Source organism: Salmo salar, chromosome ssa09, assembly GCF_905237065.1.
Source record: "Salmo salar chromosome ssa09, Ssal_v3.1, whole genome shotgun sequence".
Taxonomy (NCBI): domain Eukaryota; kingdom Metazoa; phylum Chordata; class Actinopteri; order Salmoniformes; family Salmonidae; genus Salmo; species Salmo salar.
In genome coordinates, this window is record NC_059450.1 from 121,606,706 (window position 1) to 121,715,844 (window position 109,139).

At 43.2% G+C, this 109,139-nt stretch overlaps 5 protein-coding genes, 1 long non-coding RNA gene and 3 pseudogenes across 11 annotated transcripts; 4 read left to right on the plus strand and 5 right to left on the minus strand.

Annotated features, from left to right (window-relative positions):
- Positions 1-15,573: 15,573 nt before the first annotated feature.
- On the plus strand, positions 15,574-18,822 carry LOC106612629 (uncharacterized). 3 transcript variants are annotated; one of them, XM_014213974.2, is made up of 5 exons: positions 15,574-15,921; positions 16,524-17,438; positions 17,634-17,766; positions 17,957-18,034; positions 18,128-18,822. In XM_014213974.2, exons 2-5 carry the CDS (start codon positions 16,525-16,527, stop codon positions 18,311-18,313), a joined length of 1,311 nt encoding a protein of 436 aa, XP_014069449.1. In that variant the 5' UTR covers positions 15,574-15,921; position 16,524; the 3' UTR covers positions 18,314-18,822. The 3 variants fall into 3 exon arrangements, with proteins under 3 accessions (XP_014069449.1, XP_014069447.1, XP_014069448.1); XM_014213973.2 differs by having other exon boundaries at positions 15,576-15,744; XM_014213972.2 differs by having other exon boundaries at positions 15,574-17,438.
- Positions 18,823-18,924: 102 nt separating this feature from the next.
- LOC106612628 (membrane frizzled-related protein-like) lies at positions 18,925-28,404 on the minus strand. The gene is made up of 13 exons (XM_014213970.2): positions 27,949-28,404; positions 27,707-27,824; positions 24,541-24,672; positions 24,009-24,173; positions 23,642-23,861; positions 23,184-23,314; positions 22,939-23,064; positions 22,662-22,738; positions 22,363-22,511; positions 20,604-20,734; positions 20,160-20,294; positions 19,898-20,025; positions 18,925-19,475 (listed from the first exon to the last, which is right to left on the minus strand). The coding sequence occupies exons 1-13, from the start codon at positions 28,000-28,002 to the stop codon at positions 19,251-19,253; spliced, it is 1,791 nt and encodes a 596-aa protein (XP_014069445.1). The 5' UTR covers positions 28,003-28,404; the 3' UTR covers positions 18,925-19,250.
- An 8,006-nt stretch (positions 28,405-36,410) lies between these two features.
- Positions 36,411-37,073, plus strand: LOC106612631 (uncharacterized). Its single transcript, XR_001330333.2, has 3 exons — positions 36,411-36,623; positions 36,752-36,801; positions 36,980-37,073. It is a non-coding gene; the product is annotated as an uncharacterized lncRNA (long non-coding RNA).
- Positions 37,074-37,247: 174 nt separating this feature from the next.
- On the minus strand, positions 37,248-47,214 carry pnkp (polynucleotide kinase 3'-phosphatase). Of its 3 annotated transcripts, none has more exons than XM_014213969.2 (18): positions 46,946-47,214; positions 42,456-42,579; positions 42,095-42,141; positions 41,687-41,974; positions 41,293-41,559; positions 40,952-41,031; positions 40,752-40,809; positions 40,509-40,616; positions 40,309-40,380; positions 39,840-39,888; positions 39,598-39,668; positions 39,233-39,325; positions 39,015-39,111; positions 38,873-38,934; positions 38,681-38,790; positions 38,410-38,497; positions 38,066-38,133; positions 37,248-37,751 (listed from the first exon to the last, which is right to left on the minus strand). In XM_014213969.2, the coding sequence occupies exons 2-18, from the start codon at positions 42,577-42,579 to the stop codon at positions 37,631-37,633; spliced, it is 1,803 nt and encodes a 600-aa protein (XP_014069444.1). In that variant the 5' UTR covers positions 46,946-47,214; the 3' UTR covers positions 37,248-37,630. The 3 variants fall into 3 exon arrangements, with proteins under 3 accessions (XP_014069444.1, XP_014069443.1, XP_014069442.1); XM_014213968.2 differs by lacking the exon at positions 46,946-47,214 and adding an exon at positions 46,585-46,915; XM_014213967.2 differs by lacking the exon at positions 46,946-47,214 and adding an exon at positions 42,898-43,010.
- Positions 47,215-47,220: 6 nt separating this feature from the next.
- On the plus strand, positions 47,221-57,482 carry LOC100380713 (TRPM8 channel-associated factor homolog). The gene is given in 10 exon segments (XM_045724435.1): positions 47,221-47,727; positions 51,671-51,775; positions 51,988-52,643; positions 52,913-53,904; positions 54,160-54,254; positions 54,417-54,630; positions 55,526-55,762; positions 56,214-56,305; positions 56,307-56,552; positions 56,737-57,482. Coding segments are annotated over 8 exon segments (2,751 nt in total). The 5' UTR covers positions 47,221-47,727; positions 51,671-51,775; positions 51,988-52,011; the 3' UTR covers positions 56,980-57,482.
- Positions 57,471-59,622, minus strand: LOC106592295 (endonuclease domain-containing 1 protein-like; annotated as a pseudogene).
- Positions 59,623-70,069: 10,447 nt separating this feature from the next.
- On the minus strand, positions 70,070-82,456 carry LOC123724088 (uncharacterized). Its single transcript, XM_045687007.1, has 5 exons — positions 82,278-82,456; positions 79,789-80,870; positions 74,585-74,661; positions 73,942-74,072; positions 70,070-70,104 (listed from the first exon to the last, which is right to left on the minus strand). The coding sequence occupies exons 2-5, from the start codon at positions 80,833-80,835 to the stop codon at positions 70,070-70,072; spliced, it is 1,290 nt and encodes a 429-aa protein (XP_045542963.1). The 5' UTR covers positions 80,836-80,870; positions 82,278-82,456.
- Positions 82,457-91,339: 8,883 nt separating this feature from the next.
- Positions 91,340-96,835, plus strand: LOC123724073 (TRPM8 channel-associated factor homolog; annotated as a pseudogene). The gene is made up of 7 exons (XR_006771144.1): positions 91,340-91,996; positions 92,266-93,257; positions 93,513-93,607; positions 93,770-93,983; positions 94,879-95,115; positions 95,568-95,905; positions 96,090-96,835. The product of XR_006771144.1 is annotated as a TRPM8 channel-associated factor homolog (transcript).
- Positions 96,824-99,045, minus strand: LOC123744725 (endonuclease domain-containing 1 protein-like; annotated as a pseudogene).
- Between the last annotated feature and the right edge of the window lie 10,094 nt (positions 99,046-109,139).

Consider the following 109,139-nt stretch of genomic DNA (forward strand, 5'->3'; position numbering starts at 1 on the left):
GCAAAGGAGGGACCAACTCCCTATTAATACCCATGATTTTGTAATGAGATGTTCAACGAGCATGTGTCCACATACTTTTGGTCACGTAGTGTGGATTTTAACTGACTATTTCCAGGTTGACAGCTACCACCTCAGAGACCATTTCATCCCAATGTCGGAGTTGCACCTATTTTCCACAGTTCCGGCATAATATTGACCGGCTAAATTTGTAATGTGGAAACTGTCAGCTTATTGAGGAATATATGTCTGAACTGGACATCCAGAGTAAGCAAATTATCCTGGAAAGGTCCCACTCTAAGACCTTTTCCTTTTCTACTCATCAGCCTGGTCGTTGTCACTGCCTCGCCACTGTGTCGCCACTCTCCGACTGACTGGCCAGGGCTGCCCTGCCCTGCATAGCCCCCCCTAATGAATGATCCCCCTGTGGTTATCCCAGTGGAGGCACGTCACACACCGTAAGCCCAGCGCAAGGCAGTGGTCTTTGGTGAATGGGGCTGAAATGGCTTTGGGGAATCCTGCTGACCAACAATTTCGCCCACCTGCTTCCAGAGATTCCTGCTCCTTCATCCTCTACCTGTCTCCGGAGGGTCCAGATCAGGGAATTTCTACCACAGGCCAGTACCCCCCGGGCTCCCTCACACATCAGGCCTCGAGGGTGTATGACTTACATGGGTGCAACCAAAGCCCGTGTACTGTAAGTCAGTTTATAACATTGCATCATTGGTTACTCGGAGTTCTCCATATTGACATTGGATGCGGCATTAGGCCCTATGGTGCTAACCTTGGAAAAGTAATTACATTTTCTACTCATTACTAATAGGGATAGACCAAATGGTGCAGTTCTATGCAATTTTATATAGTTATACCAACCTTATTAAAATAATATCAACAATCAGACAGGGCCTGAAACGGCCTATTGAACATCGCTTGTTTGAGATGGCGACTCCACGTGACTTTAAAAAAATCATAAAGGACTTGGGTTGATGAACATTAGGAGCTTACTTCGTAAACTAGATTACATCAAGATCTGGGCTATGCAGACAAATTGGGACATCCTGATATTGACTGAAACTTGGATCTCTGAAGACATTCTGGACTCTGATATTAATATTGAGGGATATAATGTGTTCAGAACTGAAAGGATAGAGGTGGGGGAGTGGCTATTCTTATTAAACATAATTTCTAGGTCTCTTAACTGAAATCCATTTCCGTTGCCAATTTTTTTTGCTATTATATTTAAGCCTTGGTCTGGGGAAAAATGTATACATAACTATTATAGGGGTCTACCATCCTCCCTCGGCTAACCTTTGTGCACTTGAGGAGCTAACTAGTTTGTAGTCTTCTTTCATCAAAATCAGAAGTTATTATCCTGGGTGACCTAATTTATGAATGGGAAATGCACGCTTCAGACAATCTAACAGACATGTGAAATGATCTAAACCTAACCCAGCTGGTGACTACGCCTACAGTCGTGACCAAAAGTTTTGAAAATGACACAAATATTAATTTTCACAAAATCTGCTGCCTCAGTTTGTATAATGGCAATTTGCATAATTATTTGCAGAATGTTATGAAGAGTGATCAGATGAATTTCAATTAATTGCAAAGTCCCTCGTTGCCATGCAAATGAACTGAATCCCCCCAAAAACATTTCCACTGCATTTCAGCCCTGCCACAAAAGGACCAGCTGACATCATGTCAGTGATTCTCTTGTTAACACAGGTGTGAGTGTTGACGAGGACAAGGCTGGAGATCACTCTGTCATGCTGATTGAGTTCGAATAACAGACTGGAAGCTTCAAAAGTAGGGTGGTGCTTGGCATCATTGTTCTTCCTCTGTCAGCCATGGTTACCTGCAAGGAAACACGTGCCGTCATCATTGCTTTGCACAAAAAGGGCTTTACAGGCAAGACTATTGCTGCCAGTAAGATTGCACCTAAAAAAAACATTTATCGGATCATCAAAAACTTCAAGGAGAGCGGTTCAATTGTTGTGAAGAAGGCTTCAGGGCACCCAAGAAAGTCCAGCAAGCGCCAGGACCGTCTCCTAAAGTTGATTCAGCTGCGGGATCGGGCACCACCAGTACAGAGCTTGCTCAGGAATGGCAGCAGGCAGGTGTGAGTGCATCTGCACACACAGTAAGGTGAAGACTTTGAGGACGGCCTGGTGTCAAGAAAGGCAGCAAAGAAGCCACTTCTCTCCAGGAAAAACATCAGGGATAGACTGATATTCTGCAAAAGGTACAGGGATTGGACTGCTGAGGACTGTGGTAAAGTAATTTTCTCAGATGAATCCCCTTTCCGATTGTTTGGGGCATCTGGAAAAAAAGCTTGTCCGGAGAAGACACCATCAGTCCTGTGTCATGCCAACAGTAAAGCATCCTGAGACCATTCATGTGTGGGGTTGCTTCTCAGCCAAGGGAGTGGGCTCACTCACAATTTTGCCTAAGAACACAGCCATGAATAAAGAATGGTACCAACGCATCCTCCGAGAGCAATTTCTCCCAACCATCCAGGAACAGTTTGGTGATGAACAATGCCTTTTCCAGCATGATGGAGTACCTTGCCATAAGGCAAAAGTGATAACTAAGTGGCTCAGGGAACAAAACATCGATATTTTGGGTCCATGGCCAGGAAACTCCCCAGACCTTAATCCCATTGAGAACTTGTAATCAATCCTCAAGAGGCGGGTGGACAAACAAAAACCCACAAATTCTGACAAACTCAAAGCATCGATTATGCAAGAATGGGCTGCCATCAGTCAGGATGTGGCCCAGAAGTTAATTGATAGCATGCCAGGGCGGATTGCAGAGGTCTTGAAAAAGAAGGGTCAACACTGCAAATATTGACTCTTTGCATCAACTTCATGTAATTGTCAATAAAAGCCTTTGACACTTATGAAATGCTTGTAATTATACTTCAGTATTCCATAGTAACATCTGACAAAAAATATCTAAAGACACTGAAGCAGCAAACTTTGTGGAAATTAATATTTGTGTCATTCTCAACTTTTGGCCACGACTGTACACAGGCCCAACCTTAAAGATCCTTTAAAGTCAACTCTGATTGATCTTATTTTCACAAATACACCAAAGAAATATGTTTCTACTGCCATCTTCCCCCAAGACATTAGTGACCCTTGCCCAGTTGTTTGTGTTAGAGATATGAGAATGGCAACAATGGCGCCGACAGAGATGGTCGCCTCGCCGGGAGTCCTTAGGAAACTATGCAGTATTTTGTAATTAAATGTATTATTTCTTACATTGTTACCCAATTAAATCTTAAGTCTTACCACATACAGCCGGAAAGAACTATTGGATATAAGAGTCGACGTCAACTTACCAACATTACGACCAGGAATACGACATTCATGAAGCGGATCCTTTGTTTGGACCACCACCCAGGACAATGGATCTAATCCCAGAAGCTGACCCAAAACAACGTCGCAGCAGAAGAGGCAGACAGAGTGACCTCCTGCTCAGGCTTCATAGACGTGCACATCACCCACTGCTCCCGAGTATATTACTCTCCAATGTCCAGTCTCTTGACAACAAGGTAGACGAAATAAGAGCAAGGGTTGCCTTCCAAAGAGACATCAGAGATTGTAACATTCTCTGTTTTACGGAAACATGGCTCTCCCGGGATAGGTTATTGGAATCGGTTCAGCCACCGGGCTTCTTCATGCATCGTGCCAACAGAGATAAACACCTCTCTGGGAAGAAGAAGGGCGAGGGTGTATGCTTCATGATTAACGACTCGTGGTGTAATCATAACAACATACAAGAACTCAAGTCCTTCTGCTCACCCAACCTAGAATTCCTTACAATCAAATCAAATTTTATTTGTTACATACACACGGTTAGCAGATGTTAATGCGAGTGTAGCGTAATGCTTGTGCTTCTAGTTCCGACCATGCAGTAATATCTAACAAGTAATCTAACCTAACAATTTCACAACAACTACCTTATACACGCACAAGTGTAAAGTAATGAATAAGAATATGTACATAAAAATATATGAATGAGCGATGGCCGAACGGCATAGGCAAGATGCAGTAGATGGTATAGAGTACAGTATATACATATGAGATGAGTAATGTAGGGTATGTAAACATTATATAAAGTGGCATTGTTTAAAGTGGCTAGTGATACATTTATTACATAAATTTTTCATTATTAAAGTGGCTAAAGATGAGTCAGTATGTTGGCAGCAGCCACTCAATGTTAGTGATGGCTGTTTAACAGTCTGATGGCCTTGAGATAGAAGCTGTTTTTCAGTCTCTCGGTCCCCGGTTTGACCTTTACTGACCTCGCCTTCTGGATGATAGCCGGGTGAACAGGCAGTGGCTCGGGTGGTTGTTGTCCTTGATGATCTTTTTGGCCTTCCTGTGACATCGGTTGGTGTAGATGTCCTGAAGGGCAGGTAGTTTGCCCCTGGTGATGCGTTGTGCAGACCTCACTACCCTCTGGAGAGCCTTACGGTTGTGGGCGGAGCAGTTGCCGTACCAGGCGGTGATTCAGCCCGACAGGATGCTCTCGATTGTGCATCTGTAAAGGTTTGTGAGTGTTTTTGGTGACAAGCCGAATTTCTTCAGCCTCCTGAGGTTGGTGGTGAAGACCTCCTGAGGTCTTCACCACGCTGTCTGTGTGGGTGGACCATTTCAGTTTGTCCGTGATGTGTACGGCGAGGAACTTAAAACTTTCCACCTTTTCCACTACTGTCCCATCGATGTGGATAGGGGGCTGCTCCCTCTGCTGTTTCCTGAAGTCCACAATCATCTCCTTTGTTTTGTTGACATTGAGTGTGAGGTTATTTTCCTGACACCACACTCCGAGGGCCCTCATCCCCTCCCTGTAGGCCGTCTCGTCGTTGTTGGTAATCAAGCCTACCACTGTAGAGTCGTCTGCAAACTTGATGATTGAGTTGGAGGCGTGCATGGCCACACAGTCATGGGGGAACAGGGAGTACAGGAGAGGGCTGAGAACGCACCCTTGTTGGGCCCCAGTGTTGAGGATCAGCGGGGTGGAGATGTTGTTACCTACTCTCACCACCTGGGGGCGGCCAGTCAGGAAGTCCAGGACCCAGTTGCACAGGGCTAGGTTGAGACCCAGGGTCTCGAGCTTAATGACGAGTTTGCAGGGTACTACGGTGTTAAATGCTGAGCTGTAGTCGATGAACAGCATTCTTACATAGGTATTCCTCTTGTCCAGATGAGTTAGGGCAGTGTGCAGTGTGATTGCGTCGTCTGTGGACCTATTGGGGCGGTAAGCAAATTGGAGTGGGTCTTGGATGTCAGGTAGGATGGAGGTGATATGGTTCTTGACTAGTCTCTCAAAGCACTTCATGATGATGGAAGTGAGTGCTACGGGGTAATAGTCATTTAGCTCAGTTACCTTTGCTTTCTTGGGAACAGGAACAATGGTGGCCCTCTTGAAGCATGTGGGAACAGCAGACTGGGATAAGGATTGATTGAATATGTTCGTAAACACACCAGCCAGCTGGTCTGCGCATGCTCTGAGGAAGCGGCTAGGGATGCCGTCTGGGCCGGCAGCCTTGCGAGGGTTAACACGTTTAAATATTTTACTCATGTTGGCTGTAGTGAAGGAGAGCCCACAGGTTTTGGTAGCGGGCCGTGTCAGTGGCACTGTAAGGCAATCAAACAAGCTCTTGACAACAAGCTCTTGTCCTCAAAGCGAGCAAAGAAGTTGTTTAGTTTGTCTGGGAGCAAGACATCGTGGTCTGCGACGGGGCTGGTTTTCCTTTGGTATTCCATGATTGACTGTAGACCCTGCCACATACCTCTCGTGTCTGAGCCATTGAATTGCGACTCTACTTTGTCTCTATACCGATGCTTAGCTTGTTTGATTGCCTTACATTTTAGTCATTTAGCAGACGCTCTTATCCAGAGCGACTTACAGTAGTGAATGCATACATTTCCCAAAATTTTTTCTCCGTACTGGTTTTTTCTCCGTACTGGGAATCGATCCCACAACCCTAGCGTTGCAAACACCATACTCTACCAACTGAGCCACACGGGCCTTGTGGAGGGAATAGCTACACTGTTTGTATTCAGTCGGGCATTCAATATGCACCTTGTTTTCAGATTAGCCTTGTTAAAATCCCCAGCTACAATACATGCAGCCTCAGGATATGTGGTTTCCAGTTTACATAGAATCAAATGAAGTTCTTTCAGGGCCCTCGATGTGTCTGCATGGGGGGGATATACACGACTGTGATTATGATCGAAGAGAATTGTCTTGGTAGATAATGCGGTCGGCATTTGATTGTAAGGAATTCTAGGTCAGGTGAACAAAAGGACTTGAGTTCGTGTATGTTGTTATGATCGCACCACGTCTCGTTAATCCTAAGGCATACACCCCCGCCCTTCTTACCAGAGAGATGTTTGTTTCTGTCGGCGCGATGCGTGAAGAAGCCAGGTGGCTGTACCGACTCTGATGACGTAACCCGAGTGAGCCATGTTTCCGTGAAACAAAGAACGTTACAATCTCTGATGTCTCTCTGGAAGGCAACCCTTGCTCGGATTTCATCTACCTTGTTGTCAAGAGACTGGACATTGGCAAGTAGTATGCAAGGGAGCGGTGCGCGATGTGCCCGTCTATGGAGCCTGACCAGAAGACCGCTCCATCTGCCCCTTCTGCGGCGCCGTTGTTTTGGGTCGCCGGCTGGGATCCGATCCATTGTCATAGGTGGTGGACCAAACAGAGGATCCGCTTCGGGAAAGTCGTAATGCTGGTGAGTTGACGTTGCTCTTATATCTAATAGTTCCTCCCGACTGTATGTAATAAAACCTAAGATTTCCTGGGGTAACAATGCAAGAAATAACACATAAAAAAACAAAATACTGCATAGTTTCCTAGGAACGCGAAGCGAGGCGGCCATCTCTGTCGGCGCCAAAAGTACATGCCGACCATATTACCTCCCAAGAGAATTCTCGGCAGTTATCGTCACAGCTGTGTATACACCCCCTCAAGCAGACACCACGATGGCCCTCAAGGAACTTCGCTGGATTCTAATGTAAACTGGAAACCATATATCCTGAGGCTGCATTTATTGTAGCTGGGGATTTTAACAAAGCAAACTTGAGAACCATGCTACTTAAATTCTATCAGCATATTGATTGCAGTACTCGCACAGGTAATACACTCGACTGCCTACCATCCAGAAGGCGAGGCCAGTACAGGTGCATCAAAACTGGGATCGAGAGACTGAAAAACAGCTTCTTTCTCATGGCCATCAGACTGCTGAACAGCAATCACTAACTCAGAGAGGCTGCTGCCTACATTGAGACCCAAATCACTGGCCACTAAAATGGATCACTAGTCACTTTAAACAATGCCACTTTAAATAATGTTTACATATCTTACATTACTCATATCATATGTATAGACTGTATTTTATACCATCCATTGCACCTTGCCTATGCCGCTCGGCCATCGCTCATCCATATATTTATATGTACATATTCGTATTCCCCCCTTTAGATTTGTGTGTATTAGGTAGTTGGGGAATTGTAGATTACTTGTTAGATATTACTGCATTGTCGGAACTAGAAGCACAAGCATTTTGCTACACTCGCATTAACATCTGCTAACCACGTGTATGTGACCAATACATTTTGATTTGAATACAAAAAGCTAAGCCTCATGTCATCACAAAGAGGAACTTTAAAAACTTCAGTTTACGAGCTTTTAATTGTTTTACTTGTTCTTCATTTTATCAAATCAAACTTTGTCACATGCACCGAATACAAGTGTAGACCTTACTGGGAAAAGCTTACTTACAAGCCCTTAACCAACAGTGCAGTTCAAGAGGAATTAAGAAAATATTTACCAAGTAGACTAAAGTAAAAAATAATAACAAAAAGTAACACAATAAGAATAACGAGGCTATATGCATGGGGCACCAATACCGAGCCAGTGTGCGGGGGTACAGGTTAGTTGAAGTAATTTGTACATGTAGGTAGGGGTGAAGTGACTATGCATAGATAATAAACAGCAAGTAGCAGCAGTGTACAAAAGGGAGGGGCGGGGGATTCAATGTAAATTGTCCGGTGTCAATTTTATTAATTGTTCAGCAGTCTTATGGCTTGGGGTTAGAAGCAGTTGAGGAGCCTTTTGGTCCTAGACTTTGCGCTCCATTACCGCTTGCTGTGCGGTAGCAGAGAAAACTGTCTATAACTTGGGTGACTGGAGTCTCCGACAATTTTATAGGCTTTCCTCTGCCACCTCCTATTATATAGGTCCTGGAAGGCAGGAAGCTTGGACCCAGTGATGTACTGGGCCGTTTGTGTCTTACGGTCAGATGCTAAGCAGTTGCCATACCAGGCGATGATGCAACCGGTCAGGATGCTCTCGATGGTGCAGCTGTAGAACCTTTTGAGGATCTGGGGACCCATGCCAAATCTTTTTGGTCTCCTGAGGGGGAAAAGGGTTTGTCGTGCCCTCTTCACGACTGTCTTGGTATGTTTGTACCATGATAGTTTGTTGGTGATGTGGACACCAAGGAACTTGAAGCTCTCAACCTGCTCCACTACAGCCCCGTCGATGTTAATGGGGGCCTGTTCGGCCCGCCTTTTCTTGTAGTCCATGATCAGCTCCTTTGTCTTGCTCATAGAGGGAGAGGTTGTTGTCCTGGCACCACACTGCCAGTTCTCGGACCTCCTCCCTATAGGCCGTCTCATCGTTGTCGGTGAACAGGCCTACCACTGTGGTGTCGTCAGCAAACTTAATGATGGTGTTGGAGTCGTGTTTGGCCACTCAGTCGTGGCTGAACAGGGAGTTCAGGAGGGGACTAAGTACACATCCCTGAGGGGCCCCAGTGTTAATAACTTCTTAGGGCTAGGCACCTTTTTCTCAATTTCCGCCTGAATGACGCGACCAAAGTAAACTGCCTGTAGCTCATGGCCCTGAAGCCAAGATATGCATATAATTGGTACCATTGAAAAGAAAACACTTTGAAGTTTGTAGAAATGTTAAAATAATGTAGGAGAATGTAACACAATAGATATGGTATGACAAAATCCAAAGAAAAACCAACAGGGATTTCTTTTTTTTGAGAGACCATCCTCTTAGAATTGCAAGAGAAAGGTCATATTGTAAATTAGCCATAAGAATTGCATCCTTCCACAGGGTGTCAGCAGTCTATGTTCAAGGTTTCAGGCTTGTAACTTCAAAAACAAATAAGAAATAACCGTTTTGTAGAAGGACGCAGTACTGGAAATCTGTGTTTGCGTGCTCCATGAAGAAATGCTAAAATCGGTTTCCTATTGAACATCATTCTTTCTGAAAGAAATATTATAGTTTGATTACATTTTAGGGTATCTGAGGAGTAAATAGAAACATATTTTGACTTGTTGAAACAAAGTTTAGGGGTAGATTTTCGGATTCATTTCTCTGCAAGTTGAACGAGTCGATTACTCAAATCGATGCGCCAACTAAACAAACTTTTTGGGATATAAAGAAGGATTTTATCAAACAAAATGACACTACATGTTATAGCTGGGACCCTTTGGATGACAAATCAGAGGAAGATTTTCAAAAACACTTATATGCACCTAAATGTTTAAAATCCATAATATTTATGATTATTTATTTGAATTACGCACCCTCCAGTTTCACCGGAAGTTGTCCCGCTAGCGGGACCCCAATTCTTTAAGAATCAGCATGGCAGACGTGTTGTTGCCTACTCTTACCACTTGGGGGGGGCGGCCCGTCAGGAAGTCCAGGATCCAGTTGCAGAGGGAGGTGTTTAGTCCCAGAATCCTTAGCTTAGTGATGAGCTTCGTGGGCACTATGGTGTTGAACGCTGAGCTGTAGTCAATGAACAGCATTCTCACATAGGTGTTCCTTTTGTCCAGGTGAGAAACGACAGAGTGGAGTGTGATTGAGATTGTGTCATCTGTGGATCTGTTGGGGTATACGATTTGGAGTGGGTCTAGTGTGTCCGGTAGGATGCTGTTGATGTGAGCCATGACCAGCCTTTCAAAGCACTTCATGGCTACCGACGTGAGTGCCGCGGGACGGTGATCATTTAGGCAGGTTACCTTCACTTCCTTGGGCACAGGGATTATGGTGGTCTGCTTGAAACATGAAGGTATTACAGACTCTGTCAAGGAGAGGTTGAAAATATCAATGAAGACACTTAACAGTTGGTCCACGCATGCTTTGAGTACACATTCTGGTAATCCATCTGGCCCAGCGGCTTTGTGAATGTTGACCTGTTTAAAAGGTTTTGTTCACATCTGCTACCGAGAGCGTTATCACACAATCATCCAGAACAGCTGGTGCTCTCGTGCATGCTTCAGTGTTGATTGCCTCAAAGCGAGCATAAAAGGCATTTAGCTCGTCTGGTAGGCTCGCATCACCGGGCAGCTCGCGTCTGGGTTTCCCTTTGTAGTCAGTAATAGTTTTCAATCCTTGCCATATCCGGCGAGCGTCAGAGCCAGTGTAGTAGGATTCAATCTTAATCCTGTTTTGACGCTTTGCATGTTTGATGGTTCGTCTAAGGGCATAGCGGGATTTTTTATAAGCGTCCGGATTAGTCTCCCGCTCCTTGAAAGCGGCAGCTCTAGCCTTTAGCTCAATGCAGATGTTGCCTGTAATCCATGACTTCTAGTTGGGATATGTACGTACAGTCACTGTGGGGACGACGTCGTCGATGCATTTATTGATAAAGCCGATGACTGAGGTGGTGTACTCCTCAATGCCATTGAATGAATCCCGGAACATATTCCAGTCTGTGCTAGCAAAACAGTCCTGTAGTGTAGCATCCGTGTTGTCTGACCACTTCCGTATTGAGCGAGTCACTGGTACTTCCTGCGTTAGTGTTTGCTTGTAAGCAGGAATCAGGAGGATAGAAAATGGTCAGATTTGCCAAATGGAGGGCGGGGGAGAGCTTTGTATACATCTCTGTGTGTGGAGTAAAGGTGGTCTAGGATTTTTTTCTCCTCTGGTTGTACAAGTTACACGCTGGTAAACATTTGGTAAAACTGATTTAAGTTTGCCTGCATTAAAGTCCCTGGCCACTAGGAGCACCGCTTCTGGTTGAGCATTTTCTTCTTTGCTTATGGCCTTATAGAGTTGGTTGATAGCGGTCTTAGTGCCAGCTTCGTTCTGTGGTGGTAAATAGACAGCTATGAATAATATAGATGAGAACTCTCATTAGATAGTGTGGTCTACAGCTTATCATAAGGTACTCTACCTCTGAGGCAAAAACTGGCAAGTGTAGCTGGTGTAGGGGTATTGTTATCCACATCTGCACCAATGATGTTAGAATGAAACTGTCAGAAGTCACTTTGGCCCCCTCCCAGTTGGGGGGGTGATACAGCAGACTTGCACAACTCAATCGCTGGTTGAAAACAAAACTGTTTTCTGCCCCTCCCAAAAGATAGAATTTGTAGATAACTGTCCCTCTCTTGGATCCCCACACAAACAGGACCAAGCCTGGCCTGCTGAGGAGTGACGGACTCCATCCAAGCTGGAGGGGTGCTCTCATCTTATCTATCAACATAGACTTATCAACAAACGTAACCTTGCGTAATACCCTAGATGCAGTCGCACCTCTAAAAACTAAAAAAACATTTGTCACAAGAAATGAGCTCCCTGGTATACAGAAATTACCCGAGCCCTGAAGCAAGCTTCCAGAAAATTGGAACGGAAATGGCATTCCAACAAACTGTAAGTATTCCGACTAGCTTGGAAAGACCACAGACAGAACAATGAGACAGATATTTCACCGGATGTATAAATGTGATGCATCGGCTTGGCGTTTCCACTCAATACCAAAAATGATGGTATTGAGAGGCAGCCCAGTTACCGGCAGTGGGAGAAGATGGAATGAGATGGATTTTGGCTGACATTCTGCACATTTTCTCATCGACGAAACTTGGGATCTCAATACTATTTTCTGTTCCCAAAATTAGAATATGTTACGAACAGAGAGGACTAAGTTTTGTAAACTTTACTCTTTGCCAAAGTTTCATAAATTGCGTTGTTTAGAAGGAGTGCAAAGGAAAATTTTGTTATTGCACACGCGCACTTCACAGAGTAGGTGTTCCCTAACGGAAATATGCGCATGCATGATAGAACGCATCAATAGGATCTTGCTAGCTCATGCTTAGCTCTGCCCACCTCCATGCTTGTTTTGCCCATTATGACTTATTTGTTCCCATTTGAAACGACGGGCTGTGGTCTATCTTAGTTTAGTTATAAAAATATTTCACAGTACCGTGAAATATCGAAGCGCCCTTACTGGTGCTCGATTAGCCTAGTTTTCCAAGCTGATTGAGGAGAAAAAAAACAATCCTCAATTTATTTTTGATACTGTTGCAAAGCTAACTAATAAGCAGCATTCCCCAAGTGAGGATGGCCTTCACTTCAGCAGTGATGAATTCATGAACGTTTTTGACAAAAAGATCATTAGAAAGCAAATTACGGACTCCTTTTTGAATATGCTTATTTCTCCAAAACTGCACAGAACTCCCAGGACCTAGGATCATTGGAGACACTAAAGTTTTTTAATCCTTTCGACACATTCACAAAAATAGTCATGGCCTTTAAACCTTCCAGCTGCCTACTGGACCCTATTCCAACTAAACTACTGAAAGAGCTACTTCTTGTGCTTGGCCCTCCTATACTGAACGTAATAAACGGCTCCCTATCCTCTGAATGTGTCCCAAACTCACTAAGTGGCATTAATAAAGCCTCTCCTGAAAAAGCCTAACCTTGACCCAGATTTTTAGATTTTTCTTTAACTAATCAGCCTATTTCGAATTTCCTCCCATTCCATTTTTTTTAAAGCAGCAACTCACTGTCTTCCTGAAGACAAATAATGTATGCGAAATGCGCTAGTCTCGTTTTAGACCACATCGTAGTACTGAGACCGCATTCGTGAAGGTGGTAAATTGCCTTTTAATGGCGTCAGACCAAGGCTCTGCATCTGTCCTTGTGCTCCTAGACCTTGGTGCCGCTTTTGACACCATCGGTTACCACATTCTTTTGTGGAGATTGGAAACCCTAACTGGTCTACACGGACAAGTTCTTGCCAGGTTTAGATCTCATCTGTCGGAAAGATATATTGTCTCTGTGGATGGTTTGTCCTCTGACAAAGCAATGATGTTTGTTTTCCTCAGGGTTCCGTTTTAGGACCACTATTGTTTTCCCTATATATTCTACATCTTGGTGATGTCATTGGGAAACACATTGCCAACTTTCACTGCTATGTGGACGACACGCAGCTGTACATTTCGATGAAACATGGTGAAGCCCCAAAATTGACTAACCTGGAAGCCTGTGTGTTTCAGACATAAGGAAGTGGATGGTGGCAAATGTTTTACTTTTAAACTCAGACAAAACTAAGATACTAGTTCTAGGTCCCAAGGAACAAAGACATCTGCTGTTTGATCTGACAATTAATTTTATGGTTGTACAGCTGTCTCAAATAAAAATGAAGGATCTCGGCGTTACTCTGGACCCTGATCTCTCTTTTGACAAACATATCAAGAAAGGGCAGCTTTTTTCCATCTTCTTAACATTGCAAAAATCTAACTTTTTGTCCAAAAATTATGCAGAAAAGCTCATCCATGCTTTTGTTACTTCTAGATTAGACTACTACAATGTTCTACTCTCCAGCTACCCAGATAAACACTTAATAAAACTTCAGTTTATGCTAAATACGGCTGCATGAATCTTGATGAACCCCCCAAAATTGATAATATTACTCCAGTGCTAATCTTTACATCGGCTTCCTGTTAAGGCTAGGGCTGATTTCAAGGTTTCTCTGCTAACCTACAAAGCATTACATGGACTTGCCTAGGACCACCTGGCCTGACGACTCCAGGCTGTCCTCGTCCCCAGTCCACCTGTTCATGCTGCTACTCCAGTTTCAACTGTTCTCCCTGCGGCTATGGAACCCCGACCGGTCACCAGACGTGCCATTCTGTCCTGGACCTGCTGTTTTCAACCCTCTCTCTTGCTCCCTCTCCATCTCTCTCGCACCTGCTGTCCTGACCTCGGAATGCTTGGCTTTGAAAAGCCAATTGACATTTACTCCTGAGGTGCTGACTTGTTGCACCCTTTACAACCACTGTGATTATTATTTGACCCTGCTAGTCATCTATGAACATTTGAACATCTTAAAGATGCCTTAATGGCCACATACTCCTATAATCTCCACCCAGCACAGCCAGAAGAGCACTGGCCACCCCTCAGAGCCTGGTTCCTCTCTAGGTTTCTTCCTAGGTTCCTGCATTTCTAGGGAGTTTTTCCCTAGCCACTGTTTCTACATCTGCATTGCTTGCTCTTTGGGGTTTTAGGCTGGGTTACTGTATAAGCACTTTAACATCTTCTGATGTAAAAATGGCTTTATAAATTCATTTGATTGAATCACCATTTTATTTCAGCGGGTCATCTCTTTGAAAGAACTTCCAAGCCTATTCACAATGATTTTGGGCTGGATGCTGATAGGGGAAACTTGCTGAATGATCAAAGAAATTATGAATGTCATTGTATGCTGTAGTGTTAAGATTTCCCTTCACAGGAACTAAGGGGCCTAGACCGAACCATGAAAAACAGCCCCAGACTATTATTCCTCCTCCACCAAACGTTACAGTTGGCACTATGCATTTGGGCAGGTAAGGTTCTTCTGGAAAACAGTTATTGTGCTTATGTTGCTTCTAGAGGCAGTTTGTAACTCTGTAGTGAGTGTTTAAACAAGGACAGGCGGTCCCGTTCTGTGAGCTTGTGTGGCCTACCACTTCACTGCTGAGCCATTAATACTCCAAGAGGTTTCTACTTCACAATAACAGCACTTACAGTTGACCGGGGCAGTTCTAGCAGGCCAAAATCTGACAAACTGACTTGGAAAGGTGTCATCCTATGACGTTGAAAGTCACTGAGCTATTCAGTGAGGCCATTCTACTGCCAATGTTTGTCTATAGCGATTGCATAGCTGTATGCTCAATTGTATACACCTGTCAGCAAAGGGTGTGGCTGAAATAGCCGAATCCACTAACTTTTGTGTATACACACACATATATAAAAAGAATATGAATTACATGATAGGATTATGGCATAAGATTTGCATAGTGGCAAGTCTGGGAAAAGTTGGGAACAAATGGGTTAAGAGATTTTATAAAACGTGGTTACATAATACATGTAAAGAACTGAGGGAGAGTTTACAGAAATTCTGTTACCAAACTTTGCATCTGCCCAGTTCTTCCAGTAAATGTTGTTTTGTAAAATATTCAGTGTAAATTGTTCAAAGTTGTCATTGGGATTAGACCTGTGTGGTTTGTTAAACATATAAAAATCTATGTATTTTGTTTGGTATACATTTTTTGTGAAAAATCTGAGTCATAGAAATTCTGTCACCGTGGAATTGCCCTGCTTCAAATAAGAAATTAGTCAACTCCTAGCTATTTTCTTTTGTAAATAATAACTTCACATAAATGTATAATATTTAATTAATGGTTTGACAGGCCTTATATTATTTGTGGTATGGCATCTCTAAATGGTTGATATCGTTTCACCTCGTGAGGGCAAGTGATGACAATAAGCTTTTTCAGGGACATATTTGGTACTGGTGCAGTAGCTAGCTACTACAGATGTTCAAGGGGAGGCGTCTACCGCTATGCAACATTCATATTGTTGTTTAGAGAGGTTGTTGGGAGGTTTCATTAACCTCCGTTTCTTACCGGACGTGGAATAAGATTGGGATCCTTTTGAGATGTGATTAACTTTATTTTTTCGTACTAGTTGCATGCTAAAAAAAACTTGATAGCATTTGCTAACCGGCTAGCAAAATGTTTTTGACAGCTTGGGTACATTGCCTAACCAGCTAGCTACAATGTTAGCTATAGCTAGCTAGCCGCCAATGACGAGAATCGGATTTGTTTGACAACTTTGGTAATAGCTAATGTTAACTTCAAACAATTTTGAAAGTAGCTGAATTCTAAGAAACGTAACGTTGAATAGTGGTTGTAAAACTAGCTAGCCATTTGCCAGATTGAGTATGCATTGGGCTAGCAGCTAACGTTAGCTTGCTTGCTGACAGCAACTTGAATTTGCAGCGTAATTGCACAATATTAGCTACAGATTACACAATGTGCAATCAGGAAAATGACCCATGTTACACTTATTATATATATAATTTTTTGCAGTAGTCTAAAATAGCTGTCCTCAAACCTCACCTCGGGGACCCCCAGACGTGTCAAAATTGTGTTATACTGAAGTAACGTTAGCACACTTGATTCACTTAGGTTAATTAAGGGCTTCATTAATTGGCAAGTTTAATCAGGTGTACTAGCTTTGGAAATGCATGGAACTGCGGGAGGTCCCAGAGTAGAGGTTTGAGAATCACTGCTGCAGGGAAGAGTGAGGACATCCTATTTCTTTGTACTGCACTCATGTCAAAATAGGCGTACTTTTTTTATTGACATAAGTTAACCATTGAGCCTTGTTTAGTGGAGCAAAGGAAATTATTCTTTTGTCTCATCTCTATTTTCAAGAATGTTCAGGAGTCCACAAATTCTGGCCTTGACATGCCCTGTCAGAACCCTGCTGCTGCTGTCTGTCAGAGACCCCCGCGTGCCTGCCCTACCTGAACACGCCTGTCAGAGGTGGAATGGATCCAAAGCAAGGAGAAGTCTCTGTCAGGGGGATGGAGGGAATGGTGGAAGGGAGGAGGCAGTGCCCCTCTCTTCAGCCATCTCTTCACACCTTGTTAGCAGAAGCACCTCCGGTTGTGAAAGCTGTCTCCTAAACGCTGCACCTCAACACCCCTTACAAAAAGCCACCCCTCCCAACCGACCTCAATTGTCTCAGGACTCTAGCTTTGTCTCTTTGAAACATACACCACGACTGCCGGTGATAGTAGCCTGTGACCCTTGGAAAACCACTTCATTGGAACATTTGGACAATTCCAAAGCCCCCGAATGTTCTAGTGACCGTAAGTGCCTTCTACAAAGGAGGCAAACTGACAATGGTAGCCAATGTTTGTCTGCTGAGGTGAAGGTCAACATCACATTTAGTGTTAAAAGTAATAGTTACAGTCCTGTTCAAAGTGGCAAGATTCACAAGGACATTTTTCACAGACTGCTTGTGTCCACACCCAAACAGTGGACTGTGGATCCCCAGCGACTCCTTTCACTCCAGAGCCACGGCCTGCACCAGTCTGCTGCCTCCGGCCCTGAGGGTGCCCTGAGGGAGTGCCTTTCGCTGGTGAACGAGGCGCGCTGCCGGCAGAGCCTGAAGCCTAATGTGGCTCTGTATGAGAAAGACGTCCGGGGGAAAAGGGGGCCCAGTGGGGCCCAGGGGAAGTGGGCGTCTGTGCTGGTCTCTCTTTGCTCTGTGGAGGGAGAGCCCGCCTTCCTGTTCACCCTCAGATCCACAGCACTGAAGGGCAGACACAAAGGCGACGTCAGGTAACCACAGACTCCTGCACCATTCCCACTGCTTTGGGGCTATTTAATGTTTGACATATGATGTCATGACATAACTTAACAACTCTGAAAATGACAACTTTATTAGTGTGTTTTGAGAAAAACATTGTCATATAAATGAATGTATGAAGTTGTATAGAAAGCTGGAAGTTGACAAAGTGCTGTGTGAATGTCCAGTTTTGCAGGAGGCAAGCGTGACCCCTCAGACAAGGACGTTGTGGACACCGCCCTGAGAGAAGCTTGTGAGGAACTGGGCATCACTGTGGCAACAAACCAAGTGTGGGGCGTGCTGAAACCAATCCGGGATATGGTGAGGACCTTAACCCTACCCATAATCCTTCATGATCCCCATTCATCTCTATGTGAAGCATTGGCACTCTGCACTAGATCAGTTGAGATGGGGTAGTATTCTTTCAGTGAAACTTTTCTTAATGAGTATGTCTTCATTATGTAAATTGTTGATCTGCCGCTTTTCCTAATCATGGCACATTTTCTCTCAGTCGGGAATGATGATAGCCCCTGTACTGGCCAACCTCGGCCCCCTGGAGGCGCTGTCGTTCAAGCCAAATCCTGCCGAGGTACAGTTACAAGAACTCCGTTTTCCTTAGGGCTGAACTAACACGAATACCAACTAACATGGAGTTAAAATGACATTCTCCATTCTCTCTCAGGTAGAAGAGATTTTCACCCTGTCGCTCTCCCACGTATGCAGTTCCCAGAATCAAGGATACACCCACTTTCGTACCGGTGAGTGCTACGGATACACCCTGCCCGTGTTCCGCAACGGGAAGCACCGCGTGTGGGGCCTCACTGCTGTGGCCCTCGAACACACGCTCAAACTCATCGCACCGCCATGACAACCAATCATTGCAGCCATCACTACTGTTTTTTTTGTAAAGTATAGTGTATGTGTGATTACGGTATAATTTGATTATTTGTTTCATATGTGAAATTGATCATTGGGGCTTATGTATCAATTGAGGACTTCTTATAATCAATGTATCCCATATACTGTAAGCATACATGTCAGAAGTGATATATTGAATAAATGAGATATCAGGTAGGGTCATGTAAGGAACAATCAACTTCCATGTCAAAGCCACTTTGGATTGTAATGTCACTGTATTTTGCTATACTGACATAAAAATCTGCGGTTCTCCCTGGAAAGGTAAAATCTTTGCAGTTCATTCATTCATTCACTAACCATATGAAGGTAAGGCACCATGTTTCGGTGTGTCAGAAGATGCAATACAAATGTTTTACGATTCTATCCTTTTTTGAAATGTTATTTCCTTAGGTTTCTGGATAGGATCAATCATTATTTTATATGACGTGCAGACAGAAATAAATATAGTGCAAAAAAATAGCATTTGATGTAAAACGTACAGTTATTGTCTCAGTCAAATTCATTACACAAAAAATGTATGGTTCTATCACACACATTTGCAAAACATCAAGCTACAGTATGTCAAAATCAGTATTGTTTTTATTAATACGTACATTTATTTTCTATTCCCACGTTAACTCCAACCGGTTCTGTTCCATACATCTGTATTATGCTGTAAAAGGCTAGAACCATATAGAGGCAGCAGAAGTGCAACATTGTGATTCTTTTTGCATGTAAAGGTCCTTAGATGATGATGTTCAGTGTCCAAGCGAGACTGCAAGACTCCCAAGATTCCTTGAAAAGATTGGAGCTTTGATGGTATTCTTAAGCGTTCTTATAGTCCTGTGTTGGATTCATCTCATAACTATGGTTGTACTGTAGCAAATGAATGGGGCAGGTGCTATACTTCAAGGGCTGGAGCACTCCATAGGGTCTTGGGAGTCAGGCAGCAGGTGGCAGTTGAAGGGCCAGCTGAAGGTGAAGACGTCCAGGGCCTGACTACACTGCTGCGCTGCCCAGGAGCACACTGACCGGCAGGGCTGCAGCACCCCTCCCTGAGGGCTGCAGTGGGGCATGAACATCCCACACACCAGCCTGCGCAGGGGCTGGAAACACGCTAGCTCCATCAGCACCTGGTAATAACCACAGGGGAGAGCGTTATAGAGCGGCCGTACAGTATCTACCTCCATCAGAATCAAACACTTAAAGGAGGTCCGCACATCCCTTTCATGGTCTTTTTCAGTGTGTAGTTGGTTTATCGTGGATGAAACAACATATTGCTATGCACCAGTGGAGGCTGCTGACGGGAGGGCGGCCCATAATAATGTCTGGAATGGAGTGGAATGGCTTGAATGGAATGGTATCAAACACATGAACACCATGTGTTTGATTCCATTCTGGCCATTATTATGAGTCGTCCTCCCCTCAGCAGCCTCCACTGCTATGCACCTATATTATGTTACAAACAATGTTCAAGTTAACTAAAAACACATTCAAGAAAAATGTATATTGTTCTGTGTGGTTGTGTGTTGACAGGCAAGGTGTGCGTTCTCACCATGTACTGACGGAGCAGCGTGGCTGCCTCTCTCTGGTCAGCGATGGACAGCCAGATGTTGGGGAAGGAGGTGAGGTTGTAGCTCAGGCCCTGACACATCTCCACCTCAATGGGCTCACAGGACAAGCCTGGGGGAGAGGTATGATACAAATACAGAAAAGGTTACTAATCTGTCATAATGGAGTAATTCTACTTGAAAGCTTAGCAGTTGTGTTATTGCTGTAGGAATCAAACAAATATGATGTGTGTATTGTTGGCTCACTGAAAGTGGGATAGGTCGAGTTGTCACAGTCGTGCTCATCTGTCCCGTCTGCACAGTCAGTCCAGCCGTCACACAGCCACTCCTGGTGCAGGCACTCCCCACTGCTGCAGGCAAACTGAGTAGGACTGCATGTTCCTGTCACAAACAAGGAAACAGGTGATCCACTCCTCATATTTCCAGTGTAATTCCGTTAACTAAACCACTTTTAGATGTTTTAATAAATTGGCTTATTTTCTGCGTTTACAAGAGCATAACAGACTAGATACAGGGAGACCGATCTAGGTCATGTTCAGTAAGGAGGAAACGTTTTGAAACAGAGTGAAACGAGGATGGTCCTACCTGAAATATTCCAATAAAACCAGAGTTTTGTTTATTGTTGCTAAACTTTTTTCTACGGTCTGTCCTACTGAACACTACCGATGTGTGTGTGTGGGGGGGACTCACTCTCGGAGAGGGAGATGGCCTGGTAGGACGCGTTGAAGCCACTGTCTGCCACACCCTCGTCAGCCACAAATACCACGGTTATCTGAGGCCCAGAGGAGGTCAGCTCAGGAGGCAGGCTGGTGCCACAGTACCTGGGACAGGATAGAGAAGGAACACTAGAGCTGGCTGTGGTACAGTAACAGTAGTACTGTGTTACAGGCTGTTGTACAGTAGGGTACAATTAGCCTGGTCCCAGATCTGTTTGTGACCATGTTCTGTTTTGCAACCATAGGAGTCCCCACCACAGGCTAGGCTACTACAGGCTACAGTACACTGTCTTATCAAGGAAGAGTGCTGTTACTGTTGTGAATGTTTTATGGTACACATACAGTACCAGTCAAAAGATAGCCACACTTACACATTCAAGGGTTTTTCTTTATTTTTACTATTTTCTGCATTATAGAATAATAATGAAGACATCAAAACTATGAAATAACACATATGTCATGTAGTAGCCAACAAAGTGTTAAACAAATCAAAATATATTGTCCTGTTGAAAAACAAATGATAGTCCCACTAAGTGCAAGTGCTTAGTGGGACTTGCTGGTTAAGTGTGCCTTGAATTCTGAATAAATCACTGACAGTGTCAACAGGAAAGCACCCTCACACCATCACACCTCCTCCTCCATGCTTCATGGTGGGAACCACACATGCAGAGATCATCCGTTCACCTACTCTGCATCTCACAAATACACGGTTGTTGGAACCATAAATCTCAAATTTGGACTCAGACCAAAGGACAGATTTCCACCGGTCTAATGTCCATTGCTCGTGTTTCTTGGCCCAAGCAAGTCTCTTCTTATTTTTGGTGTCCTTTAGTAGTGGTTTCTTAGCAGCAATTCGACCATGAAGGCCCGACTCAGTCTCCTCTGAACAGTTGCTGTTGAGATGTGTCTGTTACTTGAACTCGGTGAAGAATTTATTTGGGCTGCAATTTCTGAGGCTGGTAACTCTAATGAACTTATCCTCTGCAGCAGAGGTAACTCTGGGTCTTCCTTTCCTGTGGCGGTCCTCATGAGAGCAAGTTTCATCATAAGGCTTGATGATTTTTGCGACTTCACTTGAAGACACTTTCAAAGTTCTTGAAATTTTCCGCATTGACTGACCTTCATCTTTTAAAGTAATGATGGACTGTCGTTTCTCTTTGCTTATTTGAGCTGTTCTTTGGTCTTTTACCAAATAGGGCTATCTTCTGTATACCACCCCTACCTTGTCACAACACAACTAATTGTCTCAAACGCATTGAGAAGGAAATAAATTCCACAAATGAACTTTTAACAAGGCACACCTGTTAGTTGAAATCCATTCCAGGTGACTACCTCATGAAGCTGGTTGAGAGAATGCCAAAAGTGTGCAAAGCTGTCATCAAGGCAAAGAGTGGCTACTTTGAAGAATGTCAGATATAAAATATATTTAGATTTGTTTCATGCTTTTTTGGTTAATACATGATTCTGCATGTTATTTCATAGTTTTGATGACTTAGAAAATAGTAAAAAATAGTACAAATAAAGAAAACCCCTTGAATGAGTAGGTGTTTGCAAACTTTTGACTGGTTCTGTATTAATGTCATATATTGTCATACAACACCTATGCTTGATTTTAGAAAATTTCATTTGACTGGATGTACTTGCTTTGAGCATTCCTTTTTCAACCCTTCTGAACTAATTCATTGGTAGTGTATGAAATAAAAACATTGGGAAGCTATTATAATAGGTCTTACCGTCCGAGTACTCTGCCGGCCCCGGTATCAGCACTGTCATGCACCTCTACATAGTCAAACTCACACACGTCCTGAGTCTCCAGACTGAAGTTACGGAAACTCAGCCTGATCACATGACCCTCCTCAACAGAGATCTGCCATGTGCACAACTGACGGAGAAATAAGAGTAGATTAAACCTAATTTACCATGGTAGGATTTCATGAAGTCTATTCTGGGTATATGGCTGGGTATGCCAATTAGATACGATGCATGTTGGTGATGTTGGTGATGGTTTACTAGATCAGGTGTAGGTAGGTACCTGTTGTTGAGGGTAAGGCTTTGGGTGGTTTGGACTTGCCAGGTAGCCGTAGAGTCCAGTCTTTTTGCCCCCACACTCTGTTCAACAACATAGCAAAAAACGGTGATGTTTAGTTTTGCATAGATAAGCAAACGATTGCCCATTTACTAGAATTGATTACCAGGCTTCCTCACGACTTTGTGATGAGCAAGGCATTATTTTGCTTGGAGCTGCTGTATGTATGCAGATAAGTCACTGTGATGCTGAGTGTGTACTGTGCTGTACACCCTGTTCTTACCTTTGTGCTTGTGGCTGCAGTTGGCCTCATCAGAGTGGTCATGACAGTTGGGCTGGCTGTCACACACTGACACAGGCAGGATGCAGCGCCCATGGTCACACATAAACTCCTCCCTGGAGCAGCTCTCTGAGAACAGACACACACATTGCTGATGGTATATGTTAATGTACTGTGAAAATACATGTTTCCTGAAGCAAAGATCAGTTCAGTGTGTCTGTTGATTCTACCTCTGACCCAGTACTCACTCTGTTCAAGTGTGATGGCGTGGTACTGGGCGATGAAGCCACTGCCTCCGATGCTCCCGTCAGAGCGGAAGGTCACCCACACAGTGCTGCTGTTGGTGTTCACAGTAGGGGGTGCCACGTTGCCACAGAACCTAGGGTGGCGATAACGTTAACTTTTAAAATGTCAGCCCCAAAAGGCAATCCTAATTCATCTTTATTCTTCACCTAAAATCCCTGAACAGCAGAACCGCAAAAAATTCAGGGCCAGAAAGTAGGCAGTTGCCATCTATACAGAACTTGTATGCCACCTAGTTGCCACAGTGTGTCATGAAGAGTATGATTTTTCAAGAGGCTGTCATGCATTAGGTTCAGAAGTGTGTAAAACATGCCCATAGTCACGTATGTTAATCTGATCCTGGATCTGTGATTAGAGGCATCTTCCACCTCGAACAAGTTTAGATACAGTACGTTTGACCCACCTGGTGACAACAGAAGGCTGCTCCGTCTCCTCCTGAACCTCCAGCCAGTCAAAGAGGCAGGGGGATGGTCCTTCTATGGTCAGAGAGGACACATGGATCTGGACCAGGGATGGAGGGCGCGCCCGGATCACCCAGACACACAGCGAGTCCGGGGGATACGACCCAGGGTGGTTGGGGGAGCTAAAGCTACCCTCTGAGTCTGTCAATACGCCCCCACATCCTGAGACAGACAGACAGTGAGAAAATTACTGTATTATTATTGTATTGTATGTATCTGTAGGTAAGTACATATCTGTAAGGTACAATCATTGGAATATAACTACTTATTCTATTTCTATGGATACAACTGTAGTAGAAAAATACTCACTAGTTTCAGGGGTAGGGTATCTGGCTGGCTGTGGGGCCACTGTACTGTCCCTCTGACTGTGGTTGGTGGGGGTTGTGGGTAGACCACGGGGCAGTCCATCTCCAGTCAACAAGTTCAGGGGATTGGTCGACACCACTTCCTCATCCACACTCTGCCCCTTTAGCTCTGTGGGGTAAAGAACCCAGTGAGAGATAGAGTAAGAGGACATTAGTGAATGACACAAGCTTGTGATGTGCACAAGTACTGCACTGCTATTCCATGCTCAAGGGACCATATAGTGTATGAATTGGCAATGTTAGTTTAAATAAGGACATTGTGTCCATAAATATGTAGGTGTCTATGAGATTGAGATTTTTTTCATTAGGGTTCTTCCAGCTTTTTTGAGAGATGAGTGAAGTGCTCAGGAAGTGCTCAGTGAACACTTCCTGTTGAGGATCAGAGGTTCCCACTGTTCCACCCATAGAATTATATGGATTTACAGTATCTGTGTGGTCCCACACCTCCCACTGTCGTCTACCCCCCCGTCACTCACGTGTGAAGATGAGCACCAGTGCCAGGCCCAGGGCTGCTACCAGGAGCACAGCAGCAACAGAGACCACCACGGCCCCCCAGCTACACCACGGACCCCGCAGACGCATCACACACACACTGAACACACCTCGGACTGGGACACATACACAAGTACACATGCACACACACACTCAAACCAACACGTGCGCGCGCACACACACACACACACACACACACATACACAGGGAGGAAGATGGGAGGAAAGACATGGGTGGTTAAGAACATTTGAAGTTGTACCGCAAAAATGTAAGAGGCAAGTAAAAGGGGGAAAAAGTAAGGAACTTGCCTGCATTAAAGACCAAAATTGGTTAAAGAAAATTGTGATGAATAAAAAAAGATACCAGTTTCATTTAAGGACCAAAAAATTGACAGCTGTGCCATATAGATTGCATCATTCTAAATGGCCATACTGAGCAATCGGGGGAGAAGGGCCTTGGTCAGGCAGGTGACCAGTAACCTGATGGTCACTCTGACAGAGCTTTAGAGTTCCTCTGTGGAGATGGGAGAACTTTCCAGAAGGACAACCATCTCTGCAGCACTCCACCAATCAGGCCTTTATGGTAGAGTGGCCAGACGGAAGCCACTCCTCAGTAAAAGGTACATGACAGCCCGCTTGGAGTTTGTCAAAAGGCACCTAAAGACTCTCAGACCATGAGAAACATAATTCTCTGGTCTGATGAAACCAAGATTGAACTCTTTGGCCTGAATGCAAAGTGGCATGTCTGGAGGAAGCCTGGCACCATCCCTACGGTGAAGCATGGTGGTGGCAGCATCATGCTGTGTGGATGACCCTAAGCACACAGCCAAGACAACGTAGGAGTGGCTTCGGGACGTCTCTGAATGAACTTGAGTGGCCCAGCCAGAGCCCGAACTTGAACCCGATCAAACATCTCTGGAGAGACCTGAAAATAGCTGTGAAGCAACGCTCCCCATCCAACCTGACAGAGCTTGAGAGGATCTGCAAAGAAGAATGGGAGAAACTCCCCAAATACAGGTATGCCAAACTTGTAGCATCATACCCAAGAAGACTCAAGGCTGTAATCGCTGCCAAAGGTGCTTCAGCAAAGTCCTGACTAAAGGGTCTGAATACTGTGTGATATTTCAGTTTTTTATTTTTAATGTATTAGCAAGAATTTCTAAAAAACTGTTTTTGCTTTGTCATTATGGAGTATTATGTTTACATTGATGAGGTGGAAAAACAAAATTTAATTAATTTTAGAATAAGGCTGTGACCTAAGAAATGTGGAAAAAATCACGGGGTGTGAATACTTTCCGAAGGCAATGTATATACAGTACCAGTCAAAAGTTTTGACACACCTACTCATTCCAGGGTTTTTATTTATTTTTACTATTTTCTACGCTGTAGAATAATAGGGAAGAGATCAAAATTATGAAATAACACATATGGAAAAAGTGTTAAACAAATCAAAACATATTTTAGATTTTAGATTCTTCAAAGTAGCCACCCTTTGCCTAGATGACAGCTTTACACACTCTTGGCATTCTCTCAGCCAGCTTCATGAGGTAATCACCTGGAATGGATTTCAATTAACAGGTGTGCCTTGTAAAAAGTTAATTTGTGGAATGTATTTTTTTCTTAATTTGTTTGAGCCAATCAGTTGTGTTGTGACAAGGTAGGGGTGGTATACAGAAAATAGCCCTATTCGGTAAAAGACCAAGCCAATATTATGGCAAGAACAGCTCAAATAAGCAAAGAGGAACAACAGTCCGTCATTAATTTAAGACATGAAGGTCAGTCAATCTGGAAAATTTCAAGAATTTTAAAAGTTTCTTTAATTGCAGTCGTAAAAACCATCAAGCAATATCATGAAACTGGATCTCATGAGGACCGCCACAGGAAAGGAAGACCCAGAGTTACCTCTGCTGCACAGGATAAGTTCATTAGAGTTAACTGCACCTCAGACTGCAGTCTAAATAAATGCTTCAGAGTTCAAGTAACAGACACATCTCAACATCAACTGTTCAGAGGAGACTGCGTGAATCAGGCCTTCATGGTTGAATTGCTGCAAAGAAACCACTACTAAAGGACACCAATAAGAAGGAAAGACTTGCTTGGGCCAAGAACACGAGCAATGGACATTAGACCGGTGGAAATCTGTCCTTTGGTCTGATGAGCCCAAATTTTTGATTTTTGGTTCCAACCACCGTGTCTTTGTGAGACGCAGAGTCGGTGAACAGATGATCTCCGCATGTGTGGTTCCCACCGTGAAGCATGGAGGAGGAGGTGTGATAGTGTGGGGGTGCTTCGCTGGTTACACTGTCAGTGACGTTTTTAGAATTCAAGGTACACTTAACCAGCATGGCTACCACAGCATTCTGCAGCGATACACCATCCCATCTGGTTTGCGCTTAGTGGGACTATCATTTGTTTTTAAACAGGACAATGACCCAAAACACCACCAGCCTGTGTAAGGGCTATTTGACCAAGAAAGAGCGTGATGGAGTGCTGGCCTCCACAATCACCTGACCTCAACCCAGTTGAGATGGTTTGGGATGAGTTGGACCGCAGAGTGAAGGAAAAGCAGCCAACAAGTGCTCAGCATATGTGGGAACTCCTTCAAGACTGTTGGAAAAGCATTCCAGGTGAAGCTGGTTGAGAGAATGCCAAGAGTGTGCAAAGCTGTCATCAAGGCAAATATAAAATATATTTCGATTTTCTTACATTTTTTTTTGTTACTACATGATTCCATATGTGTTTTTTCAGTTTTGATGTCTTCACTATTATTCTACAATGTAGAAAATTGTAAAAAAATAAATGAAAACCCTTGAATGACTAGATGTGTCCAAACTTTTGACTGGTACTGTATATATTTACAAAAATATATATGGGGGATTGGAAATGATGCAGACAATTACATTGATGAAAGCTACAATCTATCTGTAATATTAAAGCTGATCTACCCCCTAAAAACAAAATACATTTTCTTTTTTTACTTTCAGTTAGAACATTCCTGTCCCTCCTAGAATCTTTGTTTCCACTTTCCAATGGTGTAATACAACAGCTAGATCAAATTGAATAGGTCTTGGCATCTGAAACAACCAATCCTGTTGTGTATCCAACTCCGGTGTGATGTTATGGAACAGGGAAACTAGGTTGTCAGACTCACTGATTGCAGCTGGGCTCTTTACTGGCTCTAGGGCCATGGCAGTACTGGCAGAACTGAATCCTTCCACTTTCTCCTCATGCTCACCATCAAGCTCAAATGCGGGGTTGCAGAAAACATTCTGTGAAAAGCAAAGACAACTGGTATAACATGGAACGCCAAGTAACTTCCCACCATGAATACAAGGTTGATATCAAAAATTGGAACCAGAATTCCAGGCCCACACAAGCTATCGCTGTCCTCACCTTGTAAATGTCAGAGGATTCTGAGTAAACAGATACTTCGGTGAGGTCTGTCATCTTTGGTTAAAGTTCAGTTTCAGTCTTCCAGGGAAACATTAAGCATCCACATCCTAATACCTACTCCAATGTAGTCATGTGTTGTTGTTAATAGCACATCAACAACATGTTTGTTGGAATGTGAAAGGTGAAAAGGTAGCTTTGAAACGTTTCAGCAGAAAAGCTCAATGTGACAGATAAAAAAAGCCTGCATTTTCCCAGAGTGATTGATTCATAATTTTGTTAAGAATACAAAAAAGATATATCTATATACATCCACAATGTAAAAAAATATATTGTCCACCAATTTCAGGTTTAAAATCCAGTGAAAGTGCCCCAAGTGTTTATAGTCCGCTTCTCCTTTCATCACTTTATTAAGTCATGGTGTGTCTGTGTGTGTGAGGTAGGTAGATGTGCAGTCTGTTCTTGTTTAGTTGAGGGTGAGTAATTTGTTATAAAAGACGCATAGAACTCCCTTCACAGTGTTCCACAAAGCCGAGTCAGCTGAGAGGACTGAGCTCTGGGGCAGGAGGGGGTTGGGTGGAGTGAGGTGTAGGGGGCACTCAGAGTAAATTCTCTATGATACACATAATGATCATCTAATCTCCTAAAATGTTTGTCACACACTAACACACACACAGACAATGGCAAGCACAAACTGAGTAATTTGCAAATCATACAGTGTATTGTCAGCATGGCCCTAACTTGGGGTGAAGTTGGGACCGTGTAGTGGAACTGCGTTAAAAGAATTTGCAGCCAGATTTAAGTTTTTGTTGTACAACCCACATTTCTCCTTTCCATTCATAGTCGTCCCCTTTATTACTGACTCGGTAGACGATGCAACAATTTCTTAATATCAGAGGCTATTTGAGTCTCGAAGTAAAATATTACAGTTAAAATAAAGATACCAACACATGAATAATAATGTTATAAATGTGTTATAAATGTAAATGTAAAGTGAACTCACCCAGTTCTGAGAAAACATTACTCAATCCATGCTTTTGTGGTCGCTGGGGTTCTTTAATGGATAATCACTCATCAAATAAGATAACTACTTAGTAACATGTAGACATATATTTTTAGTCAGACACCAACAGAGACTGATAGGAATAAACAGATACTTGTCATGTATGCTGTCACTCTGTTGTTGTGTGCGGCCTTCTCCTTCGTCTCTGTAAAAGAGGGTGAGTACTGAGATGGTAAGGGAGATACAAGAGTCAGAAGTTACTGTTACAAACAACAACATTCATAATCTCTCAGTAATGTTTTTGTATCTCAGTAAAATGTTGCATTTCAATCAGACATAGAGTACCAGTCAAAAGTTTGGACACAGCTACTCATTCAAGGGTTTTTCTTTATCTTTTGCTATTTTCTACACTGAAGAATAATAGTGAAGACATCAAAACTATGAAATAACACATACGGAATCATGTAGTAACCAAAAAAGTGGTAAACAAATCAAAATATATTTTAGATTCTTCAAAGTAGCCACTCTTTACCTTGATGACAGCTTTGCACACTCTTGGCATTCTCTCAACCAGCTTCACCTGGAGATCCCACATATGCTGAACACTTGCTGGCTGCTTTTCCTTCACTCTGCGGTCCAACTCATCCCAAACCATCTCAATTGGGTTGAGGTCGGGTGATTGTGGAGGCCAGGTCATCTGATGCAGCACTCCATCACTCTCCTTCTTGGTCAAATAGCCCTTACACAACCTGGAGGTGTGTTGGGTAATTGTCCTGTTGAAAAACAAATGATAGTCCCACTAAGCGCAAACCAGATGGGATAACGTATCGCTGCAGAATGCTGTGGTAGCCATGCTGGTTAAGTGTGCCTTGAATTCTAAATAAATCACTGACAATGGCACCAGCAAAACACCCCCACACCTCCTCCTCCATGCTTCACGGTGGGAACCACACATGCGGAGATCATCCGTTCACCAACTCGGCATCTCACAAAGACACGGCGGTTGGAACCAAAAATCTCATATTTAGACTTATCAGACCAAAGGACAGATTTCCACCGGTCTAATGTCCATTGCTCATGCTTCTTGGCCCAAGCAAGTCTCTTCTTATTGGTGTCCTTTAGTAGTGGTTTCTTTGCAGCAATTCGACCATGAAGGCCTGATTCACACAGTCTCCTCTGAACAGTTGATGTTGAAATGTGTCCGTTACTTGAACTCTGTGAAGCATTTATTTGGGCCGCAATTTCTGAGGCTGGTAACTCTAATGAACTTATCTTCTGCAGCAGAGGTAACTCTGGGTCTTCCTTTCCTGTGGCGGTCCTCATGAGAGCCAGTTTCATCATATCGCTTGATGGTTTTAGTGACTGAACTTTAAGAAACGTTCAAAGTTCTTGAAATTTTACGTATTGACTGACCTTCATGTCTTAAAGTAATGAAGGATTGTCGATTCTCTTTGCTTATTTGAGCTGTTCTTGCCATAATATTGGCTTGGTCTTTTACCAAATAGGGCTATTTTCTGTATACCACCACTACCAGTCTGCCAGTCACATTCTGTTAAAGGTCCCAAAAAGCACACACATCCCTGGGTTGCTTCTCTTTTCAGTTCGCTGCAGCTAGCGACTGGAACGAGCTGCAACAAACACTCAAACTGGACAGTTTTATCTCAGTCTCTTCATTCAAAGACTCAGTCGTGGACACTCTTACTGACATTTGTGACTGCTTTGCATGATGTATTGTTGTCTCTACCTTCTTGCCCTTTGTACTGTTGTCTGTGCCAAATAATGTTTGTACCATGTTTTGTGCTGCTACCATGTTGTTGTCATTTTGTGTTGCTACCATGCTGTGTTGTCATGTGTTGCTGCCTTGCTATGTTGTTGTCTTAGGTCTCTCTTTTTGTAGTGTTGTGTTGTCTCTCTTGTTGTGATGTCTGTTTTGTCCTATATTTATATATACAGTTGAAGTCGGAAGTTTACATACACTTAGGTTGGAGCCATTAAAACTCGTTTCTCAACCACTCCACAAATTTCTTGTTAACAAACTATAGTTTTGGCAAGTCGGATAGGACATCTACTTTGTGCATGACACAAGTAATTTTTCCAACAATTGTTTACAGACAGATTATTTCACTTATAATTCACTGTATCACAATTCCAGTGGGTCAGAAATGTACATACACTACGTTGACTGTGCCTTTAAACAGCTTGGAAAATTCCAGAAAATTAGGCCATGGCTTTAGAAGCTTCTGATAGGCTAATTGACATCATTTCAGTCAATTGGAGGTGTACCTGTGGATGTATTTCAAGGCCTACCGTCAAACTCAGTGCCTCTTTGCTTGACATCATGGGAAAATCTAAAGAAATCAGCCAAGACCTCAGAAAAATAATTGTAGACCTCCAAATGTCTGGTTCATCCTTGGGAGCAATTTCCAAATGCCTGAAGGTACCACGTTCATCTGTACAAACAATAGTATGCAAGTATAAACACCATGGGACCACGCAGCCGTCATATCACACAGGAAGGAGACGCATTCTGTCTCCTAGAAAGGAACGTATTTTGGTGCGAAAAGTGCAAATCAATCCCAGAACAACAGCAAAGGACCTTGTGAAGATGCTGGAGGAAACAGGTACAAAAGTATCTATATCCACAGTAAAATGAGTCCTATATTGACAAAACCTGAAAGGCCGCTCAGCAAGGAAGAAGCCACTGCTCCAAAACCGCCTTAAAAAAGCCAGACTACGGTTTGCAGCTGCACATGGTGACAAAGATTGTACTTTTTGGAGAAATGTCCTCTGGTCTGATGAAACAAAAATAGAACTGTTTGGCCATAATGACCATTGTTATGTTTGGAGGAAAAAGGGGGAGGCTTGCAAACCGAAGAACACCATCCCAACCGTGAAGCACGGGGGTGGCAGCATCATGTTGTGGGGGTGCTTTGCTGCAGGAGGGACTGGTGCACTTCACAAAATAGATGGCATCATGAGGTAGGAAAATTATGTGGATATATTGAAGCAACATCTCAAGACATCAGTCAGGAAGTTAAAGCTTGGTCGCAAATGGGTCTTCCAAATGGACAATGACCCCAAGCATACTTCCAAAGTTGTAGCAAAATGGCTTAAAGACAACAAAGTCAAAGTATTGGAGTGGCCATCACAAAGCCCTGACCTCAATCCTATAGAAAATTTGTGGGCAGAACTGAAAAAGCGTGTGCGAGCAAGGAGGCCTACAATCCTGATTCAGTTACATCAGCTCTGTCAGGAGGAATGGGACAAAATGCACCCTACTTATTGTGGGAAGCTTGTGGAAGGCTACCCAAAACGTTTGACCCAAGTAAAACAATTTAAAGGCAATGCTACCAAATACTAATTGAGTGTATGTAAACTTCTGACCCACTGGGAACATAATGAAAGAAATAAAAGCTGAAATAAATCATTCTCTCTACTATTATTCTGACATTTCACATTATCAAAATAAAGTGGTGATCCTAACTGACCTAAGACAGGGAATCTTTACTAGGATTAAATGTCAGGAATTGTGAAAAACTGGGTTTAAATGTATTTGGCTAAGGTGTATGTAAACTTCCGACTTCAACTGTATATATATATATTTATTTATTTTTATCCCAGCCCCCGTCCCCGCAGGAGGCCTTTTGGTAGGCCATCATTGTAAATAAGAATTTGTTCTTAACTGACTTGCCTAGATAAATAAAGGTTAAATAAAATAAAATACCTTGTCACAACACAACTGATTGGCTGAAACGCATTAAGAAGGAAAGAAATTACACAAATTAACTTTTAACAAGGCACACCTGTTAATTGAAATGCATTCCAGGTGATTATCTCATGAAGCTGGTTGAGAGAATTCCAAGAGTGTGCAAAGCTGTCATCAAGGCAAAGGGTGGCTACTTTGAAGAATATAAAATATATTTTGATTTGTTTAACACTTTTTTGGTTATTACATGATTCCATATGTGTTATTTCATAGTTTGATGTCTTCACTGTTATTCTACAATGTAGAAAATAGCAAAAATAAAGAAAAACCCTTGAATGAGTAGGTGTGTCCAAACTTTTGACTAGTACTGTATGTCTATATTTCAGTCACGTGTCTGTATTTCAGTAATGTGTGTGGGTCGTTCCACCGACTAGGTGCCTTTGAAGAAGTGTAACTTGGTCCAAAAAAACTTTGGATTTCATCTATTGTTTACATTTTGTCATGAAGAGCACATGTTCAACTTCATAAAAAACAAGGTTTCCCATCTGAAGATGTTAAATAAAAAAATGTCAATTGTAAGGACCTGTTAGAAGTGCAAAATAAAGTAACAGGGTTGATCGTAACAGGGTTGACCGTAACAAGGTGGATGATTTCATCTTAAATCAGTCATGAATCCTCTTGTGACAGGGGGAAAGGGAGCTTGTTGTGTGCAACAGGGAGTGGCAATTTAACGATTTCTAGCCTGCCTATCTATCTATGAATAACAGGGTAGACCTGTTATGCTCGAGCCACTCAGTTTTCTGACACTAAACACCAGAAAATGGCCAAAAAGAGTAGAACCAGCTCACCTGCTTTTACATGATTTGACTATTTGATGTTCAATGTTTCTTTTGAAAAAAATAAAGAAAAACCATTGAATGAGTAGGTGTGTCCAAACTTTTACCTAGTACTGTATGTCTATATTTCAGTCATGTGTCTGTATTTCAGTCATATGTACATCTGTATTTCAGTAATGTGTGTGAGTCGTTCCACCGACTAGGTGCCTTTGGAGAAGTGCAACTTGGTCAAAAAAACTTTTGATTTCACCTATTTTTAACATTTCGTCATAAAGAGCACATGTTCAACTTCATAAAAAACAAGTTTTCCCATCTGAAGATGTTAAATAAAAAAAACGACAATAGTAAGGACCTGTTAAGTGCCAAATAAAGTAACAGGGTTGACCATAACAGGGTTGACCATAACAGGGTTGACTGTAACAAGGTGGATGATTTCATCTTAAATCAGTCATAAATCCCCTTGTGACAGGGGGAAAGGGAGCTTGTTGTGTGCAACAGGGAGTGGCAATTTAACGATTTCTAGCCCGCCTATCTATGAATAACAGGGTAGACCTGTTATGCTCGATCCACTCAGTTTTCTGACACTAAACACCAGAAAATGGCCAAAAAGAGTAGAACCAGCTCACCTGCTTTTACATGATTTGACTATTAGATGTTCAATGTTTCTTTAGAAAAAAAATAACATTTTAAAAGGAAGCTTTCACCATATAAAAACAAGAGTTCAGTTCACGTCACAGGGTTGACCTTAAAATGAGGAACAGATGTAAATGATTCATGAGGGACAGAATTCTGGCACATTAGCAAGTCTTTATTCATAAAGAAAAAATGATTTATTGAATTCCCGATGTGGTCTATATTAAAGGGCACTTTATTTAATATACCAGGCTTTTAAAATGCAATATTGGTGCACAATTGCTACGTAAAATATCAAAGTGACTGTATTTCAGTAATGTGTTTGTATTTCAGTAATATGTGACTATATTTCAGTGATATTCCTGTATTTCAGTGACAAGTGCATTTTATAATAAATTAAAAAAAATCTGTTTTAAAGTCTTTGTATGTGGTATATTTAGCACTAGAATGGCAGAACCAGGTAGAATGAAGTCAAAAATGTAATAGTGATGACACAAAAGTGTTTGGATCCACCAAGAAAGGCTAAACCAGACCGTGGCATGTGAATGTCATCACTGTAAGCCTTATTTAACATAACATAACTGTACCCAATAAACACTATCAAAGACATACCTAAATACAGTACCAATGAATCTACAGTAAAACGAAATCCTCCATTCATCCCTCTACTCTCAGGTTCAGACTGGCGCTAAGTCTGAGACCTGCCAAGGCTCCATCGGGACCCAGAACTGGATCCTGACCACAGCTCACTGCTTTTCTGCCATCAGATTTTAGGAGAAAGTGGACCAAGAAAAAGTGACTGTGAAGCATGGTCAGTACCCTACCTAATTGCACATTGGTCTCTGCATTGACCTCAAAATGTTTATGGGTCATTTGGCAATGTGTCTGCCCATTTAGAAATACCAATCTATAACACAGATTATAGATAACAGATAACTGATTATTTCGATCAGACTAGTGATTATTCAGATTATTAAAAAGGTGATGTCTATTCTGCCTTTCATCCCTAAGTAATGCTTACTAGTAAGTATCAAACTCATGCCAATGTCCCCCAGGTTATGAAGGAAAGGTGGTAGCGAAGGTGTTGTCTGTAATCCCGCACCCACAGTACAACATTGATGGACTCAGCGACAAGAACGTGAAAGACTTCTATGACTACAACATTGCTCTGGTTAAGGTTGAAACAATCAAGCTGTCATGGACAGCAAGGTGGGTTGAGCAGCAACACTAGCTCATGAAATAATTCCCTTATGAATCGCTCTCATTCCAAACCACCACGATTCCATCTACTTGGCCAAATCATTCACCAGCAATGACATTGTTACGCACTGTTACAATATTAACATGAGTACTTTATTGCACTCTATTCTTGTGTAACTACATGACTTCTTGTACCTCTCTGTGTTGTTTATCTGGTATGTGTTCTCTACAGGCCCATCTTCTTGACGTGTACCAAGCCCGCCAGCCGAGCCATGAAGATGAGTCCCAACTCTGTGAACAACACGGTCAGATGACTGCTCCTCCTCCTCAACAAGTAGACGGAATGCAATAACTTTTTAGCTTGACAAGCCCAACTCAACTAGTTATCCAAGTTGAACTCGTTCCTGATAGAGCAAAAACAATCACAGTACTGCTGGACATGACAGGTGTCATCCACCCATGAATCAGATCATGTCTAGGCTTGACTCAAGTTCTATGTCGAGTATATACACCCACCACCCCGTTCATGAAAATGGATCGCTCAGGCAGTGAATGACGTGGCCGTTGTTTGCTATATAAAGCAGGCAGACTGGCATTGAGGCATTCAGTTACTGTTCGATTCAACGTTAGAATGGGCAAAGTGACCTAAGCGACGTTGAGCGCGGGGTGATCTTTCCAGTACCAAACCAAAAACATCTAGTCAGCGGCAGTCCTGTGTGCGAAACAGCTCGTTGATATGAGTGGTTGAATAAATAAACTGCCAAGTGTATGACAACTGGTTAATGTGTGTGTGTCTGCAGAGAGAACCCTGCTATGCCTGGAGGAGACCGAAGCCTACTTCATCATCAATGGGTCTACAGTCAAGGATGCGAAACGCAAGCAAACACACATTCATACAGGGAGGTTAGCGGTGCTCAACAACCAAACACATTCACAAAGGTCATAGGTCAAATCTAACAGGCCTTCCACAGTGTAATCTCTATCGTTGGCTCTACATTTACCACTATTTGTATATGAAGAGTGAACAGTTGTACAACTGTACTTTGTAAATACGTTTTGTTTGTCTTCATGTACTGTATGCCTGTAAATGTCTAATTGATGTGCATGTTTGTGAAGGGTGGAGTGTAAATTAGCAGCACCATTGTTTGATGCTCCTATTTGCAGAGGAGGCCTGACTGTATTAAACAGGCTGAGAACACACTTCTAACTCCTCACAATGCAACTTTGAATGAATACGTGCCAGACAGGTTTCTCTGTTCGGGCGGATCTGCCGATCATATAGATGCTGTAACGTGCAAAGGTATGTTTGTAGGAATACACAATGGGAAGCCACATTACACAACTCGGAACACATACATTCATATACAAATAATATGATAAACCTTTATATTATTCTCATGCATGATATGATCCAACTTTTCCCAACAGGTGACTCTGAAGGCGCTCTGTTCCTTCTTAACAGACTGCGGTATTTTCAAGTGAGGAACTCCCCTTCCACTAAATCTTCTCCATGATAAGCATACAGAACAATCTACCGGTATCTGGTGTTTGGTTCCATTAGGCAAAGCTGAGTCTACTTTTTGTATGACTCTATTCAATGACCAGGCATAACTGGAATGAATCCACACACGCAGTTCTATTCAATCTTTCCTGCAGGCTGGAGTAGTGAGCTGGGACACCAAGAATGTGTGTGAAGCCCAAGACAGAAGTAACAGGCCCCCTCCTGATGCAAGGGACTTCCACATTAGTGCCATGGGTAAAACAGCACCTGGGGAAGGAGTTGGAGTTTCTACCCATGTGGACAGCTGAGTTTCAACTAGGATTGTCATGAAAAGCTTCAAATATTGCTTTATGGTGGCATACTAGCAGAAAAACATGCATTCAGTTTCCCTACTTTACAGAATAGGATCCATTGTAAAACAAATGAAATTAATAACAATTTATTAAAATAGACAATTAATAAAACATTGCTCATGGTTTTTAACTTTTTAGGCTTTCTGGAAACAAGTACTGCATATCTGACCAGAAAACATGATACGAAAATATGAAACTCAAGCCAATCAAACAAAAATACTGATGTGTGCCGTCTGCTGTGGTTACATTTCGATAAAACATCTGCACCTTCAAAATGTATGTAGCGTAATAGCAATGATTTGTTGATTAGCAGCAGGAAACTAAATAGTTTGTCTACATACAGCCACAGCATAGAAAAATGTTGGACTGGTACGACTGCAAGATTATTTTCCTGAAATGACTCTGCACCAATAACAATCTGATGAATCTTAGGTTAGAATACCAGCCACCCAATCAGCCTTCAGAGAACTGCCTGAAGAGGGCCTCTGATTGGCTGTCTGTAAAGGTTGGGACAAAATGAACTTGCAGGATTTCTGAAAAGCCTTCCGAGAGACTGGGTGCCACAAACTTCTTCCTGTGTGGAGAGAAAGTCTGTTCAAAGTGGGAAAATACATTCAGACATGCATTTATTTTACATGACATATGTATATGCTGCATTTATACAGGCAACCCAATTCTGGTCAAAAGACCAATTAGTGGAAAAAGATCAATCAGATCAGCTCTTTTGCCAAAAGATGAGAATTAGGCTGGCTCTGTAAACACAGCCATAAAGACATATTTGTTATATTAGTGTGCTCTGATCCTTTCAACCCAATGTAGAAGCCAGTGAATCCCTACTTTGAGAATGTGATGCTGTGAAGTCCCTTGATAATATCCAGTGTCACTTACTTGTAACTGTGGAAGATCATGTCATTGACTTTGAGGTGCTTAGTGGTGGAGGGGGCCATCTCACGGAACTGTACAGCACAGGAAGAGCCCAATAATGAACAACACTATGCATCAGGGCAGTATATCAGAGCCTATATTGAACTGGGTGTATCTCATGGCCTGTACATTATAAGGTTTAAGAAGTGTACATTGAACCAGATGGTTGTCGTTTAAGTCCCAGGTTGGGCTATTCTGTGTGTACGATTAGGTCGCAAGTTCGCGTCACCCTCTACTCTGAACTGATGAAGAATTAATCATGTGTAGTCTGGTATATACAGTTCAGTAGAGGGAGAGAGGAGACCTACTCTGTTGTTGTGCTTGGCCTGCTCCAGGGAGGCAGAGAAGTTGAAGCACCGACAGGACACGCCCAAACTCTGGCTGACGTCAACATACCTGGAGGGGGACAACGGATAGAAGTTACATGCTATTCCATACAAACACACTCAATCAAATGTCTCTGGTTTGGTTCATGCATGTAGCAGATTTACCACTCTCTGATATGCAAGTGGCTTAGGTTGCTCATGAACTGCAAACCAAAAGTGCTCCACACACTAGTAGGAGCACAGAGACGGGTACCGTTTGCGAGACTCAGGGTCTGGGTTGGTGTTATCCACCGCCACGCTGCGCCCCTCCTTCAGAGCCCGCTCACAGGCCGAAACACAGCTCTGCCATGAGCCCAGGGTGTCCTGACAAACACAGGTCAGGTCAGTGTGTGTATATGCGTGTGTGTGGATGTTAAGAGAGCCAACAGCACACTGACCCACTCACCCTGTTGACGTACACGTAACCTTTGGGGACGATGTGTGTGTGGAAAAAGGTTGATTTCCCGGCTGGATAAAAAAAGAAGGGAGAGGGTCGTCAGTAGAGAGAGGGAGGATGGCAGAAAAATAAGGAATGCACGTCCACTTACAAGCAGGGAAACCCACGGCAATGATTACTTCCTGCTTGGTGGAGGTGAGGGAGGCACTGGGCGGGTCATATAGACGGGCGTTAGAGTCACATTTCCTCTGGAGAGAGACACACACAGTCAGATGTGCAAGTGCACACACATACATACAGAGGCTTCAAAAGCTTCACATACGTATTCTGTGCAGACAGAATACCACAGATCTCCACCCGGTTACTCACAGGGTCAAATGGAGGAAGACTGAAGGGGGCGGTCTTCCAGCCCAGGAAGAACTCCTCTGGAGTGTGGAACTGCAGTCCAAGGTTCAGAGCAAACTAGTCGAGGTCGAGAGAGAGAGAGAAATCAGCGTCAGGCATTATTAAGATATGCAATGCCTGCAGGTACAACACCTGGTCATAAACTTTATCTACACCATAGCAAGAATGACCTTTCATACAGTCAGTAGACACAGAACATTATTCTCTGTTTTATTATCAACCCACTATTTGGGACATTTTTGTGTTTGGTGTGTCTGAAGATGCGCTGGAACTAGAGGTCAGGACAGACCGGTGAACAAGTGAACAGAGGTTAGTACAGGTCCTCTCACCAGTCGGTCACTGCAGGAGAAGTCCTTCTTCTTCTTGCCAGGAGCCCAGTTAACAGGCCGTCCCGCTGCGTCTGTGGCAGAGGAGAGAGAAAGTTCTCAGGCTCTCAGCTGCTGGACTGCGAGTACAAGTTCATCAAACGTGACCATAAGCAGCACATCACTTACAAGAGTCAGGATAAGAATAGGCTAAGTAAGAGGAAGATGTTACTTTGCTATGGGTTGTTCTGTTATTGTTGACTCACCTCCCACATAGAGACTCTGGCTTTTGTCTACAGCCACACCGCCATTTTCCTGCGAGAGGAAAAACATGTTGAACCATGTTTGTAGTTTGGGGGAGGGTTGGGAGCAGGGAAAAATACATTTCTAGCTGGAAGCAGATGGACAAATTTCTATTCCCATTCTATTTCCCACACCATGTCCTTGTTGAAGTATGAAAATGTAAACACTCACTATTGTAAGTTGCTCTGGATAAGAGTGTCTGCTAAATGACTTAAATGTAATGTAAATGTTGAAGCAGTGACTGGTCTATGTCATGACTCACCAGGGTAATGTGGCTGAGTGGATAACAAACAACTAGACAATGCTAAAGGGAGCTGGCTTTGTGAACCTGTTGCGACACACCTGTGTTGAGGTGGTTTGTAGGACACAATCATCATCTACATGTAATCCCTATTCACAATGTCTGATATGATGAGTGCCTTATGGTCTCACCTTCTCACACAGGTGCTCCCACATCCCCATCACTGGCTTCCTGTAGATCCCAGGACCAGACGCCACAAAGACCTGAGACACACACACAGTTAAAAGGTGTCCACATCTGAATTACACACAATAAAACACTGACAAACACAGATACAATAGTGAATCTGCTTTCAAGCGCCATCTGTGTGTTTAAATGTTTCTTGACTAACCTGTACGGGGAGCTGTAATGTCTTCAGAATGTTCTCCACTTTAGACTTGAAGTCCTCAGGCTTCAGTTTCCCCCTAGATATACCCATCTGATTAGTGAAAAACACAACCTGGGAGGGGCAACAGAGACATCGTTAGCTATTCATCTAGCCACATATTACCATTAAAAGGATGGATAAGAAATATTTCTCATAGAACAGCTTTGCCGTGTCCATGCTTGACAATACATGCATGTTCGCTTCTACCTTGTAGCCTTTCTTTAATAAGCTGGCCAGTTTGGGTTGGATCTCAGGAAAGAGAATCCTGTAAAGGAGATAAGATAACAAATAAAGGCAAGGAAATGACTCAAGTCAAGAGATGAGGAAGAGGGATGAGGAGAGAGCAAGCAAAGTGAGAGGAGGCCATACGCAAAGCCGGAACTTGACAGAACAGCAGACTGACTGACCTCCAGTCATCTGGGCTGGTGGGAAACACTTTTCCAGAATTGGTGGTGATGATACACCCGTCAATGTCGAATCCAGCAATCTGGGCCAGAAAGAAAGATGGGTCGGTTTTAAAATGATGTTACTAAAAGTAATTGTGTTTGTACTGCTTGGTTGAAAGCAAACTTCGACACAATTAGATTGTTGGTGGAAACAATATGTTCAAAGCGCTCAAATGTAGGCCTAAAACGTTTTCATCCTTGGATGGACAAAGTAAAATTATATTCAGCATCTCATTCAAACAACAGACTCATTGGCTTAAATCAAATATTGAGTTTTACAGAATTACCTAGTTAGCTCTTACCTTGGTGCTTCCAGTGACGCCAACAGCAGTGTAGAGCATGAGGTTTCCAATCTGCTGCCAGTGGCTTCGAGAACAGGCTGAGACTGATGCCTGCTGCTGGACACCGTCTCTGCTAGCCCCTGAAGCCCTCTCAGACATCTCCTGGAGCTGTCGGAGCTTCTCCTCAGCAAGCTTCTCAGCCTCGTCTTCACCCCCACTGTCTGAGCCTGTAGTCCTCCTACGCTTCTCCTGCGGGTCCTCCTCAGAACTGTGTGGCCTCTTGGATGCCTGCGTGAAATATGGTGTATTTTGAACAGTTGAAGTGATACGTTAGGTCCTTTTTGTTACTGTAAATATTGCTAGACAAATTAAAATGCATGCCATTTCCTCAGTTAAGGTTAACATGTTCTCATACCTTCTTGGGAGAGGAGGCAAAAAAGTCTTGGATGCTGCGTTTGGGACCTGTGCTTTGAAACTCCCTCCCTCTGTCGTTCTTTCCTCCTTTCGTCTTATCCAATGCTTTCAACCTTTCTACAACCTTCCCCTTATGGGCAGAGGATGAGGAGGTTTCGTTGGAAGCAGAGAACTGCACTCTGAAGGGGTGGCTCTGGTTAACCAGGTAGAGGGTGCTGTCATGGGTCAGTCGGCCAGACTGGCCTCTACCAAGACTCTCACTGCCCAAGGATGAGGGGTTGGGACCAAGCTGAAGAGGAAAACTATACTTTGACAGCAGTTACAGACAGGTTAAGCAGTAGTGTTGAGTGTAAAACTAAGATAAGAGAGCGTTGGCCTCAACAACAGGCACAATGTAATCATTTCATACCTGTGTTACAAGTACCTCCTTGTCTGCATAACAGGCCACCAGCTTCACTAGAAGGAATATGACACATTTTAGATAGTTGTGCAGTTTAGATAGCTGGAGTAATCCCACCGGACACCGCATTTAAAAAGCAGCATCACAATAATCTCTCCTTTCTCCTGAAGCCTACACTCATTCACTACTCTTCACACATTTAAACGCATTGAATTGGTGTACACATGGGCTAGAGGGAGTTTCCATATTCCATTCATTTATTTTTAAATTCATGAGGGAAAGTGAACAGGTGCACACTTTGGGAGGTAAGATAAATAATTAGAACATGGCCATTGGTACATATTTAACGTTAGCTAGCTAGTCCTCTTACCCTGGTGTCGGGAGCACTTCTTGTCAATAACTCCAGTCTCTGGACCACGACCTAGGATCACGGCTCGGCCATCGGCTAGTGTGACACGAGCGCCGGATGCACTGAGTAATGTGCACTGCTGCATCTGCAAAGACAAGAGACAGTAGGATGTAGGGAAAAACAAATAACGTAAGGTGTCCATAACATAACATATTTACAATGGGTGTAACATTAATTAGGCATGTCAAATGTTGCTTAAGTCAAGAGCCGAGCAGCAATTCTAAACGTAACTTTACGAAGTGTTGAACGATTATAGCTAGCTTTATAAGTTAAAAAGCTAGCTACTGGCTAGCCATGTATGAGTAAGAGGATTCGTCTCTTCTAAATCATCCATGGTTAAAAGCCTAAGCCAAGCTTTGCATGGTGAACACATCCACATCAGTCATTCAAAAGTGTACTCAACGTTTTCAGTTCACAATCACAACCAGACAAGAGGAGGAATGGAATATTGCCGAAAAATAGGCGGAACACTTTAAAGGTTGCACGTTCCAATTTTCATTGGTCCGTCACAAAAACACTTTCGTTTAGAAACATCCATCTCATATTTGATTCCGACCCTAGTCTGGGCTTGTCTTTCCCCATGTTAATTGGGATAAACTCCTAAAATACATTCTGTGGGAAACAGGATAGATTGTATACGTTTTGTTCTATGAGATGATCATCAGCTAATGTCACTTTTTGTGAATTTTCAAGAATGTATGTTGTAAAAAAAAAAGCACAAAGGCTCATAATTCATTAAGGTCATGTTAATTGACTGCTATTATCTCATAGGACAAAACTTATAAGATCTCCGAAACCTGTGTTAACCTCAGACCTTATTTTCAGCATTTATTCAAAAACCCTATTCTTTCCCCATAGGGATTGCTGAATGAACCTGAGGTAATTTATTCCGGGTTTAGGACTAAAGGTGTCGAGCTCGATTGTGTTGGGAAGAAAAGTGCAAGCATCACCTTGAAATGTAAGATTAAGGGCTCAATTCAATCCAACCCACATTGCAGTATTTACGCAGTAGCTCTTTTTCCAGTGGTCAAATTAACTCACAGATTGGGTCTTGGTTACTGTATAAAAACCTACAACTACACCCAGGGCGACCCTCTCACAGGTATGCTTTCACTTTTTAAAATTAGAAGTGTGTGGGCACGGGTTTAATATAGAAATAAAGGACTTTTTTTTAAGAACATAAAAAGATATCTGCCCCATGTGGGATTATGTTTTAGCAGACTGCACCACCAGTCATAGCATTTGGGAAACAAATACAACTATTTCTTGTTAAAATGGATGTAGCTACGACTATAGACGTATAATCCTCATCCTCCTTGACATAGTAGAGCATCATTATAGGATATGTTTCTTCATTTGTAACATTGTGTGATTTCAGTGGTAGCACCACAGGTCCAAGATGTGATGGGGGATAGGCTAACCCAGTGGTTCTCAAACCTCTCGTTGTGGACCCCCAGCCGGTTCATGTATTTGATCTATTACAGAACTAGCACACCTGATTAAATGTGTCAACTAACCCTTGATTAGGTGGATCAGGTGAACTAGTTCAGGGCTAAAACAAAATTATTAAATGTCTGAGGTCCCTGAGGAGAACCACTGGGCTAACCTAACCAGGTAAAACTAGTTGGAGGGTATGACATAGTAATACATCAGCTGTAAAACTGTTTTATATAGGCTATGATGGGACCATATTTTTTCTAATCAGGTCATATGTTTTTTTTTTTAATAGACAACAACTGATTGGACAATAGAACTAACAGGGCTGAGTTTTCTTTATGCAGGGTTACATTGTGTTGGCCTTTGCATCTGTAATTAAAAAGTTACTCACACAGTATGTCATCACTATTGTGTTGATTGATTATTTTCAGTCAATAATTTTGGATTGATAAGGTCTAGGTAGCCTAGCCACACAAAGTTTGTTCACATTCTCTTAAAACAAATACAGGCCTATTTTAGGCTATAAATACATGACTTCACTGCTTTGTTTCCCCTGGCCAGAGGGGATCAGAGCGCATAGGCTTCTCTAGGCTACCTGCAGCTGTGGTTGTTATCAGTAGGCTACAGTTGATCAAACTGAAGCACAGATTAATTGTGCAAGAGTTGGCACATCATGAGGCAAATCACTATTTTAGGCAAATCACTACAATCACTATTTTAGTAGTTATTCAAAGTAAATAAGGCATACTTTTCTGACTACTGAATTCCAGTGGTGGAAAAAGTACCCAATTGTCATACTTGAGTAAAAGTAATACCTTAATAGAAAATGTAAAAGTGAAAGTCACCCAGTAAAATACTACTTGAGTAAAAGTCTAAAAGTATTTGGCTTAAAATATACTTAAGTATTAAAAGTAAATGTAATTGATAAAATGTACTTAAGTATCAAAAGTAAAAGTATAAAATCATTTCAAAGTCCTTATATTAAGCAAACCAGACGGCATCATTGTATTGTATTTTTTAAATGTATTTGTGGATAGCCAGGGGCACGCTCCAACACTCAGACATAGTTTACAAACAAAGCATATGTTTAGTGAGTCCACCAGATAAGAGGCTGTAGGGATGACAAGGGATGTTCTTTTGATAAGTGTGTGAATAAAAAAATGTATTGTCCTGCTATAAGCATTGAAAATGTAATAAGTACTTTTGGTTGTCAGGGGAAATGTATGAAAAAAAAGTATATCATTTTCTTTGGGAATGTAGTGAAGTAAAAGTTGTAAAAAATATAAAGAGTAAAGTACAGATACCCCCCAAAAAACTACTTAAGTAGTACTTTCAAGTATTTTTACACCACTGCTGAATACCAATACTTCGCAAAGCAACTGCTCTCTACAGTACGTATCCCCTCGATCTCGCATTATTCTCTCTTACATAGCAGGCGTAAAAGAATCAGACCAGACAAGTAACCACGCAATCGATTATGGTCATTGTAGTTAATAATCACGTTTTCTGCACTATGTAGAACATTGGCCTTTTGGAAACTACAACTCCCTATTACATTGCACAGTTCGGGCATGATCTGATCTATTTCTGCAGCGCAATGTGCGCATTGAGCTCACAGAAAGGAACGAAATGAAATTCAAATAATTTAACTGACGTCAGTCAATTATTTGTTTAAAAACGTAAAAATAACCTACATTTAGGTTAATCCCGCAGCACAATGAGTTGGTTTAGGGGAAGAGTTCGCTAAAAGGGTTACATTTAGGGGAAGGGTTAGTTAACATGCTATGTAGTTGTTCGCCCACCCTCCTGTTATTGCCTAAAGCAACCTATTTTATTTGAGCGTACCGGATTCACGTTTACTATGTTACGTCTAGTCTATGCGCCCATCTGTGAGATGAGGTTGAAATCACGATTTCAGTGGTAGAGTTGAACAGATATGGGGCAAGATGTGCTAGATTTACTACTATAATAAATATCACCTTTGCAAGAACTGTCAAAAAGACCAGAATTGATGTGTTTGACTAAAACTAAGCCTAAAACATCAGGTATTTTTTTTTCATGAAATTTAGTCTCGAAAGGGTGGGTATAATTTCTGGAATGTTCCAACAGGAATATGTTCCAAAAACGTCGTAAAGTACAAGGTTGCCAACAAACAACGCATAGAAAGTAGCACGATCAATTCACCTAGCTAACTAGCTGCCGAATAGGAAACAACTCACCACGTAGCTTATTCTTAATGTTTGTCCATAGGCTACCAGAGTGAAGACAGAATTTTTTTCGGAATAAACGTGGTGAGTGACAAATTTAATGAAATTGCCCACTCCCTAACTTTGTATGCGTTGTTGTCGGAAACCGTGTTATTTACGAAGCTTCTGGAACAGATTCCTGTTGGAACGTTCCACAAATTATACCCACCCGAATTGCCCATGTACATTAACTTGGATAATACACTTATTTTTGATTTGATAGTCAGATGTCTGTTTTGATAAACCTATTTTGGGGGGGCAGGCAGGGTATTCTAATAGCCCATCTGGTAGTCCCTGTTATAATCCGAGAGTGGAAGACACACTCATCTCTAACATGTAGGCGCAACGTTTCCGAACAGTCCTCATTGGTCAGGATGTTGAATAAACTTCATGTGGATTTACTCTACCTGGTTTCCGCTGATTGTGTCCGTATGTCGGAGGTAATCAGAGCCAAAATATCCACAGGAAATGTTATTAACTCGACTTTCAGTAACTGGTCTGTATGGTTCTGTCGATTTGTATTTTCAGTTTGTTGTTTCAATTAGTTACTGATGCATTTCTGACCCGATGTAAACACTTGTACAATTTGTAAACAATTGCTGAGTCTAACCGAGCTACAGACCGAAAGTTGCCGACTTTTAATTAGCAGTAAGACTTTTAATTTATAGTAAACTGCAAGGAAACGTGCTTCGGTCGACGACAATGTTCGTTTACATTCGGCTATTGTTTACATAATGTGCAATGCGTCAGGAGACTGAAAATACTTACCGGAAATACAAGCTGTCAGCCAGAACAGTGCTCCAAAAAGTCTGGTTGATAGTTCTTTCCTGCGGACATTTTATCTCCACTTCCTTTCGTCAAAAGGACAAACAGCACAGACAACTGGTAAGATAAGTATACATATAATTGTATTCAACATTCTAGCTTGTAGAGACTCATGCGTCTTTTTTTCCCAGTCTGATTGATGTATTGCACCAGAATTGATGTGTTTGACTAAAACTAAGCCTAAAACATCAGGTATCTGTTCATGGGAGGCGGTACAGAGTCAATGTGCGAGGGCACCAGTTAGTCGAGGTAATGTAGGTAGGGTTATTAGATTATTACATGTAGGTAGGGTTATTAAAGTTACTTGGGACGTTTGTTCCGTATCACTCTGCTACCCTGAACATCGCGGTATATGTTGTACACAGTCTCGGAGACAAGAGAAAGGAGAAGAACAGACAGGTCATCATTGTGTTTGCGTTGAGCGGTTGAGGAACGTGAGAGACGAGGTTTGGAGAGCTGCGAAGCTGGCGCCGATCTGCAGGGAGAAAGGCATGCGCTTTGCAGAAGAATTGAGCAAGCGCGACAGGGATGCCGGTGGAAGCTGTGGCCACAAGTCGATGAGGAGAGACGCAGGTGGTAAAAGCATTCTTTCACCAGGGTGTTGCTGTCATTGACCGCCGCAGGATCTTTCACCAGGGGTTTGCTGTCATTGACCGCCGCAGGGTGGAGGCACGTGACTGACTGATTCACGCTTTACGAGTTGAAGCCGTATACTTTTTCAACTGGTGAGTTTATTCATGCAATCGTTTATCTGAACACGGCATATAGGTGATATTGCGTAGGGCGGTAATGTTTGCAGTGGCGAGTTTTGGATGTGAGCATTAACCAACGTAAGCATACTAAATGTGGTTTTTGTCCGTCATTTTGTTTCAAGATCGATATTATGTAAGTACATCTCCATTTATTTTTAATATGGCTTGATTAGCCTTCAGATATGTATTTATTTAAAGTTTGAGAGTTTAATTAAAGATGTAAACTATTGATATAAGATGTGTTATTACACGATCTATCCATTTATTTTCCTTTGTATGGTCGTTACTGTTCGTCAAGTTAATTTTGATGGGCATATGCTACTTTAATATTATTCAGGGTCCCTGTTCATTTAACTCTTTTTGTAGGATACTCTTCAATATTTATCTTTCCGAATTTATCCTTGAACACCAAGGGTTTACGTAACAATATAAAACGCAAGGCAATTTTTAGTTTTTGTAAAGATTCATTAAAGGCCAATTGTTTTTTATTTCTAGAGACACATTCGTCAGATGCTGACTTAAAATGTGGTGACAAGATCATTTTTAGCCATGGCTCATCTCATACTGCTGGTGTGGCAATACTTTTCAGACGTTTTCCAGGTACAGTTTGAGAAAGCAGGTGTGATGATGAGGGTCACTGGATATCTATTGTTTTTGAATATAAAGGGTCACGTTACATATTGGTAAATATGTATGGTTATAACATACAGTAAAAAAAAGTATCTTCTAATATCTAGTAAAGTCTTAACTGAGTTGAAAAACAAATATTCAACAGATATCATTATTGTTGGAGGTGATCATGTTGTTCCTGTTGACTGGATGGATAGGTATCCCACCAAGCATTCAGCCTATTGTGCCAGGAATCCCGCTTTCTGAGTCTGTTTTCTGCCTGAGCTGACTTTGTTTTGTTTTGGAGTCTTTTGTCTGAGGTTCCTGAACGCACCCTGTCTGGTTGCCAGGCGACGAAGCTAGGCGGGAGAACCTTTGATTACCCGCTGACCTGACATCCATTCCCTGCCGGATCGTTAGCAACGAACAGTATGTTGTGCCAGCGTATCAGCCTCATGTTTCCTGAGTTTGTTTTGTTATTCTGTAGTTGTTGCCGGTTACTCACTCCCGTTTACTGTCTACAATCATTCTCCCGGAACATTCAACTCCCATGCCTGGCCGTCGGTGGATTCAGTGACATCATTTGATCAACCTATTCACTCTCATCAACTCACCTCCGCTGCCGCTCCGTCTCCTGGATTATTCAATTTACACATCAAAACTACCAATAAATACTCACCTTCATTTTACTCACCTTGTCCTGGTCTGCTTCTGGGTGCTGTCTTAGAGAATCGTGACATATTGTTGTAGTAACTTAACTCTTCATTTCTGCTCCAACTTTCAACTTTCCAATATTTGGCATTCTCAGAATCCAACTTTTCTTGGTTTAACTCTACAACTAGGTACAGACAATTCAAATCTACAATTGATTATTGGTTGGTATCTTCCAGTCTTATGCATCTTGTCGGTGAATGTAGTATTTCCTCAGCTACTCTGACAGACCATTGTTCCATTATTCTTTCCTTTTGTTTCGATAAATACAAGATTTTCTAAAGCATACTGGAAATTTAACTCTTCTTTTAAAGAATGACTCATTTTTTTTACAGTCTAAAACTCTTATCAGAGAGACCTGTCTCGATTCTGCACTTCTACTATCAAATGGGACATTATTACATTCTGAATTTGATGTCTTGCCGTCACTACTGGTAAAATGCTAGCTCGGAAAAGATTCTCCAAGCAGATATTATTATTGTTGATATTAACAGGCTGAGCAATAAACTTGATTTAAATGAAGATGAAAAAGCCAACCTTGCTAAATGCCAATGTGAACTGGACGACATATACAACGATAAGGCACAAGGTGCCTTCATCCGATTGAGAGAAACCACAGGCTAGGAATAGTATTTCATCCATTTATGTAAATGACACTATCTGATGATCTTGAAGTGATTAATAAGAAAATACACTCTTTCTACAGTACGCTGTATCAATCTCATCTTTCGGAAGGCGACTTGGATTCCTTTTCTTTGGTTTCAATTAATAACTATGTTAAGCCTATAGAAGAAAGGTTTAAGAAACTGTGATTCTGATATAGATATGACTGAGTTGGACCAAGCCATTAAACAAATGCCTATAGGTAAATCTCCTGCACCGGATGGTCTGACTCCTGAATTCTATTGACATTTCTGGCTTGATATTAGAGAGTTATTGCTTTCGGTCTACAAAGAGGGTATTGCTAATGCTATCTTACCCCCTTCTTTGAGACAGGGACTAATAGTTCTTATTCCCAAACCAAAGGACTCTTTTTACCTGGACACCAATTACATTGTTGGCAACTGGCTATAAGTTACTAGCCCATGTCTATGCCAAACGTTTCAGATAGAGACTCTTTAAACAGCGATAATAGGATTAATTCCATAAGAGTTTCATTAAGTCAGTGGCTGCAACGCGATATCTCAATTTTGGGTTGCATTATTTTGTCCAAGACTGATTGTTTATCTAGAATCATATACCCAAGTCAGTCCCTTTTTCTTTCTTCTAATACATATTTTTTTTAAAGTCAATTCTGTCATATTTAGATTTGTTTGGAGGAATACAACACGTTATATTCAGAAATCTCAATTTGTGAAAGACAAGATCGTGGAGGTTAACAGGCTATTGATTTTTAGTCGTTAGTGGGTACTTTTAGAATGAAATAGTTGAATTTATGTCTGTCTAATCCTATTTCTATGTGGTATCATATCCCTAACAGTCAATTTAATAAACTTGGTGGACTTGAGAATTCCTAATGAAATGTGACTTTGACCCTCCAAAATTACCTGTGAATTTGTCAAAGTTTCACCAGCAAATTGTATTTGCCTGGAAAATGATATTCACGCACAATTTTTCCCTCCACAAAACATTGATTTGGAATAATAGAGTCATCTAAAATGAATAGGAAATCCATTTTCAAAGGACTTTGGTTTGACAAGGGTATTACTTTTGTATGTGATTTGTTAGACAACACTAGGGAGTTTCTGCCGTTTGATGAGTTCATTGGTAAATTTCAGGTTAATATTAGTCAGAGAGAATATATTTAAGCTTTGCAAAGTAATTCCACTTCCTTTACTTGGACTTATTAAGAACACTTTGTTATATTATGAGGTTGTTCCCTCTTTTCTAAGTTTACAAATGAATGACTTGAACCATTTGGATAAAATATTCAACAATAAGTGGATACGATTGGGAGTTAATTAAGTCATTTTTGGTGATTATAATTCAATATATTGCTATGGAAGTGACCAACCCATGCTATGGTTAAAAACGACTACCTTTTACCTTAATTGTCCAGTTATCCCAAAAGTTAAAGAAACCAATTTTTGAATATTTTCTTACATATGATTAATGATTTCTTGCACAAAATATTACATTTTGACAAAATGCCTTGTTTTTTTGTTCCTCTGATTCAGAATCTATAGAGCATTTATTTTTTCATGCCGCCATTCTAGTAAACTATGGCTTGAAATTCATGAATGGTTGTGTATAAAATCTCCAGAATTCCCTAAGTTTACCTTTGATGATGTTAAATGGCATTATGCTTATTCTTGTAATTCCGATCATAACTGTTTTATTAACATTATTGTTGTTATTTTTGCAATAAATAAAACAAATAAGCATTAGGCAACCCTTCTGGTATCTGACGGACTCCACCCATGTGAGCACGCTATAAGCTATTCATACAGACTCACTGTTGACAGATGCCTCCCTTTCCCCTGCCCCGCCTTGTCTGCTCAGGTCACAGTTGCCAGTCATTGGCCACACACACACCCCTCCCTTTTCCTTTCGCTTGGTTTGCTGATATGATGATCTCTTTATTCCCTTCATTCAGACTGTATGCTAAGTGGAATGTAACACAGCTTGCTGCTCTGCTTGCTCTGAACTCCATTTTCCTCTTGATTCTGATCTTCAGCGGTTGGTTTTCCTTTGTATCTAGGTAGGTTGTACAGATGCCTTCGTTTGTTCTGAACTATTTATGATACTTTTGTTGTAGAGATTACCGCAACGTAAAATTCAGAAACTTGTTTTTGTCATAGCAACAGTTTAAAGAGTTAAATGCATGTACATGGACTGTCAGCCTCCAGTACTTATACTGTTTAATACATATCTGTCTTTTAAAATCCTGTTTTTCTTCTCCACCACCTACAGGATCGTCAGCCTACTGACTAAGCCATGACCCAAACCAACATGTCCCGTGAGGAGGCCTACACTGCCCTGATGAGGGGGGTCAAGGAGCTGGACCTCAGCGGACCAAACATACCCAGCAACTTAGTTCTAATCGGCGACCAAGCCTTCCCACTGGCCATGAACTCCTGTGGCCAGGTCCTGATGGCTGCCTCATTCTACGGCCGAGGCCGTGTGGTGGTGCTGGGCCACGAGGGCTACCTCACCGCCTTTCCTACCCTAGTGGAGAATGCCCTAACCTGGCTGACAGGCTCCTCCTGTGACAGCACTACCGTGGGCGTCCACCAGAGCTGTAAGGCCTTAGCCGACAACCTCAGCCACTCCAGTCTCCAACCCAAGGTGGGGGGCTTCTGTGAGGGCCTGGGAGTGTATGTGACAGATGCGTACTGCGTGGGACCAGAGGTGAAGGAGCTGGTGGGGTTCCTGAAGGTGGGGGGCGGGCTGCTGATTGCTGGTCAGGCGTGGAGCTGGGCGGAGGAACACCCCAAACAGAACACCCTGCTGGGTTTCCCTGGGAACAAGGTTTCCAGCGTGGCTGGCATCTACTTCTCGGAGCACCTTGGGGAGCTGGGTACTCTCCCTGTGCCTCCACAGATCCCTTCCAACTGGCTGGCTGTGGCGTAAGTATTGGGCACTTCATAGAGAGAAGAGAAGGTGGCATATTAATATAGAGATACTGTAGTAAAACGGAAATGTGTACATGGTGTTATTTTGTGCCTCATCACCTCCTAGAACCAGCTGTGAAGAAAATAAAAAAGGGTTTTTATTTAACTCCAGAAATCACCTGGTTAAATAAATGTAAAAAAAAAATGGGTTATTTGAGGTATTTTTATGTGTCTAAGTTCTCTTGTCAAATCATACCTACCCTTTCACTCTCTTTTTTCCCTAGGATAGGCAAGGACTTCAAGGAAGACCTGGACTTCCTGCTGGAGGGCGTGACTGAGTTTGATATCCAGGGCGGGGCTATTTGCTCAGAGGTGCTGGTACACGGCCCTCTCGCATTCCCCATCGGCACCTCAAAGGACGGCAGGGCCTTTCTGGCCGGGGCATACTACGGCCAGGGCCGAGTCATCGTGATCACCCACGAGGGATACTTGGGCCGAGAGCAGATGTCCCCCTTCATGCTCAATGCCGTGCGCTGGTTAGACGAGGGCCGTAACGGCTTGGTAGGCGTCGTGCCCCAGCTTGGCTCCGCCCACACCCTGCTGAGCAAGTCGGGCCTGCCCTGTGAGAAGAGCGGCTTCAGGAAGGAGCTTAGCGTCTACGTCTGCACCTCCTACAGCGACGCCCAGGCCGGTGAAATCCAGGACTTTGTGGCCGAGGGCGGGGGTCTGCTGATCGGGGGCCACGCCTGGTACTGGGCCCAGACAAATCCGGGCCACAACACCATGACAGGGTACGCAGGCAACCACATCCTCAACAAGATGGGTCTCAGCCTGATGGGGAACACTCTGGACGCAGGCTGCTACAAGGCCCCAGTCCCGGGTCAGACCTGCTCCGAGGGCTTCCACTTCCGGCACCTGCTGCGCCGCTTTGCCAGCCACGTGACCCAGGGCGAGACGCTGACGGAGCATGAGGAGGCGGGTCTGAAGAAGCTTGGCAGCGACTGCGCCAATTACCTGCACATGCGGGCGCACGACTGTGCCTCGTACACCTCGGTGCTGGCCATGCTCACTGACGTGCTGAAGGAGACGGGCCTCCCCCAGGTGTGCCACAGCTGCCCGGTGATAAGCGCCAAGGACCACCTGCTGCTCAATGTTGGAGCGGAGGTGTACAAGGTGTGCCAGGATCCAGACGCCCTACTGCCTTACCTGATCAAGGACCAGCCCATGATGCCTGCCTTGTCCAATGCCAGGGTTAGGATCAACTGCAATACAGCAGGTCAGTTAGCTCTCATTTGCACTCTAAAATGGAGGATCATGGGTCTAATGGAGATGGTTTAGTCTTGGGAAGCAATATGAAACACCAGGAGTAATGGCTTAGCTAAAACGGGTGCAAGAAAATACCTTTCGCCATAGCTACTCTGCTTATGTGCAAGCCCATTGGTTAGTGTGGGAATACATGTTTCTAACCATACACTCAATATTATTCTATACAGTTGTGTTTGAATATAACCACTGCTGAACATTGTCTTAGGAGGAGAGGAGTGGCTCAGCACTGGTCTGTACCTTTCCCCTGGGATGAGGACGTACATGGCCATGCCACCACAAATCGTCAACCAGGGCTGGAAGGTATCCATTACTGCTTTTTGTTATGTCTTATCATTCTAAAGTCTATTGAATCAAATAATGTTTTATTTGTTTTGAGATCAAGCCCTTTAGATGTTGATGCAAAATAATTTTGTGGATTGATTGATTGATTGATTGACTGACTGATGCCCCGGTTACCATCAGGTCCAGATAGGCTGTCAGACTGACAACATTGGGAATTCGAACGAGCTGAGGCGAGCGCCAGTGGTTCATGAGCGCTTCCCCATAGACTCCGAGATGATGCAGGTGTGGAACCTGTGGGGCGGTCTCCTCTATCTCATCGCCCCTCCTCAGACCCAAGTGGAGGGGGTGGAGGTCATCATTCAGGGGGCTGTGCCGGCCCCCTACTACAAGACTGGTAAGTTGGGTGGGTGGGAGAGGGAGGTAGGTGGGGCTCTATGATGCATTTTACACTTTAGTCTTATAATGCAGCCAAGTGATGTATTACAAGGGTGTTACAACTATGAGTTGTTATAACTCACCACGGCTAATAGCAAGTGTTATAATGCGCCAAGTGTGCCATTATTATATGTGCGTGCCTCATAGAAAGTGTTACAGAGAGGGTATTTCAATGAGACTAACCTAGATAAATAACAGGTGAATAAAAGATAATACAAAGTACATACACCATAAAGAGAACAAAGTACATTACTTCATCCAGCCCCCTCATTTACTCATTTACAATATCTCTGTCTGGGAGCCTTTTGACTTCATCCAGGCAAAATGTATCTTTTCACCTCTTTTTAAAAATTTTATTTCCCAGAGTTGTATTCATGTATTCTGATCTGCTATTCATGTATTCCTAATACATAATTGAGTTGCTTCCTGCTCGCTGTTGCCATTTTGAATGTACGATGATGACGGCTGCCACAGATTAAAGAGGAAATGACAGAGCCTTTGTTCTATGTGAAACATCTGTAGAATACAGAGATACACTACGCTTAGAACAGCGATGCTCTCAGATACTGTGTAATTGCAGCTATGTTACTAAAACTGAACTCCCTGCTGTAATGAGAATTGATTTTCAATGTGCTACTCATCATTGTGGTAGGAAATCACACTGTACCAAATGTTTGTCTGGTAATATTCATCTTGAAGGCCATTTAATGTATGTTGCTCACCTATGCTAGGCCGATGGATTTCATGATTGATTATGAAGATGTGCACAGCCTAGTCATAACACTTTGTGAAAATAATAAATTCAGTGAAATGATCCAGGATTTTCCTCCAACCCTTGCCTCTCTCCTCTCTAGGCATGACCACACCTGCAGACTGGGCAGTTCTGCGGACCGCCCCTTCCCCCTGGGCAGAGATGGAGTTTGAGAACATCATCCTGACCGTCCACTCTGACGTGGTCCGAGGTCTGGACCGGCCTGACCTGGTGGCAGCTCTCTGGGATGACATCATGAGGGGGGTAGCTGACCTGGCCTCCATCCCCGCCAAGTTGCCCCGCAAGGAGCGCTTTGTGGCCGACGTCCAGATTTCCCATGGTCAGCGTCTGTTCCTTTTATTTCTTAGCATGGACAAACTGTCATGACTGGAATTGACTATGGTAGGGGACTAGGGATTGTGGAATTGCTGGATATGAACAGGAAAAAGAGATTATCTGAAAAGACATTGACCCAAATATTTCAAAAATGTATTTTGAGTCAGGTAGGACAGTCCCTATACAGTTTCTAAGGGAGCGAGTTGTTGTGCTGTAGAAAACGTGTGGTACGCAAGAGTGACCTACACTCTTAGAAAAAGAGCTTCTATCTAGAACCAAAAAGGGTTATTCGGCTGTCCTCATAGGAGAACCCTTTTGGTTCCAGGTAGAACCATTTTTGCTTCAATATAGAACCCTATATAGAACCATGTTTTAAAGAGTGTATTGGAGTGGACTGCACAACCTCTGCCCTGCAAGTATCCAGACATTGAGCTGACCCTCTCCCCCACCCACAGGATTCATGCATGCAGGCTACCCTATCATGATACAATCGTCCTCCGCCCCAGACCTGGTGAACCCTGAGGCAGCCCGCAGCTCGGGCCTGTGGGGGAGCAATCCACGAGCTGGGCCACAACCAGCAGAGAGGAGTCTGGGAGTTCCCCTCACACACCACTGAGTGCACGTGTAACCTGTGGTCCGTGTACGTGCACGAGGAGGTGTTGGGGGTGAAACGGGATCAGGCCCACCCCAACATGGCGCTGGCCAACCGACAGAGCCGTGCCGAGGGGTACGCTAAAGGGGGCAGGAATCTGGCCAGCTGGGACATGTGGGTGGCACTGGAGACCTACATGCAGGTGACAGGAGATTCTAGTGATGTATACTGTGTAGTACGCCCTGCTGCAGAGTATGTTGTGCACAAACCCTACAGTTAGTGCTTGTGAAAGACCGATAGGAAAATATAGATGCTTAAAAAAAGTGACTTTATCTCGGGTTGAGTTTGTGTAAGCAGTTTCTCTTTGTCGTCCTCCTTCCCACCAGCTCCAGGACCAGTTTGGCTGGGACGCCTTCAAGAAGGTGTTTGCTGCCTACCACACCATGCAGAACGTACCCTCGGACAACCAGGGAAAGATGAACCTGTATGCTGAGACCTTCTCCCTTACGGTCAATAGGAACCTGGCTCCCTTCTTCAAGGCCTGGGGCTGGCCCATTGAGCCCGCTACAGAGGAAAAGCTCTCTAACATGCCAGTGTGGAGCGACCACCCTATGACCCAGTATGGCTGAACTATAGAGGAGGTCACCCCCTTATATTGGGGGGGTCACAGGTCAGGGATTGCTGGTGAAGGGTAGGTACCGTTTGGTGACGGGTTAAGGTAAAGGAGTGGTGACTACGAGTTTGCTGGCCTGGTGTAGATATGCTACTGCAAGAATCATGGTTGTGTCTGCTGTGCAAAGAAATAAATCATTGTAATGGTTTTTGAAGTCATCACAAAGGGCTGGCTGAGGAGATTGGGGGTCTATTGTTGGCTATAAATGCAGTTGTATATTCTAGTGCACTTCAGAAGAGTCCTTGCAAGTGCCTTATTTATAATAAGTTGGATGTTTTACAGGGACTTTCATTCCAAATGTAATTACGTGCACAGTAAAGCACCTTATTCTGAAGTCTCATGTGTTTTGATACTGTATACAAAGCTAAAGAAATGTACCTCTTGTTATATACTTTATATTATTCTCACTTATTCCTAGAAAGCATATATAAAGAATAATAAAATATGTATCTCTCCAAACATAGTTCTTTATTTATCCACTGTAGTTCATGATGTCATTTTCACAGTAGGAAGCACTTGACTTGGCTGAAAGACTGATACTGATATGTGAACTGAAGTTTTAGCTCACGTTGCCACTGTCAAATCATGATTAGAAACCCATGAGTGGGAGATACTACTCAGTGTCTCAGTGCGCCTGGCAGTTGTTGTGAAACAACTCCCCTACTGGTGCGTTGGAGTACTGCTGCAGGAAACCGTTGAGCTCCAGCAGTGAGCGCTGGTCCACTCGGTTCTGCTCGGTGTTGAGGGCGGTGGCGCCACCGCTACGGACAGGCTCACCATTGTTGTCCACACAGCAGTAGGCGTTCCAGATGTACTCTGGGATATTGACGCGCCGGACGTTGTCCTTGACAATCCAGTTGTCTGTGGAGGGGATGGCGCCCACCAGCACGTAGGCTTGGGCGCACCGGGCCTTGAACAGGTCGGTGAGCTGGGACTCGTGGCGGACCCAGGCGTTCTGGTTGAGCTTGGGGTTCTGGGGCACCACGTTGGTCAGGGTGAAGGTGGCGTTACGACTGGGGACTTGGGGAGGAAAGGAAGGGGGGTGACCGTGTGAGATTAAGAAGGAGAGAGAAAGAGGAATATACTGTAGGTTTAATAATTTGTCATGAGATTAAATAGTAAGTGTTACAAAGTAGCAATGGCATGTTGAGGCCCACTTGGAGTCAACTTTGAGGCAACGTTGTGTGTTTGCTGGGTTGTGTATATAAACTTGGGTTTACCTTGTACTTAACTTTCAGCTCAATAGTTGACCATCACAGTAGTCCACACTGAACTAAGAAACAATTCTAAGAATCCTAACAACATTGGAATTGAAATGTTGTTGCATGAAATCTGTTCAAAGCAGAGCCGGTATTGTGGAGTAGACTACCTGCATGGTGTCCATTGGGGTTGAGATGGCCGCGGTCGAAGCCAGAGTGGGTGTAATCCTCATTGAGTGCCTGTCTCTCGCCCAGGTAAACCCCAGGGTGATCTTTCCCCAGCCAGTACCCGTCCTTCATCTCTGCACCCCACGTAAGGTTCACGAGCTGGGAGGGACAGTAAACTGCTGTTACAACCCCAAGCTTCAGAGCAATTCAAACATAAAATATTATTGATCTTTCTCAATTTTTTAGGCATCTAATAAAAAATGTTCCCCAATTTATTTTGGCGACAATCTGCGTTTTTGAATTTGGGTCATCAACGTAGAGTTATTGATGTGAGTTGTTGAGGAGACTGTCCTATGGCATGTCTGTTTCTAGCCACAGACATCTGCCCTGTTCTCATGACCCACCTGTGGCTCCACAAACCAGCGCTTCTCCCTGCCTCCTCCATTGCTGGGCTGGAAGCGGTAGGCTGAATACACAGCAATGCGGTGGTTGGTGTCATACAGCGTGGCAAAGTGGTACCTGTTGTAGAAGCGCTGGCACAGGCGGGCAGCGCCGGGGTGGCAGCACCCCAGCCCGGTACCTTCCCCTGGTAGAAATACTCAACACACTCCGGGATGTCCTCGAAGTTGGCCACCACGTCCCCCTCAACGAGGGACAGGGTTCCAGCCAGGAGAACACACAGAGCTACCGGGACCGACATTATTGGATGGGACGTTCCTACTTCCTAGCTGATTGCTTTCTCCTCGTGTTCTCTGGTCACGACTAGCTGTGTCTATCCACTCACCTGTCCAGCACCAAGCTGTGCCTCTGAAGTAAAGCCCAATGGTTGAACCCGTATAGCCCGTTTAACCAGCACTGCCCCTTTTAACCTGCTTTTCCACTTGTTACACTCTCATTTCCTCTATCTCTGCCCGCTTGACACTTGAAGGTTACAGAGACTGGATAGATCCAAATGTACATGGTTCTCTCAGGTGGTGTGTATGTGACATAGACCAGCTTTTATGCGTTTGCTGTGTGTACTCTGTTTATCTGCAACTTTTGTAATGCTGTATTTTCGCTGTATTTCATTGGTGGGGAGGAGAACGTTGATGTGAGGAGAACTTGACTTGCTCTGTCAGGCAGACTGTCTCTCCAGAGTGAGATACAAGGGATATAGTTGGTTTGATATAATGATCGCCGATCGCCAATAGGAAGCCCAGTACTCAGAATTTGGGCACTGAGATTTGTGTATACTGTTTTGTGATTGGAAGGTGTATACAGTACAGTGTGTGTTCATGTTAGTCATCAGTATGATGTCCTTGTGGTGTCATGCTGCCTATACAGGAAGCAGCTGTCTTAACACAAGCAGTCTGCCCTAGGAACAATAACAATCAATACCTATATCAACAAATCTAATTGTATTCATGACATGCGCCGAATACAACTGGTGTTGACTACAGTGAAATGCTTGCTTACGAACCTTTCCCAACAAAGCAGAATTTAAAAAGAATAATATTTTTTTAACTACACAAGGAATAAAATCAAATACACAAGAATGGAGCTATATACAGGAAGTACCAGATCAATGTGCAACAAAGCATCCTTCTGTCACGCTCACTATCTTCAAGCTCACTATCTTCAAACTCCCTGTCGTAAATAAGCCAAGGCGCAACGTGCATGGAATTCCACATCCTTTAATCGAAGTGAAACCAAAAACAATACAGAAAGGAAATGGAACGTGGTGTTCTGGGCTGCTCACAGGCAGCTACACAAAAACAAAATCCCACAATCACAGGTGTGTCACGTCCTGACCAGCAGGTGGAGTAGGTGTATAAGTTTTGGTCAGGGTGTGGCAGAAGGAGTTGTGTTTTCTATGTTCTGTCTAGGTTGGGTGTTTCTATGTAGAGTTAATTGGGGTGGACTTCCAATTGAAGGCAGCTGTGTGGTGTTGCTTTTGATTGGGAGTCCTATATTAGTTGGGTGTGTTTGTGGGGAATTGTTTGTGAGCACTGCTGTTGAGCCTGCCACACTGTTAGTCGTGAGTACTGTTTTTTGTTTTTTCTGTGGATGCTTTACGTATTTTTTTCATTAAAAGAATGAGTATCCATATACCCGCTGCATTTTGGTCTTCCCTTCAACACCACGACGTATTTCGTGACAAGGTGGGAAAAGGCTGCCTAAGTATGATTCCCAATCAGAGACAACGATAGACAGCTGCCTCTGATTAGGAACCACACTCGGCCAAAAACAAAGAAACAGACAACATAGAATGCCCACCCCACATCACACCCTGACCTAATCAAATAGAGAAATAAAACTGCTCTCAAAGGTCAGGGCATGACACCTTCACTCATGCTGCCAAACATACCCCCGTAAAACTGACCATCCTACCGATCCTCGACTTCGGTGATGTCACCTATAAAATAGCCTCAAACGCTCTACTCAACAAATTGGATGCAGTCTATCACAGTGCCATCCGTTTTGTCACCAAAGCCCCATACACTACCCACCATTGCGACCTGTACGCTCTCGTTGGTTGGCCCTCGCTTCATACTCGTCGCCAAACCCACTGGCTACAGATTATCTACAAGTCTCTGCTAGGTAAAGCCTCGCCTTATCTCAGCTCACTGGTCACCATAGCAGCACCCACTCATATCACGCGCTCCAGCAGGTATATCTCACTGGTCACCCCCAAAGACAATTCCTCCTTTGGTTGTCTTTCCTTCCAGTTCTCTGCTGCCAATGACTGGAACGAACTGCAAAAATCTCTGAAGCTGGAGATTCATATCTCCCTCACTAGCTTTAAGCACCAGCTGTCAGAGCAGCTCACAGATCACTGCACCTGTACATAGCCCATCTGTAAACAGCCCATCTGCCTACCTACCTCATCCCCATACTGTATTTATTTATTTATTTATCTTGCTCCTTTGCACCCCAGTATCCCTACTTGCACATTCATCTTCTGCACATCTACCATTCCAGTGTTTTAATTGCTATATTATAATTACTTCGCCACCATGGCCTATTTATTGCCTTAACTCCCTTATCTTACCTCATTTGCTCTCTCTGTATATAGACTTTTTGTTTTCTTTTGTTCTACTGTATTATTGACTATGTTTTTGTTGCACTGCTTTGCTTTATCTTGGCCAGGTCGCAGTTGCAAATGAGAACTTGTTCTCAACTAGGCTACCGGGTTAAATAAAGGTGAAATAAATTAATACATTTAAAAGAGGACAGAGGTATTTGATATAAATAAGTACATGAAGGTAGGGTTAAGTGACACTAGGCATTCAGTATAGATAATAATAAGAATAAAATGAAGAGCAAGCTAGCAGCAGCAAATGAGTGTAAAAGTGTGTGTGTATGTGAGTTTGTGCTCTGTGTGTGTGCTCTGTGTGTGTGTGTGTGAGAGAGAGAATGTGTCAGGGTTTTATGTGTGTATATGGTGTGTATATAAAAGTCTATTGAGTGTGTTGGGCCAGTGCAAGACAGTCCGTGCAGATCGTCTGGGTACCATTAATTGACTATTTAGCTGAGAAATGAAAATCAGAAATTAGATGGCAACGTACAGTACCAGTCAAACTTCTAAATCAAATCAAATCAAATTTATTTTTATATAGCCCTTCGTACATCAGCTGATATCTCAAAGTGCTGTACAGAAACCCAGCCTAAAACCCCAAACAGCAAGCAAAGCATGTGAAAGAAGCACGGTGGCTAGGAAAAACTCCCTAGGAAAAACTCCCTAGAAAGGCCAAAAACCTAGGATGAAACCTAGAGAGGAACCAGGCTATGAGGGGTGGCCAGTCCTCTTCTGGCTGTGCAGGGTGGATATTATAACAGAACATGGTCAAGATGTTAAAATGTTCATAAATGACCAGCATGGTCAAATAATAATAATCATAGTAGTTGTCGAGGGTGCAACAAGCACGTCCGGTGAACAGGTCAGGGTTCCATAGCCGCAGGCAGAACAGTTGAAACTGGAGCAGCAGCACGGCCAGGTGGACTGGGGACAGCAAGGAGTCATCATACCAGGTAGTCCTGAGGCATGGTCCTAGGGCTCAGGTCCTCCGAGAGAAAGAGCGAAAGAGAGAATTAGAGAGAGCATATTTAAATTCACACAGGACACCGGATAAGACAAGAGAAATACTCCAGATGTAACAGACTGACCCTAGCCCCCCGACACATAAACTACTGCAGCATAAATACTGGAGGCTGAGACAAATGACACATACATTTCTCCTTCTGGTCCCAATCTTACGGTAGAGCTTTGATGAAGTAGTCAAAGCCAATGGCTAAGTCTTGGTTGTGTAACGCTAGTCTCATATGTTGGTTTCCCAGGCAAGGGTCAACCTGGCTAGATTCCTGGTCTGGTCCCACCCACTTGGCACACGCGCTCACCCACGAACCCGCCCACGAACCCCAAGAGTCACGAGGGGAAAATACTGCAGATCAGATTAGAGAGATCAAAACCAGGGAGTTAACCAGGCATGGTTTTTCCACAACCGTATGAAGACACTTAAATCATTTGAATATAACCTTGTTAATTCAGATTTACGGTATACGGTACAGTCTTAGATTTCTCATGTATAGTAAGTACTTTGCTTTGGCTGTGCCAACGCAACATCTTTCATGTAAATCATTCACACCATGTTGCATTCAAAGCGGTAACTGGCTGTCATATATTGTGTCTGGTTGCTCCATTCACACAGACACAGTACATTTTAATGGGGGTTGGTGCTCGGTACAGAGTCAATGTGCGAGGGCACCAGTTAGTCAAGGTAATTGAGGTAATATATACATGTAGGTAGGGTTATTAAAGTTACTTATGCATAGATAATAATAGAGTAGCAGCAGTGTAAAGGGGGGGGGGGGCAATGCAAATAGTCTGGGTAGCCATTTGATTAGATGTTCAATAGTCTTATGGCTTGCGGGTAGAAGCTGTTTAGAAGCCTCTTGGACCTAGACTTGGCGAGTGACAAATTTAATGAAATTGCCCACTCCCTAACTTTGTATGCGTTGTTGTCGGCAACCGTGTTATTTACGAAGCTTCTGGAACAGATTCCTGTTGGAACGTTCCACAAATTATACCCACCCCTCTTGAAACGTTTGAAATCAATGTTTTTTGTTTGGCCTACATTTTAGGGAGACATGCGTATGTCCATTACAGTGGAATTGCCCATGAACATTAACTTGGATAGTCAATGTCTGTTTTGATAAACCTATTTTTGGGGGGCAGGCAGGGTATTCTAATAGCCCATCTGGTAGTCCCTGTTATAATCCGAGAGTGGAAGACACACTGATCTCTAACATGTAGGCGCAACGTTTCCGAACAGTCCGCCATTAGTCAGGATGTTGAATAAACTTCATGTGGATTTACTCTACCTGGTTTCCGCTGATTGTGTCCGTATGTCGGAAGTAATCAGAGCCAAAATATCCACAGGGAAATGTTATTAAAACATCCAGCGAAAAATCATATCGCCATTAGCATAACAACATTTTATAATTTTTTTCCCCATTTTTTTTTTCAAATTATATCGTTTTATAGATACACCTCTCCTGAATCGAACCACGTTGTCCGATTTCAAAAAGGCTTTACAGCAAAAGCAAAACATTAGATTATGTTAGAGGAGTATATCGTAAAAGTAGCCACATAGCCATTTTCCGACCAACCACATGCATCACAAATAACCAAAAAACAGCTAAATGCAGCACTAACCTTTGACAATCTTCATCAGATGACACACCTAGGACATCATGTTACACAATATATGCATTCTTTTGTTCGATAAAGTTCATATTTATATATAAAAACAGCATTTTACATCGGTGCGTAACATTGACTAACTATTTTCCCTCAAATGCATCCGATGAAACAGAGCTACAATTTACTAAATTACTATTCGAAAACATTTTTAAAATGTAATATTGTCATTCTAAGATTTATAGATGAATATCTCTTGAAAGCACCTGTAATGCCAGATTTAAAATTAACTTTACTGGGTAATCATACTTTGCGATGAAAGGGGATGCGATACTCTGAAAAATAGGCTAACGTTACAGGTCAGCGCCATCTTGGAACAATCGCATATCACATCTAGTCTTGTATACTATTGTCAATAATCCCTTACCTTTGGTTGTCTTCCTCAGAAAGCACTTCCAGGATTCCCAGGTCCACAACAAATGTATTTTCGTTCGAAAAAATTACTCCTTTATGTTCCAAGAGCTTGTTCTTGTTAGAGCGTCTGAAGGCTGATCCAAATGCTCCGGCCGCTGGAAATGCATTTTTTCCCATTTAGGTTCGTTCAAACATGTCAAACGTTGTATAACATAAATCTTCAGGGCGTTTTTCAACAAGAGAGCCAATAAGATTCGAGGAGGACGATTGCATTGTGTTTCAAAACGTTTCGAAAGGGGAGGGTAATGGTGATGGCCCTTTCCGTGTGACCACGTTCTACAGCGTCTCATTCATTCAGTTTTAACAGTAGGAGACTCAAACCACTTTGTAAACACTGGGGACATCTAGTGGAAGCAATAGGAAGTGCTCAATGAACCATTCCACTTCCTGTTTCGATCTGTCTCGGGGTTTTGACTGCCATATGAGTTCTGTTATACTCAGACACCATTCAAACAGTTTTAGAAACTTTAGGGTGTTTTCTATCAACAAGTATTAATTATATGCATATCCTAGCTTCTGAGTTTGAGTAGTAGGCCGTTTAAAATGGGCACACATTTTTTTGGCGCCCCCTATCCTATTAACTCGACTTTCAGTAACTGGTCTGTATGGTTCTCTCGATTTGTATTTTCAGTTTGTTGTTTCAATTAGTTACTGATGCAATTCTGACCCGATGTAAACACTTGTACAATTTGTAAACAATTGCTGAGTCTAACCGAGCTACAGACCGAAAGTTGCCGACTTTTAATTGGCAGTAAGACTTTTAATTTATAGTAAACTGCAAGGAAACGTGCTTCGGTCGACGACAATGTTCGTTTACATTCGGCTATTGTTTACATAATGTGCAATGCGTCAGGAGACTGAAAATACTTACCGGAAATACAAGCTGACAGCCAGACCAGTGCCCCAAAAAGTCTGGTTGATAGTTCTTTCCTGCGGACATTTTATCTCCACTTCCTTTCGTCAAAAGGACAAACAGCACGGACTACTGGTAAGATAAGTATACATATAATTGTATTCAACATTCTCGCTTGTAGAGACTCATGCGTCTTTTTTAGGGCAACTTTTTTCCCCAGTCTGATTGATGTATTGCACCAGAATTGATGTGTTTGACTAAAACTAAGCCTAAAACGTCAGGTTCATGGGGGTGGGACAGAATGGCAGAGTGCGTGGTCCCATTAAAATCAAATAAAATGTTATTTGTTACATGCACCGAATACAACAGGTGTAGACCTTGCAGTGAAAGGCTTACTTACAAGCCCTTTACCAACAATGCAGTTTTAAGAAAAATACCTAAAAAAATAAAAGTTACAAATAATTACAGAGCAGCAGTAAAATAACAATAGCGAGGCTATATACAGGCGGTACCGGTAAAGAGTCAATGTGCGAGGGCACCAGTTAGTCGAGGTAATTGAGGTAATATATACATGTAGGTAGGGTTATTAAAGTTACTTATGCATAGATAATAATAGAGTAGCAGCAGTGTAAAAGGGGGGGGGACAATGCAAATAGTCTGGGTAGCCATTTGATTAGATGTTCAGTAGTCTTATGGCTTGGGGTAGAAGCTGTTAAGAAGCCTCTTGGACCTAGACTTGGCGCTCCGGTACCGCTTTCCGTGCGGTAGCAGAGAGAACAGGCTATGACTAGGGTGGCTGGAGTCTTTGACAATTTTTAGGGTCTTCCTCTGACACCGCCTGGTATAGAGGTCCTGGATGGCAGGAAGCTTGGCCCCAGTGGACCATGTTAATTTGTTTGTGATGTGGACACCAAAGAACTTGAAGCGCTCAACCTGCACCACTACAGCCCCATCGATGAGAATGGGAGCGTGCTCAGTCCTCCTTTTCCCATAGTCCACCCTTACCACCTGGGGTGGCCCAGGATCCAGTAGCAGAGGTTTAGTCCCAGGGTTCTTAGCTTAGTTATGAGCTTTGAGGGTACTATGGTGTTGAACGCTGAGCTATAGTCAATGAATAGCATGCTCACATAGGTGTTCCTTTTGCCCAGGTGTGAAAGGGGAGTGTGGAGTGCAATCTCTATTGCGTCATCTGTGGATCTGTTGGGCAGGAATGCAAATTGGAGTGGGTCTAGGTTTTCTGGGATAATGGTGTTGATGTGAGCCATATACTGAGCTCTTGAACTTTAAATTGAATTCAAGCCATAATTTGAGTTTGACGACCATCACAGTTAAAGTTACGTTTCTTACTGTATTTTTTTTCTTATTTCAATTAGTTTGGTGGTTTACCGAACATCACTTTCCCACTTTGTTAAACTTCAAGCAAGGTCAGCGAAGACTAGTGATAAGAGAATTATCTACTAAAGGTAAATAAATCAATAAACCATGATGAATTATTAGTCATACAGCATGGTTAATGAATAACCAATGTAATAATCAATGTAGTGATCGATTGGTCTGATTAGTTCCAGAAAGGCCAGGAACCACTGGAGAGGGAAAGAAATGTGTGTATGCAATTAGTATAGAGAGCAGGGGACAGATGGTAAAGGGAGTAAAACTTCAAAGGGTTCCTAACCTTGAGGGAAAGGAACAGGCTGAGCTAGAATGTGATAAACAGCGTGAGAAGTCAATGGGGGGATGCAGGTCACCAACAGTTTGTGTGTAAATGCATGTGGTAAGTAAGCAAGAACTATAAAATGACTTTTGTTATCCTGACCTCAGAACGTTCTCATGAATAAAGCTACAGAAACCTTTTGCAGAAAGCTGAGTCCTTGCCTAATTATTTAACCCATTTTCTTACAAACCTTGGGCATTAGTCAAGGCGAATTGATTATTGATTATTATCATCGAGATATAAAATTCCTTGAACATTTGGTCCTTCGAGCCGGATCTCAAAAACTGCCGCTGTCGTTCCAAAGAGACACCGAAACCGTGCACGGGCGGATGAAAAATCCGTAAATCAAAGACCTGGCCCTTTGTGTGGGTTCTTTACAGGCCGGTGGCAAACTGGTACGCGACAGAGGTGGTGACGAGATTCAACGAACATTGAAAAACTCAGCTGCAAATAACAAGGTTAGTAAGCTTTATTCATACTTTTGGGGAATAGCACCTGTATGATTACATTAAATAAGGAGTGAGTGATACACCTGTGTGTCTGCATTGCATGATGAAATGAGTGAAGCACCTATAAGTCTGCATTACATGATGAAATGAGTGAAGCACCTATAGGTCTGCATTGCATGATGAAATGAGGAATACACCTGTATGTCTGCATTGCATGATGGAATAAGGGACACAATTGGGTGTTGGCATTAAATGAGGAAAAGCGATTGATGTGAGAGTGAAAGGCAAAAGCGATTGATGTGAGAGTGAAAGGCAGGAGCAAGTAGAGGATTTTAATGTACTCTGGGTGTTAGACGGTGAAATTGGTGAATGTTATAGCTAGTGACCTGGCTTCAGAAGTTCACGTGTAGAAAACGGTTTTAAAGGGAATCAAGTATTCTGCGCGAATGGAAGGCAGGAATTAGTTGTAAATTCAAAACGACGAATTCGAAAACGAAGCAGGGTTCCGAAACGACCCTGGGCAACTGTGGCCACTGCATAAAACTAAACTAGGGCTTATGGTGAGACCTGATAACGTAGCAAAAGGGTCAAAACCATAAGGGGATAGTCGGTACCTAAATATAGTTATTTAGGTCTGATATCTATGGGAGAAGTGAGACCTAATATGGCGGAGTGAGAAACAGATATTATTGTCAACAATTACATGAAGCAACAGATAAATAGGCTGTTAACTAGGGCTTTACGACCCCTGGAAAATAGTTTATAGTTGCATATGTATGCGACCTAATGTCTGATCGACAGTCCCCTCTATAGATAAAGTTTCGAGAGAGATAGAGTAACTACGCTGGGATGAGTGATTGCATGTGAGGAGAATTCTGTCAACAATCTCGAGAAAAAGACAGGCAGTAAAACCTAAAAATAAAACGGGTTGCAGTGTTTGTCTATGAGTGAGATAAAGACAGGGTGGTAGGATAGATATGTCTGATCATTCTAGCAGAATAACTATATTGTGAGAAGGAAAATTAATGGGTGTTGATACACATAGAAAACATATTGCTCAAATCAATAGTCGAAATAGAAAAAAAGCTGGTTTGTTCTTTTAAGCGTGGGATAGAAGCAATTACGAATAATTATTCCCCAAATTCTAGGTTAATAACGAAAACATATTGTTAAAATCAACAGTCGCGAAAAAAGCTGGTTTGTTCTTTTAAGCGTGAGATAGAAGCAATGTGTCATATAGCATAAGAATAATTATTCCCCAAATTCTAGGTTAATAACGAAAACATAGTTAAAATCGACAGTCGCGAAAAAAGCTGGTTTGTTCTTTTAAGCGTGAGATAGAAGCAATGTGTCACATAGCATGCGAATAATTATTCTTCAAGTCTAGCTTAACGGTAAATAGCATACACATAAAGATTAACAACGAGTAGACACTGATTGTATTTGATCGAGTTTTTATAAATTAAAGCACATAGTTTAAGGTTCTTACGAATAATCCTTCTAAAAGACTAGATTGGGAAAACAAGCGGAATAACTAGTACAAACATGGGTAGTAAATCCTCCAAGGAGGTGCAGGAATTTACGGGAGATGAGCGATACATGGGAGTTAAATGTTATAAAATAAATATTTATTTCGGTCCAATGTGGAGAAGGAAGTATGAATTTGATGGAAGTTTGGATGTGGAAAAGTTGGGACTAATGGTAAGAAAGATGCATAAGGTATGTGGGGACAAGACAGGGAAACAGCATGTCGAGGGTTAGACATAGCCAGGGTGTGGTTGTCTGAAGCCCGCAGAAGAAGGCAAGTGTAGAAAGAGAGAGAGGCAGAGTCAACAGTCGCAGGAGAAAGGCTTAGACATTTACATTAGGGCTATGTTCTGGAAATTGTATCGATAGTACATGCCTAATTTTACGACTACAGACATTGATAAATAGGGTTATTTGTGAGGAGTAACAATCAGTTCAATAGCATTGTGGTTCAGTGGTTGAATTCTTGCCTGCCATGCGGGTACCCGGGTTCGGTTCCCAGCTCATGCACCATGGGACTAAAATGTCATTTCATTATTGTTATGTTATGACTGGAACCATACGGTTGTTAGTGTTTGTTTAAGATAGAAACCGAACGTTTTGATAGCTTGTTTAGTTTAAATGGAAAGACAGTCGATAAAGTACGTTTGTGGTCTAAATGGCCGGCTTAAAGGATTTATAGAGAACGGGAGTTGTATTTGAATGACAGAATCAAGGAAAAGGCAGTTACTTAAATCTAATGAATTATAAGGAGCGGAAATTAATAATTGCGACAGAATTGTGGCGATATACATGCAATTTTTTTTTAACCCTTGGACATTTCATAAGACTATAAACCAATACCTAGAGAGATTAAAGGACGTGGTGTCCAACGCAAATAGTGGGTTAATAGAATCCCCGGTAGTGGATGGATTTGATGCCCCGTATTTTCTGCAATTAAAATTTGCTTTCCTCAGTGGAATGCGTCCTGAGATAAGTCGTGCCATCAAACAGAACCTCGTAGGGTGGGGGCTAGCAGATCTGAGGGAAGTAAGAGAGGCCAGAGGATGTCGAGACAAATACAGAGAAGGTCAGGCGCCCACAGCCAGACTCAGAGGAGGGAGGAAGGAAAGGGATGTTCAATCACATAAAACATTGAGGAAGTTTAAAACAAATGATTGGAGGGAGTACAATGGAATTATAAGTATTATTAGGTTTTGTTTATAGTCAACTTTTGGGTTTTTGAATCAGTGTAGTAGGATGAAACGACCAAGTGGTTATTTTATGGAAAAAGAAGCGCTTAGCCCTCTTTGGAAAGAAAAAAAAAATCCTAGGGACATGATATCTTAAAGGGGTACACACATGGCATTTTGGAAGTTTGTTTTCTGAGTTTTAATTAAACGCGTGAAATTCTTTTGATGGGGAATGTTCTGGGAACCTGGTATACAAAATGTAAAGTTCTTAGCTGTAATTTGTTTAATGTAGTAAGAAACATGCTTCTGAAAGGGTGGTATGACTTTTGACCCCTCTGGTGGCTTCCCTGTGTGGTCTGATCAGCCACATTGAAAAGCCATTTGGATTGTGAATTTAAGGTCATTGGTGATATTGATTAAGGGAATTTGTAGAACTGATAATTATGATGGAGTTAAAGTTCTTAGACAATTGATAATTTCAACCAATGAGAGGACTAAAAGGGCAAAGCCTTACACTAAGGGTAGGCTTCCTTAAGTCCATTTTTCTAGAACAATAAGGATAAAATAATCTCTTGGTGGAGTAAATCAGATTAGTCATTTTGATCTGATTATGTTATTTGAAAATATTTTGACCAGTAGCAGGGGTATTTTTTACATGATCTAGATAAGTTTATTTTCCCCTTAGGAAGTCAGCTGTGGTTGAAAGCAGTGTAAGAGATTTAACACAACAAGGCTGTGGAATTGATATAATAGTATTACTATATTTTGTTGTGAATAAGTTTAATAATGGTAGACTTAGGTCAACAGGACAGGGATATATGACATCTGTAGGTGATCTAGGATCATTGAGGCTATTGTGATACATTTAAGTAGATATGCAATATCTAGACAGGTTGATTTTTCTAAAACTCAGGAGTGCAACCAAGGAGACAAGACATTTCGTCAATATTTGGAAACAACCCATATGAGAAAAAGCTGGAGACAGGTAGATAGAAGGGCAGACGGAGAAATCCTCCCCTGCACTGCTGAAATCTTGAGGGTTGGGGAGTAGCAGGAAGAAAGGAGGGGGGCCAGCAGGAGTAAATAGTTAGAGAATTTGGTTCGCTTAGCTTTAGGATATTAATTCATGGAGAGACTAGCGGCTCTGTTGGCAGGCATGTATTTTAGTTTTGATTTTACGTTTATGTTTGGTAAATTCGCTAGGAGGAGATATGATAATTTTGTTTAAAGTAATTTAAAGTAAAAGACTCAACCACCCCAGCCTATCACCAACGAAGGCAATCCAGGGTTTAAACAAGACATTTGACGAACAAGCTATTCGGTTGAATGGCTTTAATGAGAGGATTCATAAAAAGACTCTAAATTGCAGACGTTTCCAAAACGACAGATTTGAATGTAGCAGGTATTAAGGGTATCACCACTTGTTACGCACGCCTCTAGAAAGAGGGAACGCAACACCCTGCTACAACTTAACTCTCCGTGGTGTGAAAAAGGTATGGAAGTGTAGGTGTGAGCAAGGATGACAAAAGGCAGAGAATACCGTTTACTGGGAATTTATTCCTTCACAGGGTAAGTTGGGGAAAAGGGGCTGGACGGAACCAAAGCAAAGAAACGAAATATCAAAGCCCCCTCTCCCACCTTACCTGCCTACCCACTACTTACCTAACTAGCACCACCTGGTGCACTAACCAAAATACAGGGGATGGTCCGCCCAGGTCTTTCCTAGTGTGCATAGACAATAAATTACTAGAGGTATATGTATGCCCGCGGGCCTCTTGCCTAAGCACTCCCTAGGTGCCTTCCCCTTCCCCCCTGGGAACAAATGAAACAGAATATTCCAAATGTCTTCACAACAAACTGAGAAAAAACTATTAACTCAGGACATTAAAGAAGCTCTGAGCAACAACTACACAGTACATACCAAATGTCTTAGCAACCACCAACATGCTATAACTCTCAACCATTATCTCTGGGTCTCCCAACAAATATCTCTCTGCAATCATCTCTTTCTGAGCAACAGAACTGGGGCTTATATAGCTTCAGAAGAAGTTAGTAATTGGAGACAGCTGCGTCCTGACGAGGGGGCGGGGTCAGCTCTCCAATCATCAATGTTGATTGACCAATCAGCTGCTCGTAGAGAATTTCAGGAATCCATTTCCTGAAATACATACATGATAATACACAAACCACAACACAGAAACTGGGGAACGTAACACGCCCACCACAAAAAATGCAAACATACAGTTTGCAATAACAAAAACCAACGCATCCCCAGTTATTAAACCCGTGATAGAGCGTCGGCACCAACATTTGCCGAGCCCTTCACATAGGCTATCTGTACATTATATCTTTGTACAATCAGAGCCCACCGCATAAGGCGGCGGTTCTGATTGTACATTTGTTTCAAGAACACCAAAGGATTATGGTCCGTGAAGACCATTACAGGCAAGGCACTGGAACCCACATATACCTCAAAGAACTGTAATGCTAGCAATAAAGCCAGCGTTTCCTGTTCAATTGTGGAGTACCTTGACTGACATGAGTTGAACTTACGGGAGAAGAAACTGACAGGTCGATCCACTTCATCTTCCTGCAAGAGAACCGCACCCACCCCCACTATACTAGCGTCTACCTCCAACTTAAAAGGTTTGTCAAAGTTGGGGGCCGCAAGCACTGGGGCACTACAAAGTAGCGCTTTAGCGGACTCAAAAGCATAGTTACAGTCCTGGGACCACTTAAATGGTACCTTCAGACTAAGCAGAGATGAAAGGGGAGCTACTACCGTCGAGAAATTCTTACAGAATGTACGATAGTAACCTACCATCCCCAGGAATCTGCGCAACTGGCGGCGAGTCGTGGGAGCAGGAAAAGCAACAATTGCTTCCACTTTGCCAGTTACTGGGCGCACTTGACCTCGTCCCACTTGTTTCCCTAAGTCAGTCACTGCAGCCTTTCCAAACTCCACTTGGCCAAATTGAGGGTTAAAGAAGCATTCTCCAACCGCTGAAACACTTTAAGGAGGCGAGATGATCAGACCAAGTAGACGAATGAATCACCACATCGTCAAGATAAGCAGTACAATTCGGCACATCCGCGAACACAATGTTAACTAGCCGCTGAAAAGTAGCAGGTGCATTACACATTCCAAAGGGCATCACAGTATATTGTACTAAGTTATCTGGCGTAACGAAAGCCGAGACGTCAGAAGCTTGAGAGGTCAGAGGCACCTGCCAATATCCTTTTAGCAAATCTAATTTACTAACGTAAGCAGCAGAGCCAATTCTATCAATGCAGTCATCTAAGCGAGGTAGAGGAAAAGAATCAGACTTTGTAATGGCATTTACTCGACGATAGTCCGTACATAAGCGAGACGTACCATCAGGCTTAGGAACAAGAATACACGGAGAACTCCAGGAGCTGTTACTGGTTTTCGCCATGTCATTCTGTAATAAATAAGCTACCTCACTTTTCATTACTTCCCTTTTCTTTGCATTAACCCGGTACGGATGCTGACTTATAGGAACAGCGTTCCCCACATCCACGTCATGGTCCAAGATGGACGTGCGACTTGGAACATCCTGAAACACAGTGAGAAAACTGTTTATCAATAAAATAAGATCCTTAGTTTGATCTTTATCCAAATGTTCCATTTGAGAGGGTAACTTTTTCAGCATCTCTGAATTACATAAGCGTTCACACTGCTGTAGCGTATGGCGTAACTCCAACCCGTCCTCCTTATCCTCCTCTAGATCCCAGCCAGGCTTCAGCACCACCGCAGCCACACTGGAGACGGCGGACTGGACCGGCTTACTTGAGCTGTTGGGAGAATCACGCACATAATATGCTTTCAGCATGTTAACATGACACATTCGGGAAGAACGCCTCCGATATGGGGTCTTTATCACATAATTGGTGTCACTGAGTTTCTTTTCCACAAGATATGGTCCAGAAAAACGTGCTGACAGATGAGCCAGGGATTGGCAACAAAACTAAAACTTGATCCCCTGGTGCAAAAGAACGGCCTTCAGCCTTTTTGTCATAATGCAACTTCATGCGTTTTTGAGTAGAGGAGAGAGACTTTTGGGCTAACGCACATGCAGCGTGCAGTCTCTCCCGCATCTTACTGACATAATCCAACACATTTTTAGGGGCGCTACTGGGTGTAGGAGATAAGATATGCTCCTTCAAAACTTTTAGCGGACCCCGTGGGGTGTGTCCAAACAAGGTCAGCAGGGCTGAACCCTAAGGACTCTTGTATTGTTTCCCTAATAGCAAATAGGACAAAGGGCACCCCCTCATCCCAATCGGTACTGGTATCCATGCAATACTTGCGTACCATTGCCTTCAGCGTCTGATGCCAGCGTTCGAGAGCCCCTTGACTCTCCGGATGATACGAACTGGAGACCTGATGGGAAATACACAGCATCTTTAACACATTAGAGAACAGCTTTGACATAAAGTTGGATCCCTGATCAGTTTGGATTACTTTAGGGAGTCCAAACGTAGAGAAGAACTTCACAAGTGCCTTCACCACAGTCTTAGCCGTTATTGTACGGAGAGGTATAGCCTCTGGGTATCGAGTAGCACTGCACATTATTGTTAGTAAGAACTGGTTACCTGACCTGGTTTTCGGCAATGGACCTACACAATCAATTATCACTTTTTCAAACGGTTCCCCCACCACAGGAATCGGGCAGAGCGGCGCACGAGGAACTGTTTGATTCACTTTCCCAGTGAATTGACATACATGGCATGTTTTACAAAATTGGACAACGTCAGACTTCAAACCTGGCCAAAAGAAATGTCGAATTACTCAGTTATAAGTCTTCGTGATCCCTAAGTGTCCGGACCACGCCTGGTCATGGGCGAGTGACAACACCTGCTGTCGGAACGGTGTAGGAACAACCACTTGACACACTTCACTCCAGTCACCAACGGTGTCATGAGCTGCCCATTTACGCATCAAAACTCCTGCTTCCATAAAGTAGGCAGTCTCTTTAGTTTTAGCTTCCTCAATGGAAATTACCGAAGCAAAACACTTGCGAAGACTGATGTCTCCCTTTTGACATTCAATCACCTTCTCGGGGGTGACAGACAAAAGAATGTCATGTAATTGGGGCGCGATTTCACTTTCCCCTGCCTTAGTTTTTACGGGTAAAAACTGTCGGCATTTCAGAAGGAATACTCGGTGCATTGTCTTCTACCTCAAACTACTCAAAAATGGAACTAGCCAAATCCACCACATCTCCTAGCTTGCGAGATTGTGCCCTCGTTAACACACAAGCTGGAAAAACATGTGGAAATGCTTGAAACAATTTCTCATCTGTAGTTCTGATTTCTGGGTTGTCTACTACCTCTAACACAGGAGTGACGTTACCACCAGCGATATCATTCCCTAGTAACAATGTGACTCCTTTTACTGGCAGTGTAGACACTACACCAATACGAAAACGTCCTGATACCAAGTCTGACACTAAGTGGACCCAGTGTAACGGTACAGGTACTGTTTTTGTCTCTATCCCCTGTAATATGACATGAGAGCCACAATACGTTTCAAAGGACCAGGGTAAAGCATCAGTAACGATTACTGACTGCACCGCCCGGTGTCTCGTAAGATTCGTATAGGCTTTCCATCAGCTTGTTCTCCAGTTAATGAAACACAACCGGCAGATATAAACGGAGCATAGACAGGATCCGGTTTCTCAAATGCTGAATCAATATCTCGGTCCAACGGACGAGCCATAGACTTGACTAAACCCACACTTTTCATTTTTGGTGACAGGAACTGTTGCGATTTATTTTTCAAAACCAGGTAGTCCGCAATCACATGACCCTTTTGGTGACAGTAAAAACATTCACGGCCTTCATGAAAAGACTTAGGGTTATCAGAGGAAAAGCGACCTGAACGAGGCACTGATGACGTAATCGTTCGGCCTTCAAAACGAGGTGCACCAAAGACAGTCTTGTGTGTCAAAGCGTACTCATCTGCCAACACTGCTGCCTGGGCCAACGTCACCACTTTCTGTTCATTTAAATGAACTACAATTCTATCAGGGAGGTTGCTTTTAAAATCCTCCAACAGCATCAACTCCCGAATATCAGCAAAGGTGTTAGCTTTGCTGGCTGAACACCAGCGATTAAACAGAGACTCTTTGTCCCTAGCAAACTCAACAAAAGTACGTTGAGATGTTTTTTTGTGGTTCCTGAAGCGCTGTCTATAAGCTTCAGGCACTAACTCATAAGCCCGCAACACGGTAGTTTTAACTATATCATACTGTAAACTGTCTCCCAGGGAGAGAGCAGCTACTACTTCCTGGGCTTTCCCAGACAATTTACATTGTAGCAGGAGCGGCCAAACCTCGGGTGGCCAATGTAGCGCAGCGGCCACACGCTCAAAAGCAGAGAAATAGGAATCAACTTCCGACTCTCGGAATGGAGGGACTAAAGCTATATTTTTACTTACATCAAAGTGGGCTTGATGATAAGCAGCTTGTGGAGTCGCACGTTGTCGGATCCTCACCTCCTTGTCAATTTCCATTCTCCTAATTTCAAGTTCAAACTTCATCTGTCTCTTTATCTTTTTGCTCCACTTCTAACCGGGCCAGCCTCACCTTCAGCCTAGCGGTCCCGCCTGAACGACCTGAAGCAGAAGATAAAGGATCGAATCGGGGCAATGTAAAGGGGGTACGAGCAACCCCTTCCTCCGCCCTGTCCGCCGACTTGGCGTCGGAAGGTCTACCCGTCTCCTCTCCTGAAGCCTCCCTCTCATCATCTTTCAACGAAAGAATGTGTTCTCTCACTAAACCCTCCCTGACTAGCACCAAAAGTTCAGCCTTTAGGGCTTTCTCGGGGATAACAAACCCATAATGGTCAGCTACAGCTAAAAGGTCTGCTTTCCGAAACCTCACCAAAGAATCAATAGAGGGCGCTTCAAAAAACTTGGAGATGGCTGAGGCAGCCATCTTGTACACAGAAGTCCACTGAACACACAAACTAAACTAGTCACCCAAACTCACAACCTACCATCACACTTCAATCACAAATCACAGAGAGCTCAGTGCAGCAGGGTTCGGTGGGTTTAATGGAATCCCGGATGAGCCCCCATTATGTTACGCACGCCTCTAGATAGAGGGAACGCAACACCCTGCTACAACTTAACTCTCCGTGGTGTGAAAAAGGTATGGAAGTGTAGGTGTGAGCAAGGATGACAAAAAGGCAGAGAATACCGTTTACTGGGAATTTATTCCTTCACGCGGTAAGTTGAGGAAAAGGGGCTGGACGGAACCAAAGCAAAGAAACTAAATATCAAAGCCCCCTCTCCTACCTTACCTGCCTACCCACTACTTACCTAACTAGCACCACCTGGTGCACTAACCAAAATACAGGGGATGGTCCGCCCAGGTCTTTCCTAGTGTGCATAGACAAATTACTACGGGTATATGTATGCCCGCGGACCTCTTGCCTAAGCACTCCCTAGGTGCCTTCCCCTTCCCCCCTGGGAACAAATGAAACAGAATATTCCAAATGTCTTCACAACAAACTGAGAAAAAAACTATTAACTCAGGACATTAAAGAAGCTCTCTCTGAGCAACAACTACACAGTACATACCAAAAGTCTTAGCAACCACCAACATGCTATAACTCTCAACCATTATCTCTGGGTCTCCCAACAAATATCTCTCTGCAATCATCACTCTTTCTGAACAACAGAACTGGGGCTTATATAGCTTCAGAAGAAGTTAGTAATTGGAGACAGCTGCGTCCTGACGAGGGGGCGGGGTCAGCTCTCCAATCATCAATGTTGATTGACCAATCAGCTGCTCGTAGAGAATTTCAGGAATCCATTTCCTGAAATACATACATGATAATACACAAACCACAACACAGAAACTGGGGAACGTAACACCACTGTTGAAAAATTACATTGATGCCCTGACAAAAGAAAACAAGGAGTTGCGCATAAGCCAGTGCTGAACAGGACCGATACAAGCGCCGATGGGGGCTGAGACTGAACGGGTTACCTGAAACTGATGGTGAGAATATCAGAGGGATGGTGTTTGTCATTATTGGGACGTTTGTTCCATATCACTCTGCTACCCTGAACATCGCGGTATATGTTGTACACAGTCTCGGAGACAAGAGAAAGGAGAAGAACAGACAGGTCATCATTATGTTTGTGTAGCGTGGTTCGTTCTGCGTTGTGTATTTTTATTTAGGACACTGCCACAACTGGAATGCTGATGGTAGAATCATTTTTATTCGACCTGCACACGAAGAGACAACACACAATATGTTAGCCCTCGGTGCAGTCACAGCTCTCGGGCACCTTGCTAGTTGAAGGTCCGGCAAAAGAGCGGGAACTGCATACATACATTCAGTGTCCAACAGCACACTATACAATTAAAATGATATACAACATATTCGGAACAAAATAAAAGACATACCTGCACACGAAGAGACAACACACAATATGTTAGCCCTCGGTGCAGTCACAGCTCTCGGGCACCTGCGTGAGCACATAGCAACTCACTCAAACACGGTCCCAAATACTCCCGAGTTACAATAGGTACCCTAATTAGCGAGCTTGGTGAAAGTTATTAACATAAATCTTTATAATTGTTCACATTGTAACAAAACCTATAGTTGCATAACAGCACTTTATGTAACTTTACCACAGTTTTACATTGACAAATTACAGCGCCAAGGACAACATACCTTGCTAGTTGAAGGTCCGGCAAAAGAGAACGATAAAATGGTACGTAAGTACGGATAACCCGCGATGGACCAAACCAAAATATACAAACTTTTACAATTAGGTGTATTTACAATATAGATATCAAAAAATGTTTGTACACCGAAAAATAACATTAACTATGCTGCTGTAATTAAATAAAGAAAACACATTGAATTATTATTATTGTTATTAACTTATTAACATCCCCTCTTGACCTGGCCTACTTGAACTGTCCTTGTGCGCAACTTGGTGTATAATCTAGGGGAACAACGTCACTCTACTACATTCACCCCCACTGTTTTACACTAGATTATAGGCACAAAACAAAACACATTACCTCGAAGGTAACAAAGCAAAGAAAGAAAAAAAAATCACACCCACAGAGCGACGGAGTAACCCAGTGTAGTCCCTTAAGTCTAGACCCACAAATGGTCAATCAGCTGGAAAGCTATCCCGCGAAGGATTAGGAAAAATAAGAGGTAGCTAATCCCTTATTCAATCGTATACAAAAAATGCCAAATACATTTTATGCTGATGAACTACACACAAAGTTACATGAATTGTCAAAAATATTAGACCAACCCACACATCACTCTAAGACCCAGTTAGATAACCACATACACACAAAAAAAGAAAAGGTAGGCAATATCCTACCGTTACTGAGAAACCAAGAACGGTTTCAATTCCTGTGTAGACATAGTTTGGATTAGCCTATTCACTGGCTTAATAAATCTACCTAGTCTTGTCCGAACACCCTCACCCAAAAAACCTAGCAGGAATGTCACGGACAGCACTAACCATGCTCAGAGGTCTAACCTCAGGTTGGGGAATACTACAACTCGGCCTATCCGGAGCCAGCACACTTTCAGTTACAGACTCAACACTAGTAGTGTCAGACGACTGATCAGAATCCTGGTAGATTGCCACAGACCACACTGACAAAGCATCTTCAACCAAGTTAACAACATCTGTCACAGCACCATCCCCACTGAATGGAGTTTCGCCATCAGAACTCTTGTAGGCTTTGGGGATCTCTCTCTGGTCTACTTCTACTGAGCACACCTCACTCAAGGGGACGTCATATGGCCGTTCCACTTCACTTCCATCAACTGGGACTTCACCATCCTCTTGGAATATCCTCCCAGAAGACTCAGGAAGGCTTGCTACCCAGTGAACAGTCCTTGCGTCCCTCCCATCCATTTTGCTGGACGTTGCAGACATCTCAGAGAACACGTCACCACTCGATAGATATCCGTGACTCTCAGGTTCCTCCCAAGAAGGCAAAGGCAGAAAGTTGACTGGCATAATCAGGTTCCTATGCACCGTCTTGATGCGTCCAGTGGTAGGGTGCTGTATACGATATGTGTTCAGTGAGCTGTTCTTCGCAACAACTATGTACACCGCACTGTCCCAGCGATCAGCCAGTTTCTTCTTGCCCCTCTCTCCCTTGTTAGCAAGTAGAACTCTGTCTCCCTTCTCTACCGAATGACCCTTCGACCATCTGTTGTAGGCCTCGGCTTGTCTCTTTTGTTGCTTACTAGCATGCTGCTGAGCCAATGTCATGGCTTCTCTCAGATCCTCACCCAAAGACTGGACATACTTATCCACATCGACCGTGTCCCCATCCAACAGCACACTTTCAAACATAACATCTACTGGCAGCCTAGGGGTGCGTCCAAACATCAAGAAGAAGGGCGGAAACCCAGTAGTCTCGTGAACAGTGCAGTTATAGGAGAATGTCAATGTGTTCAACATCTGAGGCCATTTAGCCTTGGACCTAGCTGGCAGAGCTCTAATCATCCCACCCAGCGTGCGATTTAGACGTTCTGCTTGACCGTTCCCCATGGGATGATAAGGTGTGGTGTGGGACTTTCCAACACCAGTGTCGTGTCTTTGGGGTACCATTAAACTGAAGACATGTTTATCAATTAACTCCCTGTAATTATTATCACGCGATTAAACTGATTAATCGTTTAATTGTAATTAACTAGGAGATCGGGGCACCAAGGAGAATATTCCGATTACAAAGTTATAATTTTCCTAATATAACTTTCCTATTTTATAATATAGGCCGATTATCTTCTGGTTTAAATGGTGTATTTTACCTCGCGTTCAGTCTCATTCCAAACGTCGTAAATTGTTGTATCTGCACGAACCCAGTCTTTACTAAAATCATCCATACATCAATTGTCTTAAAATCATTTATTTACTACACTAAATAATTAACAGAAAACATACAAACAGTAATTATCGTCACAAAGGATTGGTATAGTAATGTGCGCTAATGGCTAACAGGCATGGCTGGTCTGTTAGACAATGGGTCATAAACGGTCAGCTGAGAAGGTACACAGAGTTCATTAATATTAACAAATGACAATTGAAGGCTCGCTCATTCGGGAACAATTGCAATCAATATATATTTACGCTCATGTGTCGTCGTTCTTTGTTGGAGCGTCGTTCTGTGGAGAGTTTTGTCTCTCTCTCTCTCGGTTAGAATGGATCTTTCAAAGCGACATTCATTCATGTCGTCATAGAATGGATGTTTCGTTGGTCTTCGCGTTCGATGATATAATTTACTTAGCTGCAGACTAATAGTTAATATCAAAGACTTGTTCTTATTCTGTCGGTATCAATAGTCTAAAAGTTAACCACGTGGTATGGTTCACTTTCAGTAGAGGAATTGGATGGTAAAACCTATTGGCCATGGAGTGGAGGCCTGGTCTAAAGAAATGTAAATCAGGGTGGGTTTTATAGTGACCCTTGAACAGGCTTGTCAAATGACGCCTGGTCCTGTATGTGTCCCTGGGGGCATGCCTATGACTGAGTTAGACTTGGTTACAGAAATACAATTCTATCACATTACATCAGTACATAGCATCTCAATGTATTACAAAAGCTTTATCCTTATTAATACATTCTATACAACCATTATGATGCAAGTCTCAAGCTGAGGCTATTATATAAACAGTTTTATGGTAATATGGCTATATTGTCTCTTCTGAGTATCACAAAATTGTACCAAGCGTACCAGTTCGTAGCTGGATTCTTCACCAATCTTCCATACCTTCTCCAGAACACACATGTCGCTTGGCTCCCCAATTCTGTGAGTTGGAAGAATTTCCTGTGTCTCTCTATGGGCCATGTGGCCAGAGACTCTCCTGGAATTTTAGAGTTTTTACAACCCTTTCACACAGGGCCTGGGTTGGGGGAAGGTAGGTTGGGTGGTGGTGCAAAAGGGAGGGGGTCAACTGTCCTCCCTGTACCAAAAGAGGCCAACGTCATGACACCAGATAACTGAAGTAATTCTGCAATAAGTGAACTTTCAAAGTTAGCACCCCTGTCAGAATGGATACAATCAGCGAACCCATAAACGCAGAAGAAATTATTCCAGAGAACACGAGCCACAGTCTTAGCAGACTGGTTTGGACACGGATACGCACATGCCAGCTTAGTAAAGTGATCAGTCACTACTAACACATCAATAGACGTGTTGTTTGAATCTTCTGCAGTCCAGAAATCAATACACACAAGTTCCAAAGGTGCCGTTGTCACAATGGAGACAAGTGGAGCTCTTGCTTCAGGCTCAGGTGCTTTACTCAACACGCATCTCTTACAGTGGGCCACGTATTCCTTGACATCCTTTTCCATAGAGTCCCAGTAAAACCGCTGTCTCGTAAGCCACAATGTGCGCTGCTGACCCTGATGACCAGCATCATCATGAACTCCCTTCAACACAAGGCCTCTCAAAGACACAGGTACAACATACTGGAATATTTTCTTCTTACTCACTGGGTGTTTTGAGACACGATACAGAATCCCTAACCGCGTGGTGAGTTTTCCCCACTGTCTTAGAGTATAAACTGTTTCATTAGCTTCAAGGACTCGCTCTCTCCTAGATGGGCACCGGCCTCTATCTACAAAGAACATGACTCTGCTGATGACAGGATCCAGTGACTGGTTATCATACAGCTCCTTGTGTGTAAAGACAGGTAAAGGGCTCTGACACACGGACATCAACTTCTCAAGGTGCTGCGCATGTGAAATGGCCCTCACCGTGGCACCATCATCCCATCGGCGGTGAGCATGGAGGACAGCAGACACCTCTTCACAGGAAACCAACCCACTGACATCGTCTCCAGCTCTACTTAACTCACTCCCAGGAGCCATAGACGTTCCACAGCCAGCCTCGGGCTGTTCACAGGAGAGGCGGAACATGTCTTGAACATCACCCACTCGAAGACCTCTGGCTTCCTCCAGCAGGACATCATATGGGATTCTTGTCAGTCGGTGCAAAACTGTGGAGCGGACAAATGGCTCTCTGCTCAAGGCATCAGCATCGACATTCTTGGGACCCGGTATGTACTGGATATCAAAGTCAAAGGGTGCCAGCTTTGCGACCCATCTCTGCTCACATGCATCAAGTCTCGGCTTTGTAAGAATATATTTGAGTGGATTGTTGTCGGTCCACACAGTAAACTTATGCCCTCGCAGCCAATGGCTGAATTTATCATGAATGGCCCATGGGTGGTCATCAGTCAGCCGTATGCGATGGCAGAACCCCTTTGCCTCACCACAATCTAGGCTATGTCTAGAGAACACTGTGTCATACTTCCCAATTAAATTGACAAGTTTATCCTTCCAGAACTGTGAAACTGGACACTCCTCAACAGACAGGCCTTGAAGTCCAAGATTGCTCAGTGTACTGTTGCCATGAACTACACTGCCACCAACTGAACTCTTAGCTGTCAGACTGCCGTGTGAGCTGTCACATTGAACTTTAGCCACGTTCTGGTAAGCTGCTTGCTGCTTGACATCATCAAAATCCTCTAATGCAATGCAAGGATACACATCCGCCACTTTAGCATTTCGTCTCAGGGTAACTGGTGATGTTGTTGGATTCACTATCTTCACAGGTAGTTACGCCCCACAGAGGCGTAACTACTCTCCCCACTAGTATGTGTCGATTCACACACCGAGACGTGCTGGGCTCGACAACAACAGTACTGCCCACAGAGAGTTTTGTCTTTGGGGTAGGCGGCCCCACACCAGATGCTCACTCATGGGTTGGAGCGTTACTGCTCTCTTCAACTTAATGGTGCCTACTTTATCTGGGATGGAGTCTTCTCTCCATCTCTCCAGATTTGACAGGAGACGCAGGAAGTGGCTGTCATCGCACTGGCTAGAGGAACCTGGTGTACCCACCACCCGCCAGTAGCTGTCATTTGATTTGAACTGTCTAATCAAAGACTTCAACACATTAGTGCCCACAATGAGTTCATCAACCTGCCCATCTACAATAAGCACTGGGACTGCATAGCTGAAGCCATAAAGCTGAATTTTTAAATCACACATGCCCACTGGGCTAGTTTGCTTCCCACCACAACCCACCAGGATGATATCTGAAGGAGCTAGAAAGTTCCCCTCTACCACTCCTGCCTCCCTCAACCGAGGTACAATATCTGCGCGCAGAGTAGTAGCCATGGACCCACTATCTAACATCCCCTTCAGCTCAACTTTATCCTGTACTAGCACAGAGGTGTAAAACAAACTGTCATTCTGAGTAATTCTCATTGTGTTCTGAAAAATGACTGTGTTGTTCTTGGGTACTGACTCACAAAAGTAAGAATAAACAGATTCGATATCATCATCAGTGGAGGAAAAACAAGACTGCCCCACATTGCCCTCCTCAGAATGGAGGCATTCTAGTTTTCCTGAGACCTGCCAGTCTGTCCACTCTGTCGCTGCCCAGCCTCACTACAGTCAAAGCTCATGTGGCCTGGAGAGAAGCACTTGAAGCACAGCTGGTGCATCTGACAGTGAGCTTTGGTCCAGTGATTAGTGCTTCCACAGACGGCGCACTCACGCTGACGTTTGTGGAACTGTTTACGGGGCCCTCTGTTCACAGACTGAGTATTGCTGACCAGAGCCTTCTCTAACAAAGTCAAAACCTTCTCTAATGTCTCACCCTCAGATATAGATGGTGCCTGGTCTGGTTCACGGCCACATTGAGAAAAGGATGACACCTTAGGTCTGTTCACAGGACCCACTCCCTCCTGGGGGGAGTCAAAGACGGCAGCCACCTGCTGTGAAAGTTGTGTCCTACATGCTTTACGTTCCCTTAACAGTTCATCCAACTGATTGTGTACCTCACTGGCTGTCCAGTCACGAAGGGGTTTACTCTTGAACACTTGGGCCAACTCTTTATCAGGACAGTTGCGTACAAACATGACTGCCAACTCTGAGCACTCATTGGGTAGGGTCCTGCCCTCACTCACAAGGTACTGTTTGGCTGCCTCTGCAGCTTTGTTAAGCCTAATCCAGAAATCAATTTGACCCTCATTAGCATATGGTTTGATTGAATAGAAATCAGCTAATGGCATACCTGAGCAGACAGTATCCCCAAAGTGTTGCTTGAGAACACTGAACACCGCCTTAACATCTGTGACAACAGGGTTGTTACGCATCCAGACTTTGGTCGCATCCCGTGCCCTCCCCATGAGCCTAGACATCACCTCCCCAACATTCTCAGACCCAGTGTAACCCCTCTTCTCTAAGTAGACTCCCATTAACTCCTCCCACTCCAGGACAGAGTACTTATCTGAGCCATCACCCCTAAAGAAAGGTGGAGGACTAACATCGGACTTCACAACCAGATTCAGCTTGGACGCATCAATAAAGGTTGACCCACACTGCTCAGGCAGGGGAAACTGCTGGGGTTGGTGAGGGGACAGGCAGGAGAAAGACTTGAAACCCCAGACTGCAGTAAACTCGCTCTGATAGATTCACCTATCTCTGAACCAATCTGCTTAATAATGTCACTAAGCTGACTCGGAGGCGTCCCATTATCACTGAGGACTGTGGATGATGGTACATCAAAAGACAGAGGTGGGATACCCTGGTCAGGTGGAACAAACAGCCTACCCCTCCCAGCGCTTGCAAACTCAGGACTAGCAAACGCTCTACTCCCAGGAGCTGACTGTACAAGTGGTGTAAATGCAAGGACACCCCTCCCTCTACCCACACTAAAATCCCCAGCATAACTAAATTTGTGGACTTGAGAGTCTTCCATGGCTCAACAGAGCACTAAAATACAATGTAACTTACTGCATTCAAATACAAAAAAAAATTGCAATAAACAAATTCATCAAAAACATACAAATAAGCACGAATACCTGTATCTAATGAGTATGCTACACTCACATTCACTGTTTACAGTATATATTAGCTTACAGCAAACCATCAACAAATGCGCATGCGCAGGTCGTGCGCCTCAGCCACATGCACAGCTCCCGGGGTCGGCTTGAGCTGACCAGTCGGCAGGTCACGGCACCAGTTTGTAGCGTGGTTCGTTCTGCGTTGTGTATTTTTATTTAGGACACTGCCACAACTGGAATGCTGATGGTAGAATCATTTGTATTCGACCTGCACACGAAGAGACAACACACAATATGTTAGCCCTCGGTGCAGTCACAGCTCTCGGGCACCTTGCTAGTTGAAGGTCCGGCAAAAGAGAACGATAAAATGGTACTAAGTACGGATAACCCGCGATGGACCAAACCAAAATATACAAACTTTTACAATTAGGTGTATTTACAATATAGATATCAAAAAATGTTTGTACACCGAAAAATAACATTAACTATGCTGCTGTAATTAAATAAAGAAAACACATTGAATTATTATTAACTTATTAACATCCCCTCTTGACCTGGTCTACTTGAACTGTCCTTGTGCGCAACTTGGTGTATAATCTAGGGGAACAACATCACTCTACTACATTTGCGTTGAGCGGTTGAGGAACGTGAGAGACGAGGTTTGGAGAGCTGCGAAGCTGGCGCCGATCTGCAGGGAGAAAGGCATGCGCTTTGCAGAAGAATTGAGCAAGCGCGACAGGGATGCCGGTGGAAGCTGTGGCCACAAGTCGATGAGGAGAGACGCAGGTGGTAAAAGCATTCTTTCACCAGGGTGTTGCTGTCATTGACCGCCGCAGGATCTTTCACCAGGGGTTTGCTGTCATTGACCGCCGCAGGGTGGAGGCACGTGACTGACTGATTCACGCTTTACGAGTTGAAGCCGTATACTTTTTCAACTGGTGAGTTTATTCATTCAATCGTTTATCTGAACACGGCATATAGGTGATATTGCGTAGGGCGGTAATGTTTGCAGTGGCGAGTTTTGGATGTGAGCATTAACCAACGTAAGCATACTAAATGTGTTTTTTGTTCGTCATTTTGTTTCAAGATCGATATTATGTAAGTACATCTCCATTTATTTTTAATATGGCTTGATTAGCCTTCAGATATGTATTTATTTAAAGTTTGAGAGTTTAATTGAAGATGTAAACTATTGATATAAGATGTGTTATTACACGATCTATCAATTTATTTTCCTTTGTATGGTCGTTACTGTTCGTCAAGTTAATTTTGATGGGCATATGCTACTTTAATATTGTTCAGGGTCCCTGTTTATTTAACTATTTTTCTAGGATACTCTTCAATATTTATCTTTCCGAATTTATCCTTGAACACCAAGGGTTTACGTAACAATATAAAACGCAAGGCAATTTTTAGTTTTTGTAAAGATTCATTAAAGGCCAATTGTTTTTTATTTCTAGAGACACATTCCTCAGATGCTGACTTAAAATGTGGTGACAAGATCATTTTTAGCCATGACTCATCTCATTCTGCTGGTGTGGCAATACTTTTCAGACGTTTTCCAGGTACAGTTTGAGAAAGCAGGTGTGATGATGAGGGTCACTGGATATCTATTGTTTTTGAATATAAAGGGTCACGTTACATATTGGTAAATATGTATGGTTATAACATACAGTAAAAAAAAGTATCTTCTAATATCTAGTAAAGTCTTAACTGAGTTGAAAAACAAATATTCAACAGATATCATTATTGTTGGAGGTGATCATGTTGTTCCTGTTGACTGGATGGATAGGTATCCCACCAAGCATTCAGCCTATTGTGTCAGGAATCCCGCTTTCTGAGTCTGTTTTCTGCCTGAGCTGACTTTTTTTGTTTTGGAGTCTTTTGTCTGAGGTTCCTGAACGCACCCTCTCTGGTTGCCAGGCGACGAAGCTAGGCGGGAGAACCTTTGATTACCCGCTGACCTGACATCCATTCCCTGCCGGATCGTTAGCAACGAACAGTATGTTGTGCCAGCGTATCAGCCTCATGTTTCCTGAGTTTGTTTTGTTATTCTGTAGTTGTTGCCGGTTACTCACTCCCGTTTACTGTCTACAATCATTCTCCCGGAACATTCAACTCCCATGCCTGGCCGTCGGTGGATTCAGTGACATCATTTGATCAACCTATTCACTCTCATCAACTCACCTCCGCTGCCGCTCCGTCTCCTGGATTATTCAATTTACACATCAAAACTACCAATAAATACTCACCTTCATTTTACTCACCTTGTCCTGGTCTGCTTCTGGGTGCTGTCTTAGAGAATCGTGACATATTGTTGTAGTAACTTAACTCTTCATTTCTGCTCCAACTTTCAACTTTCCAATATTTGGCATTCTCAGAATCCAACTTTTCTTGGTTTAACTCTACAACTAGGTACAGACAATTCAAATCTACAATTGATTATTGGTTGGTATCTTCCAGTCTTATGCATCTTGTCGGTGAATGTAGTATTTCCTCAGCTACTCTGACAGACCATTGTTCCATTATTCTTTCCTTTTGTTTCGATAAATACAAGATTTTCTAAAGCATACTGGAAATGTAACTCTTCTTTTAAAGAATGACTCATTTTTTTACAGTCTAAAACTCTTATCAGAGAGACCTGTCTCGATTCTGCACTTCTACTATCAAATGGGACATTATTACATTCTGAATTTGATGTCTTGCCGTCACTACTGGTAAAATGCTAGCTCGGAAAAGATTCTCCAAGCAGATATTATTATTGTTGATATTAACAGGCTGAGCAATAAACTTGATTTAAATGAAGATGAAAAAGCCAACCTTGCTAAATGCCAATGTGAACTGGACGACATATACAACGATAAGGCACAAGGTGCCTTCATCCGATTGAGAGAAACCACAGGCTAGGAATAGTATTTCATCCATTTATGTAAATGACACTATCTGATGATCTTGAAGTGATTAATAAGAAAATACACTCTTTCTACAGTACGCTGTATCAATCTCATCTTTCGGAAGGCGACTTGGATTCCTTTTCTTTGGTTTCAATTAATAACTCTGTTAAGCCTATAGAAGAAAGGTTTAAGAAACTGTGATTCTGATATAGATATGACTGAGTTGGACCAAGCCATTAAACAAATGCCTATAGGTAAATCTCCTGCACCGGATGGTCTGACTCCTGAATTCTATTGACATTTCTGGCTTGATATTAGAGAGTTATTGCTTTCGGTCTACAAAGAGGGTATTGCTAATGCTATCTTACCCCCTTCTTTGAGACAGGGACTAATAGTTCTTATTCCCAAACCAAAGGACTCTTTTTACCTGGACACCAATTACATTGTTGGCAACTGGCTATAAGTTACTAGCCCATGTCTATGCCAAACGTTTCAGATAGAGACTCTTTAAACAGCGATAATAGGATTAATTCCATAAGAGTTTCATTAAGTCAGTGGCTGCAACGCGATATCTCAATTTTGGGTTGCATTATTTTGTCCAAGACTGATTGTTTATCTAGAATCATATACCCAAGTCAGTCCCTTTTTCTTTCTTCTAATACATATTTTTTTTTAAAGTCAATTCTGTCATATTTAGATTTGTTTGGAGGAATACAACACGTTATATTCAGAAATCTCAATTTGTGAAAGACAAGATCGTGGAGGTTAACAGGCTATTGATTTTTAGTCGTTAGTGGGTACTTTTAGAATGAAATAGTTGAATTTATGTCTGTCTAATCCTATTTCTATGTGGTATCATATCCCTAACAGTCAATTTAATAAACTTGGTGGACTTGAGAATTCCTAATGAAATGTGACTTTGACCCTCCAAAATTACCTGTGAATTTGTCAAAGTTTCACCAGCAAATTGTATTTGCCTGGAAAATGATATTCACGCACAATTTTTCCCTCCACAAAACATTGATTTGGAATAATAGAGTCATCTAAAATGAATAGGAAATCCATTTTCAAAGGACTTTGGTTTGACAAGGGTATTACTTTTGTATGTGATTTGTTAGACAACACTAGGGAGTTTCTGCCGTTTGATGAGTTCATTGGTAAATTTCAGGTTAATATTAGTCAGAGAGAATATATTTAAGCTTTGCAAAGTAATTCCACTTCCTTTACTTGGACTTATTAAGAACACTTTGTTATATTATGAGGTTGTTCCCTCTTTTCTAAGTTTACAAATGAATGACTTGAACCATTTGGATAAAATATTCAACAATAAGTGGATACGATTGGGAGTTAATTAAGTCATTTTTGGTGATTATAATTCAATATATTGCTATGGAAGTGACCAACCCATGCTATGGTTAAAAACGACTACCTTTTACCTTAATTGTCCAGTTATCCCAAAAGTTAAAGAAACCAATTTTTGAATATTTTCTTACATATGATTAATGATTTCTTGCACAAAATATTACATTTTGACAAAATGCCTTGTTTTTTTGTTCCTCTGATTCAGAATCTATAGAGCATTTATTTTTTCATGCCGCCATTCTAGTAAACTATGGCTTGAAATTCATGAATGGTTGTGTATAAAATCTCCAGAATTCCCTAAGTTTACCTTTGATGATGTTAAATGGCATTATGCTTATTCTTGTAATTCCGATCATAACTGTTTTATTAACATTATTGTTGTTATTTTTGCAATAAATAAAACAAATAAGCATTAGGCAACCCTTCTGGTATCTGACGGACTCCACCCATGTGAGCACGCTATAAGCTATTCATACAGACTCACTGTTGACAGATGCCTCCCTTTCCCCTGCCCCGCCTTGTCTGCTCAGGTCACAGTTGCCAGTCATTGGCCACACACACCCCTCCCTTTTCCTTTCGCTTGGTTTGCTGATATGATGATCTCTTTATTCCCTTCATTCAGACTGTATGCTAAGTGGAATGTAACACAGCTTGCTGCTCTGCTTGCTCTGAACTCCATTTTCCTCTTGATTCTGATCTTCAGCGGTTGGTTTTCCTTTGTATCTAGGTAGGTTGTACAGATGCCTTCGTTTGTTCTGAACTATTTATGATACTTTTGTTGTAGAGATTACCGCAACGTAAAATTCAGAAACTTGTTTTTGTCATAGCAACAGTTTAAAGAGTTAAATGCATGTACATGGACTGTCAGCCTCCAGTACTTATACTGTTTAATACATATCTGTCTTTTAAAATCCAGTTTTTCTTCTCCACCACCTACAGGATCGTCAGCCTACTGACTAAGCCATGACCCAAACCAACATGTCCCGTGAGGAGGCCTACACTGCCCTGATGAGGGGGGGTCAAGGAGCTGGACCTCAGCGGACCAAACATACCCAGCAACTTAGTTCTAATCGGCGACCAAGCCTTCCCACTGGCCATGAACTCCTGTGGCCAGGTCCTGATGGCTGCCTCATTCTACGGCCGAGGCCGTGTGGTGGTGCTGGGCCACGAGGGCTACCTCACCGCCTTTCCTACCCTAGTGGAGAATGCCCTAACCTGGCTGACAGGCTCCTCCTGTGACAGCACTACCGTGGGCGTCCACCAGAGCTGTAAGGCCTTAGCCGACAACCTCAGCCACTCCAGTCTCCAACCCAAGGTGGGGGGCTTCTGTGAGGGCCTGGGAGTGTATGTGACAGATGCGTACTGCGTGGGACCAGAGGTGAAGGAGCTGGTGGGGTTCCTGAAGGTGGGGGGCGGGCTGCTGATTGCTGGTCAGGCGTGTAGCTGGGCGGAGGAACACCCCAAACAGAACACCCTGCTGGGTTTCCCTGGGAACAAGGTTTCCAGCGTGGCTGGCATCTACTTCTCGGAGCACCTTGGGGAGCTGGGTACTCTCCCTGTGCCTCCACAGATCCCTTCCAACTGGCTGGCTGTGGCGTAAGTATTGGGGACTTCATAGAGAGAAGAGAAGGTGGCATATTAATATAGAGATACTGTAGTAAAACGGAAATGTGTACATGGTGTTATTTTGTGCCTCATCACCTCCTAGAACCAGGTGTGAAGAAAATAAAAAAGGGTTTTTATTTAACTCCAGAAATCACCTGGTTAAATAAATGTTTAAAAAAAGGGGTTATTTGAGGAATTTTTATGTGTCTTAAGTTCTCTTGTCAAATCATACCTACCCTTTCACTCTCTTTTTTCCCTAGGATAGGCAAGGACTTCAAGGATGACCTGGAGTTCCTGCTGGAGGGCGTGACTGAGTTTGATATCCTGGGCGAGTATATTTTCTCAGAGGTGCTGGTACACGGCCCTCTCGCATTCCCCATCGGCACCACAAAGGACGGCAGGGCCTTTCTGGCCGGGGCATACTACGGCCAGGGCCGAGTCATCGTGATCACCCACGAGGGATACTTGGGCCGAGAGCAGATGTCCCCCTTCATGCTCAATGCCGTGCGCTGGTTAGACGAGGGCCGTAACGGCTTGGTAGGCGTCGTGCCCCAGCTTGGCTCCGCCCACACCCTGCTGAGCAAGTCGGGCCTGCCCTGTGAGAAGAGCGGCTTCAGGAAGGAGCTTAGCGTCTACGTCTGCACCTCCTACAGCGACGCCCAGGCCGATGAAATCCAGGACTTTGTGGCCGAGGGCGGGGGTCTGCTGATCGGGGGCCACGCCTGGTACTGGGCCCAGACAAATCCGGGCCACAACACCATGACAGAGTACGCAGGCAACCACATCCTCAACAAGATGGGCCTCAGCCTGATGGCGAACACTCTGGACGCAGGCTGCTACAAGGCACCAGTCCCGGGTCAGACCTGCTCCGAGAGCTTCCACTTCCGCCACCTGCTGCGCCGCTTTGCCAGCCACGTGACCCAGGGCGAGACGCTGACGGAGCATGAGGAGGCGGGTCTGAAGAAGCTTGGCAACGACTGCGCCAATTACCTGCACATGCGGGCGCACGACTGTGCCTCGTACACCTCGGTGGTGGCCATGCTCACTGACGTGCTGAAGGAGACGGGCCTCCCCCAGGTGTGCCACAGCTGCCCGGTGATAAGCGCCAAGGACCACCTGCTGCTCAATGTTGGAGCGGAGGTGTACAAGGTGTGCCAGGATCCAGACGCCCTACTGCCTTACCTGATCAAGGACCAGCCCATGATGCCTGCCTTGTCCAATGCCAGGGTTAGGATCAACTGCAATACAGCAGGTCAGTTAGCTCTCATTTGCACTCTAAAATGGAGGATCATGGGTCTAATGGAGATGGTTTAGTCTTGGGAAGCAATATGAAACACCAGGAGTAATGGCTTAGCTAAAACGGGTGCAAGAAAATACCTTTCGCCATAGCTACTCTGCTTATGTGCAAGCCCATTGGTTAGCGTGGGAATACATGTTTCTAACCATACACTCAATATTATTCTATACAGTTGTGTTTGAATATAACCACTGCTGAACATTGTCTTAGGAGGAGAGGAGTGGCTCAGCACTGGTCTGTACCTTTCCCCTGGGATGAGGACGTACATGGCCATGCCACCACAAATCGTCAACCAGGGCTGGAAGGTATCCATTACTGCTTTTTGTTATGTCTTATCATTCTAAAGTCTATTGAATCAAATAATGTTTTATTTGTTTTGAGATCAAGCCCTTTAGATGTTGATGCAAAATAATTTTGTGGATTGATTGATTGATTGATTGACTGACTGATGCCCCGGTTACCATCAGGTCCAGATAGGCTGTCAGACTGACAACATTGGGAATTCGAACGAGCTGAGGCGAGCGCCAGTGGTTCATGAGCGCTTCCCCATAGACTCCGAGATGATGCAGGTGTGGAACCTGTGGGGCGGTCTCCTCTATCTCATCGCCCCTCCTCAGACCCAAGTGGAGGGGGTGGAGGTCATCATTCAGGGGGCTGTGCCGGCCCCCTACTACAAGACTGGTAAGTTGGGTGGGTGGGAGAGGGAGGTAGGTGGGGCTCTATGATGCATTTTACACTTTAGTCTTATAATGCAGCCAAGTGATGTATTACAAGGGTGTTACAACTATGAGTTGTTATAACTCACCACGGCTAATAGCAAGTGTTATAATGCGCCAAGTGTGCCATTATTATATGTGCGTGCCTCATAGAAAGTGTTACAGAGAGGGTATTTCAATGAGACTAACCTAGATAAATAACAGGTGAATAAAAGATAATACAAAGTACATACACCATAAAGAGAACAAAGTACATTACTTCATCCAGCCCCCTCATTTACTCATTTACAATATCTCTGTCTGGGAGCCTTTTGACTTCATCCAGGCAAAATGTATCTTTTCACCTCTTTTTAAAAATTTTATTTCCCAGAGTTGTATTCATGTATTCTGATCTGCTATTCATGTATTCCTAATACATAATTGAGTTGCTTCCTGCTCGCTGTTGCCATTTTGAATGTACGATGATGACGGCTGCCACAGATTAAAGAGGAAATGACAGAGCCTTTGTTCTATGTGAAACATCTGTAGAATACAGAGATACACTACGCTTAGAACAGCGATGCTCTCAGATACTGTGTAATTGCAGCTATGTTACTAAAACTGAACTCCCTGCTGTAATGAGAATTGATTTTCAATGTGCTACTCATCATTGTGGTAGGAAATCACACTGTACCAAATGTTTGTCTGGTAATATTCATCTTGAAGGCCATTTAATGTATGTTGCTCACCTATGCTAGGCCGATGGATTTCATGATTGATTATGAAGATGTGCACAGCCTAGTCATAACACTTTGTGAAAATAATAAATTCAGTGAAATGATCCAGGATTTTCCTCCAACCCTTGCCTCTCTCCTCTCTAGGCATGACCACACCTGCAGACTGGGCAGTTCTGCGGACCGCCCCTTCCCCCTGGGCAGAGATGGAGTTTGAGAACATCATCCTGACCGTCCACTCTGACGTGGTCCGAGGTCTGGACCGGCCTGACCTGGTGGCAGCTCTCTGGGATGACATCATGAGGGGGGTAGCTGACCTGGCCTCCATCCCCGCCAAGTTGCCCCGCAAGGAGCGCTTTGTGGCCGACGTCCAGATTTCCCATGGTCAGCGTCTGTTCCTTTTATTTCTTAGCATGGACAAACTGTCATGACTGGAATTGACTATGGTAGGGGACTAGGGATTGTGGAATTGCTGGATATGAACAGGAAAAAGAGATTATCTGAAAAGACATTGACCCAAATATTTCAAAAATGTATTTTGAGTCAGGTAGGACAGTCCCTATACAGTTTCTAAGGGAGCGAGTTGTTGTGCTGTAGAAAACGTGTGGTACGCAAGAGTGACCTACACTCTTAGAAAAAGAGCTTCTATCTAGAACCAAAAAGGGTTATTCGGCTGTCCTCATAGGAGAACCCTTTTGGTTCCAGGTAGAACCATTTTTGCTTCAATATAGAACCCTATATAGAACCATGTTTTAAAGAGTGTATTGGAGTGGACTGCACAACCTCTGCCCTGCAAGTATCCAGACATTGAGCTGACCCTCTCCCCCCACCCACAGGATTCATGCATGCAGGCTACCCTATCATGATACAATCGTCCTCCGCCCCAGACCTGGTGAACCCTGAGGCAGCCCGCAGCTCGGGCCTGTGGGGAGCAATCCACGAGCTGGGCCACAACCAGCAGAGAGGAGTCTGGGAGTTCCCCTCACACACCACTGAGTGCACGTGTAACCTGTGGTCCGTGTACGTGCACGAGGAGGTGTTGGGGGTGAAACGGGATCAGGCCCACCCCAACATGGCGCTGGCCAACCGACAGAGCCGTGCCGAGGGGTACGCTAAAGGGGGCAGGAATCTGGCCAGCTGGGACATGTGGGTGGCACTGGAGACCTACATGCAGGTGACAGGAGATTCTAGTGATGTATACTGTGTAGTACGCCCTGCTGCAGAGTATGTTGTGCACAAACCCTACAGTTAGTGCTTGTGAAAGACCGATAGGAAAATATAGATGCTTAAAAAAAGTGACTTTATCTCGGGTTGAGTTTGTGTAAGCAGTTTCTCTTTGTCGTCCTCCTTCCCACCAGCTCCAGGACCAGTTTGGCTGGGACGCCTTCAAGAAGGTGTTTGCTGCCTACCACACCATGCAGAACGTACCCTCGGACAACCAGGGAAAGATGAACCTGTATGCTGAGACCTTCTCCCTTACGGTCAATAGGAACCTGGCTCCCTTCTTCAAGGCCTGGGGCTGGCCCATTGAGCCCGCTACAGAGGAAAAGCTCTCTAACATGCCAGTGTGGAGCGACCACCCTATGACCCAGTATGGCTGAACTATAGAGGAGGTCACCCCCTTATATTGGGGGGGTCACAGGTCAGGGATTGCTGGTGAAGGGTAGGTACCGTTTGGTGACGGGTTAAGGTAAAGGAGTGGTGACTACGAGTTTGCTGGCCTGGTGTAGATATGCTACTGCAAGAATCATGGTTGTGTCTGCTGTGCAAAGAAATAAATCATTGTAATGGTTTTTGAAGTCATCACAAAGGGCTGGCTGAGGAGATTGGGGGTCTATTGTTGGCTATAAATGCAGTTGTATATTCTAGTGCACTTCAGAAGAGTCCTTGCAAGTGCCTTATTTATAATAAGTTGGATGTTTTACAGGGACTTTCATTCCAAATGTAATTACGTGCACAGTAAAGCACCTTATTCTGAAGTCTCATGTGTTTTGATACTGTATACAAAGCTAAAGAAATGTACCTCTTGTTATATACTTTATATTATTCTCACTTATTCCTAGAAAGCATATATAAAGAATAATAAAATATGTATCTCTCCAAACATAGTTCTTTATTTATCCACTGTAGTTCATGATGTCATTTTCACAGTAGGAAGCACTTGACTTGGCTGAAAGACTGATACTGATATGTGAACTGAAGTTTTAGCTCACGTTGCCACTGTCAAATCATGATTAGAAACCCATGAGTGGGAGATACTACTCAGTGTCTCAGTGCGCCTGGCAGTTGTTGTGAAACAACTCCCCTACTGGTGCGTTGGAGTACTGCTGCAGGAAACCGTTGAGCTCCAGCAGTGAGCGCTGGTCCACTCGGTTCTGCTCGGTGTTGAGGGCGGTGGCGCCACCGCTACGGACAGGCTCACCATTGTTGTCCACACAGCAGTAGGCGTTCCAGATGTACTCTGGGATATTGACGCGCCGGACGTTGTCCTTGACAATCCAGTTGTCTGTGGAGGGGATGGCGCCCACCAGCACGTAGGCTTGGGCGCACCGGGCCTTGAACAGGTCGGTGAGCTGGGACTCGTGGCGGACCCAGGCGTTCTGGTTGAGCTTGGGGTTCTGGGGCACCACGTTGGTCAGGGTGAAGGTGGCGTTACGACTGGGGACTTGGGGAGGAAAGGAAGGGGGGTGACCGTGTGAGATTAAGAAGGAGAGAGAAAGAGGAATATACTGTAGGTTTAATAATTTGTCATGAGATTAAATAGTAAGTGTTACAAAGTAGCAATGGCATGTTGAGGCCCACTTGGAGTCAACTTTGAGGCAACGTTGTGTGTTTGCTGGGTTGTGTATATAAACTTGGGTTTACCTTGTACTTAACTTTCAGCTCAATAGTTGACCATCACAGTAGTCCACACTGAACTAAGAAACAATTCTAAGAATCCTAACAACATTGGAATTGAAATGTTGTTGCATGAAATCTGTTCAAAGCAGAGCCGGTATTGTGGAGTAGACTACCTGCATGGTGTCCATTGGGGTTGAGATGGCCGCGGTCGAAGCCAGAGTGGGTGTAATCCTCATTGAGTGCCTGTCTCTCGCCCAGGTAAACCCCAGGGGTGATCTTTCCCCAGCCAGTACCCGTCCTTCATCTCTGCACCCCACGTAAGGTTCACGAGCTGGGAGGGACAGTAAACTGCTGTTACAACCCCAAGCTTCAGAGCAATTCAAACATAAAATATTATTGATCTTTCTCAATTTTTTAGGCATCTAATAAAAAATGTTCCCCAATTTATTTTGGCGACAATCTGCGTTTTTGAATTTGGGTCATCAACGTAGAGTTATTGATGTGAGTTGTTGAGGAGACTGTCCTATGGCATGTCTGTTTCTAGCCACAGACATCTGCCCTGTTCTCATGACCCACCTGTGGCTCCACAAACCAGCGCTTCTCCCTGCCTCCTCCATTGCTGGGCTGGAAGCGGTAGGCTGAATACACAGCAATGCGGTGGTTGGTGTCATACAGCGTGGCAAAGTGGTACCTGTTGTAGAAGCGCTGGCACAGGCGGGCAGCGCCGGGGGTGGCAGCACCCCAGCCCGGTACCTTCCCCTGGTAGAAATACTCAACACACTCCGGGATGTCCTCGAAGTTGGCCACCACGTCCCCCTCAACGAGGGACAGGGTTCCAGCCAGGAGAACACACAGAGCTACCGGGACCGACATTATTGGATGGGACGTTCCTACTTCCTAGCTGATTGCTTTCTCCTCGTGTTCTCTGGTCACGACTAGCTGTGTCTATCCACTCACCTGTCCAGCACCAAGCTGTGCCTCTGAAGTAAAGCCCAATGGTTGAACCCGTATAGCCCGTTTAACCAGCACTGCCCCTTTTAACCTGCTTTTCCACTTGTTACACTCTCATTTCCTCTATCTCTGCCCGCTTGACACTTGAAGGTTACAGAGACTGGATAGATCCAAATGTACATGGTTCTCTCAGGTGGTGTGTATGTGACATAGACCAGCTTTTATGCGTTTGCTGTGTGTACTCTGTTTATCTGCAACTTTTGTAATGCTGTATTTTCGCTGTATTTCATTGGTGGGGAGGAGAACGTTGATGTGAGGAGAACTTGACTTGCTCTGTCAGGCAGACTGTCTCTCCAGAGTGAGATACAAGGGATATAGTTGGTTTGATATAATGATCGCCGATCGCCAATAGGAAGCCCAGTACTCAGAATTTGGGCACTGAGATTTGTGTATACTGTTTTGTGATTGGAAGGTGTATACAGTACAGTGTGTGTTCATGTTAGTCATCAGTATGATGTCCTTGTGGTGTCATGCCGCCTATACAGGAAGCAGCTGTCTTAACACAAGCAGTCTGCCCTAGGAACAATAACAATCAATACCTATATCAACAAATCTAATTGTATTCATGACATGCGCCGAATACAACTGGTGTTGACTACAGTGAAATGCTTGCTTACGAACCTTTCCCAACAAAGCAGAATTTAAAAAGAATAATATTTTTTAACTACACAAGGAATAAAATCAAATACACAAGAATGGAGCTATATACAGGAAGTACCAGATCAATGTGCAACAAAGCATCCTTCTGTCACGCTCACTATCTTCAAGCTCACTATCTTCAAACTCCCTGTCGTAAATAAGCCAAGGCGCAACGTGCATGGAATTCCACATCCTTTAATCGAAGTGAAACCAAAAACAATACAGAAAGGAAATGGAACGTGGTGTTCTGGGCTGCTCACAGGCAGCTACACAAAAACAAAATCCCACAATCACAGGTGTGTCACGTCCTGACCAGCAGGTGGAGTAGGTGTATAAGTTTTGGTCAGGGTGTGGCAGAAGGAGTTGTGTTTTCTATGTTCTGTCTAGGTTGGGTGTTTCTATGTAGAGTTAATTGGGGTGGACTTCCAATTGAAGGCAGCTGTGTGGTGTTGCTTTTGATTGGGAGTCCTATATTAGTTGGGTGTGTTTGTGGGGAATTGTTTGTGAGCACTGCTGTTGAGCCTGCCACACTGTTAGTCGTGAGTACTGTTTTTTGTTTTTTCTGTGGATGCTTTACGTATTTTTTTCATTAAAAGAATGAGTATCCATATACCCGCTGCATTTTGGTCTTCCCTTCAACACCACGACGTATTTCGTGACAAGGTGGGAAAAGGCTGCCTAAGTATGATTCCCAATCAGAGACAACGATAGACAGCTGCCTCTGATTAGGAACCACACTCGGCCAAAAACAAAGAAACAGACAACATAGAATGCCCACCCCACATCACACCCTGACCTAATCAAATAGAGAAATAAAACTGCTCTCAAAGGTCAGGGCATGACACCTTCACTCATGCTGCCAAACATACCCTCGTAAAACTGACCATCCTACCGATCCTCGACTTCGGTGATGTCACCTATAAAATAGCCTCAAACGCTCTACTCAACAAATTGGATGCAGTCTATCACAGTGCCATCCGTTTTGTCACCAAAGCCCCATACACTACCCACCATTGCGACCTGTACGCTCTCGTTGGTTGGCCCTCGCTTCATACTCGTCGCCAAACCCACTGGCTACAGATTATCTACAAGTCTCTGCTAGGTAAAGCCTCGCCTTATCTCAGCTCACTGGTCACCATAGCAGCACCCACTCATATCACGCGCTCCAGCAGGTATATCTCACTGGTCACCCCCAAAGACAATTCCTCCTTTGGTTGTCTTTCCTTCCAGTTCTCTGCTGCCAATGACTGGAACGAACTGCAAAAATCTCTGAAGCTGGAGATTCATATCTCCCTCACTAGCTTTAAGCACCAGCTGTCAGAGCAGCTCACAGATCACTGCACCTGTACATAGCCCATCTGTAAACAGCCCATCTGCCTACCTACCTCATCCCCATACTGTATTTATTTATTTATTTATCTTGCTCCTTTGCACCCCAGTATCCCTACTTGCACATTCATCTTCTGCACATCTACCATTCCAGTGTTTTAATTGCTATATTATAATTACTTCGCCACCATGGCCTATTTATTGCCTTAACTCCCTTATCTTACCTCATTTGCTCTCTCTGTATATAGACTTTTTGTTTTCTTTTGTTCTACTGTATTATTGACTATGTTTTTGTTGCACTGCTTTGCTTTATCTTGGCCAGGTCGCAGTTGCAAATGAGAACTTGTTCTCAACTAGGCTACCGGGTTAAATAAAGGTGAAATAAATTAATACATTTAAAAGAGGACAGAGGTATTTGATATAAATAAGTACATGAAGGTAGGGTTAAGTGACACTAGGCATTCAGTATAGATAATAATAAGAATAAAATGAAGAGCAAGCTAGCAGCAGCAAATGAGTGTAAAAGTGTGTGTGTATGTGAGTTTGTGCTCTGTGTGTGTGCTCTGTGTGTGTGTGTGTGAGAGAGAGAATGTGTCAGGGTTTTATGTGTGTATATGGTGTGTATATAAAAGTCTATTGAGTGTGTTGGGCCAGTGCAAGACAGTCCGTGCAGATCGTCTGGGTACCATTAATTGACTATTTAGCTGAGAAATGAAAATCAGAAATTAGATGGCAACGTACAGTACCAGTCAAACTTCTAAATCAAATCAAATCAAATTTATTTTTATATAGCCCTTCGTACATCAGCTGATATCTCAAAGTGCTGTACAGAAACCCAGCCTAAAACCCCAAACAGCAAGCAAAGCATGTGAAAGAAGCACGGTGGCTAGGAAAAACTCCCTAGGAAAAACTCCCTAGAAAGGCCAAAAACCTAGGATGAAACCTAGAGAGGAACCAGGCTATGAGGGGTGGCCAGTCCTCTTCTGGCTGTGCAGGGTGGATATTATAACAGAACATGGTCAAGATGTTAAAATGTTCATAAATGACCAGCATGGTCAAATAATAATAATCATAGTAGTTGTCGAGGGTGCAACAAGCACGTCCGGTGAACAGGTCAGGGTTCCATAGCCGCAGGCAGAACAGTTGAAACTGGAGCAGCAGCACGGCCAGGTGGACTGGGGACAGCAAGGAGTCATCATACCAGGTAGTCCTGAGGCATGGTCCTAGGGCTCAGGTCCTCCGAGAGAAAGAGCGAAAGAGAGAATTAGAGAGAGCATATTTAAATTCACACAGGACACCGGATAAGACAAGAGAAATACTCCAGATGTAACAGACTGACCCTAGCCCCCCGACACATAAACTACTGCAGCATAAATACTGGAGGCTGAGACAAATGACACATACATTTCTCCTTCTGGTCCCAATCTTACGGTAGAGCTTTGATGAAGTAGTCAAAGCCAATGGCTAAGTCTTGGTTGTGTAACGCTAGTCTCATATGTTGGTTTCCCAGGCAAGGGTCAACCTGGCTAGATTCCTGGTCTGGTCCCACCCACTTGGCACACGCGCTCACCCACGAACCCGCCCACGAACCCCAAGAGTCACGAGGGGAAAATACTGCAGATCAGATTAGAGAGATCAAAACCAGGGAGTTAACCAGGCATGGTTTTTCCACAACCGTATGAAGACACTTAAATCATTTGAATATAACCTTGTTAATTCAGATTTACGGTATACGGTACAGTCTTAGATTTCTCATGTATAGTAAGTACTTTGCTTTGGCTGTGCCAACGCAACATCTTTCATGTAAATCATTCACACCATGTTGCATTCAAAGCGGTAACTGGCTGTCATATATTGTGTCTGGTTGCTCCATTCACACAGACACAGTACATTTTAATGGGGGTTGGTGCTCGGTACAGAGTCAATGTGCGAGGGCACCAGTTAGTCAAGGTAATTGAGGTAATATATACATGTAGGTAGGGTTATTAAAGTTACTTATGCATAGATAATAATAGAGTAGCAGCAGTGTAAAGGGGGGGGGGGGCAATGCAAATAGTCTGGGTAGCCATTTGATTAGATGTTCAATAGTCTTATGGCTTGCGGGTAGAAGCTGTTTAGAAGCCTCTTGGACCTAGACTTGGCGAGTGACAAATTTAATGAAATTGCCCACTCCCTAACTTTGTATGCGTTGTTGTCGGCAACCGTGTTATTTACGAAGCTTCTGGAACAGATTCCTGTTGGAACGTTCCACAAATTATACCCACCCCTCTTGAAACGTTTGAAATCAATGTTTTTGTTTGGCCTACATTTTAGGGAGACATGCGTATGTCCATTACAGTGGAATTGCCCATGAACATTAACTTGGATAGTCAATGTCTGTTTTGATAAACCTATTTTTGGGGGGCAGGCAGGGTATTCTAATAGCCCATCTGGTAGTCCCTGTTATAATCCGAGAGTGGAAGACACACTGATCTCTAACATGTAGGCGCAACGTTTCCGAACAGTCCGCCATTAGTCAGGATGTTGAATAAACTTCATGTGGATTTACTCTACCTGGTTTCCGCTGATTGTGTCCGTATGTCGGAAGTAATCAGAGCCAAAATATCCACAGGGAAATGTTATTAAAACATCCAGCGAAAAATCATATCGCCATTAGCATAACAACATTTTATAATTTTTTTCCCCATTTTTTTTTTCAAATTATATCGTTTTATAGATACACCTCTCCTGAATCGAACCACGTTGTCCGATTTCAAAAAGGCTTTACAGCAAAAGCAAAACATTAGATTATGTTAGAGGAGTATATCGTAAAAGTAGCCACATAGCCATTTTCCGACCAACCACATGCATCACAAATAACCAAAAAACAGCTAAATGCAGCACTAACCTTTGACAATCTTCATCAGATGACACACCTAGGACATCATGTTACACAATATATGCATTCTTTTGTTCGATAAAGTTCATATTTATATATAAAAACAGCATTTTACATCGGTGCGTAACATTGACTAACTATTTTCCCTCAAATGCATCCGATGAAACAGAGCTACAATTTACTAAATTACTATTCGAAAACATTTTTAAAATGTAATATTGTCATTCTAAGATTTATAGATGAATATCTCTTGAAAGCACCTGTAATGCCAGATTTAAAATTAACTTTACTGGGTAATCATACTTTGCGATGAAAGGGGATGCGATACTCTGAAAAATAGGCTAACGTTACAGGTCAGCGCCATCTTGGAACAATCGCATATCACATCTAGTCTTGTATACTATTGTCAATAATCCCTTACCTTTGGTTGTCTTCCTCAGAAAGCACTTCCAGGATTCCCAGGTCCACAACAAATGTATTTTCGTTCGAAAAAATTACTCCTTTATGTTCCAAGAGCTTGTTCTTGTTAGAGCGTCTGAAGGCTGATCCAAATGCTCCGGCCGCTGGAAATGCATTTTTTTCCCATTTAGGTTCGTTCAAACATGTCAAACGTTGTATAACATAAATCTTCAGGGCGTTTTTCAACAAGAGAGCCAATAAGATTCGAGGAGGACGATTGCATTGTGTTTCAAAACGTTTCGAAAGGGGAGGGTAATGGTGATGGCCCTTTCCGTGTGACCACGTTCTACAGCGTCTCATTCATTCAGTTTTAACAGTAGGAGACTCAAACCACTTTGTAAACACTGGGGACATCTAGTGGAAGCAATAGGAAGTGCTCAATGAACCATTCCACTTCCTGTTTCGATCTGTCTCGGGGTTTTGACTGCCATATGAGTTCTGTTATACTCAGACACCATTCAAACAGTTTTAGAAACTTTAGGGTGTTTTCTATCAACAAGTATTAATTATATGCATATCCTAGCTTCTGAGTTTGAGTAGTAGGCCGTTTAAAATGGGCACACATTTTTTTGGCGCCCCCTATCCTATTAACTCGACTTTCAGTAACTGGTCTGTATGGTTCTCTCGATTTGTATTTTCAGTTTGTTGTTTCAATTAGTTACTGATGCAATTCTGACCCGATGTAAACACTTGTACAATTTGTAAACAATTGCTGAGTCTAACCGAGCTACAGACCGAAAGTTGCCGACTTTTAATTGGCAGTAAGACTTTTAATTTATAGTAAACTGCAAGGAAACGTGCTTCGGTCGACGACAATGTTCGTTTACATTCGGCTATTGTTTACATAATGTGCAATGCGTCAGGAGACTGAAAATACTTACCGGAAATACAAGCTGACAGCCAGACCAGTGCCCCAAAAAGTCTGGTTGATAGTTCTTTCCTGCGGACATTTTATCTCCACTTCCTTTCGTCAAAAGGACAAACAGCACGGACTACTGGTAAGATAAGTATACATATAATTGTATTCAACATTCTCGCTTGTAGAGACTCATGCGTCTTTTTTAGGGCAACTTTTTTCCCCAGTCTGATTGATGTATTGCACCAGAATTGATGTGTTTGACTAAAACTAAGCCTAAAACGTCAGGTTCATGGGGGGTGGGACAGAATGGCAGAGTGCGTGGTCCCATTAAAATCAAATAAAATGTTATTTGTTACATGCACCGAATACAACAGGTGTAGACCTTGCAGTGAAAGGCTTACTTACAAGCCCTTTACCAACAATGCAGTTTTAAGAAAAATACCTAAAAAAATAAAAGTTACAAATAATTACAGAGCAGCAGTAAAATAACAATAGCGAGGCTATATACAGGCGGTACCGGTAAAGAGTCAATGTGCGAGGGCACCAGTTAGTCGAGGTAATTGAGGTAATATATACATGTAGGTAGGGTTATTAAAGTTACTTATGCATAGATAATAATAGAGTAGCAGCAGTGTAAAAGGGGGGGGGACAATGCAAATAGTCTGGGTAGCCATTTGATTAGATGTTCAGTAGTCTTATGGCTTGGGGTAGAAGCTGTTAAGAAGCCTCTTGGACCTAGACTTGGCGCTCCGGTACCGCTTTCCGTGCGGTAGCAGAGAGAACAGGCTATGACTAGGGTGGCTGGAGTCTTTGACAATTTTTAGGGTCTTCCTCTGACACCGCCTGGTATAGAGGTCCTGGATGGCAGGAAGCTTGGCCCCAGTGGACCATGTTAATTTGTTTGTGATGTGGACACCAAAGAACTTGAAGCGCTCAACCTGCACCACTACAGCCCCATCGATGAGAATGGGAGCGTGCTCAGTCCTCCTTTTCCCATAGTCCACCCTTACCACCTGGGGTGGCCCAGGATCCAGTAGCAGAGGTTTAGTCCCAGGGTTCTTAGCTTAGTTATGAGCTTTGAGGGTACTATGGTGTTGAACGCTGAGCTATAGTCAATGAATAGCATGCTCACATAGGTGTTCCTTTTGCCCAGGTGTGAAAGGGGAGTGTGGAGTGCAATCTCTATTGCGTCATCTGTGGATCTGTTGGGCAGGAATGCAAATTGGAGTGGGTCTAGGTTTTCTGGGATAATGGTGTTGATGTGAGCCATATACTGAGCTCTTGAACTTTAAATTGAATTCAAGCCATAATTTGAGTTTGACGACCATCACAGTTAAAGTTACGTTTCTTACTGTATTTTTTTTCTTATTTCAATTAGTTTGGTGGTTTACCGAACATCACTTTCCCACTTTGTTAAACTTCAAGCAAGGTCAGCGAAGACTAGTGATAAGAGAATTATCTACTAAAGGTAAATAAATCAATAAACCATGATGAATTATTAGTCATACAGCATGGTTAATGAATAACCAATGTAATAATCAATGTAGTGATCGATTGGTCTGATTAGTTCCAGAAAGGCCAGGAACCACTGGAGAGGGAAAGAAATGTGTGTATGCAATTAGTATAGAGAGCAGGGGACAGATGGTAAAGGGAGTAAAACTTCAAAGGGTTCCTAACCTTGAGGGAAAGGAACAGGCTGAGCTAGAATGTGATAAACAGCGTGAGAAGTCAATGGGGGGATGCAGGTCACCAACAGTTTGTGTGTAAATGCATGTGGTAAGTAAGCAAGAACTATAAAATGACTTTTGTTATCCTGACCTCAGAACGTTCTCATGAATAAAGCTACAGAAACCTTTTGCAGAAAGCTGAGTCCTTGCCTAATTATTTAACCCATTTTCTTACAAACCTTGGGCATTAGTCAAGGCGAATTGATTATTGATTATTATCATCGAGATATAAAATTCCTTGAACATTTGGTCCTTCGAGCCGGATCTCAAAAACTGCCGCTGTCGTTCCAAAGAGACACCGAAACCGTGCACGGGCGGATGAAAAATCCGTAAATCAAAGACCTGGCCCTTTGTGTGGGTTCTTTACAGGCCGGTGGCAAACTGGTACGCGACAGAGGTGGTGACGAGATTCAACGAACATTGAAAAACTCAGCTGCAAATAACAAGGTTAGTAAGCTTTATTCATACTTTTGGGGAATAGCACCTGTATGATTACATTAAATAAGGAGTGAGTGATACACCTGTGTGTCTGCATTGCATGATGAAATGAGTGAAGCACCTATAAGTCTGCATTACATGATGAAATGAGTGAAGCACCTATAGGTCTGCATTGCATGATGAAATGAGGAATACACCTGTATGTCTGCATTGCATGATGGAATAAGGGACACAATTGGGTGTTGGCATTAAATGAGGAAAAGCGATTGATGTGAGAGTGAAAGGCAAAAGCGATTGATGTGAGAGTGAAAGGCAGGAGCAAGTAGAGGATTTTAATGTACTCTGGGTGTTAGACGGTGAAATTGGTGAATGTTATAGCTAGTGACCTGGCTTCAGAAGTTCACGTGTAGAAAACGGTTTTAAAGGGAATCAAGTATTCTGCGCGAATGGAAGGCAGGAATTAGTTGTAAATTCAAAACGACGAATTCGAAAACGAAGCAGGGTTCCGAAACGACCCTGGGCAACTGTGGCCACTGCATAAAACTAAACTAGGGCTTATGGTGAGACCTGATAACGTAGCAAAAGGGTCAAAACCATAAGGGGATAGTCGGTACCTAAATATAGTTATTTAGGTCTGATATCTATGGGAGAAGTGAGACCTAATATGGCGGAGTGAGAAACAGATATTATTGTCAACAATTACATGAAGCAACAGATAAATAGGCTGTTAACTAGGGCTTTACGACCCCTGGAAAATAGTTTATAGTTGCATATGTATGCGACCTAATGTCTGATCGACAGTCCCCTCTATAGATAAAGTTTCGAGAGAGATAGAGTAACTACGCTGGGATGAGTGATTGCATGTGAGGAGAATTCTGTCAACAATCTCGAGAAAAGACAGGCAGTAAAACCTAAAAATAAAACGGGTTGCAGTGTTTGTCTATGAGTGAGATAAAGACAGGGTGGTAGGATAGATATGTCTGATCATTCTAGCAGAATAACTATATTGTGAGAAGGAAAATTAATGGGTGTTGATACACATAGAAAACATATTGCTCAAATCAATAGTCGAAATAGAAAAAAAGCTGGTTTGTTCTTTTAAGCGTGGGATAGAAGCAATTACGAATAATTATTCCCCAAATTCTAGGTTAATAACGAAAACATATTGTTAAAATCAACAGTCGCGAAAAAAGCTGGTTTGTTCTTTTAAGCGTGAGATAGAAGCAATGTGTCATATAGCATAAGAATAATTATTCCCCAAATTCTAGGTTAATAACGAAAACATAGTTAAAATCGACAGTCGCGAAAAAAGCTGGTTTGTTCTTTTAAGCGTGAGATAGAAGCAATGTGTCACATAGCATGCGAATAATTATTCTTCAAGTCTAGCTTAACGGTAAATAGCATACACATAAAGATTAACAACGAGTAGACACTGATTGTATTTGATCGAGTTTTTATAAATTAAAGCACATAGTTTAAGGTTCTTACGAATAATCCTTCTAAAAGACTAGATTGGGAAAACAAGCGGAATAACTAGTACAAACATGGGTAGTAAATCCTCCAAGGAGGTGCAGGAATTTACGGGAGATGAGCGATACATGGGAGTTAAATGTTATAAAATAAATATTTATTTCGGTCCAATGTGGAGAAGGAAGTATGAATTTGATGGAAGTTTGGATGTGGAAAAGTTGGGACTAATGGTAAGAAAGATGCATAAGGTATGTGGGGACAAGACAGGGAAACAGCATGTCGAGGGTTAGACATAGCCAGGGTGTGGTTGTCTGAAGCCCGCAGAAGAAGGCAAGTGTAGAAAGAGAGAGAGGCAGAGTCAACAGTCGCAGGAGAAAGGCTTAGACATTTACATTAGGGCTATGTTCTGGAAATTGTATCGATAGTACATGCCTAATTTTACGACTACAGACATTGATAAATAGGGTTATTTGTGAGGAGTAACAATCAGTTCAATAGCATTGTGGTTCAGTGGTTGAATTCTTGCCTGCCATGCGGGTACCCGGGTTCGGTTCCCAGCTCATGCACCATGGGACTAAAATGTCATTTCATTATTGTTATGTTATGACTGGAACCATACGGTTGTTAGTGTTTGTTTAAGATAGAAACCGAACGTTTTGATAGCTTGTTTAGTTTAAATGGAAAGACAGTCGATAAAGTACGTTTGTGGTCTAAATGGCCGGCTTAAAGGATTTATAGAGAACGGGAGTTGTATTTG

Coding starts and splice junctions, on each gene's coding strand:
- LOC106612629 (XM_014213972.2), top strand. CDS start 16,525: ATGTTCAGGAGTCCACAAATTCTGGCCTTGACATGCCCTGTCAGAACC. Junction 17,439..17,633: donor AGACACAAAGGCGACGTCAG/GTAACCACAGAC, acceptor GTGAATGTCCAG/TTTTGCAGGAGGCAAGCGTG. Junction 17,767..17,956: donor TGAAACCAATCCGGGATATG/GTGAGGACCTTA, acceptor ATTTTCTCTCAG/TCGGGAATGATGATAGCCCC.
- LOC106612628 (XM_014213970.2), bottom strand. CDS start 28,002: ATGACAGACCTCACCGAAGTATCTGTTTACTCAGAATCCTCTGACATT. Junction 23,065..23,183: donor CGCCATCACACTTGAACAGA/GTGAGTACTGGG, acceptor GTCTGTTCTCAG/AGAGCTGCTCCAGGGAGGAG. Junction 22,512..22,661: donor AGCCTTACCCTCAACAACAG/GTACCTACCTAC, acceptor TTTCTCCGTCAG/TTGTGCACATGGCAGATCTC.
- pnkp (XM_014213969.2), bottom strand. CDS start 42,579: ATGCAGCAGTGCACATTACTCAGTGCATCCGGCGCTCGTGTCACACTA. Junction 40,810..40,951: donor ACCAGCCCAGATGACTGGAG/GTCAGTCAGTCT, acceptor TCTCCTTTACAG/GATTCTCTTTCCTGAGATCC. Junction 39,326..39,597: donor TCTCCTGCAGTGACCGACTG/GTGAGAGGACCT, acceptor GACCTCGACTAG/TTTGCTCTGAACCTTGGACT.
- LOC123724088 (XM_045687007.1), bottom strand. CDS start 80,835: ATGGGGAACGGTCAAGCAGAACGTCTAAATCGCACGCTGGGTGGGATG. Junction 74,662..79,788: donor AGGTTAGACCTCTGAGCATG/GTTAGTGCTGTC, acceptor ATTTCCCATCAG/GTCTCCAGTTCGTATCATCC. Junction 70,105..73,941: donor ACAGCAGTGTGAACGCTTAT/GTAATTCAGAGA, acceptor TACTTCCCTCAG/ATCTGCTAGCCCCCACCCTA.